At 33.2% G+C, this 144,179-nt stretch overlaps 4 protein-coding genes across 16 annotated transcripts in view; 1 reads left to right on the top strand and 3 right to left on the bottom strand.

Moving 5' to 3' along the window:
• The first annotated feature begins 2,538 nt into the window (after positions 1-2,538).
• On the top strand, positions 2,539-82,163 carry LOC133197712 (protein disulfide-isomerase TMX3-like). The gene is made up of 14 exons (XM_061333880.1): positions 2,539-2,604; positions 4,693-4,741; positions 5,016-5,055; positions 5,389-5,552; positions 5,808-5,888; positions 6,233-6,347; positions 6,714-6,791; positions 7,080-7,146; positions 8,459-8,627; positions 66,426-66,479; positions 70,685-70,877; positions 72,632-72,700; positions 72,969-73,143; positions 76,740-82,163. Exons 1-14 carry the CDS (start codon positions 2,574-2,576, stop codon positions 76,787-76,789), a joined length of 1,335 nt encoding a protein of 444 aa, XP_061189864.1. The 5' UTR covers positions 2,539-2,573; the 3' UTR covers positions 76,790-82,163.
• LOC133197711 (techylectin-5B-like) lies at positions 18,538-35,728 on the bottom strand. Of its 4 annotated transcripts, none has more exons than XM_061333878.1 (3): positions 35,184-35,728; positions 34,162-34,883; positions 18,538-21,779 (listed from the first exon to the last, which is right to left on the bottom strand). In XM_061333878.1, exons 2-3 carry the CDS (start codon positions 34,823-34,825, stop codon positions 21,019-21,021), a joined length of 1,425 nt encoding a protein of 474 aa, XP_061189862.1. In that variant the 5' UTR covers positions 34,826-34,883; positions 35,184-35,728; the 3' UTR covers positions 18,538-21,018. The 4 variants fall into 4 exon arrangements, with proteins under 4 accessions (XP_061189862.1, XP_061189861.1, XP_061189860.1 ...); XM_061333877.1 differs by having other exon boundaries at positions 34,162-34,983; XM_061333876.1 differs by having other exon boundaries at positions 34,162-35,077.
• Positions 82,164-85,350: 3,187 nt separating the features above from the next.
• Positions 85,351-136,456, bottom strand: LOC133197713 (F-actin-uncapping protein LRRC16A-like). 10 transcript variants are annotated; one of them, XM_061333881.1, is made up of 40 exons: positions 136,212-136,456; positions 129,619-129,716; positions 123,341-123,391; positions 122,053-122,112; positions 120,857-120,987; positions 120,383-120,551; positions 118,452-118,525; positions 116,959-117,034; positions 115,698-115,786; positions 114,608-114,702; positions 114,022-114,212; positions 112,060-112,137; positions 111,710-111,897; positions 111,163-111,314; positions 110,001-110,100; positions 109,769-109,823; positions 109,054-109,157; positions 108,433-108,570; positions 107,365-107,458; positions 106,992-107,090; positions 102,896-103,024; positions 102,510-102,626; positions 102,325-102,387; positions 102,121-102,230; positions 101,941-102,028; positions 101,600-101,731; positions 101,299-101,319; positions 101,011-101,037; positions 100,114-100,155; positions 98,946-99,015; positions 97,869-97,982; positions 97,000-97,047; positions 96,353-96,644; positions 94,217-94,315; positions 92,884-93,053; positions 91,315-91,511; positions 90,562-91,102; positions 89,940-90,029; positions 89,377-89,610; positions 85,351-87,700 (listed from the first exon to the last, which is right to left on the bottom strand). In XM_061333881.1, the coding sequence occupies exons 1-40, from the start codon at positions 136,384-136,386 to the stop codon at positions 87,522-87,524; spliced, it is 4,980 nt and encodes a 1,659-aa protein (XP_061189865.1). In that variant the 5' UTR covers positions 136,387-136,456; the 3' UTR covers positions 85,351-87,521. The 10 variants fall into 10 exon arrangements, with proteins under 10 accessions (XP_061189865.1, XP_061189866.1, XP_061189870.1 ...); XM_061333882.1 differs by lacking the exon at positions 100,114-100,155; XM_061333886.1 differs by lacking the exons at positions 97,869-97,982; positions 100,114-100,155 and adding an exon at positions 98,261-98,281.
• A 5,870-nt stretch (positions 136,457-142,326) lies between these two features.
• LOC133197715 (ubiquitin carboxyl-terminal hydrolase 10-like) overlaps positions 142,327-144,179 on the bottom strand; it is an 11,934-nt gene continuing 10,081 nt past the window's right edge. The window contains exons 12-15 of the mRNA XM_061333891.1: positions 144,156-144,179; positions 143,386-143,530; positions 143,086-143,151; positions 142,327-142,697 (exon numbers count right to left, since the gene is read on the bottom strand). The exon at positions 144,156-144,179 is cut by the window's right edge and continues 69 nt beyond it. Of these exons, the coding sequence (XP_061189875.1) occupies positions 142,510-142,697; positions 143,086-143,151; positions 143,386-143,530; positions 144,156-144,179 (423 nt within the window). The 3' untranslated portion in view covers positions 142,327-142,509. The remainder of the gene's footprint in view (positions 142,698-143,085; positions 143,152-143,385; positions 143,531-144,155) is intronic.

Consider the following 144,179-nt stretch of genomic DNA (forward strand, 5'->3'; position numbering starts at 1 on the left):
CAGCAAATACTGGTCGTTTGCCTTTTTTAACCCACTGACGCACTAGCTGAATATCTTTGTTATCTTTCTGTGCTCCTAATAGACTTCTATTTTCTCTATCACACTCCTCGTTATTTACTTTTGTAGATGACGGCACAGATCTCACTGACAGGTTAGGTTTCTCTTCTTCCCAGTTAATGTCAAATCCACACTGTGTGCATGGAATTCTACTTATAGCATCCGCATTTCCATGTTGTCGACCCGGGCGGTGCTCTATCTTAATGTCATAGGTGCTAATAACCTCAAGCCATCCTGCCAATTGGCCCTCTGGGTTCTTGAAGTTTAGTAGCCACCTAAGGGATCCGTGGTCTGTTCTAAGAAGGAATTGTCTTCCATACAGATAATGGCGGATATTTCTTTTCTCGTCACTCAGTATCGTTTCTCTGCTTTTGTTACTGTGCGGCTGGCATAAGCGATCACTCGCTTTTCCCCACAAATTTCTTGGGAAAGCACGGCACTTATGAAGTGATTGCTCGCGTCTGTGTATAAAAGGTAAAGATACGTCTGGTAGTGCCAATATCGGCGCAGAGATCAATCTGTTCCGAAGAGTTTCAAAAGCATTCTGTGCCTCTTTTGTCCATTGAAATTTTCGCCCTTTCTCTGTCAAGCTGCTGACGAAGTTTGCCGGAGGAAGTCGACAAGACCAGCTCCAGTCTCTGCGCCGATATCCAAATCAGTTCAAGACTGAGGTCGAGAAGAGCCAGTTCTGTTTGCTCAGTAGGTGAGAAAATAAACTTGATTAACGAGTCTTATGTGCCTGTATAAGGCTTCCCACGCTTAGTTGTTTTATAGTTCAAGTTGTTGTATGTTTCTTTACTTAGCTAGGAAGCGCAAGCGCTCCAGGACAGAATTGGATAGTTGTAAATATATCTTATTAAAGTCCTTCATTGAGAAGTTTAATAATTATTTAATTTATTCCTTTAATTGCTCAGGTAGAGCACCAGAATCCTCGAACCCAGAAACGTTACAGCAGTAATTAAATCTTTCAAGACTCCTCGCCTGTTGGGATGGGGGTGCAAGTGGGTCGCTTAGTCTCTCTTACCCAAAACAAAAAGCAATTCCCATTGTTGAGTTGACATTTGAAAGTCATGATTTTTTTTTTCATTTACTCATTCATTCATTCATTTCATTGTCAATATGGTTCATACAACATGTACTAGTTTCTGACTAATTGTAACGTTTATTTTGAAATCAGAGTTTCCAAGTGTCTGAGGGATCACAGACATCAGCTATGACTGGTGCATACAGAAATGAGAGAGGGAAGGAGGGGGCATTGTGTTCAATGACAGGAATAATTTTTTTTTTCATCTGCCATGTCTACAGACCCTGATACGTGCAACTATCCCACACGCACAGTACATTTCGCTACACGGTTTGCACGAAACGCTGCATGGCTTGCAAAAAACGCTGCACGGTTTGCCCGAAACACTGCATAGTTTACATGAAATGCTATATAAGGTTTGCACGAAAGTCACACGCCTTTTTTTCGGGGGGGGGGGGGGTAGTAGCATGTTTCAGGGTCTGTACATCTAATTAAGCTTCTGTAGTGTTTCCTGCAATTTACCGATACCACCGGGGCCTCCGCCCCCATCCCAAAAAGGGAGGTATGTAAATAGTTACACAAAAAAAGAAATAACAATGAAATGAGATACAGGAAAAGAATACCTTCAAATATCAACAAAGAGGGCAGCTTGCACTTTAATAGTAAAATTTCAACCAAAAATAAAAATAAATAAATAACCAGTTATTAAAAATAATTATAATCATCATAATTTAATCGTAAGTGTAGTTGTTTGCTATTTATCTGTTTGATATTAAAGCTGTCAACACCTCTAACTAGGTTTGTCTGTTTGGGATAGATTATCTAGTCTACGGAAGCCGGTAGAAAAATATTTTATCTGGCGGCCGCCACATAAATAACTGTCGGCCGCCAGAAAAGTTATTAAAAATTATCTGGCGGCCGCCAGATTATTTTCTGGTGGCAGTCAGTTATTTACGTAGCGGTCACCAGAAACTTATCTGGCCTCCAGATAATTTTTTTTTTCTACCTAGCACCTACCGGCTTCCGTACTAGTCATTGTGATGAAAAAAAATCTAGATGATCCTTGTGCGTGACATTTAAAGGTCACTAGCTTTTCTGGCTGCCTCTATTTCATTTCCTGTTTCATTCACAAATCCAAAAGAGAGGTTGCAAAGGAAATACTGTAAGAGAAAACTTTAAAAAAAAAAAACAAAAAAAACTTTATGCACAGACTCCACTCCATGACTCCACTCCACTCAACTCCACTCGGCTTTTTACCCCAAGCCCTTGTTACTTGAAAGTGAATAATAACACTACAATTATAGGTCTACAATGTACTATAGGTTTTTTTCATTCCAATCAATGAAATTTTTAGTCATCGTTTTGAGTGACATTCTTTACATTTACTTCTACGATTCCGGAATTTTATTGATTGTCCATGGTATTTCAAGTTTTATATTTTCTCCCATTAAGAATATTTAGATAATTCGTGGCTGAAGTGGGATGCTGAGAGATGAAAATTTTATACATTGCCTTGGTTTTAGGTTTGTTTTAGATGGAGATTTTGATATACTATAAAAAAAAATTATTATTCATGCCGAAATGTCAACAGTATTATCACAAGTTCAATGTTTTGTTTTTTTGCAAAAATGACCCGTATCATTTCTATGGGTAGTCAGAATTGCCTCGATTAAATTTCATAACTGAAACTAGAAACATGCATTGTGTTATTGGTGTATGATTTTTCAGATGTTCTTCAGTGTAAGACTCTTGAATGAGAAAGTTGCGTTGAATTTAAAGTAGAAAATTGAAATTAGTGTAACATACAGTCAGAGAGAGGGTAGTTAAATAAAGCTTGAATAGAATTTATGATTTAGAATTTCCAGAAACCTATTCAAATTCAAGGAAGTTTCAGTAGAGGAGATATGGGTTGTTGAATGTGCATGGGTTAATTTTTAAATGTTCATAAGTGAGATTTTCCAATTCAGGGGTTGATTTTTTTCTTGAAATCCTACTAGCCCAGGGGCAACTGATCAGTAAAAATTTACTAGCCCAAATCTCAAACTAACTAGCCCCACAATTTTCATGCAAAATGAAAACATAAAAAGTGTCAAACGCTTTTGTGACAGGAACAAATTAACTTTAGTTAAATTCTCAGTCAAAAGAAACCAGTCTACATAGAAAAGCTACGTTAAACTGATGATCGATAATTTTTTTGTTCTGCTAGTCCAACAGACTCAATCTAATTAAAATTAGATGTTCCGAATCCGCTACTGCTTCTCAAACATCTAACAACATCCCATTCGGGGTCACGTCAGAGCGACCTTTCGATTGCCCAATGAAATCGCCGTCGTCGAAATCTTGGCTTATAGTTCGGATGCGTTTCTTTTTTTTACTGCCAAACATAAACGCCCGAGTGGTTTCGTAGTAAACAAAATATGCATGGTAAAGACCGTGCTATATATGAATGTGACGTGCGAGATATATAGTAGTTTGTACATTTTCGTTTGCGTTGTTCAGGTAAGAATGCCAGATTGGCGGACTATACGTTCAATTTATAACAAAATTACTTTAATTCAACGTAAGACAGTCTACTGAGCATCAGTAATATAGAGATGTAGCCGTGGAACTAATTTTAGAATTGTATACAAAAGGTTGAATCTGATTGGCCAAAATTTTTATGTTTATTCATCATCGAAAGGTCGCTCTGACGTGACCCCGAATGGGATGTTGTTAGATGTTTGAGAAGCGGTAGCAGATTCGGAACATCTAATTTTAATTAGATTGCAACAGACTATTGTTACATTTAAATTAGCTAGCCTGAGTCTTAAAATGACTAGCCCCAGGCATCGGACTACCGTATATTTCAACCCCTAGTGTTAATTTAAATGCACCAAATTATGTAACAGGAAAGGAGAAATTGTATAACTGGACCAGGAATCAAACCTAGGACCCCTGCATCACTAGTTAGGCAGTCTACCAACTGAGATTTCCAGGCCAATATCCATGGCCCAGACCATTACATTCCTCCCTATTTAAATTGCCCTTGCCCTCGAAGACACAATCCAAGTTCTTATTTGCTCCTCGCAGGACTTTTACCTGCAAGTCTTGGGGTGGTCAACAGTACAAAATTATGTCACAGGAAAGGAGAAAATATATGGCCGGACCAGGAATCAAACCTAGGACCCCTGCATCACAAATCAGGTGCTCTACCAACTAAGCTACCCAAGCGGATATCCATGGCCCAATTAAATCATTACACAATAAACAAAATAGGATCCAGTTTCTTAACCCCAAACAAAAGGAAAAAAAAGTATATTAAATTGTTTACCACAATAGTCTCATGGGTAATTTTGTATTACCATTCGGAATTTCCAGAAACCTGTTCAAATTCGAGGAAGTTTCAGTAGAGAAGATGGTTTTTGTTGAACGTACATGTATATGGGTTATTTTTAAAATGCCCGTAAGTGAGTTTTTCCAATGTTAATTATTGTGGCTAAAAATTATATTTTACGTACCTGTTGTAACCCCCCCCCCCCCCCCCCCCCCAGCGCCCCCCAACCCCTCCCCTCGGTGACAATGTTAAATAGATGAAAGATTATTAAATATTTAAATATTTTCCTTTTTACTAGGCCTGCTTATTGGAACCATAAAGTCACATGTAATAGAACTTGATCAAAGGTAACTGATATTCTTCTCATCACAAGTGGTCAATCACTAAATAATCAATTGACAAAACATGTAAAAAGAGACTAATATATATTTTTTAAATTTTGCTGAAAAATGTTCTATAAAAACATGGTGTGATTGTATTTAAAACATTAAAAAAAACACAATTGACTTTGAAGATGAAAATTGAAATGATTTTTGAATATATGAAAATATTGTATATAAACATATTGACAAATTTAAGCTTAGTGTTTAACAAAATGACGTGAATCTGATTCCTTTCCAGCTTTTTAGAGAAAAAGAATGAGGGAATGTGGTTAGTTGAGGTGAGCTTTAAAAGTCCAATGCTTAGAATCTGTATCATTTCTATGTTATAGGCTATGCCAGCTTGACAAATAAAGTGGAAAACACTACGGTCTAATACTGAAATAGATACATGTGTATGTGCATGTTATTTAGGACACATTATATTATAACAAAAAATGGGAAGCATTGGTTAAGATAAAAAGGTGTGATCATTTTATCAAATTACTACATGTGAGGCATATCTGAACATGCACTGTAAATATAGTATACATTAAGACAATTTAAATTCCAAGAAGTTTAAGAGTTTAATTTTGCCATGACATTGGCTTTTTTTTTCTTTTATTTTTGTTTAGTTTTATGCCCCATGGTGTGGTCACTGTAAGAAATTAGAACCAATTTATCAACAAGTAGCCAGTACACTGAGGAACCACCCTGTTAATGTAGCCAAGCTGGACTGCACACGCTTCGCAGCAGTAGCTTCAGCATTTGATGTGTCAGGATTTCCAACCATTAAATTGTGAGTAAAAATTTTTCAAATCATACAAAATATTAAAAAATAAATTACTATTACAAATTTTCTGAAAAAATAGCTGTTAGATTGGCCATGAAATCAGTAAAATTCAAAAGTTTTTTAAAAAAATTATAAAGGGCATACTTATGATTATAATGTGATGGCATAATTGTTTTGGATTCTTAATGTGAGAAAGTAGCAAATGATTTTCAAAAAATCAGATAGATAGTTGACCAAAGAACTATTGATCCTTTTATTCAGCATAAATGGAGACACAATATATACACATCGTGGTGAACGATCGGAGGAAGATATACTGGAGTTTGTTAAAAAGGCTAGTGGGTGAGTTTACGGTGGCAAAAAGCATCTAATATAAATAGTACAATATATGCACCATATAGTGAAAAATTTAAATATAAATTAGATACTATAGTAACATTGTAACTCCTTTGGGATTATTTGTCAGTCAGAGTTGTGTTTCTTACATTTCATATCTCTCTCATGTTCCACTTTTTGGACATGTCTATCTAGTATTTGGTGAAATACCAAAATGTATATTTTGCCCAATTTTAATACTTTCAGCAATTTTTTTTATTTCTAAAGTCAGAAAAAGTATACAAGTAATGAAATATTGCACTTTAGATAATTTCTTACAGGGTAATATGTCACGTTGTTCTTTTCTGCAGGCCGCCTGTGAGGAGTATGGCCAGTATAGGAAAATTTAATGAGGGAAAACAAGAACACAAAGATGGTGTCTTTTTTCTGTATATTGGGGATGGAAATACAGAACATGATCTATATGTAAGATTATATATGAAGTGAAAGATTATATATAAAAGTTGAAAGATTATATATGAAGTTGAAAGATTATATATAAAGTTGAAAGATATACATAAAATTGAAAGATTATATATAAAGTTGAAATGTTTTGGTACAAAATAATATTAGAATAGCCACATAGATTCTTGATATTTTTATTGGTTCTGCTCTGATAGCTGTTCAACTGACAATATTTGTTTACAGTAATATGATATGATTTTAAAATACTGAATCTTTTCCTATACATGTTTTTTTTTTTTGGCGGGGGGGGGGGGGGGGGGGGGGGGGGGGGGGTATATGACTAGATATTCTAAGTTGTTCAAGTTTTATTTACTTTCGTTCATTTAGAAAGCATACTCAAGTGTAGCAGAGAAAATGGCAGCTCAGACCTACTTCTATGCTGGAACAGAGAAAACATTATCAAAGGTTTTATTAAAAGTCTTATTTTAATTCCAGGATACATTGAAGCTCATATAAATTTTTTTGTAAAAAGAGCAATTTGAAAATGAAGCTCTGACTGTTTATAGCAATGTTTCAACATTTGATTTTTAGAAAAACTTCACAAATTTGAAGGTTTCCATTAATCATTAGAGATCATCTTTAACAATATACAAGACATGAATGTTAATTGACGATGAAACTTAAAAATTGCTTTTGTTGGAAACTATTTGTAAATTGTACAGTAAGTGAAATCAATCTATCTTTTCTTGATAGGATGTTAAAGTAACAAAAGTTCCAGCAGTCTTAGTTTTAAAGGATCAGACTTGGTTTGAATATTCAGGTAAAAAAATAATTACAGGTAAAAAGAAACCAACAAAGGACAACCTAATTATACCTGTTTGAGCTTGATGGAAGTACTATATAAATGTGCAACTGTATATAACCAAGGCATAAAACTATTATAGCCTGTTACTTGCTCCAAAAATCCTTAAGTTGTGTCAAGTTGTTTAATGACTAGGTATAATTCTCAAGAATATCAGATTTGACAGTGAAAATCAATAAAAAGGAAACCACATGGTTCTAATCTTTGATATTTATATCATGGGATAAAACATGAGTTGATAATATAAACTTTTGAAGTAAATTACATGGATATTTGTAAGCCTTGTGTTTCAAATTCCGTTCTACTCAGCAGGGCCACAAATCAGCCTTGTAGTATCAGGTGTTTAGAAAATTAGCAGTATGTAAAACACAAATATCAAATAAACCATGTGATAGAAATGTTCTGCCCAGACATAAAGGAATTTAGGACAGAGTTTTAAAGCCATTCCTCTGTCTATTTAGATTTCAGATTTTATAATAATTCTGACAGTCTGATAATAAGTATACACGTGTTTTGAACATGTCAGCAATTATTAAGTGTATACTTCACAGTTTTTATATGTTTACTTGCTCTCAAGTTTGTGTATCCAGCAAATTACACTTGCTAACCAAATATGAATTTTGAGATGCTGTTTATTTAAAGTACTGAATAAAAGAGGTACAAGATAACCTAATTTTAAAGATTTTTATATGCTCAAATGCTATTAATACTTCAAAGTTAACATTTTTTAAAACAAAGAATTTCAAAAAAGATTATTAAAGTCAGCCCAATCAAAACTGATTTCTTCTCAAAAAAAATTTTACAATAATTTAACTTCTTATCCAGAGTGACTGCACTGATCTTGGCACAGTGTTTCTTAGGAGTCTCAATAATGTCTTATTGCTTAAATTTAAGAGAAATATAATGTAGAGATTGCCACTATGATTTGATAGACTGAACTTTTTTTTCACCACATATTACCAATTTTTTGCAAATATTCAGAAAATGTCAAATATGTTTTTGGTTTTGTTTTTCTAAGTCAACACTTCCTACTTAGTCTTCTTGTTCTCTATATTTATATCTGATTGCTAACTTACTCACTAGAAAGTGCATATTTATTCAATATCTATGGTAGAAAGTTCTTTAAGATTGATTTGATAATAGGAAAACATTGAAAGAAGTAATACAGGAAAAAATTATAAAATGAACACACATATAAGGTAACTATGATATATATTTGCATTTTGAAGATATTTTTACATGTAGAATCATTCCCTGTTTTCCTCTATAGCACCTGATAATTCCATATCATCTTTGGAACAATGGATAAATGGAGAACGCTTTACAGCATTTCCTAAGGTGTCAGGAGGAAATATAAATGACATGGCGGAGACTGGAAAATCCTTAGTAATGATTGTTATTGATCCAGAGGATAGAGAAAAGTCTGATCTCACACAAAGGTAAGTCATGTAGAGGATAGAGAGAAGAAAGATCTCACACACAGGTAAGTCATGTAGAGGATAGAGAAATGTCTGATCTCACACAAAGGTAAATCATGTAGAGGATAGAGAAATGTCTGATCTCACACAAAGGTAAGTCATGTAGAAGATAGAGAAAAGTCTGATTTCACACAAAGGTAAATAATGTAGAGGATAGAGAGAAGAAAGATCTCACACACAGGTAAGTCATGTGGAGGATAGAGAAAAGTCTGATCTCACACAAAGGTAAATCATGTAGAGGATAGAGAAATGTCTGATCTCACACAAAGGTAAATCATGTAGAGGATAGAGAAAAGTCTGATCTCACACAAAGGTAAATCATGTAGAGGATAGAGTAAAGTCTGATCTTACACAAAGGTAAGTCATGTAGAGGATAGAGAAAAGTCTGATCTCACACAAAGGTAAATCATGTAGAAGATAGAGAAAAGTCTGATCTCACACAAAGGTAAGTCATGTAGAGGATAGAGAAAAGTCTGATCTCACACAAAGGTAAATCATGTAGAAGATAGAGAAAAGTCTGATCTCACACAAAGGTAAGTCATGTAGAGGATAGAGAAAAGTCTGATCTCACACAAAGGTAAATCATGTAGAGGATAGAGAAAAGTCTGATCTCACACAAAGGTAAATCATGTAGAGGATAGAGAAAAGTCTGATCTCATGCAAAGGTAAGTCATGTAGAGGATAGAGAAAAGTCTGATCTCAAACAAAGGTAAATCTTGTAGAGGATAGAGAAAAGTCAGATCTCAAACAAAGGTAAATCATGTAGAAGATAGAGAAAAGTCTGATCTTACACAAAGGTAAGTCATGTACAGGATAGAGAGAAGTCAGATATCGCACAATGTAAGTCATGTACAGGACAGAGAAATTTTATCTTACAAAAAGATTAGTCATAAAGAGGATAGAAAAGAGTCTGATCTCTCACAAAGGTAAGTCATATAGAAGTAAGAGAAAAGTCTAATCTCATGCAAAGGTACCATAAGTTATGTATAGAATAATGAGAAGTCTGATCTCGCCCAAAAATTAGTTGGGAATGGATACAATATAGTCATATAGAGGATACAGTAAAGTTATTTAGAGGAAAAGTATAGTCATGCATGAGAATGCAGAATAGTCTGATCTCACACACAGATATAGTCATACTGAGGATACAGTATAGTCATGTAAATGATATGGAATAGTCTGATCTCTCACACAGATATAGTCATGTAGAGGATACGGTTTAGTCATGTAAAGGATAAAGAATAGCTGATCTCACATAATCATGTAGATGATACAATATAGTCATGTAGAGGATACAATATAGTCATATAAAGGATAGTTTAGTCATGTAAAAGATAAGGAATAGTCTGATCTCACACACATAGTCATGTAGATGGTACAATATAGTCATGTGGAGGATACAATATAGTCATGTACAGGATGCAGTATAGTCATGTAGAGGATACAATATAGTCATGTAAAGGATAGTTTAGTCATGTAAAGGATAAGGAAATAGTCTGATCTCACACACATAGTCATGTAGATGGTACATTATAGTCATGTGAAGGATACAAATGAATATAGTCATATAAAGAATACAGTAAAGTCATGTAGAGGATGAGTATAGTTATGTATAGAGAATACAGAATAGTCTGATCTCTCACACAGTTATAGTCATGCTAAGGATATAGTATAGTCATGTAAATGATATGGAATAGTCTGATCTCTCACACAGATATAGTTATGTAGAGGATACGGTTTAGTCATGTAAAGGATAGAGAATAGCTGATCTCACATAGTCATGTAGATGATACAATATAGTCATGTAGAGGATACAGTATAGTCATGTAGAGGATACTGTTTAGTCATGTAAAGATAGGGTTCGAATAGTCTGATCTCACAGTCAGAAGTAGTCATTTAGAGGATGCACAATGTAGAATAGTCTAATCACCAATGCAGATAATTTCTGTCAATTATCTCTCACACAGGTGAGTTTTTTCTTCCTTTTGATGGAGTCAAGAAACTTCAGCTGACAATAATAAATAACAGTTTTTTTCAAGAAATTCAGTAATCTTTTGAAGCTAAATAAAACTAGAGGGAAGAAGCAATCTACCCATTCTTATACTAAGTACATACATGTATTTATATACATGTTTATTACAGTTGACGTAATGATTATACTTACATATGAAGGGATGCATATGGAATGCATAATAAATTAAACTATACTGAAAACCACAGGATTAAAATAAGTATTTTATACATTATATTACATAACACTTATTTAAAAGTATTTAGAAGAGATGTGTGAATTTTCTTCCAGAGCTTTAATTTCTCTACTCAGTTTATGTGGTTGATTTAAGGAATAGTAGAAACAAAATACTATTAAATTAAAGGTCAAAAACAAGTATATAGAGAGGTGATACAATTAGAGATAGACAGATGTGGGAAGTCAAGGTTAAGTAGATTTAGTTTTTTCATGAAATAATGAAAAAACAGGTGCTTGTAAGGTTTCTGAAGATATGTCAAGTAGCTAGTTTGTATTCTCTTAAACTACTTCAGACTAATGTGATGGATTTTTAAGATTATGGAAGGCTGGGATTACATTGACCAGCCATTGGTAACTGGTTATATGAAAAAAAGTGGTTTTCAAGGTAGGGCAGTATTGTGTTTTCTTACTTTGATCTGTTTTTGGAGAACATAAGATCAATGCTCTATTGGTTATTTCAATATCTCATGCCTCTACTCCCAGTTCACTTTCCCTAAATTTGAACAAAATGATGTACTGTAGTAAATGTAAGAAGAGGAATGACAGCCTAAAAAAGTTTCAGGATAACAATGAAACATTGGATAATAAATAAGGCATTCAAGGATAATTGTAGTGTATTCTCTCAAAAGTGTTGGAACACTTGGCACCAGGTCAACTAATGCCCCCAAACACACTGGATATTCTGAGTGACATGCCCTTTGATAGCTTTAATTGAATCAACTGATTTGGCTTGTATTACCTGGTGTGTATTATTATACCTGTGTCTTGTACCTGACTGACCTGCCAATTAATTGACATGCTTTATTAAACAATGGCGCCATTGATTAAATACTTGTAGAGGTTTAGAGCATATTTGTTTTCAATTAACTTTTTGTTTGAAGTTTCAAAAATAATTTTATGAAGTCATCCAAACAGTTATTTATTTACGCACAGATAAGCCAAGGAATGTTTTGATATAAGTATTGTTATCAAGAACACAGATATTGCCTAACTTCTTTAAGTTTACTCAGTTTATTTCTATGTAATTTGTAGGAAAATATTTATGAAAGAATGACGGGCATATCACATCTCAATTGCTTTTATGTAGAGGTCATAGAAGTCTGACAACTTCTGTCATAGTAGCTTTGAAAGTAGAGAAAAGTTACTTAACACACAAAAACATGAAATGGACCCCTAGAAAACAGGCCTAACACTGCATACTAATTACTCTGTACCCTTTTCTCGTGTGAGTGCCACCCTTAACTATCAGTTACAGAGAGAGGTCAAGTTGCGGGATTGAGTTTTGTCACAATGGCTTTTGGTGTATTGGATGAATTTCCTAAGTATCTGTGACAATTTTTAATTCAGTTGGGTGGATTCGTTGTAATCTTAGACAACAGAAGAAATGATTTGATCACTGTTTAATCCAGAGTAGAAATTAGTGTGTACTTTTCTAAACTATTTAAGAAGAAGCATGAGAATTAAGGCTTTGGACACATAAATTTAATGAGAAATAATCAGGTAATATCCCTGCACTCTAAGATCAGGGAGACATGCCAACTATCAAAAGACTCAGCAATTCACATATTTTGAAAAAAAATTTGTGCTCTGAGTGTTCAACTTCTTGAGTTCAGTGCAAGAGTTAATGAATGAGTAATAGAATATTTATTTTGTTTTTCACATTGTAAAAAGAAATGATTATCACAAACACTGCTATGTGAACATGCACTGAATGGAGGGATTATTTGTTATTTACACATATATTGTATTTACAAAAAATCTGGCCATGTGTTAATCTTCAAAATTTGAAATATTTTGTCTAAGATCTTCCAGTTTAAGTAATTGAGTTTACTTTGCGGTTTAAGCCCACTCACTATTTAATTTCCATTTTATTACAGAGATTAGATAATGATCCACACCAGGGGCTTCAATACCTTGAACTTTAAAATTTTTCTTGGATCTTAACAGTCATTGCTATCAACAGTTGACTAATCCCCCTGTTGAAACAGTAGCTTTTTTGAAGCGTTAGTAATTACAAATAATGAGTGGGTGGAAGAGACTTAGTATTTTAAGGACACATTTCATTATGAATCAACCGCACAAACCCTTCACATTACAACCCGATACATTATCCCCATATTCTTAGACTATGTGTCAGATACAGCTTGTCAAACTTAATGCACCTCAACTGGTTTAAGAAATATCACTTTTGAGAGGAGATTTTTGCATTTTTATGATATATGCAGAGTGTTTATCACTTGAGATGCACACAAAATGCTGACATGTACATTTAACAGCATACTCCCCTTATTTCTATACTTACAAAGATGATTTTGAAATATTTTCTATATCAAAGATTTTTCTGGGAGATAAACTTGTTTTAGATATCTTTTTCATCTACAAGATTTCTTGATCTGTTAATGTTATTAAAAGGAAGGAGGAGAAATTTGGAATCTTTTTGGCTGTATGGTCTCTCATATAATTCCAGTGTCATTACTTTTTACTGTAAAACTTGTCAAATCAGGATGCTGTGTATTCCGAAATCCTATAATGATGAAAAGTTTTGTATCTATCAATAGGTTCAATTGTTTTTTGCTCACATGAGCCAAAGGCTCAAGTGAGCTTTTCTGATCAAAATTTGTCCGTTGTCTGTCGTTGTTGTAAACTTTTCACATTTTCATCTTCTCCAGAACTACTGGGCCAATTTCAACCAAACTTGGCACAGAGTATCCTTGGGTGAAGGGGATTCAAGTTTGTTCAAATGAAGGGCCACGCCTTCTTCCAAGGGGAGACAATTGTGAATTCATGAAAAATTTATGGCATCTTTCAAAAATCTTCTTTTCAAGAACCACTGTGTTAGAAAATATGAAACTTATGTGGAAGCATCCTCAGGTAGTGTAGATTCAGATTTGTTCAAATCATGACCCCCAGGGGTAGGAAGGGGCCACAGTGGGTGATCAAAGTTTTACATAGGAATACATAGGGAAAATCTTTAAAAGTAGTGAAGATTTAAGTTTGTTCAAATCATGACCCCCGGGGGTAGGGTGGGGCCACAGTGGGCAATGTTTTACATAGGAATACATAGGGAGCATCTTTAAAAACCTTCTTCTCAAGAACAGCAAACCCTTGATTGGTCATATTTACATGGAAGCATCCTCAGGTAGTGAAGATTCAAGTTTGTTCAAATAATTATCCCCATGGGAAGGGTGGGGCCACAGTGGGCAATCAAAGTTTAACATATGAATACGTAGGGAAAATCTTTAAAAATCTTCTTCTTAAGAACAACAAAGTCTTGTTTGGTCATATTTATATGGAAGCATCCTCAAGTAGTGTTGATTCAAATTTATTCAAATCATGGCCCCTGGGGGTAGGGTGGGGGCACACAGTGCCACAATGGACGATCAAAGTTTTACATAGGAATATATAGGAAAAATCTTAAAAAATCTTCTCAAGAACAGCAAAGACATGATTGGTCATATTTATATGGAAGCATCCTCAGATAGTGTAGATTCAAGTTTGATCAAATCATGACCCTCAGGAGTAGGTAGGGGCCACAATGAAAGTTTAAACTTGTAGGAAAAAAGTCACAGTTAGTCAAAAAAAAGGCATCCTTAGTTAGTGTAGATTCAATTTTGTTCAAATCATACCTCCTTCCCTTTTAGGGGTAGATTGGGACCAGCACTTATGCATTTAAGCATTGCAATACTAAACTGATTTTTGCTTTTTTCTTAGCCACAGTGCTCAGGTGAGCAATGTGGCCCCTGGGCCTCTTGTTTTTTAAAAACGTTGTTTAATCCAGAATGTTGTCTTATCCAGCAAATTTCTTTGGAACAATTGGTGTCTGGATTAGACAAGTTTTTACTTTATATATTGTTGTTGAAAAATGTGCTTTATAAATAAAATTAATTTCATTACAATGTGTATCGGTAATGATCTTCTTATAAAAATTGAAATAACTGTATCTCACTTCCATTCTCAATGATTGTGTAGTACGGGGCAGTGCTGCGAGAATATTCCATTATTGGCATCGAAAAGTTTTTTGATTTGCCTAGATGGCCGAGCGGTCTAGCGTGATGTTCCTGTACTGCTAGGAGACAGATTCCATAGGTCAAGAGTTATAAAAGTCCTTATAAAAGTGAATTTCTTTGTGCTTTCTATATCCAGGGTGTTTCATAATATATATATATATATATATATATAGAGAGAGAGAGAGAGAGAGAGAGAGAGAGAGAGATTCTGATTCTGGTTAATTAGCAAGGAGTATATTTTATTCAGTAAATACTTACTACTTTTACTACTGTCATATTTAAAACCCTGATTTGAATTAACTGTGAAATCACTGATTTTTTTTTCAAATATATAACAAATCAGCACTTCTTGTCGACCACAAAATGAAACCTCCATGAACCATTTCCTCTAAAAATTAGTCCCTATGAAATTATATGAGATTTTATAGGACTGAATAATAATTTTACAAATTTTAGAGTGCTTTTACAAGAATTCTGTTTTCAAAAATTGAAAAGCTGCTTTGAAATTATGCACTGCATGACACCATTGAGACATAGATGGACTATAATAAATGCCCGTGTGCTCAAAGATGAAAATATTCATCCTCAAAGATGGGCATATTTTAGTTGGTTTGTCTGTGTATTTTGTATTTAGGTTGTAGATGAACATGAGGGCTTTAGTTCAGGCGTCAAATAATGTGTATGCCACTGAAGGAATTTGTAGCCTCTGGTGGCATGTGTTTCATCAAAGCATGTGTTTTTAGTCGTAAGTAACTAGGGGGAATCGAAATGTGCATACTTTTGTCAGCCTGATTATTTTTAGTCCTGGCTTTCATGTTTGTCATCTGTAATCATCTTAAAATTCATTTTGATTAAATGGATAGAGAAAACCTGATACATGTATGTAGCTATTCTCAGGACTGTAAAAATGGTCGATTTCTGTCAATATCAAGATTATAAATGAAAAAATGAGTATAATTGGCAATTGATGTCAGCAAAGTTTGTAAGGAAGTTCTCGTTCTGAAGGACCAGCAGCGTCTTATCTTTTTATAACTCTTAGCTGCTTTTACCCTTCTCACGTCTTTCATAGAATTTTTTGAAACTATTTTTTTAAACTCTTTGAATTGCAGAGGTAGAACCATCCAAAGAGGGTTCATTCAAGCACATCTCTTATCAGATCCAGATCAAAATTAAATTGTCTTTGTCTCATCGGCCTTAAATAATCAAGTTAAGAGAACATTTATATTTGCAGAAAAGAACAGCAAAAGGTCAAATAAGTTAAATATACTTTTAAATAGATGAAGAGGTTAAAAAACAAGTTCACAATTACTATAAAGTATTTTCTATATGCTGGGTAGAAGTGGCTATGCAGATTGGCTTCAGTCACATCCACATATATATGTATAATGTATACATGTATGTCAATTGCAAGGGTTTGTCAATTTTATATAGGAACTATTTACATTTGTAGATGGAGTTAAAACATGTTTCAAAGAAATGCATAGAACTGACATTTATAGCTTTTGAAGTTCAATCTGTATAACTTCCAATAATGTGTGTATTGGACTTTTTTTTAAATGGTTTTGCATTTGGAGGAGATCAATGGTTAAGTGTTGTAAAACTGATATTTAAAATTCCAATCTTTTTGCAGCCCCAGTGAGTCACTTTACCATTCATTCAGATTTCCACTTCTTGATGCATTCTTACATGAGGTATTTTATCATGTTTTGAAGTTGTGCCTATCTTACACCATAGAATCAAGTGGAGAGCAGTACAAGTCAATCAGTGAAAACATTGCAATGAATTTTAATGTTTATCGGTTTTTATTAGCTCACTTTAGACAAAGACACAAGCTTTTCTGATCAAAATTAGTCAGTTTTCTTCGTTGTAAACTTTTTACATTTTCAACTTCTTTTCTAGAACTACTAGGCTAATTTCAACCAAACTTTATAAAGCATCCTCAAGTAAAAGTAATTCACATCTTTGTTCAAATGGAAGACTGGGCCCTCTTGAAAGGGAAGGTAATAAAGAACAAAAATAAAGTGGGCATATTAAAAAAAATCTTCTTCTAAAGAATCACAGGGCATGATGAAGTGATCAAAGATTTACATTGGAATTTACAGGAAAAATATTGATACATTGTAAATCTTTTTCTCCAAAACCTTATGGTGCTTATATGCAAGCATCCCCTAGTAGTCCAGATTAAGATCTGACAACACGTTTCTTGAATATCTGTTTTTGCATTACTTTGTAGTATACCAACATTAATATAATTATCATTATATTTTTATTCTAAACATTTTTCAAAAAAAAAAAATCCTTTTTCCCAGAACAGCAAGGCCATTTTAGTTATATTGAAGCCTCCCATGTTGTGTGGATTCAAGTTCATGCAGTTTAATCATAATGCATTGGGGGTAGGGTGGAGGCACAGTATGGGGGTGGACTCAAAATTGTACATGGCATGGAATGAAAAAGGAAAATTTTAAAATAAAAATCTTCCTCAGAGCAGCAGGGCAAAGGGTGACTCAGGTGAGTGTTGTGGCCCATGGGCCTCTTGCTGATATTGTAAATGTACAGATATTGAACCTCACTTCACTTTTACTGTGGTGCATAATTCCTGATATTGATTAGTATTATAATAAGTCAAGGATTCCATTTTTCTGTAGAGCCTAATTTAATGCAATGCAAAATCATAGAAATTGACATTTATATTTATCATAGAAATAAACATTGATATTAGGAACTTGTTCTTGGTTTAGGAATTCTTTGAATTTTTATCTCTTTGGAGACATAATATTTTACAATACAACACATCATATGAGAATGAAAGACTAATTTCAAGGTCATTTGCCTTGTGGAATGCTGATATAAGGGTGGAGTGGGAACACACAAGATTCAGTGGCACTGAAGAACAGAGCCCTAATTATACAGTACATTGGAATGTAATGTGCAATTGGGTGTATAAACTGATGGAAAAATTACATAATTCACAGGAAACTGATAACCTTGTGAAATACCCACTTTATTTATTGTCTGGATTCTTATTTTGGTTTTTTTCATTTATGTTCGTTATCATTTTTAGAGTTTTTATTTTTTTTAATAAATAGAATTCCTTGGGGGTATAACGTACAACATAATTCTATAGCTTGTCATGGATCTATCAGAGAAGTCAGACTTCTAGCTAGCTGCTAAGCATGACTGTATTCTATTATACAGTCTCTCTTTGCTGTTCCCAAGTTTTTCAAGGATGGTATTTTATGTTGTTTAAGGGAATGAAGACATTTGAAAATAGGACAAATTTGCTCTGATTCCAATGTAATATTAGTTTTATGTTTACAGGTGACTGGATGGTAAGAACTTTAATCTCTTGAAGTTCCTTATCTTTCAATGTCCAGCCCTGCTTCTGAAATTTTCCATAAGCAAACAAGCCAATTAATTCTTGGTTTCTCAAATACTCTTGATCTCTGAAAGTATTTTCCAAGCCCCCCCCCCCCCCCCCCCCCCCCTAAAAAGGAGGGTCTGTTCAGGTCCCGCTTTCTGTGTAGGTTCAACTTACTGTGTCTGGTTATGGAAAAGAAGCTAAAAGCAAGAGTATTCTTTAAATACTGGAACATATTTTAGTTTTTAAGATTTGACACGTGTGTCATTAAATATTTATTATATGAAAGAGCAGAGATTTCACAACACATATAAATAATACAAAATAGTTAAAAATACATAGTAAAGTACAAAAATGCTGCAGATTTGATGGAAAATGTAATATAAATTTAAGGTGAACAACTGAACATATACAATAATGTGAGTTCTGGCTTTCACATATGCAAAAATCAAAGCTACAGAAATATATATGCATGTTACTGAGCTCCTGACAAGAAAAGATTAATGAGATTTAAAAATTTACCAAAACAGACCCTTTCTTGATGAATACCAGTGTATCAAGAGCATTTAAATGTCTTGTTAAAGAGGGGGGGGGGGGGGGGGGGCTACAATTTGAATCCATGAAGATGTTAAAGTTTCCCTGACACACAACATAGTTTTGAACTCTATTTCTAATTCCCTGTAAAATTGAAGAGTCCCAATAATTGAAGGACCTTTGAGTGACTTATGCCTAATGATGCTGTATTCCTCTTCTGTGGCAAATTTTGAAGAAATATGAACTAAAACAATATTTTGGGAAATTTTTCTTTAAGGTACTCCAAACCTCAGGTTCTGAAAATCAGGCATTGAGTAATTGAAAATGCTCACAAAAATGTCTCTGAATTCTCAAAATAATGTGTTTTTACCCACAATAATTCTTCAAACTTCATCTTCAAAGTTAATCATATAATATAGGTAAAATTAGTAAACCTCAAATAAATTTTCAGGAAATGCGAATAACAACACCTACTATACATTTTCCAATTCAAATATGATCAACAAACGCATTTTAGAAATAAAAATCATAGGTATCCAGGCTTTTGAAGGAATTGCACAATTTTTGTACAATTTCTTCTATTTGCTTCGATCATTTTACAATGCATAGTGTATAAAGATTTTCCTAGCATTGCAAAACACCATAAATCACTTCTAATTTCATATCATGTTAATAAACATTGGTATCTATGGTTAGATTAAAATGAACCTTAATTTCTTTAAATATGTAATTTTAAAATACTTTTATGGGGTACAAATTTCAACTTTTTATAGGACCTTTCTGAGAACTTCAAAGAACCTTGAAGCACATTGAGAGGTATAAAATGAAACTTGTTGCATGAAAGGATTTAATTTACAAGCTTCATTTTGAGACTTTTTGAATTAAATTATAAATTAAAGAGTTACCCTTCCTGGCTGAGGATCGGAGTACCTTAAGTACAACAGGGATTTTCATCATTTGGTACCAATTTAGTATGCTGATGTTTTGTCTAAGAGCATAAGATGGTACTATGATTTTATATTAAGAATATCTTGATAAATTACATTGTAAGGTAGGTTATAGATGACCTTAATGTACTCTAGATATTGAGGACATTTTATGATGATTCTAATATGTAGGGAGAGACTGTAACTGACAATGTGTTGGCAAGATTATCCATTGATAATCAAATTAACTGTAAGAAATGTCGTCTACTTGCTCCATGTGCCATGTAGGTATGACCTTGTAGACATTATTTCTACATATATATTATTCTGTAGTCTGATAGGCGCCCAGGAGTTGCTACAGAAATGTTCTAGAACAGCAATGACAACTCAAGAATAATATCTCTCTTTTTTTCATTCGTTGAAAGTATATTGTATTATAATCCAATAGTAAGAATCAAATGTGATATGAGGGATGCTTTTTGATTCAAAAGATTTCAGGTTTTAACACAGAAGAAACAGTATCATTAAAGTGGCTAGAATTAGTACATACTTAAAAATAGTACCTACCTAGTTAAGATTCTTAGACTCTAAGAAAAACTTTGTTTTAAATATATTTATGTATATTTATTCAGAGGTTTGATCAGGAGAAAATAAATGAATTACTTGATCTTCTTTTGGAATTAAAAAAGTTTTGTTCTTAGTCTCTGGTACTTCCAGCAGTTCTATTGTATGGTAAATATTTTAATCACATTTAATAGAACACCATAACGCAAAAAGGCAAGCATTTATCAAGGGATGGCAGTCGGTTAAAATGAAATTTGCTGAGCAAACTTGGTTCCCTTTAGACTTGCAGGGATTTTTTGGGTGTTAATAAACAAAGGAATTTGTATTGCATCATTAATATCTATAATCACCAATTTTTTTTTTTATTTCGACACTGAAACTTTGATTGTAAGGCAATAAAATCTATAAACATTCTTCATCTGTGTCTGTTCTGTTCTTGCAGTGGCAGCTAAAGCATGCTAAGCTTGTCTGCTCCACTGACAATATGTGTGATAAATCTTTGAATGTATGAGATAAACTTCATATTTTTATGTAAACACAGCCTGTATGTCTTTAGCTTACATAATAATTTACATTTTGTTAGAGGGTAGCTGAAATATTCCATTGATTTGCTTCTGGAAGATAACAAAATTAAACTGTCTGCTGAAAGACAGATTAAAGTTTGCTGTAGGTTTGTACATACAGATTATTAATATAAACCTAGGTCTATTAATTCCTATGACTTTTGTTTTACTTTACTAATGACCTTTTCTAGTGAGTCTTTTCTCTGTACTGGAGCTTTGGCCTCATCTTTTGGCTTTGATTTGGATGCTTTCTGGTCCTGTTTGGTTGATTCCACACTCTTGTATAACCTACTGGGCCGTATTTTCATTTGGGTCTTGGCAAGTTGCTCTGGCTTCCAGTCATTCCAAGAGATTCCCCGTGTTCTGACAGTTGATTGGTTGTAATAGGGACCATTAAGAATGGAATGCCAGCAATTGTTAAACCACCACCCAGCTCGCCACTCTTTACCACAGTGGTATGTGTGCCAATTGTCATTATCCTGATCTGGAGTGGAAAACCGCATCCCATGATGCACGCTCATACCATTTTTGGCACTGCCTTCAAAATCTGTTGCATGTATCTTGTACCTGTCTCGGGCTCCATCAAGTTTGAAATTCTTATAGAGAGCGTAAACTCTATTGTCTTCAAAGTCCCATAGATCAAATCTCAGTTCATAGAAGTCCTGATTAGACAAGAGGAATATGTTATCAAGTCCTAACCAAAACTCAGAGGCAATGTTGCCAAAACCATCTCTGTATTCATCCCACAGTCTATTGAAGTCTACCTGTCCATTGAAGCGGTTCTGAATCACTAACCAGCCTCCAGGAGCTGTGTCCATGTCGCACCACACAGGGATTGAGCAGGAGGAGTAGGTGGTGGTAATATAGTACACTCCACTTATAGTGTGTCCTCTGGCAAGCACATCGTGGCAGTCTGAAAAGAAGGAAATATCAGAAAATTTAGATGTGTCTTTAAAGGTTTTGTTTTGTGAAGTGTGAATTGAAGAAGATTTTGTCTTCTCTAGGGTTCACCTTCTCTATTACTGTGGAATCATCATTGTTCGTGGGGGATCAATGTTCGTGGATTTCGTGGGTCACCCTTACCCACGAATTTACATCCCCACGAACATTTTTTTTGTCAACGTCAACGTACTGATTAATTAAATCTACCAAATAAACGAGCTGCCCACGAAATTACATCCCCACGAACCAATAAAATTTTGCTTGCCCACGAACATTGACCCCCACGAATTTAAATGATTCCACAGTATACTGTTTAGAGTCATCTGCTCCGAGTTTATGACAGTTTGGTTAGACTGATCAAACTTAATACAGGGCTCTCAATTGTCTACATTTTAGGCCATTCAAAGGCCCATTTCCAAAGAAAAAAGGTACCTTTTTCCCCAGTTGGATGTGGTTAAATATATTATAACTGAACTTGTTATTCATGCAGAAAAAGTTGACAACAGACACTAGAAACGCAATGTATTACAATTGTAATGTATAATAATTTTCCCAAATTTCCCTAAAGGATTGATCAATTTCCCAATATTTATGGACCCACGCCCATTCCCAAAAAGTGGTGTGAGAGCCCTGCAATATCTGCTGGGTTAACATATTGATTGCAATTGAAACAAGATGTGTTTGTGAAATACTGATGCCCCAGTAGGGCAACTTTAAGCAAACTTTAGGTTAAACTTTCTCAAATGCAAATCAAATATATTGATACCCAAAGTAAGGTCTTGTCTCGAGGAATATACCTGTGAAATATGAAAGCCCTAGCAGCAACCATTGAAAAGATATAGAAAAGGCTTAAGTTTTTCAAAAGTAAGTCAAACATGAAGGTCAAGGTCAAATGTTCAAAATTAATGGAATTCAAGGAAAGGCCTTCTCACAAGAAATACAGTTCTGATGTGAAATATGAAAGCCCTACCACCAACCGTTCAAAAGTTATGGCCAAGGTTAATGTTTTTCAAAAGAAGGTCATTAACTCCCAAATCTCAAGGTCAATGGGCTATAATTGTTGGCATCCAAAGGAATGTCTTGCCACAAGGAATACACATATGAAGTATGAAAGCCCTAGCATCAACTGTTCAAAGATTATGGCCAAGGTTAAAGTTTTCCAAAAGTAGGTCAAACTCCAAGGTCAAAGGGTCAAAGATGTTGGTATCCAAAGGAAGGTCTTGTCACAAGGATTACGTATGTGAAGCATGACTTAAAGCCCTAGCATTAACCTTTAAAAAAGTTATGGTTAAGGTTAAAGTTTTTCAAAAGTAGGTCAAGGTCAAAGGGTCAAAGTTGTTGGTATTTAAAGGAAGGACTTGTCACAAGGATTACACATGTGAAGTATGAAAGCCCTAGGACCAACTGTTCAAAAGTTGTGGCCAAGGTTAAAGTTAGGTAAAATTTTGCAAAACTGGGTCAAACTCCAAGGTCAAGGTCAAAAGGTCAAATATGTTGGTACCCAAAGAAAGGTCTTGTCACAAGGAATACACATGTGAAAGATGAAAGCCATTTAAAACACTGGAGATTAATTCCATGCTGCACATTATATGAAACAATAATTCATTTCTCAAGCTAAATATGGACTGCCACATCCATTTAAGCAATCATATAGTTGAGGGAAAAAGTGTAGCTCATGAAAATCTCAAATGATTAGTGAAAATTTATAAAAATGTAGGGGAATACAGATTCACCTTATATAATGCCATTTAGATGCTTTTAATAATAATGATAATAAAATAATCACTTTAATTTCTTTTTCCTTTGACTGCTCTCCAATAATTTATTGCTACTTTTTTTGTTATCTACAGTCAGAATGCAAGAAGCTTGTAAGTCACACTTCTGTGCTAAAGGCACCTGATTCTGTCTACCTCTTACAGTACAAGATGATTTGTGGCTAATATATATAGAAGGCAATCAAAAAACTTCAAAGAAATGTGTTTTTTAATGGAAAGTTTTCAAAAATCTAGGATGTTGCACAACCTGACATTTGTCATAGACAATAGAAAGAAACTGCTTCTGGAAATTTAGTAGCCCATAAATCAAATAAAGAAGGAAGCTTGGGACACTTGGGGAACATTAAATTAAGTAATTGCTTTTGTTAATGCAGCTTAGCAGTTCATAAAAAAGGTCTGCTCAGTATAATCTTAGAACCAATCCGATAGAAAATCAGTTTATGCATTGGGTTGCACTACAAAATGTGTGGAGTTAGAGTTCTTGTATTAATTACTGTCATTGGAATTTTCTAGGTTGCATAATGAGTAGAAGTCTGGCTTTTCTGCAGGAACTTTGTTAAGAAACTTAAGAATTGTGTCAGAAATTCTTATAGCTGTCATAGTCTATCACTGTTTAGACTGCTTCCTCTTTTGTAACAAAGACACGTTTGTGTCACCATATCTTAGATATTGGTGCCCTAGCTTGCAAATATCACAAGTATTACGTAACTGCCTGCATTTTTGTACATTAGAGCTGTCTAATTCAGTTTACTGTATGAAATATGAATATGATGTCTGGCAGTTTATTGCCACAATGGCCCACTTCAAAGGTAAAGATTTGAAATGGTCTCTTTCAAAGGTACTTATTAATTAAAATATTTTGGAATTTTTTTTTTATAGAAAGTATTTAGATTTGCATAATCTAAAAAAAAAACTGACTGAATTATTTGGTTGGCCTCGTGTGAACATTTTGTTTTGATGGAGTGTCAAAATGCTGATTAGAAGTACAAAGGATTCTTTCAAAAAATGGCATGAAAATCATTTTTACAATTTTTTTAATATATAAAGGAAGGAAATGTGTAAAGTGATACAGGTAAAGAAATAAAAAAAAAACCCACACACAGCACGAGACATTATGTGTTTATGGCAGCGATAAACCCACTAGGTATTTGTTGAATGATTGTGTTTTGGGCTATTATTCGGATACTGACAGTTTAAAATTATAGCTAATGTGGGATGTTAACCTTCACAGTAGTTAAAATTCAGCAATCAGGATGTTCATACCATTCATCATTCAGAATTCTGACCACACATTGTTTTGGTTTGTACTAAGTGTTTCAAAACAAAACAATTTTAACAAAAATCTTGGTATGAACTATTTAGTGTTTGGTGGTAAACTTGTTAAAAATATCAACTTTTTTGTCAACAAATATGTTTATACTTTTTAAAAAGAATATATGTGTATTGCACATTATTAGATTTATTTTCTTTAAAAATTCATTTAATTTGCAAGAAGTACATGTAATAAACTTTATCTTTCAACATATCTTTTGGATTTATATACAGTGTGACTGTGGTATCATATCAGTAATTTTGAGTGGTTAACTTTCATGTAATTTTTCATGATTTTCACATTTTCATTTTTTCACTTTCCAACATTGCTTTACTTTAAAGAATTGAACTTTAAAAAGTGTTCTTTTTATAAGGCGATTTTTTCATACAATTAACAAATTCTTAATTTCAAACTTCATACCATAAATTTATAAAAGAAGTTAAGGATGTATTTTCTAAATTCAGATGCAATATTTAGAAAATGTTTGTAATAGTTATGGCCTATCCAAGATCACTTTCCATACAGGACAGAAGAGCAATGAAAGATGATTGTAGTTATATTAAAATACCCTTAATGACCACAACTTTAGTAAAAATATAATGAAGTCATATATATTCTTTTTACTAAGTACAATGAAACTAACTTTGACAGCATAGTACAGAATTCAATGCAGCTGCATGTGTATGAGGTTCACAATGGTTTATTATTTAACTATATACATATCAAGATAACCATCAAATGGTTTATTGATAAAGGTTAATTTAGCAAAAATTGTTGTCCATTGTATTTTGAAGAAAGATCAAGTTAAAATGAAGTTAAAGGTTTCTTTCTTTTATTTTGATAGCACAGCTAAGGACTATATGATGCACTGTTACAAATGTATGCATCAATTTTTCAAGAAGGAAAAAGAAATCTATCAAAAAATTAAATTTTAGGTCACATAAGTCACTCGGGTAACCTATTGCTATCTTTTTTTGTCCATTGTTGTACGTAAATTTTTGAAAATTTTCAGCTTTTTCTCTGAAATTACTGGACTTATGACATCAATGGACAAAATTAAGGAAACAAAAATTTGTCTTAGTTTCCCTGGGGCCTGGGGGTTGGACGAAGACCATAAAAATTCATGCTATTTAAAATAGGCTTTATCTTCAAAATTTTTCCTACCACTTATCACCTTATGAACAAGTTTCACAAATATTATAGTGAGAGTCCTCAAAAAAGTCTAATATTTAAACCACAAGTCCAGAATTCTAGTTCCAGAAGGGACTTAGTTGGTCACACCAAGAGAAACATGAGAATCAGGTGACTGTCAAGGCCCATGGGCCTCAATTTTGTATAGCACATTCTGATTTTGTATAGGACATTATTGTATTCAGGATATATCATACTAGAGATCATCTTTCAGATCCCTTGTTTGAATGTTTGATGACTTAGTTTCATACTAAATGCATCTACAACTGATTTTTTGTAGAGCTCATACTTTATGGGGGTTTTATTTACTCCTTGCAATGAAGTTGGGGAGAGGATATATATACTAAAAAATACTCTATGTGTTGTTCTGTCAGAGTGGCTGGTTGACATTTCTTTGTAAACATGAAGAAAGGACTAAGTTTAAATCTGTTTTCATCTTCTGACAAGACATATCCATACAGAGGATGATTTCAGATATTGTGTTATTGTATGGGATATGATTCTTTGGTTCTAATTCTGCATCTGACGTAGATTTAGGCTTCAGCAATGCACAAGACAGCATATAGGTGTATTTCCTACTTAACACATGAGGTATTCCACCCAAACTTGTATGAATTATGTATACAATGTACGGTTGCTGGCTGCATGCATTTTAAGTTTTCACCAGTATTCAGGTTAAAAATAAAAATGCTCTGAATAGAATTATAACTTATGTTCTGGATATAGTACAAACAGACATAGGGAGTAATATTAAAACAAAAAAAACTTCAAATGTTTTGTCATGCATGTTTGCAATATGAGAAATACGTAGTTCATACTTGGATCATACAATGATGTAACAATATGTTTACCTTCTATCAGATACAATAAGGAAAGAATGCTCATTGAAGTGCCACTGAATGAAAAACTGATCTCTTCATAATGCACTGATAAAAATATTCAGTGAATGGCACAAAATTGAATGCAATATGTCATTTCAGGCATTATATGTCGAGTAAATATTTTCTTCCGAGTCCTGATATAATTATCTGCAGTATCCTATTACATATAGGACAATTACCCAACTGCACAATGATGACAATAAAATGCTGCAGAAATTGATCTTTTGGCATCATTCTATTAGCATTATGAAATGACAGATAATTTTTTTAGTCACTGTCATATTTGACTTTGACAAATCAACCATCCCTATACACATCATAAAACATTCTGTTATTCACTGGCAATTTAAGAATGAAATCTATCCCCTTGTAGCCAGTTGACACCCATTATTACTTTAGTATTGTATTGCCTGGTGATCTATTTAAGGTATAAATTGGGTCTTCCATTCAAGCAAAGTTACAAAAATAAATCATTCCTTGGCTTAAATTTTTACAAATGCAATTTTTTTTCATGGAGAACAAGAGATTGTTAAAAAATAAAGTATTTTTCATTCATTTAAGCCCAAGCAGAAAATCACATTTTTCAGTTAATCAAAAGTATTTATGACAATTTAATTAATAAGAATCAGTCAAAATTTAAGAGTTAGGCCTTATACCCCGTATTTATTAAAAGTCATGTAGCGCTATTTATATCAGAAGAGCCATTTGGAGAATGGAAAAGAAGTTATATATGTATGAATTAATATGAAAATCTAAAGTTAAATTTATGTGGCCTAATACAGTAAAACACACTTATACACTGTAGTGAACAAGCTTTATATAATGAATTGATGCTTACAGCGAAGTTATATTTTCATTTAAAATATAAAATATATTATAAACTAAACGGATTTAACGAAATACGTTTATAATGAACCAAAATTGTCTGTCCATGGGACTTTGTTATGAACGTGTTTTACTGTAATAAAAAAAAAATATAGAGAAATTAATTTCACAAATATCAAAAGTATAGATAAAATTTTATACAGCTCTGATCTGATGTGGAAACTCAAACTAGTTTTTTATTGTGGTCAACAGTTCCAGAGCCCAGTAGAATCAGTGATTTACATCTAAAGTGCCTTGTTGAAGTACAGAACATATCTTGGATTTTCATCATCACCTTGATTTTGTTCACTTACATGTTTTCTTATCAGTCTTTAGAGCTTGAGATGAGGTTATGGCCAATTAACTCATACCTAAAATGCTGTAATTGTTAGCCCACCCAAGAATTGACTTATCTTTTCACAATTATACCAATGGCATAAATTTGAAAAGATTCAGAGACTCTAATTAAAATTTTTCCAATTTCATTGAAATAATAATTTGCAGTGTTTTTTTTTTCTTCTTGATTATACATTAAAGGCATTTGTTGGGACATTGTTGTTCTGAAAAATGCATTTTATTGTGCATTTCAGTTAGAATTAATTAAGCTATAGACCTGTTTCCAAAGGACTCTTGTTTTGTCAATAAGAGGCTTTATAATTTGATGATTCATTACAGACAGAAATGGTGTGTTAATATTCTATTCTTCAGAATTGGTATATGATCAAAGTCTTTGGCATGTGGTCATTATCAATAATAAATACAGTCAGTACTTTTAAACCATTTTTAAGACTTCAAGTCATTTCATTGCTGGTTTTATTTTTTTTTTCACATGCAGATAGTCCAAGGACCCAAATAAATTAAAAAATCAGAATTGTAGCTATAAGGTAGAAGCAGGAAAAAAAAAACAAAGACAGAGAGGTACCCATTCTTTCTCTTATATTTATCCAAATCTCAAATGGAGTATTTCCATGTGAATAAATAAAAGGAAAAATGTTACCCAAAGCAAATGAAAAAAAAACCATGATATTTTCAGCAATACTATAAAAATCTTTATGGACCAATTGCATGCAATCCATATCCGTTAGTGTGTTTTTTAAAGGTGAACTCAAACTATCAAAAAGAAAAATATGTTGTGATTTTGCTAAACACCTTATTAAGCTAATGGGGAAAAGGTATCAACATAACTGAATTACAGAATTTGTTTTCTTTGGTATAAACATAGGTTTCATAGTTTGTTTGCAAAACAAAGAGATTAACCAGAACAGTTGCTTATAGAGTGTTCAAAAAAATGCTTGATTTTATGAATATCCTTTGATAACACACACCATTAGCTTGATGGGGGTACATGCAAGGAATTTCAAATGTATTATTGAGGGCTATAACGTTAATCTCAAATGATTGTTTTGCATGAATTTAAATCTGTGTTCCCACCATATTTCTCAGTTTTTTTCTTTCTATCTTTCTTTTTTTTCTTGGCAAAAAAAAAACAACATCTCAACAATGATTTGTTATTTTATCTAAAAACTTTTCTTTCATTCCTGATACATTTACTTTAAATTATCAAAGGAGTTTTATCTTATAGACAGCACATCATCCTCAAATGTACTCTTTTCCCACAAGTCTGTAAGCTTATCTTCAGAAATGTGTATTTTTTTCGTTAAAGTGATAAAAATGTTTAATCACAGAATTGTCATAGTAGCATGAAGAGGCAATATATCATCCTCTGTTTGAATTCAGGTGAATTAAGTAACCTTACTTTAATTTTGACTCCAATAAATTTTGTAAATGGATGTTGAGGGGAGGTAAATTGAATCATGGGAAGATTTAACGTGATTTAATCATAGAAACACAATAGCCAACATTTACTAATCAATTGTGTATCATTGGGTTAGTAATTCCATCTTATCAACAATTCATTAAAGTTGGCTTTTTAATCAGAGTAGCATTGAATCAAAGAGAAGCAGTTTGACATGGGTTGACATCTGTGTACTGGATCACAATAACGTTGTTTGTTGATTGCTTACAGCTGATTGGATGTCATGAGTTACTTAATCTGTGTGACCCTCTTTCATTTATCGGAGGAATTTTGCATTCTGAACATCACAGAATATTATAGACTTAAGAGCAATTTATATCTTGAAACAAAATTTTGTATAATGTTATAGACAGATTTTCAATACTGTCAGTCCGAAATTTTTTTAATGTAAAAAAATTGCAAATGAGACAGAAATTGGTGGTGTCAAGATTCTTGCAAGGCTGCAGTTCAAAATGAGTAATTGTCTGGATGTAGCAGCAGCTTACTTTATATCCATTAAAAAGTGTTACTTATTATTCATTTTATTACAAATTATTTAACCAGGTTTCTTCCACTGTTTGTTACTTAGGTTTGCCAGAAAAAGATAATTCGGTTGCCATACACATCTTGCCAAAAGGGATTAAAAAAAACTGGTATCAAAGTGTTGAGCTCATTTACATTTTTGAAGGGCACTCAAGGATTTGGATTGTCAATACACTCAAAGATAAATTTATTTGCCTGATTTTAATTTTAGAAATAAATATGAAGTTTTCTTGGTTCATATAAAAACTATTTTGTTTTAGCTGTACAGTAAAAAATTATAATTCTGTAGCAATGATTATTCATAAAAGCTATCATTCCACTGTGTGAATGTGGTTATTGTAACCTTAAGTGTTTATCTTTGGTATGAAAATCTGAAAGTGATTGTAACGAAAAAGAATACACAACAAGACAGATTGTTCACACACACTGACATCTAGTAATTTACCAAATCTGTGGATTATTTTAAAAACATCCATCATTTCAGTTTTTGCACATCTGATAGAGGGATTGTGTAATTGATATCATCCTAGTCATGTATCAAACAACAGGGGGACAAGCTTAAATAGATGCTTCAACAGAAAATCTTACCCTGTTTACCATCTAGATTGATTTTATTTAAAGATAACCTTACTGTTAAAAAAGTGACGTGTTTAACACAGGTCATGTAGTAAGTAAGAAATAGGTATTTCGAGGAGAATCTTATTTTTATGCTTCCATTCTTCCAGCATACATTTAAGATGTTGTGCTTAGCAAACTAGAGCTCTTGTTATCTGGTGATAATATTGTATTTCAATAATGGAATGGGATTAGAGTGTCTTGAAGCATTATATGGTCTTTGCGCATCCCAACATTCATGAATATTTTGCCCATCAAATATGTGATATAATATCTAGAATATTCAAAATTTTTACAAAAAATGTTGGAATTTTATATGATTTCTGATGCCTGAGATTTACTTTAATGTTTACATTTAATTCAAAAAGTAAAGGGTTTAATTTTATTATATATGTGTTCATATAAACTGTAATTAATCTCATATAATGAATAACTGTTAATTTTTCTTCTCTCGATCATTTTAATCTTAAGAGGTGATTATTCAATTGAAGTTGATAATGAATAAAAACTAGAATAAAAAAAAAATCAGATATAGCTTGTGCTGCAAAACAAGTATTAAAAAAATGCTTGTCAAAGCTTCTGTTTATTTTCATTTGATTTGTTTACTTAGATAAACAAGGTGAATTTAATTGTAACACTGCACTGCTTCAATAGAAAAACATGGTGGTCTGCTGTAACCATTCCTGCAAGTTACGTGATTGCATGCAGTGTTGCACCAAATCAAAAGCATGATATCCATGAAGTCGTGAAGAAGTCATAATTTTTAAAGATCATAGGATTAATGGTTGTGTAGGTTGATGATAGAATTTTTTCAAACCTGTTAATTACTTTAAGGGTTTGTGGTCAATACTAATTTAACCACAAAGTTTGTGGAAAGAAAAGGTTCTTTAAATAGAAAATTAAGGAATCTTGTGAATTTAATCTTAATGATCAGTTTTTTTTTAGATAAATCTGCTGTGTGTACTATGAGGAGGCGGTTGTACGTGATGTTGAACCCCCAAAATTACACAGCAGGACAGGATAGCTGAAGGCTATTTACTATAATACAACAATATTTATTGCATTGGTTAACTTTTAACATTGAAGAGGTTAACCGTTGTTTTTGAGCTCCTACAAAGTTTTAATGACATAGTTATTTAGTGCCTGTGAATCATTCAGAATTTTCCAGACTTGATTTTTTGATTTGTATAGTATATATAGATATTTTTGATATGAAACAAGAATATAAAATAGATAAGGTTTGTGTTTTATGTCAACAAAAAGAGTAAAGCATGTTAATCAGTCAAGTTACATAATGTATGTCATCTGGTGAGGTATCCTCAAGTTTAGAAGATTATTTTTAAATGAACCCTCGTACACAGCTCATTTTAGACCTGTAGAAGACCTGCATACATTTGCTCATGCAGAAAAATGCTTTGGTAATTAAAATTGGGAGGGGGAGGGGGTTCAACACTTACTATTATAGGGAGCATTAGATAAAAATTCTTTGCTTCAGAATATTATATAAGACACAGAGAATTGATTTTTTATATCTTGATAATCAAATGTTTGACTGGAACATCCAATTTTTGTTATAAATTTTGCTTTTGACTTTATGGCATAAAGTTGGAGGTAAGTTAGCACAGAAAGATAAGGGAAATGATCAGTGACTGAAATGTGGAAATAATGATTGGCTTGTAGCGCTTGACACTTCCCTGAAATTTAGACCAAATATCAGACCGATTCCCAGTGACAAAAAGTAACCAATTTTCCCAATTCTGTGATATAATACCCCCAAATGTGTTTATAAATTAAGATTAATTTAAAAAAATAAAATGCCTGGCCTGCTGTGTTCCTACTGCAGTCATTAAATTAACCCAGGACAGATGCTGTACCAAAGTCTAGACTTAAAAGCCATCATGTGAATAATTTAAAAATTTTTTTGTTTTTTTTTTAATACTTTTTATCAATTAATAAAATTTGAATTTCACAAAAAATGTCGATTTTCCCAATTTGAATGGGCCTGCTCCTTGTCCCAGAAAAGGCTGTAACAGCCCTGCCTTGAAATTCTAGTTAGTAAAAGTAGGTTGTCTAACAATTAAGGTATCCTAATATCCTCCTTACGTCTCGTCTTTACATTTTAAACAAAAATAGCTCCTGCTGATAGTCTGTAGGAAGATAACATCTCAAAAATCGTAACATTAAATTTTTACACAGAATTGAATTTATGTGTTCATATTTTTTGTTTTCTAAAAAGTCATTCTATTGATTTAATTAAGACATTAAAATTGTTTTCATCTTTTTTTTTTAAAATATGTATTTAGTATTTACACTTAAGTATGCACAATCTAAAATTATGAAAGAGGAAAAAAAACTAGACATTTAACTTCAGTTGCTAAAATCCACTGTTTTAGAATTTTTTTGTCTATTTTATATGCATGATTTTGTTACAGTATCTTTACATGTTTCTAAATTTTGCAATCTTATGCCCTGTTCACACGGAGAATTTAATTCGAATTAAACGTAAGTTACTGCGAATTAAATTTGATCCGCGTTCACACGGAGAATTTAATGCGAATTAGTTTAATTCGAATTAGTTTACTGCGCATTAAATTACTTCGCATTAGCTCCGTGTGAACGCTAAGCGAAGCTAATTTGAATTAAATTTTGACGCATGCGTAAAGGCAGAATTAAGTCACATGCCACATGCCGATGGTCAAATATAGGTACTTGTGCTATTTTTGAGTGGAAAACAAAGGAAAATTATGTTAATTACTAAAATGTGTACAGACACTATGACATTATGTCAAATGTATACCTGCTCTGCACAATATGACGTGATTTGTAAATGACGTCATAATAGCCTCACTGAAAAGCCTTGTTGTAGAAATAAAATTATAATTCGCATTAGTTTACTTCGCATTAGCTGTCGTGTGAACGCAATTTAATTCGCATTAGTTTAATTCGCATCATTTTACTTCGCATTAATTTACTGCGAATTAAACTCTCCGTGTGAACAGGGCATTATATCAATTAACAGAAAAGTACTATGTCCTTGTGAGTATTAATAGGGACATATATACGTCCCTGGTACTGAGAAGTACTTAGTAATTTCTTATGCTCATGTATTTGGATCTGAGAAACTTTCCTGCCCGCTGAGACTAGAACAATCAAGATTTTTCTTTTTTGCTAACAGGCAGCCTGTAAAATTTCTGAAAATTACCACAGATTTGTGAAAGGAAAAAGCAGATAAAAGATAAAAAGGAGAGCTTCTTTTTACATATAAAAAGTGCAACTTGTCTTATTTTCCCCTCATTAAATCTTACATAACCTTCTTAACTGAGAAAATGTGGAAATGTGAGATGCTGTAAGTTTAGAGCATATATTGTATACTTTACCTTTGAAGGTAGTTTCCCGATTAGTTTGTCCACAATTAAGCACCTTTGAGATAGTCTCCACCTGGATATGTTTACGTTTCAAGCTGCCAGTGTTGTCAAATGTTGTCACTTTTTTCTCCAATACATTATTAACCTCCACGACATCTAGGACAATGCCGGACACTTTCCTCTCTAACTCCTGGTATCCCTTCCTCTGAGTACTTATGACCCGTTGCAGGTGGTTCATCAAACGGTACATGTTCGTGATATTTTTGTGATAATCACTCATCATTTTGTCACAGTTTTTAAGTTTGGATTCTTGTTTGATTATTGTCTGGTTCAAATATGTATTTTCTACTGTTTGATCTTCTAGCATATTTTCCACGGCCTTCAGACGCTTTTCTAACTCTTTGAATTTTGACCCTGACAGTATATGATTTTTTGTACTTTGTATAATACTATATGGATTTTGTGGGTGAGCTGCCACGGTGGTACTCTCCATGGTTTTGTCAGCTTGAGGATATTCCTGGACTTGATTTGGACAATGTCCACCCTCCGCCATTTCTTTGACCACAAATGTATACTTACATCTTTTAGTTTTTAGCATCTTTTTGGAATTTTTACCAATTTTCAAGCTGAGGCAGATGTTCAAACTGAACAACAATATCACTAAAAATCCCCTCATTTTAGCAGAATTCTGTCTGATCAGCAGGAGAGAATCAAAGCTTCAGTGGGATCACTCACTAAGAGAAATAAACAAGTTTGTCAAACAAGTTTGTGTTGGAAATAAAACAAATAATCCTCAATTCTTATTCCTAGAATTTTGGTTTAAAATGGCATCACCTGCAAATTTGAACAACAGGAGAAAATTTCAAACAGCATCTATGTTTCAACTGGATTCCACACCTGGCTTTATAGACTCTTTGTAAATAAATGTCTAAAATGAAAAATATTCGCAATAAAATTTTCTAGAATGTTGATTTCTATCTTGGTAATAAACAAGCAGAAGAGTTTTTAAATTTTTCAATAAATATTCCACTCACATTGTATTTATATACAGGAGACTGCCGAATTGTGGTCCAGTGACAGAATTCATTTTTCTGAGCAGACGTGGTTGGCATGCCATCCATTCCTTATTAGTCCCCGGTTACGTGTGGGTTGAAGTTTGTGCCTCAATGGCTGCTGCATCTTCATTTGTCACGCTGATGAAAAATACAACCCCCTGTTTTAAAAAAAATGCCTGATTGTGCCTCCCACGGTGGCGTAACAGTTCATTCATAAATTTATGCTTGAGCTGCAGATTATTCCGTCAGATAGATTTCCCTAAGTGCTGTCGATACTTCAGTACTGCCCTTTAGCCTACCCTTTAATACAACCAACTGCCTAGTCATTTTCTTACAGCATATCATTGTTACCTTTTTTCATTGTTGAAAAGGCCAAGTTCATGTTTCATGTACCTTCTTCAACGGTGTTGATTTTACTACCTGATACAGGCAGTCAATTGGAACTTCTGATTAACTAAGATTTCAGCTTGAAACACATCTGTAGGTATATCATATCTCAGTTGGAATTAATAATGTTCATGTGGATATTGTATACAGTCTTACATAACAGTATATTAGAGTAACCAACAGAAAATTTCACAAATCTCTTTATTTACCCTATTCTCTTAGAAGAGAGCATTTTGATTTGCTCACATTACTAATCACTTAGAGAACCTCTTATGACTCGTAGAATATGCTGGATTTTCAATGAACGTAGTATAGATAGGCATTTAGCAAATGGATTATACTGCGTAATTACAGTACTTGATAAATCTTTAAGTTTGTGAATCATGAAAGGCTTAATAAAGGACATCACTTGTTTATGTTGGCAGTCATCTCATTGAATTCTTTTATATTCTAGAGAAGTATATACTGTGATAATGTATCAAGTGTCATCAATTACTATAAATACTTAAATCTCTGTCTCACATTTAAGGAAGTTCTTCCTTCTTATATTGATGTATTGTACACTGTTTTACATTCAGTATAATTTTAACATATTCCTAGAGGTGTTCAAATAAAATTTCTTTTTAGGGGAGAAGCAGAAATTAAAAAAAATAGTTTGAACATTTAACACTGAAAGTTATATAAATAGACAGTAATATATGGTTTGCTATGCTTCATATTGGTTAACAGATTGTTTTGAAATCATTCAGTGAAGTTGATATAATATGGTGTTCAAATATATGACCAAAAGGTATTTTTCCTTTCTAAATCATAAAGATTTATAATTACCGGTAACATTGAACTTCAATTCATACTTCAGGATGTTATTGAGATTAAGAGTCACCCCCAAACTCTACAGATAATGCATTTTAAACATTTGTTAGAATCAATTAGTTAAATATAGTTGCATACTTGCTCTAAGTCACATTCCTAGTGTCTGTTTGCTGTTGCATTATGTCTTCCCGGGGGTTATTCAGGAACCAAGATTCAGCTTCTGTTAATTAAACAAAGAAATCAGTGATGCCCCTGTACCATCAATCACATCACTGAAATGTACTCCCTTTTTGTCAGTTGTTTGGCAATCAAAGCAAATGAACAAAATTGTTTATAGAAAAACATTCTTATTTTGTTTGTTTTTTATTGATTTTGGGTGTATTATGTGCAATTAATTTTACACAAATAATTTTACTTGAAGTATTTAGTAACTGTAGAAATGTTAAAATCTGCAAGAAGTTTACTTTCGTTTTTGTATACATTTAGAAAATTATAACTATTAATTATGTTGTTATGCAATACACTAAAATGTTAAGGATGAATGAAACATTTGTTACAACATTGACTGATGGTTACCTGTCTTAATGTGCATGTCTAGGGTGGTTATTATTCCTAGTTAATTGGCAAAATAATTATTCTTAACTGCAGAAAGCTTAATGTTTTGGGTATAATTTAACAGAATGAAATTCATGAAAGATTAAAGTAACACACGCACATGTTGGTCCTACTCAGAAAGAGCTAATTATGCAGTATATGCCTATTTTTCCACATAAAAGTCAAATTTTGAAAATTTCTTGATTCACAGAAATGTGCTGAATTGTATACAGCTAAACTTTGAAATCTCGAACACGGATATCTCGAATACCCCGGATATGTCGAAGTAAGGCCGCGGTCCCGACGAAATTTGCTTTATAAATGATTAAAATAAACCCCTCTATGTCGAACACGGTAAAGTCGAATACCCCGGTTATCTCAAAGTGAAATTGTGTACCCATTCATTAAAATCACATGCGTTATCTCGAAGTCAAAATAATTTTCCACTCTGATGATCAAGTTCGTTAGGTAAACTTAGTGATAACAGCCATCTGTCTGTCACGCACGGGTAACCTGTGTTCCTGTGATCAACAGATAATAGCGCGATAATTATTCGAGATGAATGTATGGATTACATTGATTTTAATTATGCAAGCCAAAAGTTGTGTTTATTAGTCTAATTTTTAATCTTTAGTTAAACAACATGCGTGTTTTTTTTCTTTTGCATTCGATTTTATTATGGTGAAATAATTTTCTTTTATTATACATGTACGAACATGTTTTTCCAATAAAAAAAAAACATGTATATTTCGTTTTCGTTATTTTGACAGCGACCGGTTTTAAATTTACAATGCGAAGACGATATCCAGTTATGTATACATGGGAAACGATGCTAGCGGTTGATTTTCCGGGCTGGTAGAAGGATTATACTTCTGTGCATACTATACAACATTTTTATTTTGTGAATTATAAAGAGGATGTAAAAATCTTTTTATTGCTAAATACATGCACATGTATCATACATGTGATAAGTCAAAGACCACAAAACTGTACAGGAGCCATAAAAAAACTGGAATTTGGGTGAAAAAACTGTACACTGCCTATCAAAAAACAGTTATAAAAAATGGTATAAAATATCGCTTAAATTCTTCTGAAATTCCATCGTAATCATTGTAATAAACATCGTATATTTTATACCTACGAAGATCTGGGTCAGATTCACGTATATTAAGTCATGTATATCAACTTTAGAAGTTGGCTTAATCATTAACAGTAATTAAGTACCCCTTAAAAAATAAAGCTACCTAAAGGGGTATTTGATACGGATTTATAGCAAGATAATTATCCCAATTGGCAGTTCACACCTTCGCACGCGATGGTTTGTGTACACTACCCAATCATCAGAAGGTCAAGTGTCAAACACAGGTGACGTTTTCCAGTGTCTCGCGAGCGAGAATGAGAGGAAAATGGCGGCATTTAGCGAGAAATTCAAAATACTGTACAAATTTTCATATTCTGTGAATTTTGGTGTCCCGCCGGTACACGATGAATGGGCTCAAAAAACTGTACATTTGCGTACAGCCTGTACATATCACATGTATGATGTATATTAAAAAAATCGTATACAGAATTTCAAACAAGAAGGAATTTGACATGTTTTTTCTTTTAAGATTATGTTCACTGCACTCAGTTTATTTGAAATTCATGTGAATTATAACCCTCGATATGTCGAACCCCCGGATATCTCGAAGTTCATCAACGGTCCCGTCAACTTCGAGATAACGAAGTTTAACTGTATATTGTATGAAAAATTTGAATCTACAAAAAAAAATTATAGTTTCAAAGTATGTTATTGGCAATGTTCTTTCTATGACATCACAAACTATTTGGATTTTGCATTATTTTTCAGAAAAAGGAAAAAAAGGACAAAATTTGTTCAATTTTTACAATAAATATATGGAGTGCAAACCTGCTCCATAACAATATTCATATATTTCATTGATATAATCATTCTACACATTATATCAAAACATTTGAATTAGAGTAGACCTGCACTCTTTGAACTTTACTTGAAATATCGATGTAATATACACCTTTTTCTCTATAAATCATGGAAATTTTGAATTTACGTCACTTCTGACATCATATTTAATGAATGGCATCATGACTGATGAAATATTTAATGCTTTGAAGACTGCAGATGTCCCCCTGGTTTAGAACATAATTATAGGTTTGATTTTGGGGGCACTGAATATTGTTCATAACTGAATATATATATATATATATATATATAGTCCTAAATTGGTGAATTTAAAAGATCATTTAAGGTATTCCATCCCTAATAGCCTCAGATTCAATGAATTTGAATACATAACATGTGCGGGTGGAATACTCAGTATATTTAGACATAATTCCCATTTATTACTGTTAGCATGTAAGAATGGAACGTGTCCTAATTTATGACCTTGACCTTTGTTGAAGAGTTATCTCCCTCTTTTTTTTTAAGTAATAAAAATCAATTTTAAAAAATCTATACGGTCAAAAAATTATTTTCAATGTCATTCTATTTCTAATGATTTAATGCATCTTTCCACCACAGTATTTATTGATATTCTTATTATTTGAATTTTTATTTTGAAAAAATCGCTTGTCTTCATAATCTTCAATGCAATTTCTGTTAATTAATTACTGCTTAGTTAATTAGATTTTTGAAACTTTCTCTTGGTAAATCCTTTTCTACTGTAAAATGCTTTGAATTAATATCAGAGTATTATATACTTGATGGATATATAAGGATAGAGAATTAGGTCCTATTAGGGATTGAAAACCTTAAATGTTACAATGCTACATGTATTAAGTAAACTACATATACACTCCTATTTTCACTCTTAATGGTTGAACTTGAAGCTTTACAATTCTAGTACAGAGCATCTTTCGGTGAACCTGGGGAGCAGAATTAATAATATATTTAAAATCTTCCCATGTCCAAGGCAACTGTCATCTAGAAAGAAAACTGTACATTTGATCAAAATGAACAGTAATGCCTCAACCAAAGTCAGACTGTGGGCTAAGTTTATTATACAGTTAGGCCAACATTTTTTTATTTTCTGTTTTACGGGAATTTTTTTCAAAAATTTGAGTCGGAGGGTCGAGATAAAAATGAAAATAAAAGCTCAAAATTTAAGCAGTCGGTCAGAAAAATAAAAATAAAATGAAAAAATGCAATAAAAATTTTTATTTTTAATTAAGGTTGGAATTTTTTTTGGTATGACCTTAATTTGTTAGAAAAACAGTGTTATTTGAAAAACTTATGTACACAAAACACAGAATTGGTACTGTTAATGGATCAATGAACTATTTTAAATATAACTTTCTCTTAGATATTTGGGGCAGGGGTGCATTTCTAGTATAAAGCTTGCAGTTTCTAACATTAATGCAAATCAAACATACAAATCTATAGTCTTCTCTCAGTTGTCAAATATCATATTGTCACCACAGTAAACCTATAAGACTTCTGTCACACCCCTCATAAACTTTTCAGAATCTTTTATTTTTCGGTATTCAGCAGATTACAAGATCTGAGGATTTTGGACTAGTTCTGGCAAAGTTATGGAGAAAATAGAGTAAGACATTCAATGGATCAGCTAAAATAAATTAATTCACAGAAGTGCACATGAGATGTGATAAAAAGAAAAGTTGTATAATATTTTTTTTCAACGCACTTCCAATTAATATATACGTAGGTGGAAAAAAACGTACCACAATATCTCTATTGAAAACATATTCAAACTTCCTCAATCTGTAGTATATATGATATCTTTTTATCCTTATATTTTTCTCTCTGAGCATGCTAACTTTCAACATAATTGTAGAAAATACACATCTTTCCCATAGTATACACATGTAAAATACACATGACAATACATTCTGTTTACTGCAGAATTTAAAAATTTAATTGTTGAAAATGGTTCTAATCCACAACTTTTGAATGAAAAAAGAAACCAGGTCTTGAATCGAAATAATATTTGTAAGGGCGTATCATTTACAACAGTACTTTTCCCTAGTGGTAAAAAAAGTTGTTTTACTAAACAAGAGCTATACATATACACTACATCAGCTGATATGAATACGCTGATCAATCAATGTACATTAATTTGTTACATAGCACGCAAAATTCCATAAAACGATAAAAAAGGAAATAATGTCTTGTATCAATCAAGCATATACACTGATATATTTTCATAGGTAATTCTGAATTCCAATATTTGTCATAAAACGAGTGAAAGTTGTGACTCGAATTTCCTCAGTCACGCCACTTTCTACCAGTTCTACAGTGTTCTAGTGTTCTGTCGTTAGGCCATTCCAAGTTTTTTCTCTGTTTAGCGTCCACCCATCTTTCAAAAACCTACCTACCTATTTGCAAAAAACACACAAGCCAAAAAATAAAACACAGACTTTACAGTAATAAAAATGACATCATTCAAAGTATTTGATTTCATGAATCTATTTTTCTCATAGAAATATCTTCTGTTTGTTAAAATCACGTTATTAAGGACATACGCAACATAGTTTGAACTTCATTGTCTTTTTCCTTGGAGTTGAAGAGTTCCAATACTTAAAGGAACTGTGTGCTACATTTTAATGTCTACATATGCTATTGTACACTTCTTCTAAAACAAGTTTGGATATAAAAAAAACATCTAGAATATATGTTTAGTAATTTTTGTATATTTTTCTTTGAATTATACAAGAATTTTCATCAATTGTTATCTTTTCAAAACCCCTGGTAATGCATGCTTTTTGTCTTTGAACATCTGACGGCACTATAATCTTAAATTAAGAATATCTTGAAAAATTATCAGTAGGTAAGGTACTGTAATATATTGTAATATATCACTTTATTTTATATGTAATATTATGCGGTCGTCCAGTTTTCATACTTGTTAAATCTATGTTCATCATGTGCCTGCCAGAAAAGTTGTTCGTTTAGGATTTTATTGAAAATAATAGCGAGCGCAGCGAGCTCAATAGACTAACGTGTAAGAACAGAGAAAATTCGGAATGAATTCTGTACATACGTCAGGCAAATTTTCTGGTGCAACATTCCCAGAATTCCTTCGCTACCAGGGTTCTATGCGAAATTCTTACAAAACATTCAAAAGACCAAGGATAATAATTCATTACCGAGAGATACGTTTACTTTTCTTTTCTATCTTTGCATGGGGCTTAAAAGAAATAAAAAATAATTACATCCACTCTACAACGTATTTCATTTATTATTGCACAAGATCTTTAGTCGACGTCATGTGACGTCACAGTCTTGACTGTTGTCTCGTGCGGTTTGACGTTTGAAGAGGCGGATCCATCAACGTTAGAAGTGTAAGCTGTGTATAGGTTTTTGATGGTACAACTGCGCTCGCCCCAACGGTCACACCGCAAAACATATTATGTCAGCTTATCTTGATACGATTGTAGTAACAGCTATTATCATCATATTTTACCTGTTGTTGCTTCATGTAAAGTCGTAGGATTTATAATATCAGGGATAAGAGGGTGGATTTTACATTTCATGTTTTAGTAGCCATCATACTTTACTCGGATCGTCACTTCCGGTTTAGTGACATATTTACTATGGTAATCTATTATTCAAGTTATGAATATTGGATCAGATTCTACATTTTAATTTGATTTGTTGTGTATTTTGAGGCTATAAGTAGTTCTTTATTGTCAGCATTAACTTTATTATCAGTCAGCTTAATCGGAACTACATTTGTTTACGCTATCGTTGGTAGTTACGATATTCATACGCTACATTGTTCAGTACCTATTGTATAGCCTAGGGATGTTTTATAAACATTGAAGGTATTAATTTATTCGTCTAGTCAAGTTTATTTTATGTATTCTATTTCCAGTTGTTAATTTTACGCTGTTATATTTGTTACGATATTGTACGGCAGCTTGTGTGGCAAAAGTAGTTCTGTGTGGGAACTAAATGTGTAGGGACTCAGCTGCCCGTACAAGCTGTTGATTGGTTGATAGTTCGTACGGCATATTTTCATTGGATAATTTGAGTCATGTGACAGGGGATGGGAGGTTATATAGGCAAGCGCGTACTACGTTACGACAGATTTCAGCTAGTTGTACAGCGGCAAGATTTAAAAAGATAAAGAAGAAAACAAAGACGGTGAGATACTTATAATGTAAATTACACGTAATTAGCCTAGTTAGAAATCTCCTATCACACTGGACGACCTAAACTTGTGTTTCTGAAGAATCAGCTATGTTTTCTTATGTTGTTATATGAGTATTGCCTATATTGTTATGATAATGAGATGCTGTACGTACAATAAATGATAAGCATGACTGATCATCATCTTAAGTATTATTCCACTAAGTATCTACAGAGAGAAGAGCCTGGTCTATTTACATGAGAACAAATTAAATTGGTGCATCCTGGTAAATAGATGATTTATTTAGATGATGAAGCAATGACCTGTATACATACTGAGGATTCAGAAATACTAGCCACCCCTTGGGTAGCTTATGTCCATAAATGCTTAAAATATACATCATATGACATACTAGTGAGAAATATTTAAGGAACTTGACAAATTTCCAAAATTTTTACCAAAATGATCAATTTTAGGACTCCTGATTTTGTTTGTTTTTTCTGATATGGGGTGCCAAAATCCAAGGCGCACGCTAAACATAGAAAAAACTGGGAATGGCCTTACTTGTAAAAGAAAACATTTCTCTCTTAAGATTAAGTTTAAAAAAAATCTTCAAAAAGTATTTCAATGTATTGAAGCAATTGTCAAAGATAATACGTACTCAAAACCTTTCAAAACATGCGGTTGACAGAACATCGATTTCCACGTGACCCTCCGCATGACATTTGATCAAGATCACTGTTTCGTCTATTTCATTCAATCTTTCATTAAAATTTATACTTTTTTTAATATATAACATTGACACGTCACTTTTTAAATTGACTATTTTAAAACATGTGAAACCTTCCGATTCTGACATTTTGGCGCTATGCTGTGCAGTGACTCTTCACGCTTCGAATACTGTGATTGGATGAATCTATTCCCCTCAGCCAATGACAAATCGCATTTTGAAAGGCTTGTAAAAAGGTTATTTATATTTCTTTTATTTTTTCAGTGACTATAAATAAACTATCGGCGGGAGAAATAAAAATAAAACTTGAATTGGGGACTTTTATTTTTATTTCATTTTAGCCCAAATTAGGGTCGGCGCTCCCGTAAAACAGAATATAAAAAAATGTTGGCCTTAAACCTTGTTCATCTCAAACTCAATGGGACCAAGAAAAAACTTTAAGATATCCAAAGATTCAAAACATCAAGGTTTAAATTCATAATAATAGGTGGTTGGGCCTTCCACTAGGGCTGTAATGATATGAAAACCATATCATGATATATCATGATACTCTAGGACTGTTTCATGATGCATATCTTGATATTTCACCCTTCATAATCTTTAGCTCTTCTGCGCCAAAGGCTTAAAGAGCTAATGCTATAGCCAGTTGTGCAGTGTGCATCAACTTTTTGGAATATGGGCCATATCTCAAAAACCCAATTTTTGTCAAATTTGCCACAGAGTATCCTTGACCCAGGGCTCTTATTTTTACTAGAAATAGGAATGACAGGGGGAGATAATTAGTGAAATAAAAACAAAAGTAGTGGTTGTTAAAAAATGTTCTTCTCAAGAACCACTGAGCAGATTATCACCAAACTTACAGATAAGGATGAGAATATGTTGTAGATTAAAATTGTTTAAGGCATCATCCTTGGGCAAAGGGCATGGTCTCAAGGTTACTTCAAATTTGACCTAAAAGTATGATTTATTAAAATGTTGATATTTTGCCCGCTATGAGGTCTTGGATCATCAAATCTTGTCAGTTGTTGCATCTTAAGACCTCATGTCATGTTGATTCAAAAGTATGTCATGGTGACCTACTTTTTGAATTCTGCAGGTATTCATTTTTAGTTTTTGATGCATATCTTGGACAATTTGAAGCCTATGATCATCAAAACTGGTTAGTTTATGCATCATGGGGCATTGAAGTGTGTCAATCAAAAAGTAGGTCACTGTGACCTACTTTCTGAATTTAGGTCATTAAGGTCATTATTTTAGATACCGAGAGGCTTAGAATCATCAAACCTTGAAATCAATGCATCTAGGGACCTTAAGGACCTAGAACATATTCATCAAATCGAGATGAGCTTATGCTTTACCTATGGTGTCAGTGTTGGCACCTGCGTCAGTTAAAGATTTAAAAGTAAGTCCATTCCCAAGTAATTATAAGCCCTACCTGGACCAAACTTACATGGATGATGCATCTAGGGATGGACACTACCAGACTTGCTTTTGATGCTGGACCTGACTTACATTTTCCAGATGAGTGACAAGGTTAAAATATTTGGAGCAGGTACATTCCCAAGTAACTATAAGCCCTTCCTGGACCAAACTTGCATGGATGATTGACACAACCAGACTTGCTTTAGATGCTGGATCTGACCTAAATTTTCCAGATGAGTGACCAGGTTAAAGTTTTGGAGCAGGTCCATTTCCAGTTAACTAGGGGTGCAACGATACACTAACCTCACGATACGATACGTATCACGGTATTCAGTTCACGATACGATACGTATCACGATACATGACAAGGTTAAAAAGTCTTTCAAGTTTGTCATATTTTTTTAAACTTGACAGGGTTATATCAAATGTTCATATTTTTTATAATAATTAAAATATTATTTTGTTAACTTGAACTAGATTGATAGGTAGATCTTCGAGTTGTGACAATATTCTAAACCAGTGATGAACATTTACAGGGAACTACGGCCGGGGACCTTTCCTAATAATCTTCCTCTTAAATTGAAATGAAAAAGGAAGACATTCATTCTTTTATTTACGTAGAAAACCAGTTGTCATATTGCTCGTGTTAACACGTTTTAGCCAACAAGACAGCGAATTTTCATTGAAATACACGCATGATGTGATATCGTTTATTACCAAAGAATATGTTTAGATCTAAAGGGTTCATCATTTGTCTTAACATCTGTAACTTGTAATCACATAAATTCCTTCTCCGTGTTAAATCTGAGGTCTGTAAGATGCTGGAGATGAGTTTAACTGCCGTTAATGTCGTTATCTGCGTTATGTGGACCTCACATTTTGCGCGGAAGCCATTTTGAAATTGTAAACAAGGAAACAAAACGGACGATTCGGATAATTCTGGACCGATTGAACAAAACCGCGGTATCAGTCTAGTGTATCGTGAATTGAACCGTGGAAAAATATACCGCGATATACCGTCAAACGGTTTATCGTTGCACTCTTACAGTTAACTAAGTGCCTTGTACCAACTTTCATGGATGATGCATCTAAGGATGTACACTTCTCAACCTGCTTCGGATGCTGGATCTGACGTATATTTTCCAGCTGAGTGAATTTTAGCAATTCTTTTACCAAATTAGCATGGATGATGTATCTAGAGATGGACAATTTCAGACCAGCTTTGGATGCTGAATCTGACCTTTATTCTCCAGATTAGTGACCAGGTTAAAGTTTTTGGAGTAGCTCTATAGTTATGTGGCCTGTTATGATTAAACTTGCATAGATGATTCATCTAGGGATGGACACTTCCAGACTTGCTTCAAATGCTGGAACTGACAGACATTTTCTTGATTAGTGAACAGGTTTAAGTTTTTGGAGCAGGTCCATTTCCAAGTAACTATAAGTCCTACTCAAGCCAAACTTGTATGGATATTCATTATCGATTTCGGGATGAACACTAACTAGAGAAAGAATATGCTGTGAGGTTTGCCTTACTTTTAGATAACATTCGTCAAGGTGAGCTTAGCAATCTTTAATTACCTATTTCTGAATTGTGCAGGTATTTTTCATTTTCAAGTTGTTTCAGAGGCGTATTTTGGACATTGTGAAGCTTAGAATCAAACTTTGACAAGTGATGCATCCTAAAGCCTCGTAGTATATCAACAAGAATCTAAGTCATAGTGGTCTACTTTTAAAAAAATTATGGCTATATTTCAATATTTCAGATACTTATTGGCTTAGAATCAACAAACTTTGTGAGGTGATGCATCTTTAGGTTCTAGGAGTGTGACAACTAAAAAGTAAGTCATGGTGACCTATTTTGGGAATTTCAAGGCTATATTTAAATATTACATATGGAAAGAGGCTTCAAATCATCAAACTTTGTCAGTTGATATATCTTGGGTTCTCAGAGTATGCCAGCTAAAAGTGGGTCTCTGTAACCTAATTTGTGAATTTTACATCTATATCTAAATATTTCAGATAATGTTAGAGTGTTAGAATAATCAAAATTTATCAATTGATGCATCTTGGCTCCTTGGATGATTTCAACCAAACTGTAGGTCACAGTAACCTACATTTGGATTTTCATGGCTATATTTAAACATTCCAAATACTAATTGGCTTAGAATCATCAACTTTTGTCAGTTGATGCATCTTTGTTACTCAGAGTTTGTCAGCTAAAAAGTAGGCCATGGTGACATGGAATTTTAAGAGTATATCTTTATATATCAAATAATGAGGTTTAGAATCATCAAACCTTCTCAGATTATGCATCCTGGGTTTCTGGAGTATGTTAAGCAGAGAGTAGGTCATGGTGACCTAGTTATAGAATTTCATAGCTATATCAAAGTATTTCAGATGATAAGAGGCTTAGAATCTAATTTTGGAATTCAAGGTTATCTCTAAATATTTTGAATAGTAAGAGGTTTAGAATCATTATCATTAATTTTTTTTTTTCAATTGATGCCTCTTGTGTCTTTGGAGTATTTCAGACAAAAAGTAGGTCACTGTGACCTGTTTCAGAATTACACTTTTTTCTCAGTATTTAAGATAGTAAGAGGCTAAAAAGCGATGGACTGTGTCAACTAACATGTAGGTCACAGTGGCCTACTTTTGGATTTTCACAGTTGTATCTCAATATTTAGTGTACAATTTGAGGATTTGCATCATCAATTGTCAGTTGATGCATCTTTGGTTCTCAGAGTGTGTTAACCAAAAAAGAAGGTCATGGTCATTTACTCTTGGAATTTCAAGGCTTTGTATAAATATTTAGGATACTAAGAGGCTTATATGATAGAAGCGATAAGGTTGTACAATTTATCGGAAGAGTGATTCTAGGCCCTTGGGTCTCTTGTTATTATTTAACCTTTGCTTCTATTCTGAAATGAGAAATTCTGTTGCACAATGTGAAAGGACAAAAATTGTAGATTATTTCTTCAATTCACAAAAACATTATGTAAAGTTTAATGAGCTCTGAAGAGTGGAGCACATAGCTCAGTGGTCAGTAACCCAAAGGTTGCTTATTCAAGCAATGCAGTGAACATGCACTTGATGTTGTGTGTTGTTATCCTTTATGTGCATTGTCTTAGTCCACCCAGCTGCAGTGGGTACTGGCTTATACTGGGGAGTTAATCTGCAATGGACTGGTGTCCCATCTAGGGGGAGTCAATGACTCTCATCTGCTTAGCACCAAAAACTGGGTATAAGGACTGGCCGTATGAGTCTCGTGGCTCTGAGAAGGATGTAACTTAGTAAGCTCTGAACACAAAAAAAAACAGCATAAGTAAATAAAGAAAATCTCTTTTATTAAGTAAAACTAAAAAGAAATAGTATAAATTGCTTAAAATGTTATATATCGTGTTACATGGATATACAGTTTTTGTACAGCAATAGGGTACATATAGGATCTCCCATGATTTGTAGTTGGATATGATTTTTATCAAACGAGTTGTGTGTTTTTATCCCTGAGCCTTGGTGAGGGGATAAAAACACACGAGTTGGATAAAAGTCATATCCAACTACAAATCATGGGAGATTCTTTTTATCCATGTTTAATACTTCACAACCAATGTTTTACACTGTTTAATACAGGACTCCACTTTATTTTACTTCATCACGCTAACGCAAAAACCATTGTGACATCACAACTGCACTTAACTGTGGGATATGAAAAAATTATCCAATGAGTCATATCCACGGGATAAAGGGGTAAACATGGGAGAATATTTTTATGCCCTGCCATGAATAATGGCCAGAGCATATAATGTTTGTCATAATGTCTTCTGTCCCTCTGTCACACTTTGCATTAGTTTAGTTTCAAAGAAACTGTTCAAGAAATTCTTATCGAATTTATGTGCTGATACATATTGTGAGAGCTATTCAACTGCATCAACATTTTTTTGACCTTGACCTTTTCTTTTCTTTAACCTTGACCTCACTTTTCTTAATTTTTTGTATAGCTCAGTTTCAAAGAAACTATTCAAGATATTTTTTATCAAACTTTATATGCTGATACATGAGAGTGAGAGTTATTTAACTATTTAAAAAAATGAAGTTCACCTTCAAATTGACCTTAACCTCACTTTTTTATACCCGAACTTTCTAAAGAAAGTTCGGGTATATTGTTGTTACTCATGTCTGTCCGTCCGTCTCACGCTCTTCTTTCTCAAACTCCTCTTACATTTTATACAGTAGGCTAATCATCTTTTGGGTGATGGTTGGTGGTGTCCTGTAGATGTGCAGTAAGGTTTCGGAATTTTCATTTTCACCCTGGGGGTCAAATGGGGGGTGAAAAATGACGTTTTTTATGCAAAAAGCCCCTGGTTCCCTGAACTCCTCTTACATTTTACACAGTAGCCTAATCATCTTTTGGGAGATGGTTGGTGGTGTCCTGTAGATGTGCAGTAAGGTCTCAGAATTTTCATTTTCACCCTGGGGGTCAAATGGGGGTTGAAAAATGATGTTTTTTATGCAAAAAGCCCCTGGTTCCCTGAACTTCTCTTACATTTTACACAGTAGCCTAATCATCTTTTGGGAGATGGTTAATGGTGTCCTGTAGATGTGCAGTAAGGTTTCAGAATTTTCATTTTCATCCTGGGGGTCAAATGGGGGTCGAAAAATGACGTTTTTTATGCAAAAAGCCCCTGGTTCCCTGAACTCCTCTTACATTTTACACAGTAGCCTAATCATCTTTTGGGAGGTGGTTGGTGGTGTCCTGTAGATGTGCAGTAAGGTTTCGGAATTTTCATTTTCACCCTGGGGGTCAAATGGGGTCAAAAAATGACATTTTTTATGCAAAAAGCCCCTGGTTCCCTGAACTTCTCTTACATTTTACACTGTAGCCTAATCATCTTTTGGGAGATGGTCAGTGGTGTCCTGTAGATGTGCAGTAAGGTTTCAGAATTTTCATTTTCATCCTGGGGGTCAAATGGGGGTCGAAAAATGACGTTTTTTATACAAAAAGCCCCTGGTTCCCTGTACTCCTCTTACATTTTACACAGTAGCCTAACCATCTTTTGGGAGATGGTTGGTGGTGTCCTGTTGTTGTGCAATAAGGTTTCAGAATTTTCATTTTCACCCTGGGTTCAAATGGGGGTCAAAAAATTATGTTTTTTTTAATACAAAAAGACCCTGGTTCCCAGAACTCCTCCTACATTTTACACAACAGCCTAATCATCTTTTGGATTGATTATGATTGTTTAATGCCGAGTCGGCTATATTTCAGCCATATTTCCGCAATCAAATTAAGTGTATATTCCCATTTATGAATTTTGACACAAATTTAAGAAAAGTGAGGTCAGGGTCAAAGGAAAGGGTCAAGGTAAAAAAATATTGATGCATTTAAATAGCTCTCATTAGTATGTATCAGCATATGAAGTTTGATTACACTTTCTTGAATGGTATCTTTAAAACTGAGCTAAACACACATTCAAGAAAAGTGAGGTCAAGGTCAAAGAAAAGGTCAAGGTCAAAAAATGTTGATTCAGTTGAAGAGCTTACATCAGTATGTATCAACATAACAAGTTGATTACACTTTCTTGAATGGTATCTTTAAAACTGAGCTAAACACTAATTTAAGAAAAGTGAGGTCAAGGTCAAAGGAAATGTCAATGTCAAAAAATATTGATGCAGTTGAATAGCTCTCATTAGTATGTATCAGCATTGAAGTTTGATAAATATATCTTGAATGATGTCATTAAAACTGAGCTAAACACTAATTTAACAAAAGTGAGGTCAAGGTCAAAGGAAAGGTCAAGGTCAAAAAATGTTCATGCAGTTATAGCTTACATCAGTATGTATCAACATAAGAAGTTTAATTACACTATCTTGAATGGTATCTTTAAAACTGAGCTAAACACTTATTTAAGAAAAGTGAGGTCAAGGTCAAAGGAAAGGTCAAGGTCAAAAAATGTTGATGCAGTTACATAGCTCCCATCGATATCTATCAGCATATGAAGTTTGATAAAAATATAGTTTCTTTGAAACTGAGCTTTAAACAGAGCTAAACACAAAGCGTGATGGAAAGACAGACGGAAGGATGAAAGGACGGAAGACGGACATGACAAACACTATATGCACCAGCCATATTCATGGCGGGGCATAAAAACAAGGTAAAAAATTTTGTTTGCATGCACCCTTTCTCAATACCACCTCTCCATGTTCCAAGATTGAAGTTTTAATGTCAAAAGGTTCTTAAGTTATGGTTTGGAGGTATTTTTCTCAATTTGACCTTGAATGGAGAAAGGCGTTAAGGTCAAAATTTTAGTGCAGTGCATCTTTTGTAAATGTTTTTTTTCTATGTTACAAATTTGAAATCCCAATGTCAAAGGGTTCTCAGGTTATAGCCTGGACTATATATTTATGTAAAGATTGACCTTGACCTTATTGAAAGGTCAAGGTGAAAAAAGTTTGGTGGCCTCAACCCCAATTCCATACCACCTCTCCATGTTTCAAGTTTGAAGTCTTAATGTCAAAGGGTTGTCAAGATAAGGCTCAGACAAAATTTGATTGAAGAAGAAAACTGACAAAAACAATATGTAGACTAGTATAGTCTACTTGTTGCATCAAACCTGTAGGAGCAGTAGTTTTGAAAGAGCAAATTTGTTTCTACATTATGTAATGAAACTTTCACATAAGATTCAACTTTTCTTGACTAGTGGTTCTTGAGAAGGAATTTTTTTCTTATACAGTAAAGTATGCTTATAGCGAAACAAGCCTATAATGATATTGACACTTACAGCAAAGCGATTTTCATTCCCCGTGACTTTAAAATATATTGTAAACTTAATGGATATAAGCAATTACACTTATAACTAGATGCTGTCATGAGACAGTAATACCCGCACTAAGGTGTTTGCCTCTAAATGCACACTCCTTCATATTGGGCTTACCAAGGAAAAAGTCCAAATAGTTCTATAATTTACACAGTACATGTATTCGTCAAATCGAGCATAAAATGCTCAGGTGACCATGTGACCCATGAACCTCTTATACGCATTTCATATACTTCATTCATTACCAGTCTGAAATAACAGAATTTAATTAATGATGTAAATTAGGTTTTGATAAAAGGGGGGGGGGGATATAAATTTTTGGCCCATAATTGGAACTTTTTAAATTTATTTTTAGTACAAAGCGTTTTTGATGAATTTATCAAAATGTGCAAACTTTTTTTTAGTATTTGATTAAGCAAAAACCTCCTTGAAAAGCCATACCCAATCAATTTTGTCACCCCCCCCCCCCCCCCCCCCCAACACACACACACAATTTGCCTGTTTTTGGAAATAGGCCTAGATGGCAAAGTTATGTTAAAACATCGTTTGTTATGATAATTTAAAATTTGTTCCTGTACTGTACATGTATGTGAACACCTTTTTGAAAATTTCTACATCACATTGGGCTTGCGTCACCCTACCAGTACTAGTACTAGTTTTACCATTATCATTTTTAGATTGCACATGCCATGTGACATGGTGCAGTGTTACATGTATATCAGTGGAAATTAATTCATTTTGTGTTTTAATTGGATTATATTTCATGAAGTTGACAGGACCTATGACAGTCGGTAAGTACAAGTTTAAGTATAGATTGGGGTAAAATAAACCGAAATGCAAATGGTTAGGTTAAAGATTAAAAAGGATCAAAGATCATTGGCAATCTCCAATGCAGAGTTGTCGTTCGTTTCTCTCTGACACTGAATGTATGAGCCGATGGTAGAGAGTGGATCATCGATGCCACAATAGACGAATTTCACAGAGTTATCTCCCGTTGTCGACATTACATTCAGTTACAGGCACAGATCCGGGAATTTTTTTCCGGGGGGGGGGGGGGTCCACACCTCGGTCCAAAAAAATTCCAGCCCAGAATTTCCTGAGGAGCAAAAAAAAAAAAACAAACAAACAAACGAACAAAATAAAAACAATGATGGTGGGGTCCATGTTTTTAAAGGGGGAGGGCATCCAAAGTCATTTTTTATTTGCTTCTGTAAATCAGTATATAGTCCTTTTTAAATAACTCTGCAAATTCCGGGGGGGGGGGGGGGGGGGGTCCAATCTCCCTAGCCGCTCCCTGTCCCTGAAATGACAAATGATCATGTGACTCCTAAATAGTAGAAAACTTTTCCATTTACTATACATAATTTTGTTTCTTGTGTTATTATGTTATGTACATCTAATGGTTTAAGGTTACTTATGAACCCCTGGAGGTCATCCCCACTCTCTTAATGAACTGGAAATGTTCATAATATGACTACATCAAATTAAATAAAAGTGCATCAATGATAAGATTACTTGACATTTCATTCATGAATTTGGGTCAACCCATGTACCCTCCTAGAATTAGGAATGAAAATCATTCAAAGAGATGGACCATTAAACTATTTGTATATATTCACATTTTTTTTTATGTCAAACCAAAGTATTAGACTAGTTAGCATACTTGAACAAACAGGGGTCTGGGAAGGGGAAGGGGAAGGAGTTATCTCTTTATGTCTTAATTGTTGAAAATTCCTAAAATGAATGTTAACCTCAAATCCGACTTGTACGTCTTCATTATTTTTAAGTGGTGGTGTCTCCGTATGAGTGAAAAATTCCCAAGAGGGACATTTAACGACAAACAAACATTAATGACTTAAAGAACACAATATACATGTACATGTTTATTAGTCAACAGATATACTTCTGATCATATCTCTAGTTCTCCCTTGAATCAGAAATGATGATATAAATATTTTAAGAATGATTAAGAGTTGAAAAGGTTGTGCATTTTAAAATTCACTAAGCTCTGTGGTTGAATTAGCTATACCAGTTTAGCTTATTTTGCTACTCAAAGCACCTTGATTAACTATTTTTAATCATACTGTTTTCTGAAATGTGAAATTTTTTCAACATGGATACAAGTCATACATTTTCAGCTTCTGAAAACAAAACTGCTTTTCAAATACTGTAACTCTTTCCAAGTACTTGTGATCATCAGTTTTTAGCTCACTTGAGTTTTTCTGGTTTTCTGATCACATTTTGTTTGTCATCCATCTGTCCGCCTGTAAACTTTTCACATTTTTGTCTTCTTCACTAGAACCGCTGGGCAATTTCAACCAACCCTGCCACAAAGCATCTTCGGGGAAAGGGGATTCAAGTTTGTTCAAGTGAAGGGTCACACCCTCTTTCAAGGGGGGATAATCAAGAATTAGTGAAAATTTGGTGGTATCATTTTAAAAAAAGTCTAATATCAAGAACCACTGACTGGGCCCAAAAAGTTGAAACTTTCTTTACATAGACTTAGTTCAAATTTGTTAAAATTATGACCCACTGGGGTAGGGTGGGGCCACATATGGGGATCCAATGATTTACATAGAAAAATGCAGGGGATTTTTTCCATCATAAATCTTCTTCTCATGAACAGCAAGGGCATTATTGTCATCTATTTTCACAAAAGGGACCTAGGAGACATTAAATCTCATTTGTCTGTTAGTCTGTCCGTTTGTCAGTCTGTCCGTCTGTCACAATAAATTTAACCTTGGTCATAACTTCTGAATAATAAGAGATAGTGCTTTCATATTTCACATGTACATTACCTACAAGAACTTTCTAAACATACCATGATTTTTTAACCCATGACCTTGACCTTGAAGTTTGACCTACTTTTCAAAAAATTTAACATTATTTTAAATGATCATTTTGAAAGAGAAAAGATAGGGCGTTCATATTATACATGTATATTACCTGTGACAAGACCTTTCTAAATATATCATGAATTTTGACTCTGTGACATTGACCTTGAAGTTTAACCTACTTTTCAAAAATGTTATATTTCCTTATAACTTTTGATTGAGAAGAGATAGGACTTTTATATTTGACATGTACATTACCTGTAACAAGATGTTTCCAAGCATGCTATGATTTTTTTACCCCTTGACCTTGATGTTTTACCTAATTTTCAAAAACTTTAACTTTGGTGATTACTTTTGAATGACATATGATAGGGCGTGCATATTTGAAACAATATGTCATAAATAATGGCATCCCATCCACTAGGACACGGAAAGCAGGGGACCACAATTCTTTGGATTTGCTTGTTAGTCATTTTGATATGGAAACATCCTCATATAGTGTAGATTCAAGTTTTTTATGCCCTGCCATGAATATGGCCGAGGCATATAGTGTTTGTCATGTCCGACTTCAATAAAACGTCATATACTGATACATACTGATGTAAGCTTTTCAACTGCATCAAAATTTTTGACCTTGACTTTTCCTTTGACCTTGACCTTACTTTTCTTAAATTAGTGTCTAGATCAGTTTTGAATAAACAATTCAAGATATATTTATCAAACTTCGTATGCTGATATATACTGCTGAGAGATATCAATTGCATAAACTTTTTTGACCTTGACTTTTCCTTTGACCTTGACCTCACTTTTTTAAATTAATGTTTATCTACGTTTTAAATAAACCATTTCTGATATTTTTATTGAACTTCTATGCTAATAGTAAATACATACTGATATAAGCTTTTCAACTGCATCAGCATTTTGACCTCAACCTTTCCTTTGACCTTGACCTCTCTTTTCTCAAATAAGTGTTAAGCTCAGTTTTAAATAAATCATTCAAGATATTTTTATCAAACATAATATGCTGATATGTATTAGCGAGAGCTATACAACTGCATCAAAAACTTTTCACCTTGCACTTTCCTGTGACCTTGACCTCCCTTCTCTTTAATTTGTATTTTGCTTAGTTTTAAAGAAACAATCTAAGATATTTTTATGTAAGCATGCACTTATACATAATTTTGTGAGAATTTATCATCTATATCCATTTTTTTTTTAGATTTTAGTTTCAATTTTAAAGAAACTGTTCAAGATATTCTCATCAAACTTCATACACTCATACAAATTTTCATGTTGCATTAGTAATATACATTCGGCGGGGCATTTATGTCCTATGGACATATTTCTAGTTTTCAAATCATGACCTCCGAGGATAGGGTCAGGCCACAATAAGGGATCAAAGTTTTATAGAGATTTAAAAGGAAATAAAATCTTCAAAATTCTTCTTTTTAAGAACAACAAAAGCATGATTAATATGGAAACATTCCCAAGAAGTGTAGATTCAAGTTTGTACAAATCATGACCCCATGGGTTAGGGAGGGGCCATTTTTTTTCCTGCCCCTATTTGCTATCCACATGGAAATGCAAATTTTAAAACCATTTTACACATCCACAGGACAAAATCAATCATCTTCCAAATGATCATGATTTAAGGCTAGTGCATAAAATATAAGGGAAGTTCTGGGAACCAGGATGTTTAAACATGTTAAATATTTTTTTTAAAAAAATTGACCCCCATTTGACCCCCAGGGGGAAAATAAGAATTCCGAAACCTTACTGCACATCTATAGGACACCACCAACCATCTCCCAAAAGATGATTAGGCTACTGTGTAAAATGTAAGAGGAGTTCTGGGAACCAGGGGCTTTTTGCATAAAAAACCTCATTTTTCGACCCCTATTTGACCCCATCGTGAAAATGAAAATTCCGAAACCTTACTGCACATCAACATGACACCACCAACCATCTCCCAAAAGACGATTATGCTACTGTGTAAAATGTAAGAGGAGTTCAGGGAACCAGGGGCTTTTTGCATAAAAAACGTCATTTTTCGACCCCCATTTGACCCCCAGGGTGAAAATGAAAATTCCGAAACCTTACTGCACATCTACAGGACAGCACTAACCATCTCCCAAAAGATGATTAGGCTACTGTGTAAAATGTAAGAGGAGTTCAGGGAACCAGGGGCTTTTTGCATAAAAAAACGTCATTTTTCGACCCCCATTTGACCCCCAGGGTGAAAATGAAAATTCCGAAACCTTACTGCACATCTACATAACACCACCAACCATCTCCCAAAAGATGATTAGGCTACTGTGTAAAATGTAAGAGGAGTTCAGGGAACCAGGGGCTTTTTGCATAAAAAACGTCATTTTTCGACCCCCATTTGACCCCCAGGGTGAAAATGAAAATTCCGAAACTTTACTGCACATCTACATGACACCACCAAACATCCCCCAAAAGATGATTAGGCTACTGTGTAAAATGTAAGAGGAGTTTGAGAAATAAGAGTGTGACAGACGGACGGACGGACAGACATGAGTAACAACAATATACCCGAACTTTCTTTAGAAAGTGCGGGTATAACAAAGCAAAATCGTCCATCCCAGGCACTTTGTTATAAGCGTGTTTTACTGTACATTCCCATGTTTACAAAACTTTGATCCCCTATTGTGGCTGCACCCTACCCCTGAAGGTCATGATTTGGACAGAGTTGAATCTACACTAAGTAATGAAGTTTCACATAACTTTAAACTTCTCTGGCCCAGTGGTTCTTCAGAAGAAGATTTTTGAAATAACATTAAATTTTCACTCATTCTTATCTCCCCTTAAAAGAAGGTTTGGCCCTTCATTTGAACAATTGTTTTACACAAGAAGGAATATTTTGCATGAAAAATAAAACTCTTTGTGTTTCTAAATATTTCATCACACTTCTAGTGTGTTTCTTCTTATTTTAACTAAGATAATGATGATTTAATTATGACTTCAATTTTGTACAGGCCTTTGCATGATAATTCTACCCTGAGGGGTATGTTTACCTGTCTTCAACAAGTCAGGTGATTGTTCACAGTGAGTACTTTTCAAGCATAATTGATCAAGTTCATTTTTGCCTACTGAAAATACTGATCTTGAGCACATAAATAGGAGTTCCAAGTGAAATCTGTAACAAACCACGTAAAAAGACTTCTGGCTGTGTCCTTTTGTAATTATAGATATAAATCAAAGACAAGATAGTGAGTAAACTTATTTTTTTCTGGGAGGGATAACATTCTTGCTGCAGTATGAATTAGTGTAAAATCCTAAAAAGTCATCAATTAAAAAAAAATTGTCTTATAATTCCACTTTAATTTTGACTCAAGTAGATGTTAGAGAGAAAGAGAGAGAGAGAGAGATTACTCCAGGTATATAGCCCCATGCAAAATATATATATCTGTGATAGCAAATTCTCAGGAGACAATTTTTGAAAAGCAATTTTCCTTCATGCATTGTTTTCAGAAAACTCAAAGTTGAAAATTTAAAATTTATACCCAGGTCAACATAGTGCAACTTTTATCTATATTGATTAAAAAAATGTACATTAAAAAAAGTATGATTAAATAGCTACATTTGTAAATCAAAGTGTTTTGAATAGCAAAACCAAGCTAATTACCAGTATAGCAAATTCAACTACAGAGCTTAATCGATTTTAGGAGATGGTGCAAGACCTGTTTTAATTCTTAATCATTCTTAAAATATTTATATCACCATTCCTGATTCAAGGGAGAGCTAGGCCAAAATTTTTTTATTTTCTGTTTTACGGGAATTTTTTTTCAAAAATTTGAGTCGGGGGGTCAAAATAAAAATAAAAATAAAAGCTCAAAATTTAAGCAGTCGGTCAGAAAAATAGAAATAAAATGAAAAAATGCAATAAAAATTTTTATTTTTAATTAAGGTTGGAATTTTTTTTGGTATGACCTTAATTTGTTAGAAAAACAGTGTTATTTGAAAAACTTATGTACACAAAACACAGAATTGGTACTGTTAATGGATCAATGAACTATTTTAAATTTAACTTTCTCTTAGATATTTGGGGCAGGGGTGCGTTTCTAGTATAAAGCTTGCAGTTTCTAACATTAATGCAAATCAAACATACAAATATATAGTCTTCTCTCAGTTGTCAAATATCATATTGTCACCACAGTAAACCTGTAAGACTTCTGTCACACCCCTCATAAACTTTTCAGAATCTTTTATTTTTCGGTATTCAGCAAATTACAAGATCTGAGGATTTTGGACTAGTTCTGGCAAAGTTATGGAGAAAATAGAGTAAGACATTCAATGGATCAGCTAAAATAAATTAATTCACAGAAGTGCACATGAGATATGATAAAAAGAAAAGTTGTATAATATTTTTTTTCAACGCACTTCCAATTAATATATACTTAGGTGGAAAAAAAACGTACCACAATATCTCTATTGAAAACATATTCAAACTTCCTCAATCTGTAGTATATACATCTTTTTATCCTTATATTTTTCTTTCTGAGCATGCTAACTTTCAACATAATTGTAGAAAATACACATCTTTCCCATAGTATACACATGTAAAATACACATGACAATACATTCTGACTTTACTGCAGAATTTAAAAATTTAATTGTTGAAAATGGTTCTAATCCACAACTTTTGAATGAAAAAAGAAACCAGGTCTTGAATCGAAATAATATTTGTAAGGGCGTATCATTTACAACAGTACTTTTCCCTAGTGGTAAAAAAAAGTTGTTTTACTAGACAAGAGCTATACATATACACTACATCAGCTGATATGAATACGCTGATCAATCAATGTACATTAATTTGTTACATAGCACGCAAAATTCCATAAAGCGATAAAAAAGGAAATAATGTCTTGTATCAATCAAGCATATACACTGATATATTTTTATAGGTAATTCTGAATTCCAATATTTGTCATAAAACGAGTGAAAGTTGTGATTAGAATTTCCTCAGTCACGCCACTTTCTACCAGTTCTACAGTGTTCTAGTGTTCTGTTGTTACTTGTAAAAGAAAACATTTCTGTCTTAAAATTAAGTTTAAAAAAAATCTTCAAAAAGTATTTCAATGTATTGAAGCAATTGTCAAAGATAATACGTACTCAAAACCTTTCAAAACAAGCGGTTGACAGAACATCGATTTCCACGTGGCCCTCCGCATGACATTTGATCAAGATCACTGTTTCATCTATTTCATTCAATATTTCATTAAAATTTATACTTTTTTTAATATATAACATTGACACGTCACTTTTTAAACTGATTATTTAAAAACACGTGAAACCTTCCGATTCTGACATTTTGGCGCTATGCTGTGCAGTGACTCTTCACGCTTCGAATACTGTGATTGGATGAATCTATTCCCCTCAGCCAATGACAAATCGCATTTTGAAAGGCTTGTAAAAAGGTTATTTATATTTCTTTTATTTTTTCAGTGACTATAAATAAACTATCGGCGGGAGAAATAAAAATAAAACTTGAATTGGGGACTTTTATTTCATTTTAGCCCAAATTAGGGTCGGCGCTCCCGTAAAACAGAATATAAAAAAATGTTGGCCCTCAGCATATGACCAAAAAAGTCAATGATCTATTGATTTAATAAAGACACATGTATGTTGTGGGAAGATCAGTAAATAATGATGAGAAGTGGGAAACGACCGGGTTAATATTCACAAATTTTAGGAGTTTTCAACATTTAAGACCATGCAGACATAACTCCTTCCCCTTTTCCCGCTTCCCAGCCCCAGGCTTGTTTATTTATACAAATTATTTATAACTTGTTTTGGTATAAAATAAATTTTGAATAGTACAAAAATGTACATGTACACAAAGTATAATGGCGGGTCTCTGAATGATTTTCATTTTCTAATTCTAGGAGGGTGGACTGACCCTAGGGGGTCCTGAATAAAATGTCAAGCAGATTATCACTAACACACTTTTGATGCAGGTCATATTGTGATCATTTCCAGTTTCAGGATGAGGATGACTTCAAGGGGTCATAACCTTTATACCATTTAATGCATAGCCTAATGACTTGAGGGACAATATCATATATGGTTAAGGGGAGAGTTTTCAACCATTTTCAAGATACAATGTATATGATCATTTGAAGTTTTAGGGGTTGGGAATGACCTCTGGGGGGTCATGACCCCATATATCCTATTTAGTGTGTTATAATACAAAGATGACTTAGGGGCTTTTGCTCTAATGATAGCTATTTTATTGTTTCCGGTTCCAAAGATCGAGTGGAATGACCCCAGGGACTTGCCTCATCGTATAATTTGTATAATTGTGGCATTCCAATGATTTTTGACCCTTTTCCACCTATAGGCCCCTAACCATTTTCATTTCCGATTATTTTACCCCGTTCTAGTCGCCCGTGTGGCGCAGTGGTTAGAACGTCTGCTCTAGAGTCGTGGAGTAAGGAGTTGATCCTTAAGTCGCGGGTTCTAATCCACTGCGGGGCGTGGAGACCAGTTCTTCGGATGAGACTATATAGACCGAGGTCCCATGTTGCAGTAGTTGTTGGCACAAAAAAAGATCCCTCACTGTTCAATGGCCCTAACCCTAGGTTAAAATTTGCAGCCCCAAGTGATGGCGTCTCCATATGAGTGAAAAATTCTTGAGAAGGACATTAAACAACAAACAAACCCTATTCTGTAATAAACGTTTAAAATAATATATTCATAATGTACTTACTGCCTGTTATAGGTACTGTTAACTTGATAGAATAATAAATCCATTGAAAACACACACTAAATATTAATAATTCCAGTGGTAATAGTGATGTACATACACCATGTGCAAAACAATAATGATAATGGTAAAAGTAGTGCTCGCAGTGTGATGTAATTCCACGCATGAGTCTAGAAATTTTCCAAAAAGGTGTACATTTGTAAAATTTATATTATAATTACATACAATTTTTTTTTCATAAGTCTGTGTTATCTATTCTAAATATGACAGGAAAACGGGTGAATCGTGGGTGGGGATTGATTTTTGAGAAAGTTGATTGGGTCAAATTTGGAAAGGGGTTCTCCGAGTCCTACCCAAATACTGATAAAAATTTGCACAAGTTGTCATTTTGGCATCTAATTTTTTTTAAGTTCATCAAAAAATCTATGCACTAAAATAATAATATTTGTTGTTTTGACAATAAATTCAAGAAGTTCCAATTATGGGTAGAAAATTAACCACCCCCTTTTTTTTTTTTACACAAATCTTTCAAAAATCCTCTCTTTATCAGAATTTACATTATTAGGTAATATCAGACTGGTAATGAAATATTTACATGTGCGGATCTAGAGGGGGGGAGGGGGGTCCAGAACCTATATCTATATACGAAAGCAACTAAAAGTGACCTTGAACCCCCCCCCCCCCCCCCCCCCCGAAAACACGGACCCCCCCTGTTAAGTTAGTACGAAAAGTTATACAGATGAAGCTTAAAAAGTGAGCAGCCAAACCCCCCTCTCCCCCCCCCCCCCCCCCCCACCACCACCACCACCATGAAATAGGTTTTCACATTTGGGGGAGGAGTTTAAGTGTTGTTTTTTTTTTGGTTTTTTTTTTTTTGCTTGTCAAGAAATTTCTGGGTTGGATCCCCCTGGAAAAAATTCCTGGATCCTCACCTGATTTACATAAGAGGCCCATGTGGGCTGCATGTTCACCTGAGCATTTTATGCTTGATTTAAATGTGTGCTTCTTCCCTGGTTACCAGAATTTGAAGGAAAGCAGTCAGAGCACATTTCAGGGACGTAGCAATGTTTTTGAAAGTGGGGGGGGGGCAGCCAGAGGAGAAAAAAAATTTCAACTTACCTGAAAAAAACTTGACAAACCAAAAAAAAAATTTTTTTTTTCAAAACTCAAAAATCCTATTTCCTGGGGTGGGGGTGGATTCCAACTTCTTTCAGTACCCCAATTTTACATGTACACTACTTCATTACCTTTATTTGACTATAAAAAAATATAAAATAGTTGACAACAAAAAGTGGGGGGGGGGGGGGCAACCACCCTTTCATGAACATTTTCAATAGTAAAAAGTTATGTTTCGAAAAAAGTGGGGGGGGGGCAGGCCCCCTTTGCCTACCCCCCCCCCCCCCCCCAATACTACGTGCCTGCATTTAGAGGCAAACGCATTAGTGCGGGTATTACTGTCTTATGACAGCATCTATTTTTTTTGTTTGTTTGTTTTGTTTTGTTTTTGTTTTTTTTTTTTTTTTGCTTCTCAGGAAATTCGGGGCTGTAACTGAATGTAATGTCGACAACGGGAGATAACTCTTCAGAATGTGAAATTCTTCTAATGTGGCATCCGATGATCTTTGATCCTTTCTAAACTTTAACCTAACCATTTGCATTTCAGTTTATTTTACCCCAATCTATACTTAAACTTGTACTTACCGACTGTCATAGGTCCTGTCAAATTCATGAAATATAATCCAATTAAAACACAAAATGAATTAATTCCTACTGATATACTGATATACATGTAATGATGTGCACCATGTGCAATCTAAAAATGATAATGGTAAAACTAGTACTACTACTAGTAAGGTGAAGAAAGCCCAATGTGATGTAGAGATTTTCAAAAAGGTGTTCACATACATGTACAGTACAACAACAAATTTTAAATTATCATAACAAACGATTTTTTAACATAACTTTGCCATCTAGGCCTATTTCCAAAAACAGGCAAATTGTGTGTGTGTATTGGGGGGGGGGGGGGGGGGGGGGCTGACAAAATTGATTGGGTATGACTTTTCAAGAAGTTTTTTGCTTTAATAATCAAATACTAAAAAAAAGTTTGCACATTTTGATAAATTCATTAAAAACGCTTTGTACTAAAGTAATATTATTTGTTGTTGAGAAAATAAATTTTAGAAGTTCAATTATGGCCAAAAATTTATATTCCCCCTTTTATCAAAACCTATTTTACATCATTAATTAAATTCTGTTATTTCAGACTGGTAATGAATTAAGTAAAGGAAATACCTATAAGAGGCTCATAAGTCACATGGTCTCCTGAGCCCTTTATGCTCGATTTGACGAATACATGTACTGTGTAAATTATAGAATTATTTGGACTTTTTCTTTGGTATGCCCAATATGAAGGAGTGTGCATTTAGAGGCAAACACCTTAGTGCGGGTATTACTGTCTCATGACAGCATCTAGTTTAAATTTGCATTTAGCTCTGTTTCAAAGAAACTATTCATTGACAAGATATATTTATGAAACTTCATATTCAGATATGTATTGGTAAAAGCTATACAAGTGCATCATTATTTTTGGACCTTGACTCTCTCAATAACCTTGACCTTTCTATTCTTAATAAAGTTTCCTCTAAGTGTCCAGTTACTAGAAAATGGACTGTGTAAAATTGCAATGTTCTTGAAATTTCCTGAAAAACGTGTATTTGAGGACCTTCAGTAAAGTATTAAAATATGAGCACACCCCTTGATTCAAAATATAAAATTTATTTTATAATCTGCAGAAGCAGTTCTATCATTGTATAATTGTACTTTTGGATCAAATTTGAGCTGTATACAAAATATTGAAAAACAGCATCATCTTCTGGCCATAATATGAAGAAATATACAAGATACTAATAATGCATATGTCATTTTCAGGAGATCTGCAGTCACCAAGAGTCCAAGTGATATTTTATGCTTTGTCAACTAAAACTACACAAAAAGGGCCTTAAGTGAACCTTGCTCTTTGCATTTAGCTCTTTTTTTCAAAGAAACTTTTCAATATATATTTGTGAAATTTCATATGCAGATACATAATGATGAGAGCCATTCAACTCCTGTGAAATTCAGGTCCCTGGAATAGCTGATGTTCAGGCCCAAAGATAGAGGTATAATGGTCATATAATGAAAATTCATATCTTAAAAACTTTCATGAACATTTTGTGAAAAAACTGATAAGAAAGAAGGTGTTTTGTACCAGAATAGTAGAATTCTTTATATGAGTCAAGAGTTCTAAATGCAGGTGGAGCAAAGTTGGTTAAATGTTGTGAAACTCATAAGAGGTGACTGTGAAAGCCTGTGAGCCTCTTCTATTTTAATAAAACTGCATTGGCGAACTGTCAAGTTTCATACTCTGAATATATTTTGGAGATATTTTATTTTGCCTTCGAGATTTACAATTTCTTTTTTTGAAAACGTGTTGTCCTACACATAACAAAAATGCACAAAATGACAGTTGATTCCATTAGCCTACTCTGTCTCAGCAATTTTCATAACAATTTATCTGCATTGATATATGAGGTATGTATAAACTTCCCTTGCCAAGTCTCTTTTTCCAAAGTTTTGGTATGGCAAAGATGCAATCAAGGATGTCAAAGACTAGGGCAGGTGCACTCAGATATTATTGCAGGTGTAACTATTGATAGCTCAAAGGAAAACAAATCCCTTTGATCAGATTAGTATGGGGAACATACATTTACATGTGTCCCACCATCTTTCTTAAGGATAAAGCTATAGAAATATGTCTGATTTGCTGTTTACTGACGATGTCTGAGGTCTGTCAAGGGGGATAACTAGTACAACTGCGCATCCTTCTGAGAGCTTTTGAATGTTTGGTAAACATTATCAATTGTTTTTGTCATTGTTTGGCAAGTATAGTAGATTTATGCATGCTCAAAATCTGTTACCCAGGTACTTATTTTCAGACACTGAGCAACCTTGTACATCGTACTTGTCTGGCTGGAAAGCCAAGCAATAACAGAATATATCATCTAGGAGTCATCTCTCTCTGTTAATTTGTCTGAATAGTCTAAAATAGGGATGCTGATACTTTAAAGAGCTGTATGATTTAGTCTCCTGGTAAAGCAATGATTTCCTGACCTTCAGAATTACATTATTTCATGCAAGGAGTGTTAAACATTATTTGTTTATGAAATGGAGATAACTTTTTTTGTCCATTTGTAGACAAATTGAACGCACAGAAAATTTTTGACGTATTAACAATTATCTCTTGTAAAAACTGCTCTGTGTTCATTTATAATTCTGTTATGAATGGATGGCATTTAATCCATGATAACAGTATAATAATCTCTATGTGAAATTTCCTCTTGGGATTACATGGGATGGGTTTTTTTTTTTTGCAATATACTAATCCTACTTGTCATTTATCACACTATTGTGTCAAATATGCCAAATTTTTATTCTTATGAGATTTATTCAGAAAGTTTGGATCAAATGCACACAGGAAATTTGTTGGTAGTTCTTAGGTTATCTGTCAAACTGAAATGTCGATAGACATGGTCTTATTTTGTGACAAAATAGATACTCACATATTGGCTCCATAAAGTGCATGTTTAGAGAACAGACTTTCTTAAAGAATGTAATAAAGGAAGTTTTTCATAAAGGTTTGCAGAAATGTTGCTGACAGACCACATTTACTAAGAAGGTTTAAATATAAGTACCAGACACTAAAAAATTTTGGTTTTGAAATAAAATGACTTTTTTTAATGTTTTATAGGGTCAAAGATGTTGGCCAGACGATGGCAGTTAAATACAGAGAAATGTTCCACAGGTGAGAATTCTAGTCCTTCAAATAAAAATTGGTCACATCAGGGAGTAAGTGAAACTGGAGTAAATTGTTTTGTCAAAATAAATCGGTTACAGCATTCACTGTAGTGATATTCTGTCAAGATATTGTCACAGAGAAGATAAACTTTACGTAACCTAGACCAAGGTTATGTATCCCTCATCAATCTTTGTTGTTTAATTTGCCTTCCCCTTACTTTGCAGCTGCATTGGTTGAAAATAAGGAAATCATGAAAAAATTTACACAAAGCAATTTTCAAAGTCTCTGTTCTTCATAATTTAAAAGGGGGCTTAAAATTAAATTAGGAAAACATGTTGTGAGAGACATGGCATATTTTTATACTCTCCTACACAGCACTTGAATTATTTTTTAGAAAGCATGATTGCAAATTACACCCCCTGTTGTTATTATTTTTTGGGTCATTTGTCTATCCATTTGACTGTTGGTAAAATTTTGATTTCTTTTTAAAGAAAGAAATGCTAGCAATCAATGTGTCCATCAGCATTTTTGAATGACATATGCATAAATTTTTAGCTTTCCTCAACGAAGTTGGGGGAAGCTTATGTAATACCCTCAGCGCCGGCATCTCAGGTTAAAGTTTTTGGAGCAGATTTCTTTTCAAGTACTTCTATGCCCTATACTAGTATTAATCAGAGATGCATGGAGGATGCTTCTAGTGTGTTTCATTGTACCAGTCAAGGTTTCAGATGCTGCAATTTCAGCTAAAGAATGACCAGGTTAATGCAATATAGGTTAAAGTTTTTTGGAGCAGGTTAAAGTTTTTGGAGAGGGTCTCATTTCCAAGTAATTGACCAAACATGCATTGATGATACATCTAAGAATTACTCTACTGGACTTGCTTTGGAAGCTGTATCTGACCTACATTTTCCAGATGAGTGACCAAGTTAAAGTTTTTGGAGCAGGTCCATTACCAAGAAACTATAAGGCCTATTTGAACCAAATTTGCATGGAAGATGCATCAAGGGATGAACACTCTCAAACTTGCTTCAGATACTGGATTTGACTTGAATTTTCTGGATGAGTGACTAGTTTAAAGTTTTTAGATAAGACCATTCCCAAGTAACTGCAACTTCTGCAAGCCCTATAAGACAAAAATTGCATAAATGTTGCATCTAGGGATGCACACTACCAGATAATTAGTTAAATGTGGGACTTTGTCTTACTTAAAGACAATATTCATTGAGGTGAGCTCTCTAATCTCCGATTACCTATGTTTTAGTATTTTTAGCATACAGATTTCATATTTAAAGGTAGAAGATGGATAAGCCATTTTATTATACCTCTGTGAATTTTTTCCTTATAAAAATATGACAAATAAACCTGCTCTTTTTCTAAACAGCCTGGAATAGTTTTTGTGCTATTTGCATATTGTGAAATAGTCATGGAACCATTCACCTGCAGCATTCCATTTCCCTTGTGTTTCATCTCGGAACACTTCTGGTTTTTTATATGGATCATGACATGACACAAGTAAAATCTGCTGCAGTATAATAAAACACCTATTTACTTACTATTCAGACAATGCCAAGTTTACTGTCCATCTTGACAGCAACTATTTCCCTTGGCTGTGCCTTGGGAAATAGTTGCTGTCTTGGGGGACAATAAACTTGCTATTGTCCTTATGCCAGTAAATAGGGGTATAATTTATGTCTAGGGTCATTTAGTTGGTGAAAGGTCAGTTCTTTTAATGTAATAAGTGACATGAAAACAGATACTTTTCAACAAACATATAACATATTCATTGCAAAGAACAAAACACATGGATGTTCAACTCAGTAAGCCAAAGGTCAAGGTTAAAAAGATACAAAATTAGCTCAGCAGACTTAAGGCCCTAGATGACTTAATTGGTATGTTTATTCACTAATTCACTTGCCAGAAGTGTATAAGATTTAGACTTGGAGTTTTAGGGTTGATGGAATGGGGTAGATTGCTCAGCTTGTAATAAACTCGTATTCAAAGAGAGATAACTTTTGAAGAGCTCTAACAAAGAGAGGGATGTATAAATCCATTCTATTCTTCTTCATTACTTCTGAACATCTTGCAGATAAGATGTTACCTGCAGAGGATAAAAATCTACACCTCTGTATGTCCCTTTAAGTAAGGCTCTAGAATAAAATTGAGGAAAAGATACTACATGGTATATATGTTATCCCAGTCCAAGGTTCTAGCCCAAATTGGGGCTAAGATGAGATCCTAATAGTAAAAGTGCTGAAATCTTTCAGAATTTAACTTTTTTTGTCTGGATAAAAGGTTTCTTTACTTCAGGATAAAAGGTGTACTTTAGGGTCATTTAAGGGAAAAGAGGTATGAAATAACTATTTATTTTGTGAAAGAAAAATCATAAGAAGCCAACATGTGACAAGATGCTGGCTTGTGTTTAGATTGGTTAGAAAAAAATCCTCGCCTAGGTCTGTTGGATCTCTTATTTTCTGATATATATGTCTAAATCAAACAACTTTCTTTAGTCATGGTTTTAGTTCAAATTTTTGTTATATTGGAGTAAATTCAGTGCAAACATAGCATAACAATATCATGTGTGAGATCAGACACCAAACTTGCTTGAAGATTTTGAACCCTAGTATATATTATTGATTGGGAAATTACAAGTGCTTTTAATTTCAAATTCATTATGTTTACGATAAATCATTTTTTTGAATCTATGAAAATATACCCATAGTGCCATTAGTGAATAGGGTTATTAGTAGGGATGTCAGCTTTACTTGGACAGCTTAGTCAAATACCAGTAGTTGGATGCGATGGTCAAGTATTTATTAAAATATTTTCTCTGTGTGTGTGTGTGTGTCAGTATCAGGTTTTGTCATTTTCAAACTATTACAATATTTATTCCAGGCAAGCTAATAGAAATAAATATTTGGACTTAATATTGTGTATTTGATTTCAAATGTTATCTAAGAAAGCTTTTCAAATGCTTCCGCTTTTACTCTCCAGTTAGGCAACATTTACACATGTCGAGTTCCAGCTAAGTTAAAAACTCATAACTGGTAAAAAGTTCAATGTTTTACCAATCAAATCATAGAAAGCTTGCGATATATATATATATATATTATTTATGAAATATTGTATAAACAACCAATATTTCAGGAAGTGAATTGATATGAAACATGAAAAAACAACAGTTTCCTTTACTTGTATATGTATGCACATGATTACGTGCAATCTTAATTTATTGCAAGTCAGAATTCTTTCTTTGAAGCTAGAATCCAAATAATTCTTTAAAGTCTTCTCCATTTTCAGCACTTAAGGGTAGAAAATCTATTATGTTCATTTTTGTGGTAGTGTACGTAGCATCAGTTATATTTTCAGGCTCTGCACATAGGCTTTTTTTGCAGGGAACTTACAAAAAAAGTTTCAGTTTAAGATTTTGACAAATTTGACAGATATCTGCCTTTAATCCTTTAAAATGATATAATAATAGATTTGATGTTAATTAAGACACAAAACACCAGTTCAGCATCATGTTACTTTCATTTTTCAATCCTTCCATTGTGGAACCTTTTAAAATAGTCCAGACTGCAGATTTTGAAGGTATGTTTGACAATCAAAAATCAGTGCACAAATATTTCCTTACAGAAAACAATGAACTAAGAACAGTTCTAAGCTTTACCCTTATGAGTTTACTCATGAAAACACTGATGCATTTAGAAATAAATACAGTGATTGCAATTTTATTACCTTGAATTTAAGATTATGTTAAAGTAGCAAATTTCTAACAAGTAACCAAGTAAAAAATATTTAGTCAATAGTCAGTATGACATGATACTCAAGTACTTGTTGACATCCCTAGCTTATAGATCTCACAATAAAATTTCATCACAAAGCACATGCCAATAGCATGAAATTAAAACCATCATGACTAGCACCCTTATAACAAACCATGAAATTTTTGTACAGAGGAATTAAAACAACTTACAGTATTAAATAGGAATCAAAATTTTCAAGAAGCGAGAGTTGGGTCTGTGTGTGAGATGTCAAAAACAGTGAAGGGTATAGTAACAAAAATTGTCTAACATATTCTGGTTCCTTTGTATTTATAAACTTGCATCATTTCATTTTATTTACTTAATCAGTCTTCTGATTATGTGCTATTTCTTTGAACTATTAGTCTTTCATTGATTTGAGTGATCCCCCGTATTGGAACTCTTTTGTAGGGATTTCCAGTTCCTGTGGATGACTGATGTGGAGACAGTGAATAGCATTACAATGGCTTTCCTGGCGACCCCTGTCATACTGGTACTGAACACAAAAACTCACTACTTTTACTTCCCAGACTTTGATACCAAAGACATCACCATTGATAAAATGTCAGACTTCCTCTACAGAGTCAAGGAGGAGAAGATTCAGGTAACACATTGTAATTCTACTGGGGGAGAGGTGTAAATAGTGGTGATGGTGGGGGGGGGGGGGGGGGGGAGGAGAAGGAGAAGGTAACACATTGTAACTCTACTGGGGGGAGGGGGGTGTAAATAGTGGTGGTTGTTGGGGGGGGGTCAGGGAGGTGAACTTCAGGTAATACCTTTTAGTCTATGGGTTGTGGAGAGAAATCTGCTTGGGATGGGGAAGATGTGGGTGGGGTTCAGGCAAGGAGGAGAAGATTCAGGTGATAGATTGTAGCTCTAATGATTTGGGGTTGGTGGGTGGTGTTAAGTACTAGAAAATACAATCTAGTCAAGCACAATGTTTCCATATCAGCCCTGCAGGATCCGTATCAGACCTTTAAATATTGTTGCACACACTTGGTAGTGTCATTAAAGGGGTCTGGACACAGATTTGAAGTTAATATTTTTTCAAATTTTCTGTATAATATCATGACACATGTTAATTGCTATAACATTTCACATGGAAATATAATTAAAGCATGTTCAGAAACGTTTTATATCTGGAAATGATTCTGTAAAAAAAAAAAGAACAACCTAAAATCAGAAATAGTGAGAGAAATTAAAGATGAGACATGTAGTCGGAATTATATGTATAACTGGAATGAAAATTTTTCAGTTTTTGAATTTTTTTTTTTAATTTTAGTATCTCAAATATACATGTATGCTGATGGACTAGTGGATATTTGTGTGGACCAGTGAATTTCACTAAATCACTGGTCAACTTGACCAGTAAATTATCAAAAACTCTGTTGATACCCTTGTATCATCAACTTATTTTCAGTAGCCTGGACTGTTTTAGATATTGTTCATATGTAGAATATGCGCTTGCATATTGAATCAATTGGGAAAAATAAACACTATATGCAGGTGATAATGGTAATAGAATTAAGTTACATCCTTCTCCGAGCCATGAGACTCATACGGCCAATGCTCATACCCAGTTTCAGTGATGCTAAGCAGATGAGAGTCATTGACTCCCCCAGGATGGGACACCAGTCCATTGCAGATTAACTCCCCAGTATAAGCCCATACCCACTGCAGCTGGATGGACTGAGATAATGCAGATGTCAGTTGCAGACAGAACATGCAACATCAAATATCAGTGTAGGGCTTGAACCAGTGACCTTTGGTTACTGGCTGAACACCTATGACCACTTAGTCTTATGCGTCATGTAATAGTATATTGCTACATAATTAAGGGAAGCTGATGATAGAAAAGTTGAAGGCATCACATTTGAATTTAATTTATTGTGGGGAATGGTTGTATAAAATGTTGAAAAATCATATGTCTTGTGCCACAGTCAAATTTGAAATGATGGAGAACCCTGCTACTGTTAATATTTTCCTAAGGAACAAAGAAAGAGGCTTGGTAGAACATTTGCTAGATCGCACTTTGTATCTTTGTTTGTAAAGATTTTTATGAAGTTTTGGAATTTAGTATAGGTATATGTATGTACAATTCAATATGGTTGTTTGGAATATTGAAAATATAAGGGTATAAACTTCAAATCTGTGTCTTTGTCCCTGTAAGATTCTTTCGACATACTGAGTAAAAAATTTCAATGTTTTACAATAGATATTATATATATATATATATATATATATATATATATATATATATATATATATATATATATATATATATATATATATTTATTTATTTATTTAATATTTAAAATAAATGTTATATTCTTAGGACTCTTTGATTTGTTTTTTTAGCCCCAGGGAGGAACAGGATTTTTACAAAGGCTGAAGAGGATATTTTATGACATATTTACCACAGTAATTGTAAGTGGGACAATCAGACATTATCTTACTATAAAATTCAGTATTTTTCTCTAAATTATGTATTAAAGTAGTCATAAAGTAACATTAGAGGTGGTAGGAAACTTCTTACAGCGATGGTACAGAGGGATATTTAAGAGTCAATGAAAAAGGGGTCTTCTTTTCAGTAATCATTACATTGTATTTCTATTTTAGAATTAATGACAGGCCTCTCAATGGCTGTTCTGTTAATATTATGACCTCCCTTCAGTAATCATTATTTCTATTTTAGAGTATATGGCAGGCCTCTAGATGGCTGTTCCTGTTAATGTTTGGACTCCCCACAGCTGTGGTCAGTATTGTTTGTTACAGTATCTGCTGTATGGAAGTTTCAGAGGAGCTTCCGGAGGAAGACAGTGATTATGAAGAGGAGGGAGAAGATCCTCCTCCTAAAGAAATAGGTCAAGGTAAAGTATTTTTAAGATATTTCCAAACTAAGTGATCATTTTTATGCCTTGTCATGAATATGGCCAGAGCATATAGTGTTTGTCATGTCCATCTTTCATCCTTCTGTCCCACTTTGCTTTTAGCTCAGTTTCAAAGAAACTTATCAGACTTCATGTTGATACATACTGATGAGAACTATTCAACTGCCTCAACATTTTCGACCTTGACCTTCCCTTTGACCTTGACCTCACTTTTCTTAATTTAGTGTTTAGCTCAGTCTCAAAGAAACCATTCAAGATATTCTTATTAAACCTTACTTGCTGATACTGATGAGAACTATTCAACTTATCAACATTTTTGACTTCAACCTTTCTTTTGACTTTGACTTCACTTTTCTTAAATTTGTGTTTAGCTAAGTTTCAAAGAAACTATTTAAGGTAATTTTAGCAAACTTGATATGCTGATACTTTTTGACAAGAACTATTCAACTGCATCAACATTTTTTGACCTACCTGGTAGACCTTTCCTTTGACCTTGACCTCATTTTAATTATGTTACTGATTATCTCAATATCAAAGAAACCAAGATATTTTTATCATACCTCGTATGCTTATGCATATTGAGGAGAGCTGTTCACCTGCATCAATTTTTTTTTTTACCTTGACCTTTTATTTTTTGACTTTACCTCATTTATCTTAAAATAGTCTTAAGCTCAGTTTCAAGGAAACTATTCAAGAAATTTTAATGAAACCTAATATGCTGACACAATATGGTGAGAGCTATACAACTGCATCAACATTTTTGACCTCGACCTTTCCTTTGACATTACTTCAAATTTGTTTTTAGCTATATTCAAAGAAACTATTCAAGATATTTTTGTCAATCTTTATATGTTTATACATATTGATGAGATTAATTCAATGGTAGCCCATTTTTTACCTTGACCTTTCATTTTACCTTAACTTCAAATTTGTGTTAAGCAAAATTTCAAAGAAACTATAAAGATATTTGAATCAAACTTTATATGCTGATGCATATTAAAGAGAGCTATTCAACTTAATCAACATTTTTTACCTTGACCTTTCCTTTGACATTGACCTCACTTTTTCAAATTTGTGTTAAGCTCAGTTTCAAAGAAACTGTTCAAGATATTTTTCATGTAAGCTTAAAACATGATTGTGACGTAAACCTTTTGTTTGTGTTGTCAATTCTATACCTTAATGTTGAGCTAACTCCTCAAACAATCCATTAAGTTACCTGTATGTGTCCATTGTTTTTGGAAAACTGTCCATTCTTTTTGGAAAACTGTCCATTCTTTTAAGAATGGACAGTTTTTTTCAAACAGAATGGACAGTTAAAACAAACAGAATGGAGAGTTAAAGGTAAACTTTGGAATGTGTTCAAGAGGGAAACAAAAACAAATACATTAAATACTTTTTTAATTTACAATTTAAATAACAAAAAGAACGCGGAGATCAAAGTTAATCCAGAACACAATGTCTGAACAGCATCCACTCGATTTTACCCCTTTAAATCCATGAATGATGCACATTATTTCAATACCCAAACCTTAATTTTCACAAAACTTGAATTCAAATGACACAATTTCACATTTGATTTAAAGGAGATGGGCAAACATAGCGTGCAGAAAGCCTATAGCTTCAGATATATAAAATCATGTTCATTTTGTGAATTCAGCATTTAGAGTAAAGTTCTCATTATTGAAATTTATGAAAATATGATAAACAAAACTTTTCTGAGGAAAATTTTCTCGGCAAAATTTATTCTTTTATTAAAAAAATTAATGTGGTATTCGTGGGGTTTGAACCCTAGCAATCCTGAGTATTATTTTCTTTCAAGACTAGCACGCTAACCTCTAGACTACACAAGTCCTGATGAATAGTGGCATTTAAATCATGTTTGTGATATGACCCTTGACTTAATGGACTTCAAGTATTTCTTGAAAAGATGCAAATGTTATGTCATAAAAGTATATTTTTAAGGTATAGTGGGTCATTGCTCCATATTTTTGGTAACCAAAAAAATTATATTTTTATGCAAACTTTGAAGATTAATTTTCAAAAAGGTGGAGCGAAGACCCACTCATATCGAAAAATAGTATTATAGTATGAGAAAATGACTCTTTTTGCCCGCTTTAGTGTCTGTCTAATATTTCACAGGCAAATAATTTCAATCTTTGAAGGATTTTTGCAAATTATGGAGATTTTACATAAAGCATATTTTAATGTTAGACGAAAAATCAAGGAAAATTTTGATATAATTGAAATTTAATTTTTCATCTTCATGTTTGTCACACTATAGGCTTATCGCTCGTCATGTTCACCCATCTCCTTTCGGAAAAATCATTCCCTCGAGGAGAATTCATTTTCAGATAGAAGTATGTCTAATACTAAATCCTCCACCCAGAAAACAGTTTGCTCCATGAACACTACACTGCTGCAGCTAATATTTCGGTAGAAAATAAATAAAAATGAAACATTTCCAGATTTGATTTAAAAAACATTTCAGGTCGAAGATTGGCTCATGGCTAATCCAACACTTAGAACACAATTTGCATCTCACCATTACACTGCTGCAGTTAATATATCCTCAAAAATAGAATTCAAATAAAACATTTCCAGGTTTGATTTGAATTTGATCATCTGTATCTGTCGTTGAAGTTCATTTTTGGGTCCAAATTTGGCTAATATTTCTTTTACTCTTACTTTTCTGTTTCCAGACTCCAAATATCACTAATTTTTTGCATTAGATTTTGATTCCGTCATATACTCTCTCCATCACAGGAAAACATGTATTCCTTTACAACACAAACTGTAAACTGATTTGAAGCATTGGATACTTGTATAAATACTAGTATCCCACAAAATCTACCTGTAACTGTCCATTCTTTAGACAAAGACCTTTTGTTATTTGCATCTGGAAAAATAATGGCTATTCAACAAATTGCTCTGCATCCCTAGCTTACCTGTGACTGTCCATTCTGTAAACGATGAATTTGTCATTGTATGTGTGCTACCTGTCATTTTGTACATTTTTTATTTAATTTTCAGAACAAAGGAAATCATGTTTTAAGTAGGAGAAAGGCCTCAAACTGTCCATTCTGTGAAAGAAAGAACAAATCTCGGGCCTATGGCCCTCGATTCGTTCTTTCTCTCACAGAATGGACAGTTTTCGGCCTTTCTCCTTTACTTATGCCCTTATACATGAATTGGTGAGAATTTATCCAAGATGTCCATTTTTTTAACTTATTGACCTGACTTTACTATTTATTGTTTATAAAACTAAGTTTTAAAGAAACTATTCAAGATATTTTCATCAAATTTCATACATATCAAATATCCATGTTGTATTACTTATGAACCCTGGGCAGGGCATTCATATCCTATGAACATATTTCTAGTTTTAAATGTTCCAAGAATTTTATTATCAGATTGATTACAGTACATTAATTCAACGAGTCAAAGAAATCTGCTAAAAGGATAAATTCTTACGGTTAACCAAAAAGCATATTGCATGTAAAACATATTAGCTTCAAGAAATGTGTTTAGTTTAGATAGATTAAAAAATTACCACACAATTTGATCTTTTATTTCAGATACAGAAAATTTGCAGTCAGCAAAACCGTTTCATGAAAAAGCAGATTGATGTTAAGAAGGGAAATTCATGACATTCCAGAATGAGAAATATTGTGGGTGTCAAACACCTTGAATTCAAGAGTGTTTCACAGTGATTGAACCAAGGTTGCTATGGATGTTTATTTTTTCTTGGTTAAAACAGCATTCATTTATGTAACCTCCTTCAATTATAAAAACCTGCATTGGCCTGTGAACTAATACCATTTGTCAATTGTTTTATTTCGAAATAACTGGGAGTTGCTTTTTTCTGTACAAGAAAAGGGACATAACTTTGGTATCTTTTGCCAAGTTGGTGTTAATTGACATTTCAGAACCAGATAAAGCTGAAATAAATATACATTATAGAGCTAATGGAAAGTTTTTTGTGATAACTTGAGTATAATGGAAGATAAATTGATGTTTATGGCAGTGAATGATATGTTACCCTTGTTTTTTTACACTAATATGGCATTTCTTCAAATTGGACACAGATAATGTTCCGATAATGACAAGAGTTCAGTTACATTTCACAGAATCCTATCCAGGCACTGTAATTAGAGTACAGGTCTGCAAGATTATTAGGTAGATACCAATTTTAAGAATTGCTTCATTATTCTAGGTTTTTTTTTCTTTTGATATTTCTGTGTCATTATATTGTGCAATATACAGAGATGCTGGGACAATCCACAAGGAAAACTATTGTCAGTATGAAGCAGCATATAAATTCAGCATTGTTTAAATTTATGCTACACAATGATTTAGATTATTTTTATGTTTTTATACTTAGCGCAGGTATTTCATTTAGTTTAATTTCACCCTATTATTTCTCAACAAAACTTACCTTTTTTTGGTTTATGAATTAACTGCAACAGGATGGAAGAAATTGTATGGCTGAATCAGGAATTGAACCCGGGACCTCTGCATCACTAGTCAGGTGTGCTGAGCTACCCAGACCAATTTCCACAGCCATTACTTTCCTCCCTCCTTAAATTGTCTTCACCCTCAAACATACAATCCAAGTTCTTTTTACACCTGGAAGTCAAGGTCATTGGTCAATGGTATCAAATTACATAACAGGATCCTGGTCTGGTCCATAGTATTTTTCTCCATTCGTTTTACATGTGTTGTCATGACCATGCCCTGGAAGTGACAGGTAAAGACCTGGGTTGGTGTCTCTAGGAGGCTAAGACCTTTAAGAAGGGAGGAATGTGGCAGTCAGACAGGTCGGAATCCAGTGGCCAGATAGCTCAGTTGGTAGAGCACCTGACTATAGATTCAGGGGGGCTGGTTTTGCATCCTGGTCTGGTGTGCAAATTTTGCCTTTCTTGTTACATATCATCATAAATTAAACCATTATTATCTTCCGAGTATGTGTACTATGTGAACAAGCAGTTTATTTAACAATCTTGGCTTCAAAAGTCACTACCATATATACTCGCCTATAAGTCTTTGAAAAATCAGTATTTTCTGGAAAAGGAAATTTGAAACAATTGAAATGATATTCATTTATAAAGGCTAGAACTGAATCTATTGCAGGAAAGATCTAAGTTTATCATGAGCATAAACACAAGTGCTTTCAGATTTTAATAATATATATTTGATTGAATTGTTAATAGAAGACTAAATACATGTATCAATGACTTATCACAATACATACTTGGAAACACAGGTAAATACAATTGAATATTTATCTAAAATTTGGAACAGATTCTGGCAAAAACCATACCAACTCATAAGTAAGCGGGCCAATGGAAGATAATCTGGGGGAAAAAAATGACTCGTAAGCAAACCAACTTGTAGGCCAGTATATACAGTAAGGTTTTGTGCAATTCATGCTGCAAGGTCAAATGTTAAGTAAATGAACATGTAATTACAAGTTTAGCCTTGGACATAGCTGATAAAGCCTGATATTGGATCAAGCAAAAGAGATTTTTCATCCCTCATATTATGGCAAATTTAATGTCAATTTTATAGCTTAATTTATTCTTATTAAAGGTCAAACATTCAAGTTGGAGGTCACATTAGACTTTTTACTGTGAGGGATATTATGGTTCACATTCACTTTTTTTATTCTCAAGCAGTAAAACTTTTTCATACCTGTTAATGTGGGAGGAAAAGAAAACCTTTGATGTATATTTTTTTAACATGCTTGCATTCTTATATTAGACATTTCATTATAAATAGCTGAAATTAAGTCCCAACCCTACCCCCTTGCCATTTTTTCTCCCCGCTTGTACTGAAAAGGGGGATTTTAATTTGGGTCTGTCTGTCATTCTGTCAGTGTGTAACACTTTCATTTCTGGATGATATCTTAGAAAGCATTTGTACTTTTGCAATGAAATTGTATATCACAGTTTCCTGTGGCCAAAGACCCCTATTGATTTTGAGATTAAAATTTCAAGGTCAGAAATTCATACATACTGTTTATGTGTAACACTTTTGTTTCTTTCTGGACAATATCTCAATGGCTTAAAGAAGACCCTATTGATTTTAAGGTCAAAGTCAAATTCATATATTGCAAATAACAACTTAGTTCTCTTTTTCAATGAAATTATATATTGTTAATCCCAGTGACTTTATGAAGACCTTGATTGATTTTTAGGTCAAAGGGTCAAGATCAGAAATTCATAACTTGCAAAAAATGATTTCCTGTGATAATTTTGATTCTCTTTGAGGTTTTACAATGAAATCTAATACTTATAGTCAATATGACTTTATAAAGACCTATATTGATTTTGAGGTCAAAGACCAGAGTCAGAAATTCATAAATTGCATACATAGCTTTCAGATGATAACGAATTCTCTATAAGCTTTTGCTATGAAACTTAAGGTCAGAGTTTTTTTTAACTTAAAAAGACCCTTAATGACTATAAGGCCAAAAGCTGAAAGGTCAAGGTTGACTTTTTTTTCTTCATCTGCATCTTTAGGCCTTCCATCCTCTTCTTATTTCCTTAATAGGGTCCCCTACTGGTGAAACCGGAGGGGACTATAGGTTTCCTTCTCGTCTGTCTGTCCCTCTGTCAGTCTGTCCTGCTTGGTTTTCCACACTTTTTTCCTGAACATTTTCAGATATTGAGCTGCTTTTTTGGTATGTGAGTACATTGATGAGTTGTAGATCAAGTTTGCATTTTGTTCTGCTTCAGTGATTTTTGATAGAATTACGGCCTTTTCAATTTTTATGGGGAACCAAATTGCACTTGCCGATGGGGACTTGTACATGTATTGCTCATGCAATACTCTTAGAATGCTTGTTTTTAAAAAATTTTTCTGTGCATTTTGTGCTTATATAATTGTGTGAATGATCATGAAGTACATGTCCATCTTTTCAGTAGGTATTCATACTTATAAAAAATTATATACTGAGTATGTTGTTATATCAGGGGTTTTTGTTAGGAAAAAAAGTGTATTTTTGAAAGGTTTTTTTGCTTTATTGATTGTTGTCTGAAGTAAATGAGATTTGTGTGATTGGAGATGTAAGAATTTACCAGTAGTGTAAACTGTTTATGTTTCTATAAAGGTTACATGTAATACAGATATGCGCATTGAAGTAGTAAAAAATGTTTGTTTGAATGGAATGTTTGGGTCTTTCTTATCAAACATCAATTGTTACAAAATGACACGCCCATTTCTTTAGAAACGAGAAAGCAATAATTGTCGCAATGTTTTAAGACACTTCACTCTCAGGGACTAGCAGCATGGGTTTTGTTGAAATGGGGATTTTATGAAGTTAGGAGAGAGAGTGAGAGACTCCCTAATTCAGTAGAACTCACATATTGCAAAGAATATATACATAATTATGAATTTATCATTTTTCGCTCACCTGAGCCGAAGGCTAAAGTGAGCTTTTCTGATCACATTTTGTCCGGCATCCGTCTGTCTGTCTAGCTGTCTGTCTATAATTTTTTCACATTTTCGACTTCTCAAGAATCACAGGGCCAATTTCAACCAAACTTGCCTCAAAGTATCCTTGGGGAAAGGGGATTCAAGTTTGTTCATATGAAGGGCCATGTCCTCTTCCAAGGGGAGATAATTACAAATTAGTGCAAAATTAATAGCATCTTTTAAAAATCTTCTCAAGAACCACTGGGTCAGGAAAGATGAAACTCATGTGGAATCATCCTCAGGTAGTGTAAATTCAAGTTTGTTAAAATCATGACCCCCGGGGGTAGGGTGGGGCCACAATGGGGGATCAAAGTTTAACATAGGAATATATAGGAAAAAATCTATAAAAAATCTTCTTCTCAAGAACAGCAAAGCCATGATTGGTCATATTGATATGGAAGCATCCTCAGGTAGTGTAGATTCAAGTTTGTTAAAATTATTACCCCCGGGGGTAGGGTGAGGTCACAATGGGGGATCAAAGTTTTACATAGGAATATATAGGAAAAAACTTGAAAAATCTTCTTCTCAAGAACAGCAAAGCCTTGTTAAGTCATATTGATATGGAATCATTCTCAGATAGTGTAGATTCAACTTTGTTCAAATCATGACCCCCAGGGTTAGGGTGGGGCCACAATGTGGGATTTAAGTTTTACATAAGAATACATATGAAAAATCTTTTCAAGAACAGAAAAGCCATGTTTAGTCATATTGGAAGCATCCTCAGGTAGAGTAGATTTAAGTTTGTTCAAATGATGCCCCCCTCCCCCCAGGTAGGGAGGGGCCACAATGGGGGATCAAATTTTGAACAAGGGAATATATAGGAAAAAATCTTTAAAAATCTTCTGCTCAAGAACAGCATGGCCATTTGTTATATTGATATGGAAGCATCCTCAGGTAGTTTAAATTCAAGCCTCCCCCTCCTCCCCCCCCCCCCCCATTTAAACTTTTCAATACTGAACTGATTTGTTCCTTTTCCTAGACAATGTGCTCAGGTGAGCAATATGGCCCATGGGCCTCTTGTTGTTCAAGTTATTACAAACATGTATCAATTGAATATCTGTTTACTAGGTGTTAATGTGATTTGCCAATCTGATTGGCTATTGTATTTATCAAATATCTTTTCCACCGGTTTTCAAATGAAGCATGTGATGGCTTTTTTCTTTTCTGAAGAATTGAGCATGTCATTTTATCAGCTTAAAATGTTACATTCAAATGGAAAATTTTATCACTTCAGTGTGCATCATTGTACATGCATCCATATTGTGAAGATTTACTAAATTAAGATTGAGGGGGGGGGGGGGGGGGGTCGAGATTTTTTCTCAATTTTCATATTTGATTTAATGAACAATTACTTAATAAATTTTGTAAATTATGACAATATTGTTCTTATAATTATGCATACATGTTGGTAATAAATTAATCATAAGATTTCTCTATCTGCCTCATTGGAACTAAAAATGATTCTTGGAAATTGTAAATGTTGTACATTTATTTTCTCAAAGAAATACATAATTCCAATACTAGCCATAGCTTTATTTTTCTTTCCACAAGCTAAGCATTTAAATGAGCATATGACATCAGAGACAAATTGACGTGGGTAAAATGGAAAATTAAAGTTTTACAATTATCTGTTCCTGTAAATGTATTTAGCGTGTACAATATTTGAGGAAATTGATTTTTGGACAAGTTAAAATAGATTTGATTTAGCACATTTCTTAACGTTCTTATTTATGTGCAAGACATTTAGCATTGTACTTGAATTAGCAGAAGCTGCTTTCCATCGAAGGCAGAAAGAATACACAGCCAAATGTAATACTCTACAGTTTTGCATGATTTTGATGTACAGCTAACCTTCTTCAATATTTTGAATTCATGTCTCCTAGGTCTCAAAGTCAGGTCCCAGAATATTAAAATAAGAAGTTTATGGGCAACAACACTCACCGGAGTCATCTTGGCCGAGCTAATATGGACGCAGCTACAATACCTTGTTGCTTCCTTATCAATATCATGATTAATCATGGCCCTTCTGTTCTTAGAAACATTTTTTTTCTGTACATTCCCACGTAAAACATTGATCCCCTATTGTATCCTCTACCTATCCCATGGGGCCATGATTTGAACAAACTTGAATCTACAACTACCGTATACTACCTATGGATGATTCTATATTAATGTGATTAATCAAGGCCTTGATGATCTTGAGAGGATTTTTAAAGATTTTTTTCGGTGTTCCCATGTAAACATTTGGTCCCCTGTGCCTCCCTACCACAGGCCATGATTTGAAAAAAAAAAATAAAACCTATACTACCTGAAGGTGCTTCCATTATTAATATGATTAATCATGGCCCTGTTGTTCTTAAGGGAAAAAATTGAAGACTTTTTCTCTCTATATTCTAAAGTAAAACTTATCCCATATTGTGACTCCACCCTACCCCTTGGGGCCATGATTTGAACAACTTGAATCTACAATACCTGAATTGCTTCCATAATAATATAATAAATCACAGCCCTGCTGTTCTTAAGGAAAAGAAAGATTTTTTTCTGTATATATTAATTCCCATGGAAAACATTGATCCCCTACTGGCCCCCACCCTACCCCATGATTTGAACAAACTTGAATCTATACTACCTAGGGATGCTTCCATATTAATGTGACTAATCAAGGCCTTGATGATCTTGAGAAAACTTTTAAAGATTTTTTTTTCTGTATATTCCCATGTAAACTTTTAGTCCCCTGTGCTCCCCTACAACAGGGCCATGATTTGAACACAATTGAACCTGTACTACCTGAAGTCATGCTTCCATATTAATATGATTAATAATCATGGTCCTGCTGTTCTTGAGAAATTTTGAAGATTTTATATATATATTCCCATGTTATTCTTTAATTCCCAATCATGACCTTACCCATCTGGGGCCATGATTTGAACAAACTTGAAGCTAAACTACTAGTATCTGAGGATATTTCCATGACTTATCAAGGCCCTGATGTTCCTAAGAAGATTTAATAAAACCTTTTGAGGCCCCACTGTATCCCAGGGGCCCATGATTTGAACAAACCTAAATTTGTCAGGAAGCTTTTATTCAAGTTTCATTTTTTCTGCCTAGTGGTTCTTGAGGAGATTTTTGAAAGCCAATCCTTGATTATCACCTTTTTGAAGGAGATATGACCCTTCACTTTAACAAACTTTAATCCCCTTCATCAAATTATACTCTTTGCCAAGTTTGGTTAAAATTAATTGGCTCATGGTTCTGGAGATGATGAAATTGCAAGAAGTTTTTAAAAGCAATGATTATGACAATGACTACAACAATAACAGACAAATTTTGATCAGAAAAGCTCACTTGAGCCTTTGGCTCAGGTGAGCTAAAATGCTTTTCTATTCCTAATCATCTAGGAACAAGCTTCACAAATATAATAGTGAAATTCCTCATTCAATTGTGAAATTCAGGTTGCACTAGTCTAGAGTTCCAATTCTAGGTGGGACAGAGTTGGGTCTTATCAAGAGAAACTCAGATACTCCGGAGAGCATCAAAGCCCATGGGTCTCTTGTCTTCACAATTTATGGTTTACTAATTTAAGAATTCATCTACAGTTTTAAAAAGGAGAATGAAAGTTTAGATGGATTTATTGCAGGTTAAAATAATTGGATTTCAAACTTTATCCAGTTTTATTTTATATATTGAACCTGGAAGCTGATATGGCATAAGACCTAGCAGTCATTCACTTGATACCAATTCACCAATGTGTTGATTACAAAAATTAGATGGGTTTTTTGTTGTTGTTTTTTTTTTGTATCAAGTGTATTTTTGAAACTATACTGTTACTGGTTTATAAAATTTGTTAAAAACAGCATTCAATGGATGAGGCAAATGGATCAAAGATGGAAGAAACTACTATGATCATCCATTTTTGTGCTCACACTGCACAAGTATAATAATCATGGGAAAAAAGTAATTAAGGTATGTATATTTTCAAATTGTAATTGGATCATCTATCTAGCAAAGTTTCCATTCTTTAGTGTATTTTAAGGTCACAGAGTCAGATGACCTATTGCTATCCTCCTTTGTGCATCATGCCCACTTTGTTTATTAGGGGTATGGCTAAGTTATCTGATGTAGGATGTGTATATTTGGACAAGACACATCATCCGCATTATCTTAGTCCACCCAGCTGAAAGGGATTCTGCTTTATGCTGGGGGTTAACCTGTGTTGGACTGGTGTCCCACCAAGGGGGAATCAACAACTTTCTTCTGCTTACCACCAAAGAAACTGGGGAGGTCCAAGTTCCAGGTTCAGGTGGTGATGGTCATAGCTTGAGAAATCAAAATCTATCAGATGACCATCAAAGCTCAAGGGCCTCTTGTAGTTAATTTCTTGCAACAAATGAGATCAACATGAGCACATCTCATTTGATCTCTAAATTATGCAGTTTTTCCCCAGAATTTTTATAATAATTCTAGTATTCTTATCCCCCCTCCCCAATACTGAACATTTTTTTGTTTCCCTATTCTTATCATGCTGATTACCTGGCAGCTTAAGTGCCCAGCAGTATGCTGAACTAGAATTGACCCCTTAAGGCTGGGGGGGTGGGGAGAAGTTTACATGTGATGTCAAATTGCACCAGTAATATTTCCTTTAGAAAAAGTTGTGCGATATACCAATCAATTTTCTTTTGATCTAGCCATACATAACAAAAACCGAATGAATATCTATTCACTAAAAAAATCTTTAATATATTCGTATAACAAAGTCAAGGGGACATAACTTGTATTAGTACCACAGAAAATAACATAACAGTCAAGGCAGTTCATAAATATTAACAGTAGATTAGGAATGTCAAAGGGGTATATCTATCAAAATCTTGTCCAAATAATAAACGAGTTTAACTAATTTTTATCAATTCTGAAAAAAACCAGCTGACATATCTAATCTTGAATTTTGAGCTTATTTAATGCTGCTGACACAGTATAGTTGCATAATGAATTGGAAGACATTTCAGATGAAAATTTCACAATTTACAGTTCTTAATTAAGCACAGAAACTTAACTATAATACAGGTACAGTGGATTGCTTAACCCTCCTTTGTAAATTATTGACAGCAGCATTCAAAATTTTGATATTTTTTAGACACAAGAAAAAATTTAATGGCTTACTCTCAGATAACATCTATATTACTTTATAAAACTAATTATCTCACAACCTGAAGGTTGGTACTTGGATGTTTTAACCATTTGTTTGTTTGATGTACAATCACTATTTTTGTTAAATAAATACATATAATGATGGAATATATTGTGGATGATTTTAGTTTCCTTCATTTCAATAATTACTGTAATTTTAATGATTCTTGTATGTGTAGATATTTGAGAAGTACTCGTTTCATTAATATAGATATGAAATATTACAGAGGTATTGTATTGGAATTCTGCCTAGCATTATTTATGTCTTTTTAATATAACTATATACACAAACAATATTATGACAATACAAATGCAAGGTCTTGCTCACCAAGCATAGCTCTGTATATGATTAATTTAGGACATAAGACCTATTAAATGTATAAATGAAAACAGCACCATAATACATTAACCCAGTGTACCTGTAGATAAATAGGGGGCCTCAGCTGTGCCCGTGTTACTGGCTCAGCCAGCTGACTACAAACTCTACTGGATAAAAGATTATGCTTCTGATCAAGAACAAATCTATCATCAACAGATTACACATCTACCTGTACACTTCATTGTCATGATTAATTATTGCTTTATACGAAATACACATTATACACAAAACAAATGTAAGATGAAAAAGAACACAACGTGTAAGACAATTAATATACAGTAATTGATGGTGAAGTTAAAAGAAAATGTGGATCATATTCATCAAAGCTGGTGATTTTTTCTACAAAGATCTATCACAGACATTGTAAGAGAAAACAAAAGTACAAATGTAATAATTTCTATGAATTCTGAATCAATCACATGTACACATAATTACAGAAAGTTCTGGAAAGGTGCCACCTTGCCATGAAAACTTCACTTTAGACAGTAAGACTCTCAATATACATGTACTACAGTAAAACTTCCTAACCTAAACACCCCATCCAGATTACACAGCATTTGGAATAAGACATTTTAAGATATTATATTGTCTGAAAGGGACTAAAAATTTCCATCGTTATAAGCAAGATTTCAGAATACAAAAGATCCAGATTTTAGATGTAAGTTTTACTGTACATGTAGATGACATGTTCAAATGAGTTATGTAGACAAGAATAAGTCAACAAATTTTACCCATAAACAAAAAAAAAGAAATTTAAATATCTGTACAAAAGCACATCCACATGTAAATGTGTATCTCTAAGCACTAAAGAAATACAGATTGAATATATCTGTTCACTTAAGCACAATTACATATATAATTGATATAATTCAATTTCATGGGTATACAGTCTTCTTATTTATTCAATGACTGAGTTAGTATCTTTTTTTCAATTTTTACAAATTTAGATTATACATCAAAATTCTAGTACACAAGCACTACCTAAAAAACATCATACCAGCAACATAAATCAACAATTGGACAAAATTCCAGCTCCCACAGCAATCATTAGTAAAATAATCTGACAAGTAGATTTTAAATAATAGTAAATACCATAATATCTTGAAAATGTTTCACATATATCAAACAATTTATAACATTTCTTTATAAAAAAAATATATGACTTTTTGGCTTGGTATTATAAATCAAAATCATATTAAAACCAAGAATTTAAAATAAGACACTGACAGTATACAATCTTTTCTTCCTTTCACAAAAAATAAATGAATAAGTGATGCCTGCCCTCTAATGATATTTTAAGACTAAGATGACCATATGATTAAACCATGATTTCTTCATCAGTTTGTTCTGTGTTTTCTATTGCACTTTCGCCCGATGTCTCAGATTTATCCGAGTCAGAAGAACGTTTGGAATCCTCGGATTTTTCCTGTTCTTTATCAGTATCTGTTTTTCCAGACTCCCCATTCTCTTTGACTTCTGATTTCAGAGAACTTTTCACTGTAAATCAAAGAAGGGACATAAACTTTTTACAAACAACCAATAGTCGTTTGCAAAGATAGATTAATTCATCAAATATACCTACCCTCTGCAATGTATTAAATTTTTACATTGATTTAGACAGTGCTGTATGGAAAACAATATAATCTATAATCTTTATGCTTAGTACATATTATTATGAATTCATGCAAAATAATATTCAGTGCAGTGGAAGGATATAGCAAGTTACATTTGATACAAATAATTCTTTAAATTTCAGATTCCAAAAGAAATCTAAAATATTGAAATTGAATATATCCTGAAAAAATATTGTTCTAGGATTTTTTTAATGAGTTTAACGACACAACAAATATTTTTAATAATGTAATATCAATTGTAGCTAAGGATACAAAATATATAAGTATAAAATGAAATGTACATTGCAAAATAAAAACATAAATGCAAATGCAATGTTATCTTTTTTTAAAATCATCATTATATCAGTATTTATATAATAGTGTTATTATTTGGATGTACTATGCCGAAATAGTAGTCAGGGTTTGACACATGGTGCACGAGCCGGAGGCGAGTGCACTATGTGTCAAACCCTGACTACTATTTCGGCATAGTACATCCAAATAATAACACTATTATAATTATTATGCTGACTGTTGTTTGTATACGACAATTTAATTAAATTCTCAATCCCAAACCTGTTTGCAGACGTTAAATCTAAATGAAAATTTTCTTGAACATTCTTTAATCAAGCGTTATATCAAAAAGCGTTTTATTGACTCCGAAGAACCAGTTCATGTTACGTTGCAATTTTGGTTACTGATAAATTCCATTATTTGTTAGAGAATTTTTCTTTAAGATCCTTATCAATAATATTAGTCTTTAAGAAATTATATTCATTTATTTCTTGTTTTGTGACAAATGTATAAAAACTACGTTTATATACTTGAAAATACATTCTGTAAAGTAGCGGTGTTTGTGGCGTAATCGGTAACGCGTTGGACTGACGTTCTCCAGATCGTGAGTTCGATCCCCAGCGTGGGTGCTTATTACATTTTCTCTTGAAAAGCCAGCCGTGCACTATTTTGGCATAGTATGCTTACGCTATATAAATCCTTGGAACACTATGCGAAAATAGTTGGGTATTGATTATATAGAGACAAACTGACAGGAAGCATAATAATATTTAATAGCAAAGGACGCAATAAGTGCTAAATCCAATTAACATCTTTTAAAAAAGTTAGCTGACCAAATGTGATTTTCTTTGTGTTTTGATTGTATGCACTTTGATAAGTATATAAATAAGATAAGTATTTCATATAGATATACCTAGATATTTCATCTATAATATTTATTTTATTTACAAAAGAAATATTTTACAATGATGTATAATTATGTATATGTATAGAAATGAAATGTTAACGATGATATATATACATGTATTTTTCTTCATCTAGTGTATATAATTTTGTAAATTAAATATTGAAAAAATACCAATCCAGGGAGCTCCTGGCTCCCCAGGTGAGGTATTAACAGAGGGCTTCTGTGGAAGTTTTGCCTCAATATTTTGTTGTACCGGTATGTTATTGAGAATAAATATATTTTTTTTAAAAATCTTTAAAATTCTACAATGAGATGCAGTAAACTCTGTCTAATGTATTTGAGATAGAAAAGAAAATTACATGAAACATTTTTGGGAAGTGAACTTGTTTTGCTCGAAGTTGACGAAGGCTCTGGTTCCGGTAATCTCTGGCTCAGTCTTTTAATTTTCTCTCCAACAGACAACCGGAGTGTTGCGGAATCCACTACTACTCCACTGTCATCGTCTTGACTGGAATTTATTGCTGATTTTTTGTCCACCTCAGCAGGTGCTTCTTTTTTCAAAATCCCTTCCTTAGGGCTCTCTTTTTGTTTGACTATATCAAAGAAAATTACAGTGAAGAAAAAGACAGAAAAGATAAGTACACATAAATATCAAGAAAACAGAATAAGTGATTGAACTGCAATATCTCGGTATTTACATGTTCAACACGTTGCTAGATGACAATTGATAAATGAATGTCGTTCACAATTTTGATACATGGTGCCAAGTTATAAAATTAGAAAGAAATATTAAGCAGTGAGAAGCATGAAGATTTATGATTAAATTTGAAACTTTGAATGTTAGAATATTTGGCATTAATCAATCCCTCCAGTAACTTTCTGTTATATTTTAGTAAAGTAAACAACTGTTAGTGGCACTAACATTCCTCCGATTTTCGACCCACGCCTGATGGCTTGGGAGCTTTGGGTGGTGGTTTTGGCCTCAGCGGCAAGGGTTTAGATACAGGGAACTCTGTAATAACAGCAGTGAAAGAAAAAAAACATCCATGTTACATGAATCAGCAGAGAGTAAAACCACTGTCCAGATATTTCACATAACCTTCCTTTATGTATTTTTCTGAAATTTTTCAGATCCATTAATTTTCATTTTGCATCTGGAGATTTTATTATGAAGTACAGAGACAGCAATTGATTGCACATGCTGATTTCTGATCATTAGAACAATTGCTAATCAATTACTGAGAGGCATGCTTTGAAGATGTGAAAAGTTCTGGAAATATTTATACAAGAACCACAAGTGATAAGTAAGAATATTATCAAGGGAGCCTTTTCTTAAAAAATTCTTCATCAGCTCAGAATATACTAGGAAAACATGTAAACATATTTCTAAAAATCATCACTTTAACAGTATGGTAAATTTGATTCAAATGAAAGACTGCTCAACAAATAATGTGAAAAGCAGTAGAAAAATTTAACTTCATGAAATAAAAATATAGATATAAACTTTAACATAATAAGTGGATTGCTATCAATAAGGTACATACCCCTGGATGTTCTTGAGGACCGTGGTGAGGAAGAGGAGTCAGCAGAGTCCTCAGCAATCTTCCTTGGAGCTGCCCGAGGAGTAGGTGATGGCTTAGACTTCGACTGACTAAGCACATTCCCCAACATTGCTGCTGGATTAGGTTTATTATCCTGGGCTGGCTTTGCTAGATTGTCCTCAGTTTGGCTGAGTTTACTTTCTTCAGCTGTATTAGGTTTAGTTTCCTCAGCCGAGTTCTGGGTTGGTTTGTCTTCTGTGTCATCTTTCTCTACAGCTTTATTCTCAGTATCTGTTTTTTCCTCAGTGGAGGGCTTCTCCTCTTTCTTGGATTCCTCTTTTAACTCCTCTTTTGGCTCCTCTTTCGGCTCTTCTTTGGGTGGATTTTCCACTTTTGGTGCCTCCTCTGCTTTTGTCTCCTCCACCGATTTCAGTGGAGTTTCCTTGGGTGTCTCTTTCTGGGGTTGAGGGAGATTGCTCGATGGGGATTTCTTCCCTGGAGGAAGTAAAGCAACTGTTGGCTTCCTCTCCTCCTTGTCTATATTCTGTAAATCCATTACAATAGTATTCTTTAAAATACAAATACACTCTTTTGCTAACAAGAGATTTTTCTTAAAGACACAATTCCAAACTTGTACAAATAAATATTTTTATAGCTGATTCAGTTGAATACACTAACATTTATTTGATTCAATATAAAAATAGAGGATTTTCTGAACCATACTTAATTTTCCTCTCCATTGTTACATCCACTTACCAGAGTGGAGAATCGTTTGTTGGCTTTCATCTCTGATAAGAAGTTCATGCCCATTGGTCCACCCATGATTCCGACTCCTCCCACTGGAGGTCGTCTTTTGGGAGGCTCCTCCTTCTTCTCCTCAGGTGCTGTGTCCTCTACTTCCTTCTCATCTTTATTTTCCTCTTCTTTCTCAGGGGTTGCATCAGGAGTAGAATCTGAACAAATTCATATTAATGTAAAAATGACCCTAGTAATTTTGTTACTAGAGATAATACAGGGAAACTGTTGTAAAGTTACATGAAAATGTTTTTTTTTTCAACTTCAAGAAGTTTACAGACAGACAGATGGTCACATGGACTACAGAAAAAATGTGATCAGAAAAGCTCACTTGAGCTTTCAGCTCAGGTGAGCTAAAAATTTTAATTTACGTCATCTTCTTGACATCATATTTAACATATGACGTCAAGGCTGGTGAAAATAAGTAATGCTCTCAAGTCTGCATATACTCCGGATTTAGAACAAAATGGTTTATTTCTCCATCAAAGTTTGATTTTTGGGCCAGATTTTGGTCATTGCAGAAAACAGTCCTTTTCAAAAATATATCTAAAATTGAATCAAGAGTCCCAAGGGCCTTTACCGTCACCTGAGTATAACATAATCCTGTAAAAGGATCCATAGAATGGCATTTTAATAAGTATATTAATCAAACAAAATAAACTGATAGATAAAGATATTGTTACCCAAAAACGAGAGAAATATGAAGATCAGGAATCAACAAAACGGTTTGTCTGGTACTCAATAAGAGCTGATAAAGTAGAAATTTGCTTGCCTGTATGTGACAGTGCAAATTACACTCTCGTTAGTCACTAACCTAAGTAAACAACACAATAGTGACTGTATACACAAAGTAAACCAAGCACAAACCCTGTAGCACTGGTCTCTCTTGACTTTGAATAGCATTTTTAATGTACAAATGTACTACTAAGGTATTTTTGTCTCATTTTTATTTATCTATTTTTTTACAAGTCTACTTGACCATTAAAACTAAAAAAAGTACTTTTTGTATTACACATTTAAAACTATTGTATGATTCTTTCACTGGATTGACCTAGCAATATTACATTATTTATAGTGATTGTCATAGGTGAATAACAGAGGGGAATAACTTCTCTCAAAGTAGAGTATAAATTTCTCTATATAATCAATAGAAGCCTGCCCAGAAGCAGAACTCTCGACCCATTGGCAAACTGTATGTGACCCCTAAATTTAGGTGCTAGCAAAGATATTTAGCCGCCAATGTAATTTTTTAGTTGCCAGACAAATTTTTCTTAGGCACCACCTTTAAAAGCTGATATTAGTCTATATATGGTCCCACTGGGGCAACATGAGAGGGGGAGGGGGTCTACAGTGTATTGCAATCATAATAATAAAATGTTTTAAAGTTTATGACTGATGCAAAATGATGGAAGAAAACAGATAGCAATAGGTCACCTGAGATCCTCACGTGACATAAAAAATGTCAAAATTATATTCTGATCCATATAATTTGCTTTCACTACATATATGAAAACTCCATAAATGCCTTACTTTCTGTGACTGATTTAGTATCCGCTTCTGGTTCTTCTTCCTGGATGTCAGTACCAACTTCCTCTCCTTTAGCTGCAGGTTCTGGTTTCTCAGGTGTCTTATCCTTCTTGTCTGAGGTTGATCTTTTGACTTCAGAGGCTTTTTTAGCAAAAAATTTACCAATTCCACCCCTGTAAAATACATCAATATATTTACATAGTGTGATACATGAACAGCACCTATAAGGCTAAATTATTAATTTAGATGAAATACAAGAGTTCCCATTTATTTCAATATAGGTGAGGGGTATCCATAAAAACAATGAATGATAATATAGTGTATATACAGCAAAACAAGAATGTGACTACAGTCTAGTATACCCAGCCTTTTGATACAGTAACGGAGTATATCCAGCAAATTAAGAATGTGACTACAGTCTAGTATATCCAGCCTTTTGATTCAGTGTATATCCAATAAAATAAGAGTTTTTCTAGTATATCCACCATTATGATACAGTGTATATCCAGTAAATTAAGAATACGACTACAGTAATTCAGTATATCCACCCTTATGATACACAGTGTATATCCAGTAATATAAGAGTGTGGCTACAATAAATCAGAATATCCACCCTTATGATACAGTGTATATCCAGTAAATTAAGAATGTGACTAGAGTCTAGTATATCCACCCTTATGATACAGTGTATATCCAGTAATATAAGAGTGTGGCTACAATAAATCAGAATATCCACCCTTATGATACAGTGTATATCCAGTAAATTTGGAGTATGACTACAGTATATCCACCCTTATGATACAGTGTTAATCCAGCAAATTAAGAATGTGACTACAGTCTAGTATATCCACCCTTAATGATACAGTGTATATCCAGTAAATTAGGAGTATGTCTACAGTATATCCACCCTTATGATACAGTGTTTATCCAGCAAATTAAGAATGTGACTACAGTCTAGTATATCCACCCTTATGATACAGTGTATATCCAGTAAATTAAGAATGTAACTACAATAAATGAGTATATCCACCCCTATGATACAGTGTATATCCAGTAATATAAGAGTGTGAATACAGTAAATTGGTATATCCACCCTTATGATACAGTCTATATCCAGAAAATTAAGAGTGTGACTACAATAAATCAGTATATCCACCCATATAATACAATAAATATCCAGTAAATTAAGAGTGTGACTACAGTATATCCACCCTTATGATATAGTGTATATCCAGTAAATTAAGAGTGTGTTATGATAAATCAGTATATCCACCCATATGATACAATGAATATCCAGTATATTAAGAGTTTGACTACAATAAATCAGTATATCCACCCTTTAGCCTTCTCCTGCTTTTCCTCTGACTGGTCCTTTGTATCTTTTCCTGTGTTCCTACCAAAGAAACCTTTTTTCTTTGGTTTTTCTGTTGTAGGCCTTTAAAAAAAATATCATAACTTAACGTAATATTGCAATTACATGTATAAATAAAAGTAAGCTTAATTATATAACAAGAGGGCCAAGGTCCTTAATGGTAACCTTAGTATAATACAATAATTTAGAGGATCCATAGACTATAAAATATACTGATAGATGAAGCTTTGTTGCCCAAAAGCAAGAGAAATTGGATGATCAGGATCAATGATGTAATAAGTCTAGTATTCAGTAACAACTCATAAATTATGTTCTAATCTATCCCCCATATATCACAATCACCATACAGTATATTAACAAACTATTAGTACTTCTGTACTATTTACAACCCTTTATCATAAACTCTCAAATTGGCCTCTCTTGGTCTTTGAAGAACATTTAACAAGATAAGTTATTTTTGTCTCAGTTTTATTTATTAATTACTTACAATCATTAAAACTATGAATGTACTTTCTGTATTATATAATATAATTCTTAAATAATTCACTTATTATATCAACATTTCAAATACATTATTTACATTGATTAATTATCAAAAATGTATGGCAAAGGGGAATAATTTCTCCCAGTAGAATACAAATTAATAAAACCCTGGCCAGGACCAGAACACTTGACCAAATGGTCCAGATGATCAAAACTCTGGTAAAAATGCCCTTGCTTATTAAAACTTTTACACTGTTTGCCACTGATATGTCCAGGAGCAGAGAAGATTTTCAAGGAAAAAAAGCATTTTCACTACAGATTCAACACAACCATACCCTAACACCACAACCCAAAACTCAAGGTCATGAAATTCACAAATTTGGAAGAGGTACCCTCATCATCATAACTATGCACTAGAAGATTTCCAAAGAATTAAAAAAAATTCACTATATTATCAATAGAGCCCTACCCCCAACTGAGAAACACCAGAACCCCTGATCCTGGGACCACGAGTTTTAAAAATTTTGTAAGGAGCACCCTTGCTCATCATAACTATGCACTTTGTGTATCTGCTCAACACTAAGGAGCAGACAGGATTATTTAATAGAATTAATCCATTTTCACTATATTATCAATAGAACCCAACCCTTACACCAGAACATCTGACCCAGGGGCCATGAAACTCACATTTCTGGAAGCACTCTTGCTCATCATAACTATACACTTAGTTTCATTAATTATAAGCAGGAGCAGAAAAGAATATTTTCAAAGAAACTATGCTATTTCACTACATAATCAATAGAGCCCCCCCCCCCTTTCACAAGAACCCCCAACCCTGGGGTCATGAATTTCACAATTTTGGAAAAAAACATCCTTGCTTATCATAACCATGCACTTAGTTTGTTTAAATAATACCCAAGAGTAGAGAAGATTTCCAAAGAATTAATGCATTTTCGCTATATAATCAATAGATCCCTTCCCTAAAACCAGAGCCCCTGACCCATGGGCCATCAAATTCACAATTCTGGAAGAAGCACCCTTGCTCATCATAACTATGTACTTAGTTAGTTTGTTAAATACCCAGGAGAAGAGAAGAAGATTTTCAAAGAAATAACACACTTTTAATACATGTTCTATATAGCCCCAACCTAGCACCAGAACCCCGACCCTGGAGTCATGAATTTCACAATTTTGGTAGAAGACTCAATGCTTATTACAATCATGCAAACAACTGAACTACTTGATGTCAAGGAGTAAAGAAGACAGTTTGTAAAGATTGCATTAATTTAAGTGGTTTTGGCCCATACTCCATGCCCCTGGGGGGAAGTGCCTCCAAATTCACAATTTTTGTTCCCTTCACCTATAGATGCTATATTCCAAAATTGGCTGGAATTGGTTCAGCGGTTCCAAAGAAGAAGCTGAAAGTGTTCAAATGTTAAGGCACAACTCACAACGATGGATGAAAACAGATAGCAATAGGTTACTCAGGTGACCAAAAAAAGTCGAAATTATGCAGAGACAGAGAAAAATAAAAAAAAAAACAGTTATTCAGATAAATGATACATTATCCAATGCAGCAAGCCATGGTTTATGTGTATCCCAACATTAATTCCTTACTTTGCTGGAGGTTCACTCTTTTTGTTTGACCCTTTGTCCACACTCTCTTTCCTATCAGACTTGCTAGACTTGGGAGTCCCTAAATCTGTGGTGATCTCTCCAGTGCTACTACTTGTGAAGAATGAGTCTAGACCCTCATCAGCCTTTAGTCCAGCACTGGCCTCCCTCCCATTTTCCTGTGGGCGGGCAGATGGGCGTCGCCGATTTGGGCCTTTGGGCCGTGTTTTGCCAAGATGGGTGAGTTTTGAAGAAGCATCTGGTAAATCACCCACTGAATCTAGTTCTAATTTTTCTGAATAAAAAAATTATGAAATTTTCAAAATATTTTTTTAACAATTTTGTGGGTGGGTTCATCTTCGAAGGATAATAATGACTAGAGATTTTTCAGTTCCAAAATAATGTGGCTTTGGAGGAAAAATTATTTCTCAATATTACACATCAAGGTAATTTAATTATGCAATATCACACAACCAGTTTACCATGGCCATGTTGTGTTGTGTCAGGAGGGGGCCTTGGGCCCCCCCCTCCCCCCTTTTTGTTTAAGTGGTCAAATATTGTTAAAACTTCTTTTGTTAAAAGTTGAAACCTATTCCATGTTGTCTGCCTCCCTCCCCCATTATGTGCCTGTACCATTTTGACCTACTTACCACCAGAATGCTTAGTTACTACAGCAGTTAAATCCTCTTGTGAACCAACTGAAAGAAAACAACAGTTCAAAGTGTTAGTGTCACAAGAAGTAAGCATCATACATTGACAGTGTTCATTAATCATAGATTTTTGTACAATATCTCCAAGAATAGAAAAGATAAAAATCAAAATCACAAAGTTAATAATTAATCTTTAGTGGAATAAATTCTTTTATTAATGAATTTACATGCAGTACAATGTAACATTAAATTTTGATTGATAAAGATTTATGCATTTATTGGAACTTGACCTGGTAAAGATTCCATCACAGAATACATTACTTTTTTAACTAACAGAATTCTAAGCATTCAATATTCAAATGCACATACTAGCATTCTAAACTACAAAAGAATTCACATTAGTACCATGAAATAGAGTTTTTTAGTCTTTTTCAAGATTCTCTCTGTGAAACATTCCATAAACTAATGTAATACTTGTAGTACAATATACCTTACATTCATAGACTTAAAAGGGTCTTACCTTACATATTAAATGACTTTTCAATACATGATAATAGTCTAACTAGTCTTTTAGCATTCAAAAAAGTGATTTTCCATTCAAATTTAACTGTGTTTCTGGTGTACTTATTACTGGGTACCAAATGTTTGTCACCTTCTTTAAAGCAGTGTGAGTTTCTGTTCTGGATAACTGTGTGTATTCTATCATACAATACACTTATACATATTATCATATTGCACTTTTATCAATGCATAAAAAAATTCTTAGGTACAGTGATCTTTGTGTTGTGAAGGTGAAACTGGTAAACAAAAGCTAAAAAGCAGGAGGGATATATATATAATTATGTCTGTGAATTACAACACCCAGGTACCTTCTTTAATGGTTTCTGTGCCCTTGACCTCTGCAACATCACTGACCTTTGACTCTTCAAGGTCATTCTCCTTGGCTTGGTGAATTTGTAAAGCTTGAGCAACCTGCCCTGGATCTATTTTGTGCACAGTAAACAGAGGAAGACAGACAAAGAAAACGGTTAGCAATTAATGGATTTCTTGTCACATGACTAAAAGACAAATGAAATATGCTCATCATGTGACCTTCAATTAAAGTGCAAAACTGCAAGCAAGATCATAAAGCAAAGAGAGATCAGCAACCAAAGATACAGATTTCACTGAATAAAAAAATGAATGAGCTGCATTCATCATATTCCTGTCTCAGTTAATAAACTTAATAAACTGTTTAGTTCTTTAAGGGAAAAAAACTTACTCTTCTTTTTCTTATTTTCAACTGTTCACAATTCAAAGAAATCGCAGATTTTTTAGTGAATTATTTGAAAAAACAAAAATAAGAAAACTTTTTTTCAGCTATTTCCTAATACACATGTAACAAAGTAATGAATTGCATAATCTCCCCTTTGTCTGTGTCACACATTTAGTGCAATTACAATTTACTCACACAAATATATCCAGCTTAGCAAAGCAAGGCAACACAGAGAAATTTACCAGCTATTTTTACCAATTATTCATATTTTATTAAATTTTAATAATTATAAAGACCTGTAAAGACCCTTTAAAATTTGTCTTTTTTGACTTCACCATTATAAACCTTTCAGATAAAATGAATTCCTGATTAAAAAAAATAATCTCAAAACAGAAAGAGTTTTACGGCTTTGCTGACCATCTTGTCATCAAATTCCAACCTGTAATCAATATTCTGTTCTAACTATATATCACGTGATGCTTCAGATCTAATCTAGCAATGGCTCTTTTCAGTACAACTGTTGGTCCATATACATAACTTTAATAGTACAAATTTCTATCTATGTATACATTTTCTAGACCTACGTGTACATAATATGCAGGAGATGCAGTTAAGTGCAGTATTCTAGAGTCTTTCACCACAGTTCATCTCTGAGACAGTAATGGTGTACACTTAAATGGTTAAAACTTACCAATAACTGTAGGTGGTCGCATTTTCCGGGCATGAACACTTTTTCTCTTGTTGGTTAAGTTTGGTGTACTCTATGGACAATATAGTACAAAGCGTTAGTCAAGTTTTAGCATGTTAAATAACGGGGGCAAATAATCTATTTAGAATTTAATAATGCCAACAGTATTTTGAAGCTGCAAAAAATCTTAAATCTGTATTTATCAATGAAATGTATTAAACCAATTAAATCCTCAGCTGTGCATATCTAATTCAACTTTTTCATGGGAAAGTTTTTATCTTTCAATGAATTTTTAACAGTTTTTACAGCCCAAAGAATTATTTCATTCATATTATATATACAAGTAATGAGCACAGTTCGAATGCAAAATAAGTTAAACATTAAAGAAAACAGATCATTTTTTTTTAACTAACAAACTTATGACATTGTGTTCTAAGATTATTTTTTACACTTCCGTATCCGAAAAAATTTTCCATCCTCAAAGGCTACTTTTTTTTTTACATTTCAATTTTAGGACATATTTGTTAAATTTAAAAGTGATATAATTTGATACATGGCAGACCAAAACCTGTTTATCATACAGTGTCTCTCTGTATATAACATACACATATGGAAGAAATGCTATTAAAAGGTCATGCAAAACAAAGTTTTAAAGAACAAAATACATTCTGAATGTAGCAAGTGCTTGAAGAGCTTTAAATGCAAGTGCATAATGGTAAATTTATATTATCCCCTGTTTTCGTGTAAAAGCATGACTTTAAGTGAGATTTAACTTTTGTGAAGAAGCATTATATGTTACATGTATAATTTAAAAAAAAATAATGCATTATAAGCCCTCTCCCCCTAAATTATCTCTTTAAATTACCTCTCTAGACACCTAAATTAAAACAGATTAATTTCAGTGTTAAATTTGTGTAGATTGACTGATTTCTCACCAGGCTAGTTTTGAATGCATTAGTGTATCATGTCCGTGTAACATCTGTACCGATTCCTAAACATCTTAATTTGCACGCTAATTTCCGAGTCTTTTTTTGTGCTGGAGCTAACCATGATTTATGCTTAAGCTCTGACTGGTAATAATGATATATAATATTGGTATACACAAAGCAGTCAGCAACAGGGGAAAATTCTGTGTATTATATATGCGTGTAAATCTGACTTAAATACGTACGTAGGGGTGTGTCTGTAGAAATGGTACCGTGTACGCAATATACTAAAGTTACATGCAAAAAGGAGAAACAAGGTCACATGAGATATGATCAAAATCAAAATGTTAGGGGAAACAGAAAAATAAGCGGAACAAACTCATTTTCTTTTCCATGCATATGCTTCTTATCACCAGAAGAAAAATTTAGCTCTTTAAATTTCCATCAGATCTAAGTGGTCAACTAATTCTAAATGGCTTGAACATCAGCGAGACAGTACTGGTGTGTTAAACAATAAAATTCTTTCTTTCGTTGTTAGTATGGGAATTAATGTTGCAGCTGTTGCTGAAAAAATGCATAACCCGCAAAAGCAGGTTATGTAATTTTTTTCTGCAATAGCTGCTACATTAATTCCCCTACTAACAAAGAAAGACATTTTATTGTACAAATAATCATCTAAAGTAGGATTAAGTAGATTAATTATTGTAGGATTGATATGTACATCACTGTACATTTCATTGATGGAAGAGCCACTGCTCAAGAAATCTATGCACTCCAAGTGATAGGCTTAGTGGTGTTTACTTAAGGAATAACTGTCTAATTTTTTGGATTCATGATGTGATCAATCGAGTGGCTTGCGTGATAATTTGCATAAACGCCGAAGGCGTTTATGCATAAAATTATCACGCAAGCCAATCGATTGATCATCGTCATGAATCCAAAAAATCCCCCAAACTAGGTACCTCCAAACTAAACTATGTGGACTAACAGCCAATAAACTCCCACAATCTGAAGTGAATTATAGTTTTTTAAATATAGATAAAGAAGGATAAAAGAACTGATATTGTGTATGTGGGTAAATTAACATGAGGTAGAAGACAATAGTGAAATTATCATTTAGATTACATGTATTTATAACTTACACTGTTTTCAGGTACTTCTAGATTATCCTTTATTTTAAGTTCAAAAGAAAAGATAACAAATACCATAAAATTGAAAATGAAAATCAACTGGCACAATCTTTACCATTTTTAAGGGGAAAAAAAGAACTTTAAAGATAATCAAAAGAAAATTGTAAAAAAAAATTGAAGTATAAAACTAAGAGGAAACCCACATCATGCACATTTCACAAAAAAAAAAATTTAAAAAAGTAAAAAAAAAAAAAGAAGTTTTTTTTAAGTTTTAAGAGAAAAAAAGGCTAAGTAACTTACATGACTGCTTTTAGATGATGCCTTTGAACAATTATTCAACACATTAACATATTATTGGACATAAGAGCTGATCTTACAAATACAATAAATGGGTATTTTCTTAAAACAATTTCCTACTAACAGAATCACTCGTTAAAGACTAGCAGTAAAGGGAATCGGGTTCTACAACAAGCATACTCTAATACAGAATTTTCTAAATGAAATAATGCAGACTTCAGGCTTTGTGAATAATAGTATCCATCAATATCCCCCGCAGAAATAGCTTTTGTACTAGCCAGACTTATAAAACCCTATTACCTACCCCAGGGGAATCAGCTTTGATGGAAATCCTGAGGGGGACTTTCTCTGCTTCCTCCACTTTCTCCACCCCCTTCTCTTTAGACTCTGTGGAGACAGGACGATCCTCAGATCGCTTCTGTTTCAGGTGAGACATCTGTGATGGTAAAACGTAACAGTAACAGCCCCATTACTTTTTTTTTTGCACTCTTTGATGGCAAGCATGTGTTTATCAAAATTAATTGGTACCTTATCTGAGATACACATAACTACCCCTTTTCATAATATCCTAGCTGTTTTTGAATAAAAGTACATTACATAATCTCACTTTAAATCGTAACAAGGTAGCTGATGAGAGTTTTTTACCAGTGTCTTGTGACTGTCTGTCAATGTCTCTATTACACCATCAATGACTGTGTCAGATATGTGTGCTGCCACTGCCAAGTTAATCTCGCTAAAGAAAAATGTAATACATTCATTGCACAATGAATACAGATCACATAAATATAATTACAGGAAAACTGTATAGAGGGTGTAATACTTTACCTAACTTTGTTGTAGATATCAGTTTCTACCCCATCCATCAGGTGTTTAGTGAAACCTTTAGGTAAAGTACTTCTCTCAGAACATCCAGACACTAACTCAAACATAAAATCCTGAAAACATTTAAAATAATCAACCAATCAAAACAGCAATATTTTCAAATCGACTAATCATATTATACCACTGCTTCCCTCACAACTCACTGACCTTATCAGAGGTAACTCCTGAGCATTGATTTCCTGTGCACTCAATCATGTCTGTAACTGTTTTCTGTGGGTAGAAAAATATATGAAATCACTACCAGAATTGTTCACATAATATCAAATGAAAAATAATTCATCATATTACTGATTGTTATGATAGATGATTTTATAGACAAGATTTTATTATACCTTGATCTGGGCCTGTAGGACGTCTTTCAGGTTATCAGTCAGATCTTTTAACTCAGTCTCCACTGGGTTTCCTGTATCTATTGATTTCATGGCTATTCTTTGTAAATGAGGTAGCAGCTAAAAAAAATTGAGAAAAGTTTCTCCTTACATGTAATTACGAAGAAAAAATCATGGAGCTTCGAGTCCTTTAGTGTACTTGTGTACAGCTTGCGAGCCAGTATACAATGAATTAATCAAGTTACAGAATAGTTGACTGGTTATGTTCATGCATTTCATTGTATGATCTATACATGTGTTTATTCGTGCTACCTCACTAACACCTATCCTTTCTTTTTATATTGATGAAATACATGATGTTGATATTTTTTTTCTGTTCTGTAACTGACCTGTTTGGAATTATCTGCATCTTTAATGACACTGGTGGCCTGGTCAATATCTGTCTGGAAGCCATCAGTGGAGCCCAGACTGAGGGCATTAACAGCATCCTGAACCTGAACTACAAGTCTGTCAACCATCTGAAAGAGAGTTATCACTTTGTTTTAGTCAATGTTTATTTATGTAGATCAATTGTTCATGATGATATATTATAATAATTGCTCATGATACACATTATAACTATTGTTTACAATATATAAAGTAATCATTGTTTATAATACATATTATAACCATTGTTTATAATAAACACTATTCACAATATTTATTATAACTAGAAGTATCAACTTTACTGGTTTCAATGAATTCATGTCAAAAAGCTGCACATAAACCTGTAAATTTTTTAAACTTTTACCAAGTTATTTGCTTAAACCAGACAAAAAGTGTCTAAGGAGTACAGTTTTGTAAGAATTTATCCCATTACTCTTTTTTTTTTGGTTACTATGGAAACACAATGAATTCAAAAACTAATGTTAAAAATTATGTATCTTGATGTAGTTTGCAAGTTTACCAACATTTATTGAAATCAGACCAAAAAAAAAAAAATAGGAAAAAAGGTATATCTAAAAAAAAATTGTTTACAAATGAACAGACAAATAGCTGACAGACTAACAGATGATGAACACCTGACCAGTGTGTAATCTCTGACGAGTAGAGTTAAAAATTAATGTGATAATTAACCAACAAATCTGAGACAAATTTGTCCTCTTCGCTGAGATACAATGAGGCTACAAACTCATGACGTCTGCTTCACTTCTTGTTTCTATCCCAAATTGACCACCTTGTAAATAAAACCTTGGGACAGGTTCATAACAAATTATCTATCACATGCATGTACAAATCTGAGTTAAATTCAAGCTTGCAATGATTTCTATTACAAAACACAACTCAGCATTTTTTCCACAAGTGAACAAACATCCCCAATGTCAAGACCATATCATCAACTGTATGCTATCTTTTGACAAATACATGTTTTGGCATCAAATGGTTCTCCATAAAACCTATAGCTGAAGACAATTTACACAGAGGAATAAACTTTGATTGCATGGGGTATCAAAAGCAGAGGTTCCCAGAGAATAAACAAATCACCATTACACAAAGGAAAAAGAGACATGTCTGCTAACATAAAGCCCAATTAACCTGCTTTGGGAGCTGCATTTGCAACAATTAAGGACTTACATTTGGAGTCATTTTAGATGATGTGGTCCTCACATGCAAAAACTAACAAATACGTGTAAATAAAATGATGCAATCCAGGAGAATCCTACATCAATATTTACATATAGTTATTTTAATCATTTTTAAGGAGAGCAGTTTTCAGAAAAATGACAAGATGAATATCTGATTTAATTGTGCCCAGCAAAAAGAATTGTTTTTGCTTTGATCAAGTAAAAGCAGCCATCTTTGATTTGCAAGATATATTTGATCACTAGACAACTGAGCTCCATGTCAATCTCTGCTCCACAGCTTACGTATCTAGGTATGATAAGTACTGTTATTTAATCTATTGTGTAAATCAAAGTAAACTTCAAATGAATTGTACAGATCATCTGTCTAGGTGTTAAGATATATGTAATGTGGTGTGTGGGCCTGACGCAAACCCCTCTTGGAACACCCCTGCTGCACTATACAGAGCATCTGTCAAGCTTTGATAAGTGCAATTTACTTGTTGTATACACCTATGCAAACCCCCATTGTACACATGCCTGTCTGGGTGTGACAGGTATTTTATCTGCTGTGTAACACTGATACAAACCCCTGTTGTATTATACAGATCACCTGTGTAGGTGTGATAAGTATAAGTAATTTATCTGCTGTGTAGCACTGATACAAACCCCTATTGTACTATACAGATCACCTGTGTAGGTGTGATAAGTATAAGTAATTTATCTGCTGTGTAGCACTGATACAAACCCTCTGTTGTACTATACAGATCACCTGTGTAGGTGTGATAAGTATAAGTAATTTATCTGCTGTGTAGAACTGATACAAACCCTCTGTTGTACTATATAGATCACCTGTGTAGGTGTGATAAGTATTTTATCTGCTGTGTAGTACTGATACAAACCCCTGTTGTACTATACAGATCACCTGTGTAGGTGTGATAAGTATAAGTAATTTATCTGCTGTGTAGCACTGATACAAACCCTCTGTTGTACTATACAGATCACCTGTGTAGGTGTGATAAGTATAAGTAATCAGTGATTCATTTTGAAAATGGTTATCATGGGTCCAAAGGACCCCTCTTAATGACAACAATGAGTCCCGTGCCAAAATCAATGCGTCCAAATCCAAGGGTACTGTATATTAGATGTTACAGAGGAAATTCTGGTGAAATAAAAAAAGGGTACTGCACGAAAGTGCAAATGTTTTATTGTAGCCGTGAGTGATTTATACTTTTACTATCAATTGTCCAAGATTGTACGTGATTTTGTGTCATAAAAATAATATATTGTCCACTGTGCACTTTGGTTCTATTTTTAGATCGTACATGTATACGATCTCACACATTGTATCGGTCATAAAATGCACAGAAGCAGAATGAAGTAAAAAAAAAAAAGTTTAAGAAGAAATGACAAATAGTCAGAAATAGAAATGATTAAATTTTATACTTCTTAGCTTGTAAGGAAAAATCAAAAAAAAAAACTAACAACAATGATACAGGTTACAGCTTAAATACAAAGGTATAGTATTCGCTTCAGAAACGTTCCACGGTATAGACATTATCAGTGATAATCGAACAATGCTAACTCTCAAATATATTCTGATAATTGCTTTTAACTGCAGTTATGAAATCTGACCTGTTGTTGGCAACCTTATACCTGTTAAAATCGTTCATGCATATCGCTTAGCACGTGGATATGATGCAATCGGTCAAGTTTTGAATCAGATTATACCGAAATAATTTTAAATAGTACATGCCCTTCTATAAATTTATTGCGTCCATTGGGATGCACATTTATTGAAATAATGCGTCCTGGGCAAAATTTGTGCGTAATTTACGCAGGACGCACACCAAAATGAATCACTGAACTGTAATTTATCTGCTGTGTAACACTGATACAAACCCTCTGTTGTACTATACAGATCACCTGTGTAGGTGTGATAAGTATAAGTAATTTATCTGCTGTGTAGCACTGATACAAACCCTCTGTTGTACTATATAGATCACCTGTGTAGGTGTGATAAGAATTTTATCTGCTGTGTAGTACTGATACAAACCCCTGTTGTACTATACAGATCACCTGTGTAGGTGTGATAAGTATAAGTAATTTATCTGTTGTGTAACACTGATAAGTATAAGTAATTTACCTGCAGTGTAGAACTGATACAAACCCTATGTTGTACTATATAGATCACATGTGTAGGTGTGATAAGTATTTTATCTGCTGTGTAGTACTGATACAAACCCCTGTTGTACTATACAGATCACCTGTGTAGGTGTGATAAGTATAAGTAATTTATCTGCTGTGTGTAGAACTGATACAAACCTCCTGTTGTACTATACAGATCACCTGTGTAGGTGTGATAAGTATAAGTAATTTACCTGCTGTGTAGCACTGATACAAACCCCCTCTTATCTGTCTTGTTGTGATTGGTACAGTGAGTTTTACCTGCTGTGTAGAACTGATGAGGAAGCCCTGCTGTAGTCTGTAAGCCTGTGTAGAACTGATACAACCCCCCTCTTATCTGTCTTGGTGTGATTGGTACAGTGAGTTTTACCTGCTGTGTAGAACTGATGAGGAAGCCCTGCTGTAGTCTGTAAGCCTGTGTAGAACTGATACAACCCCCCTCTTATCTATCTTGATGTGATTGGTACAGTGAGTTTTACCTGCTGTGTAGAACTGATGAGGAAGCCCTGCTGTAGTCTGTAAGCCTGTGTAGAACTGATACAAACCCCCTCTTATCTGTCTTGGTGTGATTGGTACAGTGAGTTTTACCTGCTGTGTAGAACTGAAGAGGAAGCCCTGCTGTAGTCTGTAAGCCTGTGTAGAACTGATACAACCCCCCTCTTATCTATCTTGATGTGATTGGTACAGTGAGTTTTACCTGCTGTGTAGAACTGATGAGGAAGCCCTGCTGTAGTCTGTAAGCCTGGTCTGAGGAGAATTTCTGTGGACTGTGATTCCTCTGTAGTAAACTCTCTATCTGTAACAGGAGATAAAAACTCAGAGACAACACATACAAGAAAACTTAGCCTTACAATCATTTTCACTGCACATGTATTGTGAGGTAATACATGCAAGATCAGTTTTAGAAATAAACAATTTTTACAATTTTGTGTAAGTAACAACTCACATCCATAAATATCAGAAGCTACAACACAAGTTTTCTCTACATCTGTTTGTTGGGAAACACATGCACATATACACTATGTAACATACACTGCATCTATCAGTTAGAATACTTTGGTCAATCTTACTTTCTGAAGGGCAGCCTCAGTTCTCTCCCCTTGTTTCTGGAGGGCTACAGATGCATCATTTATTGGCATGGGCATTTTTCTTAAGGCATAATTCCTATCAAAAAATATATTATGATAAAAATTGGTCAAATCTTCTTTTAAAAAACTATCTTCTATTATAAAATTAGCTTTCATTGTGCAAAATACTGGATAGTGTTTGTTCTGCATGTACATGTAGACACATAGGTAAATTTTTCTTTAAATTGACAACTTAAATACATGTACCATACATGTACATGACATGTACTATGATAAAATACAGATGAAATACATAACTGAAGAGAGTAAGAGTTGAAAAAGACTTGTATAAAGATCTTCAAAAGGCGGAAAATAATGTAAAAATATTGTGTAAGTCTATTTACATGTTCTTATACAAATTATACATACATGTATTTAAAAAAAATTAAGAGGACTATATCAAAGGGACATGCCAAACTTGCCTGTTAATAACTCTCCTGCAATTAATTTCTTAAAAATGAACATGTGATACAATTTTCTTATAGAACCATTTGTATCTAAGAAGTCTTACGGGAATATCCAAGGTCTGGTAATTTGTATGCATTTAAACTACTATATCATAGAAATATTCAACAAATATCATCTCATAAAAAAAAGTATTTCAAACAATTAAGGAATGAATTTAAAAGGTACTTGAGTTATACAAGTATACCCTGGGCTGGGACAGTTTATGATTTATAAACAGTAATATGGTTTATAAAAAAGTAAATACTGTTGCAACGAAGGTCATACTCATATAGCATAATTGGATATGTTTAAATTCATTTCTTATAATAATTTAGTTTTCTACCATTAAGTGAAAAAATATAAAGATGTTTTGTCCTCATAAAACCAATAAAACACCTAGCAGAATGATTTTTATGTTTCTGTCTCAAGTCATATTGTGACATCAACAACAGTCAAAAATATATACTTTTTTTTTTTAAGTCCAATCAAATAACACGTTATAACCAGAATTAAATTACTGAATAATAACTTCATGCTGTGAACAATAGAATTAGGAGGACTCACTTTTGTAGAGCTACAGCTATATCCTCAAAGCCCTGTGCCGTGACTAAATTTTTGTCCCACAAAATGCATTTTAACTTGGAGTTAATCTGAAGGGCTTTACTGAGCATACGGGCTCCAAAGTCTCCAATCTGATTCCCACTGAAATTCATACATATCACAGTTAGAAAAAGTCTACATACATTTTTTTTCATCTGATTGCATTTTCTTTAAAAGATATGTTTGGTCAAAACATCTGTAACTGTCTTACTTATGAAATAAATTTCTGCAAATACATGTACTTTCAAATGAAATCGAACATAAATGACGTAGTGTTAGATATTTCTTGAACTTGCTTTACAGTGAGGAAGATATGAAATTTTTGATGCATTATTTTTCTATATTCTCATTCCTGCAAGAGAACTGCTACTGTAGATTACCAAATTTTTGTGACACCTTATTTTTGCAAGATAGTTAATTGGCATTTATAAGCGAGACAAAGTTTTCACAAATTTTGTAAATATTTATATATAATCTTTAATAAAACAAATATATGAAGATATGAATTTTTTACAAGCAGATGGTTCTTGTGTAATTATAGGAAAATAAAGTTCTCAAGAAAAATGGTTAAAGTATTTTCTTTACCTGATGTCAATTTCTGTTAGGCTTACATTGCTGCCCAGGGCATTTATGATATCAGAGAGATTGTTCCGAAGTCTGGAATCGGCCAGCGACAGAGATTCTATACACTACAATAAAGAAAAGATCAGACCTCTGGAATCGGCCAGCAAAAAAAATTCTATACATCATAATAAAGAAAAGATCAGAAATCTGAAATTGGCCAGATACAGAGATTCTATACAATACAGCAAAGAAAATAATATACATGTATGAAGTCAGCTAATAATTATTACTAATTAAAATCTTCCTACACTAAACTCAGAAAATCTTGGAATACTATTCCTGTTCAAATAACAAGTTTCAAGTCCCTAAAACTTTCCCAATTCTGTTTGTGAACAACAGAACTTAATACAATTGAATCTTCATCACATATAGAAATCTGCATATAAATGACAACCTACAGTATGATGGTTGATTATATTTGGTTCAAATTTGTACTTAATCATATAAAGTTAGCACTTAAACTTGTAATGCTGAAGATAGAGAACTGGAATATGTTGTACGACCATTTTTTGTGAATGACTGACCTGCAGAATGAAGAAACCTGAAGAAAATATGAAAAACAGACAGAAGAGCAGACAGCAGATAAATTCTATTGCTGTGAGAAGTTTGAGAAGTTTTCTCATCTTCATTCAGATGATCCTATTTGTTCCATATAACATAAAAATGAGAAACTTACACAGGATTCATCTTGAATGAGGTTGACAACTCCCTCCATAACTGCTGTCATATGTCTGAAACATGTCAATGATCAAATATTAATTTTTAATAAAAAAAAAAAATTCTCAAAACACAGTTTTCTCTAATTACTATCAGATGATTAGCATGCAACACATAGTTTCTTTATATTCAGAATATATTTTTCACTCTAAGAAAATGTTATTGACCATATCCTTTTATTTGGTACTTACTTTGGTTTGATGTTGTCAAAGTTTTGTCCAATCGACAGATACTTTATACTTCGATTGCTCTTTATCCAATCAAGTAAACTCACTATCGATTGGTTGAAATCTGAAATTTGATATAAAAAGAGTCTGAGACAGAATAAATATATATGAGCATTCAGTCATAAAAGTGTTTGAAAATACAGAGAGATACTGCTAATATAGACACTTACTATTATTGCTAATATCAACACTATTATTAAACACTTACTATTATTACTAACATCAACACTTACTATTATTACTAATATAGACACTTACTATTATTACTAATATAGACTTACTATTATTACTAATATAGACACTTTTTTTTATTATTACTAATATAGACACATACTATTATTACTAATACAGACACTTACTATTATCACTAATATGGACACTTACTATTATTACTAATATAGATACTTTCTATTATTACTAATATAGACACCTACTAATATAGACACTTTCTATTATTATGAATATAGACACTTACTATTATTACTAATATAGACACTTTTTATTATTACTAATATAGACACTTACAATTATTACCAATATTGACACTTAATATTCTTACTAATATAGACACTCACAATTATTACTAATATAGACACTTACTATTATTACTAATATAGACACTTACTATTATTACTAATATAGACACTTACTATTATTACTCATATAGACACTTACTATTATTACTAATATAAACACTTTCTATTATCACTAATATAGACACTTTTTATTATTACTAATATAGACATTTACAATTATTACTTATATAGACACTTACTATTATTACTAATATAGACACTTACTATTATTACTGATATAGACACTTACTATTATTACTAATATAGACACTTACTATTATTACTAATATAGACACTTACTATTATTACTAATATAGACACTTACTATTATTACTAATATAGACACTTTCTATCATTACTAACATAGACACTTTTATATTATTACTAATATAGACACTTACTATCATTACTAATATAGACACTTTCTATTATTACTAATATAGACATTTACAATTATTACTTATATAGACACTTACTATTATTGCTAATATAGACACTGACTATTATTACTAATACAGACACTTACTATTATTACTAATATAGACACTTACTATTATTACTAATATCAAGACTGGTGATACTGCTGATATTTCCAATACAACTCCCTAAAACCTGTCCACCTTGTGACTGAAGGTCATTGTTGCTGAGGTCAAGGTGAAGGTCTTTGATGTGCATATTACATGCTATTCCTAGAAGCATCTCTCTGAAGGAATTGATAAAGAAACATTTTTAACTGGGACATTGAATTTCAGTACTTACATGTACTCTTCATCATTGCTCAAATGTATACAAAATAAAATGCCTCAGGGGGGATAGTTTTAATAAGGCTTCCATAACTGCTACTCTAATGCATAAACATGTTTCAATGTCAGAGTGAAAGGTAAAATTTCCTTAACTTCCTCCATTACTCACAAAACTTCAAGGAAATAAATGTTTTTCTAACCAAATTTAATGATTTATCACGTTAAATTAGGAGAAATTATTCATTCAAATGTAAAATTTGATCATTATTACATTTGTGAAACAAAATTTTCAATTGTCACTAAGTTTTAAAATATATTCCAAATTTTTGCACAGTAAAATTCCACAATGTCATACTTAAGAGCCTCTGGAGGTAATCTACATCCTGACAAGTCAAGGCACTCCAGGCCATAAACACTGGAGAAAAATGTCTTCCACGTCCCCTGTACAATCACATCTTTGGTTTTCTTGTGAGTAAACACATTCCTGGCAACTTTTAAATGAGTTAAAGAAGCACAACTTCCTCTTAATAAGGCAGCACACAGCTAAAGAAGAAATGCAAATACTAGGCTAATTTTTTTTAAAAACTTGACTACTATACCAAAATATCATAAGACTGTTATATCAACTGGAAAAGCAATCTTTTTTAAAGAAGAATTAAATAATTCTGATTCAAGTTCAAAAGATAAGAAAACATGTGGCCTTACCAGTTCTAAAGCACAGTCTGTTCCTGAGAGATCTAGAAATGTGATGTTGTTTCCTTGGGCCAGGAAATTGTATAGACACTGAAAAATTCCAGCTTATTACAAACTCAAACACATACTGTAAACATACTTAAATTGTATAGACACTGAAAAATTCCAGCTTATAACAAACTCAAACACATACTGTAAACATACTTAAATTGTATAGACACTGAAAAATTCCAGCTTATTACAAACTCAAACACATACTGTAAACATACTTAAATTGTATAGACACTGAAAAATTCCAGCTTATTACAAACTCAAACACATACTGTAAACATACTTAAATTGTATAGACACTGAAAAATTCCAGCTTATTACAAACTCAAACACATACTGTAAACATACTTAAATTGTATAGACACTGAAAAATTCCAGCTTATTACAAACTCAAACTCATACTGTAAACATACTTAAATTAGCCCACTCTAACTTTACCTCAATCTTGTTTGAGCAGTCATAATTCTTGCATAATAATATTTATTAGATTGAATCGTGCATTAGCGTGCATATGTATTAATGGACAACATAAAGCGTGAAAGGCACTAAAATATGATTACCACTAAAATAAGTACAGTTAAACTTCGAAATCTCTAACACGGATATCTTGAATACCCTGGATATGTCGAAGTAAGGCCACGGTCCCGACGAAATTTGTTTTATAAATGATTAAAATAAACCCCTCTATGTCGAACACGGTAATGTTGAATACCCCGGTTATCTCGAAGTAAAATTGTGTACTCATTCATTAAAATCACATGCGTTATCTCGAAGTCAGGATAATTTTCTGCTCCGATGAGGAAGTCCGTTAGGTAAACTGAATGCTCTATTGATAACACCCACCTGTCTGTCACGCTCGGGTTACCTGTGTTCCTGTGATCAACAGATAATAGCGCAATAATTATACGAAGTGTATGTATGGCCTACCTCGATCGTAATTATGCAAGCAAAAGTTTGTGTGTATTAGTCTAATGCATACGCGTGGATGACACGTTCATTGTTTTGTGGCTTGAGTACGTTTATCTTGATAATCGCTATTTAATACTATGTGAAATATGTGCACATACATAGTTTATGCATATGAAAGTGAAAATTATAACCATCGAAGTAAAACAAAATTCTGTAAATTAATGCAGTTATAATTTATTTTCCCTACATGAGCGTGCAGAAAAATACAATCGTCCGTACACACTATCATGTGAGCATGTGTCGCAGTGAAAACTTGTGCTGTAGTGCCCTGTGATTCAGTGTTGTTCTGTTGTTAGACAAAAATGCGTGATTCTTCTTTTGCATTCGATTTTATTATGATAAAATAATTTCTTTTAACTGATTTTACATGTATGAACATGTTTTTCCAATCAAAGAAGATGTATATTTCATTTTCGTTATTCTGACAGCGACCGGTTTTTAAATTTACAATGCATAGACGATATCCGGTTATGTATACATGGGAAACGATGCTAGCGGTTGACTTTCCACGTCGGATTATACTTCTGTGCATATTATACAAAGTTTTTATTTTGTGAATTATAAAGAGGATGTAAAATTTTTTGATTGCTAAATACATGTACACGTATATTAAAGAAATCTTATACAGAATTTCAAACAAGAAGGATTTTTACATGTTTTTACTATTAAGTACATGTTCACTGCACTAAGTTTATTTGAAGTTCATTTAAATTATAACCCTCGATATGTCGAACCCCCGGATATCTCGAAGTTCATCAACGGTCCTGTCAACTTTGAGATAACGAAGTTTAACTGTACATTTACAGTAAACAATAATCCATAAGCTATAATTTAACAATTACTGGTATAATATCTTCAAATTATTAAAAGCTATTGTCATCTTAAAGAGATCTGCACCTCATCAACTTGCATAATTTTCACGTCAACTTTAACTTAATCCTATGAATGACCTACTTGTAAGTCTTCTCCCTTGCTGGGGTTTTCCGAAATGTTGAGGGAGTGAAGTGATTGGATAATGGTTGGACTCTGTGATAGACTCTCGCAGACTTTATTAAGCCCCTTCCCTAGGACCTTTGTGTTTGAGATGTCGAGGTGCACTAGTCCCCGAGACAGATTTTTTAGTGATCCAATAAAATGTACCAAAGCTGGAAAAAAAAAATGTTCCCTGCTTCACTAGAACAAAAAGACAAAGAAGGGCAAAGTATGGAAGGATTCAGAATCTTTCCTTAATTATCTAAAGAAACTCAGATAACAGTACTAGATGGAATAGCATGTGTGGCAGTGCCACAAAATTTATTCATTGTATTTTCAACCTTTGGAAAAACAATGTAGCACGTTGTAGCAAATTCTAAGAGTGACAAATTCATACTTGACTTCTAAGTATGACTTTCAACATATAACTGACTTAAAATATTCACATAAACCTTAAAAATTCACATTAAAATAGTCACTATTTTCATACAATAGACAAGTTGTGATTAGCTGACCTAAAAAAAATACTGATCACTAGAAGACACAAAGTAAGAACAGCACGACTAACCTTTATCTTCTAGAGAGTTCTTGGACAGATCAATTCTCTGTAGCTGGGATGAAGTGTTAGATAAAATGGCTGTTGCTAACTTCTGTACAAAATCTCTGTAAAATATCTGCATAGATCAGCATACAAAACAGGAGACTAATTTATATCAAATGGTTTTTATCTGAAATTTAAATATTTGAATATTCTTTTCACTTATTAGCCTATTCTCTACAATACTTTGCATGGAGTCTATAAGACAAACTTTTGGAAAAATAGAGAATAAAATGTTAAACATTATGTTTGGCAATTCAAGTGACCCTGGACTTAATCAAATAAAGGAACTTCTCATAAAAGCAATATCTAATTTAAAACTACAAGCATGACCTTATACAATAAACTTATTGATTATGATGCTAGAAAAGAATTTTATACAAAGTTTGCTACTCCATGTGACCTTGACCTTATCCAGATAAAACAGTTCAGAATCTTGACACACCATTTGGTCATACAAACATGTATGAAGGCAATCTTTGGTGATGTTTCAACTGCTACATACTCTTTTTGTTAAGTATGCTGTAAGCAACTAGCAAAACCTCTTTACACATTGGCAGTACCTGTTACATTTATCTATCACAATGGCACTTGCTTGGGATCGATTCCCTGGTCTCAAGCAACATTCTGTTCAGTATAATTTTCTAGAATTCCTTCCTTAAAGGATTAATGCCTAAACTAAAATATTTTTACCAGTCACTTTTAGTGGGTATCTCAGAGAGAGATAAGCACAGGAAGAGGGGGCATTAATTGCTTAACTGTCTCGAAAATTTTCAATCTCACAATGTTTAGCTGTGACTTCTCAAATCTGCTCAGCTATGATGTCACAGACTCACAGTCTACAACACTAAGTAACAAAAAGACATGTGCAAAAGGAAAACTACAGAACATTTAATAAACAGAAAATTCAGTGCTTTATAGTTGGATGTGGAATTTTATTCACCCAAGAGACAATTTTTTAAAAAAATATTTTCTCTCATGTTTTGCACTTGTAAAAATATAAGCTAAATAAATCCTGTTCCACTCCTGAAATAAATATCCTCCATTAACAGTTACCTACACCGTGATTCCTGTGCTACTGAGGTCCAGTTCTTCTATTGTGTTGTTTCGCTTCATCACTTTCAGAATCTCACTCTGGGCATCTGAAGTCTGCAATATACACCAGACAGGGTTTTCAATATCTACACAATATACACCAGACTGGGTATTCAATATCTACACAATATACACCAGACAGGGCATTCAATATCTACACAATATACACCAGACAGGCAGGGTAATCAATATCTACACAATATACACCAGACTGGGTATTCAATATTTACACAATATAAACCAGACAGGGTATTCAATATCAACACAATATAAACCAGACAGGCAGGGAAATCAATATCTACACAATATACACCAGACAGGGTATTCAATATCTACACAATATAAACCAGACAGGGTATTCAATATCTACACAATATAAACCAGACAGGGTATTCCATATTTACACAATATACACCAGATAGGTATTCAATATCTATACAATATCCACCAGACAGGGTATTCAATATCTATGCAATAGACACCAGAAACTGTATTCAATATCTACACAATATACACCAGACAGGGTATTCAATACCTATACAATATTCACCAGACAGGGTATTCAATATCTATGCAACAGACACCAAAAAGTGTATTCAATATCTACACAATATACACCTGACAGGGTATTCAATATCTACAAGATATACACCAGACAGGGTATTCAATATCTAGACAATATACACCAGACATGGTATTCAATATCTACACATTATACACCAGACAGGGTATTCAATATCTAGACAATATACACCAGACAGGGTGTTCAATATCTAGACAATATACACCAGACAGGGTATTCAATATCTACACAATAAACATTAGACAGGGTATTCAATATCTCCACATTAAATATTGTAAATGTACATAAATTAGGGCACTCAAAATTTAACTGATTAGTGCAATCATAAATTAGTGCACTAGTTTTAACAACGATGTGTTAGTTTTAATCATATATTAACTTGTACATAAATTAGTGGACAAGAAGCAGTACAAAAGGCACTAAATTACATGTATGATTATCACAAAAATAATTACTTTTACAGTATACCCTACTTTACCAATAACTGATTTCAAATTATCAGTAATGACACCTCTATGTTAAAGCTGATTTATGAGGGTACCATCAAACTGCTAATGATGAATTCTCTATATAGCTTTTCATTGGATGGATGAAATAAGGAAATGGCTATGTTTTCAAGACAATCCTTATAGAGAAGACTTACAAGTTTGATTTTACTGGCCGTTAATTTTGTGAACCACGTGTTGTTTTCTAAAGCACCAATTATGGGAACTAGATCCCTAAAAAATAAATGCAGACATTAAGATGCTGAGTCTCACAGGAAATTCATTTTTAAAGAAAATCAATGATAAATCAACAGATCTAAAATTAAAATAGCATTTTACTCTCTCTTTGACATTTTTTATTCATAAAATACAGATGGCTATCAGTCAGCGTATGGTTTTCCATAAATACTGTAGATTCCTTATTTTTCGCGACTACTTTTTATCCCGAATTGACTCTTTAACGTCAAATCGCGAGAACAATAATTCACAAGTGAATGGTTGATAAAGTGATTTTACATTGATTTCAGCACCATAGAAATAAAAGCGAGTAATTTTATTTCGCGAGTGGTGCTTCTCGCATAATTATGCGATAATTAATTCCTCACATATATTTAGGAATCTACAGTATTCAGGATTCATTTCAAACGTACATCTATCTGTACATGACGTGAAGGATTTACTTAAGATATGTGTACAAAATTAGATCTGTATACCACTTACTTTAGATCTGCGTATGACTTACGTTAGATCTGTGTACGACTTACTTTAGATCTTGTATGACTTACTTTAGATCTGTGTATGACTTACTTTAGATCTGTGTACAAAATTAGATCTGTGTATAACTTGCTTTAGATCTTGTATGACTTTCTTTAGATCTGTGTACAACTTACTTTAGATCTTTGTATGACTTACTTTATATCTGTGTATGACTTATTTTAGATCTGCATATGACTTACTTTAGATCTACATATGATTTACTTTAGATCTGTGTACAAAATTAGATCTGTGTACAACTTACTTTAGATCTTGTATGACTTACTTTAGATCTGTGTACAACTTACTTTAGACCTGTGTATGACTTACTTTAGATCTTGTATGACTTACTTTAGATCTGTGTATGACTTACTTTAGATCTGTGTATGACTTACTTTAGATCTGTGTACAACTTACTTGAGATCTGTCTATGACTTACTTTAGATCTGTGTTTGACTTACTTTAGATCTGTGTAAAACTTACTTTAGATCTGTGTATGACTTACTTTAGATCTTGTATGACTTACTTTAGATCTGTGTACAACTTACTTTAGATCTGTGTATGACTTACTTTAGATCTGTGTTTGACTTACTTTAGACCTGTGTATGACTTAATTTAGATCTTACTTTAGATCTGTGTATGACTTACTTTAGATCTGTGTATAACTTCAGATATGTGTATGACTAACTTTAGATCTGTGACTTACTTTAGATCTGTGTATGACTTACTTTTGATCTGTGTATGACTTACTTTAGATCTGTGTATGATTTACTTAATATCTGTGTATAACTTTAGATCTGTGTTTGACTTACTCTAGATCTATGACTCACTTTAGATCTGTCTATGACTTACTTTAGATCCATGAGTGACTTACATGTACTTTAGATCTGTGACTTACTTTAGACTTAAATGGTCAAAGTCTTGCAGATTTAGCTCCCTTGAATCCTGTGATAAATATATTGTATCTACATCCTGAAAAACAAAAACTTCTGATCATAAAATGATTTTCTGAAATACAGATTTGCCTTCTTATTCTAGACCGGTCAAATCTATATGTTATAATCATTTTCTTCTTGTTCTTGTCTCTTTTTAAATGCTTAGTACAGATTCCTAATAAAGAGAGTTAATGACATAATATTATAATAAATTCCAATATATGACCAACATCATCCCACCTTAGGGTCTGATCCCTAAAATATTCCTGGGGAAATGAATTTTACAATTTTTTGTTGAGGGCTATAGCTGCTTATTATAATAATGCAGACAGTTTGCCTGCTAGTTTGCCTGCTGAGTAAAGAAAGTTTTATAATACACTAATATGGATTTTCAATAATTATATGTCATCATCTCAGTCCAACCCTGGAGCATGAATCTTTAATCAAGGGGTCAAGAATTTACTCATTGCTTATTATGATCATGCCAACAGTTTGACCTCTAAATGACTAAAAGTGAAGGTTTTTGAAGATAGCATTAATTTTTATGCTTCTACAACCATCAGGCTCCCAGGAAGTAACCTTCAATATTATCATTTATAAAATTCTCCAGACAAAAGAGACACAAATTTGTGACATTCAAGATTCATGTTACTGCCCATCACTTCAAAATAGGGGAAAATTTAAAGCAACTTCCTCTTAATTATAAAATTAATATATAAAAGAGAAGTTCATATCATTTTCAGTAAAGCATCACTTATTATTTTGCGAGTTTTTTTTTTAAACTCATATTTGAAATGTTTTAAATTGGTTTTTGGATAACAAGTTTTTGTGAAAGTTTAACAAAATCATTTACAAATTAAATTCAACCTCTTTTCCAACACTTCAAAAAATCTTTTGCTTTCAAGTTTCTTTCATTAAAGTACTTCCTTTTACATTTCAAAAATACACAAGACCTACAGTACTTAGTGACATATAATTAACTTAAAGAGGTTTATCTTGTATACACCACTCAACAGAATATAACCATACTTGTCTCAAGGTCACATATCAAGTTATATAACAATTACGTGAAGCTTTCCTCAGACAAATGTACGACTAACTTATAAAATAATTGTGACATTTCAGTCCTTTTTTAATCCACTTCCTTAACGTTTGATAAGTAAATGTCTGCAAATTGTCATAGGTTGAGAAATAAAACATAAAACAAATTGTACAGGCTGAAGAAAAAGGCTAACACCAGATGAAACCACAATCCTGTCATTAAACCTTAAGGGACAGCATCAAATTTAAAAAAGTCCAGCCTTCTCAAAGGATTGAATGTGAATTACTACTGTAATATTAATACTCTAGTGCAAATATACATGTTACAAATTCTTTGTAGGTATGCTAATCATATGGGTTTTTTAAACATTTATTATAGGTAATCCCCATCTGCTATAATCATCACCATCATCTTCTTTAGTTAGTTTCTTTTCTTTTAATATCGTGATGTTGCTGCTATCAATTTTGAATTTCTTCTTATGTGTATTATTCTTTACTTGTATGCCCTGAGGGGCCCCAAACTGGTATCAATAAATCTTATCTTCTCTAGTGTGTGATGAAATGTAAAATTGGAGATGCACAATGCCAATATTTAATAGAGAGATTTTGTGAACGTTTCATTAAATTGCATTCCTTGGTGTTAGAGGAGTTGTGTGTAAGGGATGACTACTCCCAAGTGTAATGGATGCCCCCCCCCCCCCTCACTATACACCCCCCTCTTTTTTCAAGTAGGGTAATACATGTAAATAGCTTCATGAATTAAGTTACATGTTTTTATTAATTGGATGTTGACTTAGAGTGGTTGGTGCTTGTTGATTTGCAGTACAGTAAAGGGGGCACCTGCTCTACCTACCCATGCCACCTCCTCTCTGTATGCTGTGTTATGGTAGTCACACATACACGCATACATAATGGAGTACCCCCCACATGGCCCCTGCTCTTTCTTTTCTATTTCCTTCATTAAGTCCTGCATTGGTCGTAGGCGATCTGATGGCTGAACATCAATTTTCTTGATGAATCTCCTAAAGACATAGAAAGGGAATTATGTTAATTAAATATGAAACAAATGGAAACTGAAGGTCCAAGAAATATATCGTTATCCATGCCTCATTTCTATCTCATTCAGTGTGTCAACTAATAGTAAGCTGCCTAATTTCAATATATATGATGTGGTCATTGATTACCAATATCTTACAGCTATGAATTAGGAAACCTCTGAAATAAGGGTTCCTATTGACATTAAGACTGTATTCATGTACACATCATTATTCTATTGTATTAATCAGTTTTCCAGTGCTCCACCAGTTAGGGTAGAACCTTTACTTACTCGATTGGAAAAACTGGGAATATGTTTTTCAAAGACCTGCCAATGTGTGTAATCATGAGATCAAAGTCATCAGAATCTGCGTCCAGCGTAACCAGAGAGATAGGCTTGCCATCTGTTACACTGATTGTCAGCTGTCAAATAGAACACAGTTATGTTTGAATGACCTCCACAGAATCATTGATGAAGGTTAACCCCTAAATAATTCCACTGAGCCTATAAAATTATTCATAATTGAAGGTCATGATCATCCATAAAATGGCTTTCCTTTTTAAGGTCACTTTTGCTGCTGAAATCTTTCGATTTTCTCACAAAGACATCTTTTTTTTTTTTTTTTGTTTTTTTTTTACTTTTACCTATCTGGACTATCTAGCTCTATTGATTCTCATTTATTTTTTAGGGGAAAAAAGGTACTCAAAATTCATTAAAAAGTCACATTAACTGTAAACCCAGAGAGTGATTTTCTTTCTTCCATTAATTCAAGAAGATGTACATCTCCACTGATCCTCTGCAACTGATCTCCCTCCCTAAAATACTTTGATCTGATACTATACCCAAACCTGTAACTGGTCTCCCTCCCTAAAATACTTTTATCTGATACTATACCCAAACCTTGAACCATGAGTCTGACAGTAGGCAACTGTAATTTGCTTTAAAATTTGCTAATAATAAAATGCATGAAGGCACAGTGCTGCACTTGTCATAATTCAAACACAAATTATTCCTGTGACTTTAGGAGCATGAGAACTATGAGCATACAGCTGACCTAAATCTTAACAGTAGTTATGTGTAACACTCATTAACTACATTATTTTCTGATCTGGTGAATTGACTGCATTTAATGAGCTGTCATTTTTAACAACTCTATCATTTTATCATGCTGCAACACTACTACATTGTATCTCCTGCAGCTAAATCAAAATGAAATGAGATTACTAAATAATTTTAAATAATTCAGAATTAAATGACATTCAATTTAGCATTTTGACTTCAATTTATACTGCATAGTATACTAGATCTGAATGTAATGGAATATTACTTTCTCATAAAAGATATCTGTTTCATACTATAGTATAAATTTTAAATTACCATTCATATTTATGTGATTGTCTTCACGAACTACAAAATTATTATACTAACTTAAATTTTTCATGAGAATATTCTCAACTACAATCATTCATCAAATGTTTCTTATTTACCTGATTCTTCTTTTTGCTTTCCAATCCTTGAATGTCTAAAAAGTTGAAATCTTGATCCACCTAGAAAATGAAAAAAATTATTTTTTTCTCAGAAATACTAAAATAAAAAAAATAGAACCTCTAAAATGTTATAATCTGTCAGTGACAGGCATGAGCACCTGTATTTAAGAGACAACTGCCTTCATAGGACACATATTGTTAACACATTCTTGAATACATAATACACATACTGTTTACACATTCTGAATACTCAGAAAACCTATTGTTAAATCCTCCACTCTTCTCTTTTATCCTTTTGATACTTGCTTGATGTTATCTACATACACTATACACTACATACAATTGAACATACTAGAATTTGAAAGTCAGGCAGATGAATCTATTTATCTATTTTAAACCATTTGTAAGAATCTTTATACTGTAAAAGGCCTTTTTTTGCTGGGGGAGTGGGGCACGAGTTTTGCTCGGTCTTTATGTAGATTAATCTTAAACATGTACAATGTAATCTATAATGGTCCCTATACTGTAAATAGAATATTTTGCTTCATTTGGACAATTTTGCCTCATCTCTCCTCTATAGAGCTAATCTGACAAAGAACACAGCTCTTGAGTAACAAGAATGTCTCAAAATTCAGCACAAGACAAAACAATTTGTTAATGCACTAATGACAAAAATAACACAAGGTCAAAATTTCCTGGTCCACAACAATTGATACCAAGTATTTGTTTAATTTGTCAATTTGGGATAAAATTTATGCAAAGACATACACAATCTAGAAAGTCTGATAGCGTGATACATTTTTACCTCTCTCTACGAATCAGCTTCCAGTGAAGGAGGAAATTCTGAAGATTATTTTACCTGATGGGGAACATCCCTCCCCTTAAGAAACCAAAGATTAAAACATAAAACAATTCTTTATCTCAATTTGTGTAATGAATCTTAAGTTTATCTTCAAGGGATCCCACTTCCTGATGAAATAAATGACCTTTAAGGAAATCCTAATTACAACCTCTACCCTAAATCATGGAATAAAATGAAAATTGTCCCAAAAAATAAATAAAACACTATCCCAGAGTATTTCCTAGTAGTTTTTACTGACTAGTAACAAGGGAATTTGGTAGGTTTGACAACGTGATCTCTGTACATGTACACTGTTACTATCTGCCTTAAATATGTGAATCTTGTATACAGACTCCCTGTGAATTAACACACTGTGGTATTTATCCCTGACAAAAATGAAACCAAATTATTTGTTTAATGCCTGAAAGACGGACATGACAGTCATACCTTGGTAGGTGTCTTCACAATAAATAGAAACAATCTGCATCCCGTCAGACCCTGCAACAGATATAAGAACACTTTTACAACAATAAAATAATGATAATCAGTAAATGCATTAGCATCTGAAAGTGAAAATTGGTACAGAGGCACCTGTTCTAAAATTTCCTGAGCATGCATTCAAAGTTCCAATGATGTCATTTTAAGATTGTGAATCATTGACAAATGACATTTGGTCAAAGCTATGACTTGTTTATTGGTTCTTTCATACTTTCACTACACACAGAATGTGACATACAGTTAGGATGATCCCTTCATTTTACTTCTAAACAGAGAACAAATTCATTTTCTATTTCAAGTTCTAATGCAAATATGGTACAATAAAAATACATTTCATTAATTTAAACAGTGCAATAATGGTAATATAAATTACTTAACTATATAATTATTAGGGGTGGCAATCGAATACAGAATTGCCAATCGGTTAACCGCAGGATGTTCCGACCGATTAATCGGTAAATAGTATCAAAAATTCTTGATATATTTTATTATTGTAAGCTCTACTAATAGACAGACTATAAAGATGTTACATGTAGTAATATTATGTTTATCAGAACACCATAGATATATTTTATTTCAATTTTAAAGCAAAAGGAAAAAAAAAATTTAAAAACCCATGAAACAAGCCTGAAGAATCAGATACATTAAAAAAACCAGAAGAGATTTCACACAAGTAAGTCTGAATTATCGCTTAATTTACAATGATTATTTAATAATATAATTTGATAGGTAACTGCAAAGGATAGAAGGGGGTAAGGTACACATCATAATCAGTTCACAGAATTCGATAAAAATTCATCATTAAAGAAACACCGCTGGGTAGCAACATGGTGTTCAAACAGCAATTAATATCTAGAAAGCTGATTAACTACTCCCACGATGTCAATTAGAAGAGCCTTAATTCTCTCTGGATCAGCCTAAGAAAAAGATAGATGAAAATGCTAACATTTCATATATTTTCATTTATATTTTTTAACTGAATTTTCAGGATATTGTGTTCAAATTTACACACATATGAATTTTTTCCGTCTAACCAGTTATAGATTTTCTAACCGATTACCATAGTTCCCACCGAGTAACCGGTTAACCGATTACAAATTGACATCCCTAACTATTACATATTTCTAAATATATCCTACATACAGGACATAGTGTACATAAGAGGACTAACTCATTAATTCCCATGCTGTAATATTACAGAGCCTTAAGGTTCATTGTAATGAAAACTACTGTTGAATGTTGACTATACCTAGCATACAGAGAAAAATATTCATTCTATACTGTATATATTTACAATACAGTTGAACTTTGGTATCTCAAACACTGATATATATTTAAAATACCATGCGGTATGTCAAAGTGAGTAAGAAGTCCCAACCACTGATATCTCAAATCCTCATATATCTCAAAGGTTTTTTCATCCCCACTGAGTTTGAGAAAATGAGGTTTGACTGTATATATATGTTTTTTCAAAAACAACCATACCAGTAAAACCTGAGATTATACTTTCACAACCAAATTACATACATGTACTTCTTGTATGACCTCTGAACTATCATTTGGCTACCACTGTGTATTTAAAAAGCTCTGGCAATTATGTCTCTGTAAGATTTAGAGAAAGATCAGAGGAAGGAGGCAATGGAAACCACTCTGCGTCTAAGACTCAATAATCTTTGTAAACAATTTTTTTTTAATCTTTTATCACATTCCTTGACCTTTGCCTTTTTGACCCTCAAATGCATTTGCATGCTTTTTCTGTCATCTACCACTCCTGTAGCAACACTGAGAGTAAAACATCAATTTGTACTCTGCTTATTATGGACACAACACTTTTACAAACTTTCAGTGAATTTGCATTGTCCTTAGACCTTTTGACCTTCAAATAAGAGGTATGTTCCTCCAGGCAAATACCCTCTCTATAGCAAGACTGAGACTAAATAGCCAAATTGTACACTTCAAAATGAGTCTATAGCATTAAATGATATGAAGGTACCTACATGAACTTGACCACTGACCTTCAAATATGTAACCTTGTAGCCTTGTTCAACTGTCCACAGTCCTGTTAGGAACATACAAAGACACACATGCACATATGGGTCAGAAGTTATACCTTCTTGAAATTTTGTTGCAAATTAAGAGACAGTAAACTGAAGGCTAGCTCCTTTGTCAGTGAATAAGAATAAAAAAAAAACTATGACACCCAAATTCCTCCCTATCATAGTAACTGTAGGGATAAACATGCCACCTATAGGCTATTACATACAAAATCAATATATTATAATTTTTTTGAATTTGTTATACTATCATAAATGTTGTTCTAAATACAAATATAATTTAATAGATTTATAACATAATCCAATCATAAGTCACCACTGCATTTTTCATGGCCACTTGTAAATCTGAACTATTCCCAACCCATTATACTAACAAAGCTACAACTATACAAACTGTACATGTAAGTCAAGTAGGAAGTAAAATTCCCTATTAAAATACATTAACATTTTCTTCCTTAAAAGATACAGCTTTAAAATGAATACTGCTTATGGTAAAATAAAGCATTTTATATGAAATAAATAAGGAAATAAATTCCTAATGCACATTTTTAAGGGGGATTGTGAAATAAATCACAAATAGTAAGAACTTTGTACACTATCAATTCATAATATAATGAGTGTACCTGAAACACTGTGAAATGTATATGACATATCAGGTATTAGTAGTAGTAAAACCAAGTACTTAACAGAAGTCATGGAAGGATTGAACCTTTATTACACCTAAATTAAACAGAGAAGTAAATTCATATCTTAATATGCTCTCGCTGAACACTAATTTCTACAAAACACTAGTATATTACAGACTTTAAATCACTTAAAATAATAATTTCATACTAATAGGCTTGACCTTAATTTTTTCTGAACTTGTACCAAGTTTTATAAACATCAAACTAAGATTGTTGGAGATGTAGCATTTTGAATGAATTTCTCACTTTATTCTATTTAAAGTAACCTTGGAAATTAAAAACCCAAACACAGAGCAATTTGTACCTTCTACTTGTGTACCACTTTACATTTAATTTGAAATTGGACAAAGAGGGTATGAGGAGTATGATTTTGACAAGAAGAGGCCCATTGACCACAATGCTCACCTGAATTACTTTAGCCCTGCTGTTCTTCAGAAGATTTTAAAAGATTTTTATATTCCCATGAAAAATAAAAACTCCATATTATGCCCTATCCTAACTCTAAGAGTTTTTTTAGTCCACACACCATGGGGATGCTTTAATATCAATATGACTAACATGGGCCATGCAGTTATTGAGAAGAACATTCTTTTCCTGCAGACATGCTTTGTGTAAACTTTGAACCTGATTTAAGCTAACTCTAACCTGGGGTTCACAATTTGAAAAGAAAAAAAATTATAAATCCACACAAGCTGTTTAGAATCTACACTACCTCAGAAAGCTTTCACATAAGTTTCTTTTTTTTTCCTGGTTCAGTGGTTCTTGAGAAGATTTTTAAAGATTTTTCTTACATATTTCAATGTAAAACTTTGATCCCTAATTGTGGCACCTCCTTAACCACCCCCAACCCCCACACCAGGGGTCAATAATCTGATCTTCTTGAATCTACATTATATCTGGAAGCTTTCACATAATTTTCCATCTCTTCTAGTCCAGTGCTTCTTGAGAAGAAGATTTTTAAAAATTTCTGCTATATATTTCAATGTAAAACTATAATCCCCTATTGTGGCCCCACCTTAACCCCGGGGTCATGAATTGAACAATCTAGAATCTTCATTATGTCTGGGAGCTTTCAAATAAGTTTCCACCTTTTCTATTCTGGTGGTTCTTCTTAAGATTTTTTAATGACTATCTTAATTTTGCCCTTTCTTGATTATCCCCCCCCCCCTGGAAGGGGCTTGGCCCTTTATTTACTGGTAAACAATTTAGAATTCTATTTACCTAAGGATGCTTTGTGCCAACTTTGAATAAGCAGAAAGCAGAAAATTGGCCCATGGTTCTATACTAATCAAAAACTGAAAAGTTTACACACGGATGGAGGGACACACAGACAGATGGACAAACGCCAGTCAAAGGGTGATCAGAAAAGCTCACTTGAGATTTAAGCTCAGAAGAGCTAAAAATTACTCATCAAACTAATATCAGTAATCAATCCAACACTGTTCATCAAAATCAAAAACTGATATATAGAGTTGTGTACCCTTCTGTAGTCTACTAGTGTTTAACTAAGTTAAATTTGAAATCTTACCAAAATTGGAGGAATAGTGTTTGAAAAAAAAAAAAAATCAAAGAAATGTCTTTTTTGTAATCATGGCAACACTGTCCAAAAACACAGATGTATACATGTGTACTAATTTTTTTTTTTACTAAAATTGGACAAAAACTTAAGAAAATAAAAAAATAAAATTTGAAAATACAAATATCAGTTTCTTTACCATCACTCTGGCTTATGGTATCTTATCTTTGACCAGTAGAGAGATCTGTTAAATGTGGCAGAAAGGCTGTTTACCGTGTATCCATTATAAAACAGACTCTACTTCAAAGACTTTAACATCAATATATGAGCTGAATATATGCACAATAATCACGATTTATACTCAGTTTACAGAGGTTATTGTGTACATAATTGATACAGGTAAATAAGAAGTCAGTGAACACAGGGGGGGGGGGGGGGAAGGGGGGGGCAGCTCGGATAGTTCTGAATTACAATTTGTCACAACAGTAATTTGGATGCAACATGACTTAAAACTACTTCTTTTTTACTCTGTCTCTGTGTATATATTTTGAAGGATGTAATGTGAGTGAAAATCTGAATGATGCAGTAAACTAGGGTGTTCCAAGCAATGCATGTGTCACCTGCTTTATTAAATTATTAAAGATGTAGAAAAATCTACGAGTGGTCAGATATTTATTTGCTGCTAGCATTATACTTCATGCATTTGCCTTTCAAAGAAAAATAAACATTCATGGACTGTAAGACAGTGAAAGAATAACATTTATCATATTAAATCTGGCAATCAAACAGAAATATGATTCCTCAACTCTCAAAGTTAACATGAATACTGAAATTGATATAATTAGAAATAATTATTATTTTATGCATATGTGTTAAATCCAACAATCCTCCAGATTTGTGAGTAGAAGGAGATTTCAGTCTGTCTCTACTGCAATTGTCAGTCTACAATGATCAATCTTTGAATATACAGATCCCAATGTATTTTCACAGTATTTAAACTTCAGGTTATGAGGTAATTATTATATGTAATATAGTTTTAAAGTACAGTCTCAAAGTTCATAAATATGTGATATGTGCTATTTATTAACCCTGCCTCTCAAAAATTTAAAAGACATAAGTCAAATTAACTGTCCCTGTACTTTTGCAAAGTAGGACAAAGGTCAAGGTCAAGTTGATTGTAATGCTGTTTTGTATTAGGTCAAGTTCAAAGACAGACAACAGATAAAGTGATCCCTAAGAGTTGCTCTGCTCTGCATGCGACACCGAAAGTGGGATTTTTCATAAAGTTTTGTAAATCTAAAAATTTGAATTTATGATTATGCATGAAGGTAGATCAGAACTGATAGCAACCAAGCTGAAAATGTCACACAGAATGTTGGTTTGTTCCCAATTACAGTACAAGGCACATGGCGAATTTTTAGTGTCTAACAGGCGCAGCACTTGACTGTATTTAATGAGCTAGTAATTTACCAATAGAAGAGTGTACTTAGTCAGGATCAGCAGACATCAAACCAACATCAATTAATGCACCACAAAATATTTATCTGGCTTTTATTTACTCTTGATATATTCTGAGAAAAATATATCAAATTAAAGCAACAACAATTCAAAAGAAAATAAGTGGATTCAAAGTTGTGCTTCTTGAACTTTGTAAGATGACAATTAATCTACATTTATTACAAAAAGACTTTGTACTAAAATCATTTGAAACAATGCCTAGAGTAATTTTTTTCTCTTTCTTTTCCTTGTAAGATTAAGATTTTCCAACCTTTGAAAGATCCAACACAACTGAAGATAATGTAAATGAGTGGAAATAAAGAAGACAAATTGCTTTATTGTTCTAGAAATGAATCCATAATCTGAAGTGATGAGATTTAATCCTAGGTTCACCAAATTGGGCAAGACACTCCAAAGCCAGAGTAGACTTTTTTCAATAATGAATTCTTAAAATCTATATACATTTGTACTTACAATGATCTTTTTCTCAAATTTATCAGGCCTAACTTCATGTTTCACCATAAACTTCTGATACAGGGTGACATTCTTGCCCAGAACTTCTCGGATACTGTCTGAAAAACACACAGAAAAAATCATAATCCAGATAATAATATGCTGTAACTTCGAGACAATGTCAATTTTAAAACCTTTACTATCATACAACAGCACATCAGGTAAATGACTATATCTGTCCATTTTAGATTATAAAATAGTCTTACAATAAAAAAATTTACAGATCAAATTACTCTTATTGTAGGAAATATGCTGTGTAGGGGTGCATGCATTCAGATTAAAACCAAAACAGGAAGATTAGAGTCGTAATAAGATACATATACACCTGCCCATGTATATTTTTAAACAAGTATTTCCAATTCTTGTTCAAATCAGTCTAAAAATTTGAAAATGCCTATATCTTGTGTGTAGAATGGGGAAATCTCCATGAAAGACATTTTTAGTGGTGAAGAAAAGGCCTCCATGATAATTGCCAAACTTAGATTTTTCCTTTAATAGGTTCCAATGTAAAATGTTGACATCTCCTCCCTCCTTGCAGCCCCTTTCGAAAAAGCCTATACGATTTCAAAAATTTTCAGAGGATTAGGAAGAGCTTAAAGAGATGACTTTTGGGGCCAAAAAGTATGTTCTTATAACAAGATCAATAAAAACTTAAAAATAAAAAAATTATCAATAAGCTATAAATATATATAAGGTACCGGTAATTTTTTTAAATTAATTTATTTATAAATTCTTTTTCACAAGTATTTTGGAATCTTTAGAAACACTGGAAGAACAGTTTTTCAAGGAAATCAAGAATTTTTTTTTTCCAGGTAAAATTGAAAAAACAAAACATCAGTAGTAAATTTGATTTTAATCCATGATTGCTGATTATTTCATGTTTGACAATCAATATTTCCTACAAAATAATAATTGAATAATTTTATCAACATTTCAATTTCCTTATGAAATGTTTCATAGTTCCTCTGGCTAGTTAACTTCACTGTGCATGCATAAGTTGGGCCAACCGACAAATAATTCTAAATTTTACAGTCAGTATATAATATGTGCATGTATTCTAATCTAAAACACTACAATTTCTTTTTTGTGTAATTCAAATCAGCTTTCGGAGACTGTCTGGCCAACAAGTTACCCAACAGATCTACCTAAATATATACAGACATGAATGCCATACCATAATACTCCCTGTCTTAAGACGGGCAAATAATAATAAATACATGCACCAGTACTTAAGAAGAGAGTATTCAAAAAACATTAACCTGATCCTTTATCAGTAAAATTGTTAGACACATGCAGCATCAAGATCTATTGTAATCTATGCAATTTGGGTCAACAGTAGGCTTATATAATCAATTGGGAATAAACTTTTCTTGCTTTGGATGTTCCATAAAACCTTATTACGGTATACAGAATGGTCAGGTATATGTGTATACGCTTTTGGATCAGGTTCCTTCCAATGCACCCAAAAATCCAGCAGTGTCATCAATCCCAATTTTTTTTAGAGCAAGGGGCTATAAGAAATTCTACATTAACAAGTCTTGTACAAGTGTTGCATTTTGCGATGCATACTCCCAGTCATGTTCCAGATTCTACTGCATGTGATCTTTTTTTCAGTTATTAAACTTAATTTCCTACAAAGTTTTAGGAGTGCATTTACTTCCACTCAAAAGCACTTTCAGTTTCATTACTGGACAAAGTTGTATGGGAACATGCCAATATTACTTATGATGCAAACTTTTTTTTACATGGTTTGGCTGCTTGGCATGTCCTCTTTTTTACAGCATGAATAAGAAAATTAAAAATATTACAACAGTTTAATCCTTAACTTGGCTTAAGTTGATAAAAGTTTTACAATGACCACCCTTGCACTGATAATTTTAACCAATGATAGATACTTAATGCTTTGGATGCTGCAGCAGCTTGGACATGGACAATTTTGAAATTACTATAAATTCTAAATCCTTGTATACCAGTATACCGACCAAATGTGCACATTTACATCTTGGGATGCATATCACAGCTGTCAAGCTGATGCTTCAGATGCTGCATGAGACCTATATTTTCCAGATGAGTGATCAGGTTAAAATTTCTATAATTACTCCATTCCCAATTGATCTTAAGTTTAGCAATGACCAAACTTGCAAAGCTTGGCTGCAATAGGAATACAGGGGCGTCGACAAGTATTTCACATTGGGGAGGCGAACTGGTTGAAAAGGGGGGGGGGGGGTCCTAACTACATGTAACTTTTTGTGACATAAACAAAATAATTAAAATTTCTGCCAAAATCTTGATATTTTCTCCTTTAAGTCAATAGCTTTGAGGTTTATCCTGGTTAAAAAAGAACATTTAAATATATGCAACAATAATTGCAACCCAAACAAAAACAATGCTTTTTGTGTTTTAAGTTACATAAACTATACATAAAACATAACTGGGTCATTTTTAAATAGCTAGGAGATTGTTTAAGGTAGTCCGATTCTCAGGTTCCGAAAATCAGCTTTTCAGTAATTGAAAATTCTCACAAAAATGTCTTGGATGTCACAGAATAACGTGTATTTACCCATGGTATTTCTTCAAAGTTCATCACTAAAGTTAATCATATATTATATAGGGAAAATTATCAGATCTCAAATATGTTTTCAGTAAATGTGAATAAAAGCACCAGCTATGGATTTTCTACTTGAAAACTGACCAACAAATACATTTTTGGACTCAAAATTATAGGTATCTAGGCATTTGGAGAAAATTGCACGATTTGCACACTTATACAGTATTTTAATTCTTCTATTTACTTCAATTGTTATAAAATACATAGTGTAAAAAGTTTTTGTTAGCATAGCAAGACATCCCAGATCACTCTAATTTCATATCATGTTAATAATCACCGGGATCTAATGCTACATTGAAGGAAATTTGATTTCTCTCAAAAAGAATTTATTTTTATACTTTGGGGTACAAATGTCAACTTTTTATAATATCATTTCTATGACTTCAAAGAACCTTAAATCATGTTGAAATGCATAAAATGAAAATTGTTGCAAGAAAATATTTCATCAATTTCAAGCTTCATTTTGAGACTTTTTTAATTAAATAATTGATTTAAGAGTTATCATTCCTAGCTGAGGATCGGATATGCTTAATTTTTTTTTTTTTTTTTTTTTTTCAAAACGGAATAGAAAGAACTTTGAAGGGTTTATGACGAGGTAAAGATTAAAATATGTGTAATTTTCTATTATTGAATAATATTTATTGTTACTTGCTGAGAGAATGCATAATTATTAAATTTAAAATGAACAGGGGGATTAATCCTCATAGTAATACCTCCATTTTTGAAAAGCAGATATACGTATGACATTATAAAAAAAATCAACTGAAGTTGTTTAAATAGTAGTACTAATTTTACCCAGTATTTTGCTTTAATTAAATAGCTTACAACTTTGATTCATCAAAGATTTGCTAACACTGATCGACCGCTTGGTTAGACAATGAACAGGCCTGTTATACGCGAGGGAAGGTGTCAGGAAGGGGTGGGTCGCCTCCAGTTTTTCGCCCACTTTCTCCACTTCTTTTCTGAGATTAGTCTATTTACTTGATTATATAAAAATTCATTCATTTAGATGCTGTTTGCCCCCCCCCCCCCTTTTATACACACTTTTTGTTGCTGTTAGGTTGAACTCGTACAAATTCCAGCATTTGAAAAGAAAAAATTAGAGAACCCCCACCCCGCTCTCAAAATATAGACTTTCCAAAAACGTTGCTAGCTGTGGGCCTGAAAGAATTCGTAGTAAACTTGCAAGTAGCGATAGATACCATGCTTATTGTGTACACATGCCAGGTACAGGTATATACGTGCATCCCAATTTGCGTCTTTGTAAACAAACAATAGCTTTCACACTTTGCCGCTCCATTGACCACGATTGCCGTTATTCTTGCCGCTCCACTGACCACAGATATCGCCGCTCCACTGACCACAGATATCGCAATTACAAATTTTGTTATTCTGTATTTCTCATTTAAAATTCATTTTTCTGAATTTTTTTGTTTTGTTTTTTTTTGCAAAATTATTGGGGCGGCGACCGCCGCCCCTTTGCCGATGCCCCTGGAATACAAAATAAGCATTCATGACTTGGATGCTGAATATGATTTTTGTTTTATGTACAGAAGTTTCTGAGCACACTGTTTTTATTAATTATTAGTACTTGTTATTCAAACAAAGACCTTTAGTCTTACATTATCTGAATTTGAATCTGTTCTTCGACATTGCCAAAGTGGTTCTAAAAAGGGAAGTTGTTTAAATTAAATAATCCAAAGGTCAAACAGTACAATTCAGGTATACCAAGTCATTCCTGACACTAACTTCTAATCAATACTGGACTGGTACACCCCCACCCCCATCCCCCAATCCCCCTTGCGACAAGGATTATTAGACAAGCTAAAACCTGTATTTGCATCATGTCACTACTATGTGACAGTATGTATACAATGATGCTTCCATCTTATTTTGTCAAAAAAAAGATACCAAACCTTGAAATAACCATTTTTTTTAAATATTGTGGAAATACTTGCAGGAATATTGTGGTAAAAACAATGGAAGTTACAACCGTGCATGCAACTGTCCTTTTTTAGTTTTTTTTTGCAAACATGCCCAATTTCAAATATGTCAGTCTCATCATTTTATCTTTATCAATATGCATGCAGTGCACTTGCCAAAGTGCATGGTAATAAATCTATTAACTAGGAATGACTACAGCCAGAAAAAAATTCTTACACTGAACAAGGTCAGCCTTGGTTAGTCTTACTTAGATCTAACAGCAGTTGAAGAGCCAGAAAAACAAAAAAACATAACACTGTTAGTCTTGGTTTATAGTCTTACGTCTAACAGCAGTTGAAGAGCCAAATAAAAAAAAAGAACAAAAAAACACTGAACAAGGTCAGCCTTGGTTATTCTTTCTTAGGTCTAACAGCAGTTGAAGAGCCAGAAAAACAAAAAAAAAAACATAACACTGAACAAGGTCAGCCTTGGTTTATCTAATAGTAGTCAGTGTTTGAAATAACCATGTGCCCGACCACCCAAGACCCACAAATTTTGTAGCGGGCAAACAAATTTGCATGTATTGTTGCCCAGCCAGAAGTGTTAAAATTTTCGACGATTAAAATTCATATATTTGATAAATCTCTTTCATATCAACTAATAGTTTTGGTAGCAAAGTATGCCAAGCTAAGAGGAAGAATTCATCAGTCTATAGATTCTAGTTCGAAGTTATGGTGACCTGGTTCCAGTCACATAATTGTTAAAAACAAATTTTTAAAAGACAATCATTTTCTCGGGCTAGTAGATCCTTTGCATGGCTGACAACTTTTACTAGGCTAAGCAGTCAGCCCTGCACGTCTGGCTAATGTTGAGTGAGTTTCAAACAATGGAGTCGTAGTTGAAGAGCCCCCCAAAAACATCTAACACTAAACATTTTCAACCTTGGTTGTTTTACTTAGGAGGTCTAACAGCAGAAAAACATCAGTCTTAAAAAAATGGGTCAGCCTTTGCCAATCGTAAGACATACAAAAGTTGAAAAGCCAGAAAAACAACATGATAAACAAAAATTATTCTGGATATTTTAAAATTGTAAAGAATTAGATATATTAAACTCTCTTGGTAGATTTCTACAAAAGGCATTGCCATAAGTTAAATTTCAGGCATTTGAACTGTATCATGATGAGTTATATAAAAGTAATACTTATATGTATGTATGTACTTTCATATGTGTGTGATATAAGTATGTATGCATATATAGATAATGTATATATATATAAACAAATACTTTTGCTCAGAACTTATAAATGAATATAAATTATCTGGTTTATTCCCCCTTTTTATATCTGTTTTTCCTTTCAATCATCATGATCATGCAACTCTTTCTCTCTCATGTATATGTATATCGTATTACATGATATGTTTATATATGAGTTTTTACAATGTACTTTCTTTTTGCCCCTTGAGGGCCCTTAATTGGTCAATGAAACTTACTGAATTGAATTATAACACTGAACAAGGTCAGTCTTGGTTATCTTTTCTGCAGTGCCCTTTAAATGATTTATCTGCCACAGACAAAGACAATGAAACTTTCTTTGATAAATCAGCAAATAAGATAACCATCACGAGAAGGAAACAAATTGCAATCCTGTTTGATCCATACTTCCATATAAGTTGGATAAGGAAGAACATTATTTGAATAAATTGATGCATTCACAACATTTATTCCCATATGTATGTGGGTTTTGTTTTTTATTTTATCTTATTTATTTATTTATTTTTTTTTTTTTTTTTTTTGGTGTGCAAGTTAGGTCCTAGCTGCATCACATTTTCTATTCAATTAATGCATTTAGACAAAGATAAAACCTAAAAAAAAAAAATATCACAATTACATTCTTTTTCACACACAATTGAGAATTCTCAATTTAACCACATTTATTTAGTATCAATCACAATAATCTTTTTCACCTAATGGTAATCAAGAGATATGGCTAACAATTCCTTTATATATCTGAACATGGAATACCTGAAAATGCATCCAAGCTCAACATTGATGGAGAAACAGATTTCAATGGTTTTGGTTCCAATTTTTTATCTAAACTTTCAATAGTTATTGTAGACACACGTGGTGCTTGTCCTGCAGATTCTACTTGCATCGATCTCCTTTTTCTGGGTGGAGCAACAGGCATTGTAGTCTCCATTTCAGACAACAGTTCTTTTTTCTGCTAACAACCCATCATTAAGTTTTAACACATATATATTCCCCCATTATAATATGTCTCCGACTTTAACTATTAACATCCTTCTTTCATCCAACATGTAATAATATAATAATATATAAGCATTTTCCTGGTGAAACCCCTCAATGGACCACTTACACAACATTGTTTGCCAATGGGCTTAAAATATATTACTCATAAACAAAAGACATTAAGTGTGCTTTTTTTAAAACTGGTACGAGTTTGTTAATGATATTCCATAGATCTTTCTGTTTCGGAAGCTACAGAAAGATACTTTTCCGGTTGCAAAAACCACAGTTAGTCACAACAAAACAATCTTCACTTGTCAGCTGTTTCCCCTCCTGAGATGGAAGGCCAATGTTTACATTTAAAATCGACTGCTTTGTACTTGAGAGCAAATTGGCTTACCTTTTATTTCTTGAGGAATTTTAGAGCTCGATGTCATTTTAAACAGAACATCGACCTTTCATTAAATGTATTATTTGGATGAGCTGTGTGTAGAGAAATATTACGGATGTGTCTTCGTCTGTCATGAATACGGAAGCAGGGGAGGGATTCTATGCCGCCATTGCAAATACGGATATGATGTCATAAAGTTTCAAAGTGAAACTAGAGATGTAGGCTATAGTGACTACCACTTCGCAGCGAGTTTTTAACTTAATTTGGATATTCAATACGATATATTTTTAATAAATACACTAATAATTGCGATTTACTGCATCTCCTTTACTGCACTTAACCAGTATTTTCGATTGAGGAAGTTGGAGCTTTCCAGGAAGAAAACTAGTTTTCAATAACTAATAATGGCATCATGTAATATGTGGACTGGTATATTTTACTGACCTGCTGACTATAGTCTAAGGGCCAATTTATGACAAACGAGATTACTTTAGCTTCTCCATCGTCAACTTTCCTTATTTAAGTATATTCCACCATCATCTGCATATGGTATATGTTTGTCCCTCCCAACTTGGTCGATACACAACGATCAATTTTTAGTTACTGACAGATAAGTTGGTCACAGGAATTTCAACAACCTCGTTTAAAGTCAGCTTTTCGTAAATTCTAGGGTTGTTTTAATGACCTTATTCACAATATAATCTACCAATATCTGTCATTGGGTCGTATTTTGACTAACATATTTCATAGCAATTGTTGGGCGTTTGTGTTTAAACTAAATTTGACTATGGAATATTAATGCATCTAGGGCTTATGGTGGGTGTGACCAGTTGACAAGGGATGCTTACTCCTCCTAAGCACAGGTGGAATTTTCAGGGGTCCATGTTTTATGCCCTATTCACAGATTTATATTATTTTCAACTTTTTTTTAGATTGATCACTGTTCATTAACTTCACCTTCTTCATGACATTTATTGGCACTATCATGATAGTATTACAAAAAATTAATAAAACAACTAATGTGCATAGATCTAGAAGGGGGGTGGGTGTCCAGAACCCACCCACCCCTCGAATTTGCAGAGTTGTTTAAATGATATACACAAGCAAATAAAAAATGACTTTGGACCTCCCCTAGGAAACATGGACCCCACCACCTTTGGGATATGAAAAATTTCCTGGATCTGCAACCTAACTAACAAAAATGTAGGAATTCCAAAATACAATAAAACTAGAAGCTGGCCCTCTTCCCTGTAGAATAGAACAAAAACATACCTGTACTTTTGCCTCGCATTTTACAAAGCTTTGGATTCAGAGTAAACACCCCCTCCCCCTTTTACAGGGTAATACAAGTTGCCGCTGGAAAATTGTTTAGGCAATTCCAAGTTTTTTCTCTGTTTAGCGTCCACCCATCTTTCAAAAACCTACCTACCTATTCGCAAAAAACACACAAGCCCGAAAATAAAATACAGGCTTAAAAGCTATAAAAATGATGTCATTTTAACGATTTGATTTCATGAATCTATTTTTCTGGAAGAAAGGTACGTACGTCTATTCTTTAGCAAACTCAAGGTATTTTAAAAAATGCTTAAAATACACCTAATATTACATATTATACACCAATATTTAGAGATCTTGTCAGAATTCAAAGATTTCGACCATAATGATCAGTTTCAGGACTCCTGATTTTGTTTGTTTTTTTCTGATATTGGGTGTCTAAAACCAAGGCGCTCGCGGACGCTAAACATAGAAAAAACTTGGAATGACCTTAGCCTGTATAAACTCGGTGGGGACGGAACTGGAATTGAACTGCTTACAAATTTTGCAATAGTTTATGTTTTGACCCTTGAAACACATTTATTCTTCAATAGGTAGCAACTTCTCCATGATTTCTACACAGCAACATCTACAAACACAGAGAAAGATAATCCAATTCCATACTACAATGTCTTTAGAGCTTAAGGTTGATATATGGCCCATAGGAAGCAATTTTACTTTGAGGGGGCACAACCCTTTCAGTTGGGGGGGGGCACCATCAAGTACCAAAATTCCTTGACAAGCAAAAAAAAAAAAAGGTCACCAGATGTTATTATTGAGGAGGCACAAACATATAGTAGCTATGTTTTCTATAGTTTTCTATATATTGGCAAAATTATTGGGGGGGGGGGGGGGGGGTCCCCACCTCCGATTCCTACGGCCATGTATACAATAATACCGGTATATATAAACACACACACACACATTTCATGTTTTATTTCTCTTTATTGAGAAAAAAATTCATAATACACTGTATCAAACATAACGAGTCAATAAAATTTGTCACTACCTTTATTTTTCATCACTGAAATTGCCAATTTTCTCTTAAGTTTAGGTTTTCGGCAAAATGAAATTTCAGAGCTTGCATTTATTTTTTGATACATATATAATTTATATATTGACAAGATTTCAATGCAATATTTGATGGAGAGGAAAAAAATACATTTAATGATAACACATGAAATGTTTTTATTTATGTATGTTAATTTAGTCTTCCTATTTTAAACATATCCCACATCCATGTAAACCATAATTTTTATCTACAGCAGGTAAAAAGTATTTTCATTGCACACACTTATTTCTGTATAAGTTTAACCCAGAGTATAATAACGTCATTTTTTATGGGGTAAACTATTGCATAAACAAGTGTCTTTGGCTTTCACTTACTGGAGAAAATTATACAAGATACTTGAATTAAATAAAAGATTTTGCATTTAAAACACTTAAATCTAGTAATAATATTTTTCAATGAACTTTATACCTTATCTGCACAAGCATATGCAAGTACATGTACCACTGATGAAATTGCCATGAAATACACATTTCACAGAATCTTTACAATTTAAGGAGGCTGGGGGGTCAACAAATTAACCATCAGATATAACTTAATTTTTTAGGTATGATATCTTAAGCTGTCAACTTTCATTTGGCAAAGAAAAATTTCATAAATTTTAGTTTTAAAATTTGATCATTTTTGTATATCTTGATATGGAGCTCTTCTTCTATAGGAGATCAATATAGTCTGAAAATGGCCACAACCCCCCAGCCTTCTTAAACATGATATTTTTTTTTTCTCAGTGATAACCAAGATTTAATTATTACCATACTTAAGAATTTTTGTCAAAATAAATTCAGATTTCGAAAGTACGTGTGATAACAATGAATAAGTTTTGGAGAATACAAAACAAAATTATTTGACATAATATTGATACGACTTAGTTATGACAAAATATTTGAGATCTGAATACAATGTACTACATACACTTTTTATTCCTTTTCATTTTCAACACTAAAATTTTATAAGTAAATTGATGCTGATGCAATTATCAATAGAAATGCCCAACTAGAACTGTCCAATAGGGACAAATACCCCCCGCTGGGTTTTTCAGAGAAAGTACCAAATCACTAATGTTTTCTAGATGTGAGAGGTGTTCACAATTTCCTTAAACATTTCCAGTGAAAATTTAATTACTCATTATATTTTTTATACGTCCATCTTAAGACGGGACGTATTATGTTATAGCGTTCATGTCCCTCCGTCCGTCTGTTAGCTTTTTCATGTCCGACTCATAACTTTAATACTATTAGGCCTAGAATTATCAAACTTTTTCAGCTGATACATCTAGGGTAGAAGGTGTGTCGCACATTAAAACCAGGTCGTTCTGACCTTTAATAAAGACGCTATGGCTAAATATGGAAAAATCATAACTAGAAAACCATTAGACTTAGAATCAAAAAAACTATGTCTTTTAACTTTTAAATTACACAATCCCAAAAGATGTCGGAGTATTGCAGTATCTTTATTAAAAAAGTGTTAAATCAAGAAAATACTAGTCTTATTTTTTTTCATTATGTTCTTTACAGCAATCTGTAACAAGAAAAATTCCACCTCTCCCATGGGTATAATGATCAGGCACTGGTCAAGGAAAATTTTGATAGCAGAAAATTGCATGTCAAATTAGAGATAAATTAATGAGTTTAGTGTGAGGTGATAACTGGTAGATCATCTCTGATCAAGCAGGTGTTATCTACATCTCTTGGGAAATGGGCAAAAGGAATTGTTCTTGTTGGCTAGTCTTACTTTCAAGATAAATTTGATGTAATTAAAACTAATTTGATATTGTTTATAATAATTAAAACTTATATGTTATTGTATAATATAATTTAAACTAATTATTTATTGTACATTTTTTATTTGAATTTTTATATCTTTACAACAAATTGCAGACTGCCTTGTCTCACTAAGATGTCATTCGACCAATTGAATCTAAACTGTTTATGATAATTTAACAATATTTGATGGGCGTATAATGCTGTGGTGGGGCACTTTATTTTAATGAATGAAACTAAGGTGCAGCCTAATAAAACATCAACACTAATAATTACAGTGTTTTTTATTACATTGAAAAAATAGTTTGCAACTATCTGTCATCTTTGTGAGACATGACACTCTGCAAATTGATTGTTGAAAAAAAAATATCATAATTAATTATACAAAATCAAATTGATTTTAATACCTTTATATCAAACTCATTTTAAAAATAAAAGGCTGGTTTTAGTAACTATGTATTTTGACAGACATAAATAACAATTAAGAGACTTAGACAACAGAGATCTTTATTTCTTTCTGCCCAATTCCCCGGAGATATAGATAAGACCTGCCTGATCAGAGATGCCCTAACAGCTTCCCACACTGAACTCATTAATTAATCTTTAACTGGATGCATGTCCACTCATTACTCCCAAGGGACAAATGGATTTACACTATCTGCTGTGTAATGTAAAAACTGTTTTTAATACTTTGTGGGGTTTTTTTTAGTTCTAATGAGTAGTTTTAAGCTGTAGTTCACATTTTTGTACAGATGTTCTAGATTCTATGTCTCAAACCTTAGACATGAACCCGAAATGACTAAGTCAATAAAAATTTAAAAAAAACACCTGTAAAATGCAGAAAAATTATCAAATAATGTTGAAAATACCAGGTGCACATCTTCATATGGTAAATAATAAGTGTACAAATTTTCATACAAATCTATGCAATAGTTTCTGGGAACAGATCCAGACAAAACCACATAATAAAAATGAAAAAACACCTGTAAAATGCAGAAAAATTATTCAATCATAATGAAAATACCAGGTGCACACCTTCATATGGCGAATAATAAGTGTACAAATTTTCAGACAAATCCTTCCAACAGTTTCCAAGAAATGGTCAGGACAAAATCTCGTCTACAGACAGACGGACAGACGGACAGACAGACGGACAGACAGACGGACATGATGATTCCAATATACCCCCCCTAAACTTCGTTTGCGGGGGTATAAAAAACATCTGTCAGTTGAAAGTGACTGTAGCATGAGTAGACTTATCTTTGGTTAACAAAAAGTTTGATTAAATGACTACAGTTAGTGATTCTAAGAAGAAATGAATATCATTCCTCGGTACTTTCACAAGTATAAAAATAGACATCAAGTTCTACACAACTTTTATTTGTTTTCACCTCCACAAGAAATACAGGTGTAATTTCAAATTAATCAACACATTTCTCACGGTATACAAATATATGGTCTATTTAAATTTTAGACAAATTTTCAAGTCAATTTCTTTCCCCTCCTTGTATCAAGCAGAACGTGACTCCATACCCTTTCTCTTTAGTGCATGTCTATGCGCCTGTAATACAGAAGATACGGTACACGACCTGGGACAGTCTTTAAGACTGAACCAACTGACACATGCTTGACTAAACTATCGTCAATCATGATCCAGTTATTGATGGCGGGATGAAACACAGCAGTTGTGTAATGGCCTCCTGTAGCCTTCTTCCCATGATGGTACACCACTGTAAATAAATACACTGTGTAAATAACAATACAAAATAAGAAAGTTGTCATTTCTGGTAATATGTTTCTAATCAGCTGGAAATATCAGCTTGACATCCCATATTTATGCAATAATATGTTATTCTACAAAACCAATGAATCCTTCATAATCAGAAAAATGAACCCCTTTCATTATATACTTCTTTGTGCCAAGCTCAATACCCGAAAAACTTTGTAATATTTTTCGTTCTCAATTTTTACAATCAAAAATCGATTCCATCAAGACTTATAGACCTGTTTTTATTTGATAGTTTTTAAACACATATGAAAGTTTAAATGAATGCATGAAAAAAATCTTTGATAAGCAAGTAAGGAAATTGTTCATTGCAAGTTTCCATGATGTCTTACCAGCAAAGAGTTTGTATGACCTCTGATGAATCTGGAGCTTGTTCCGAACATTAGGGGACAATAAATCTACAAATCAAACCACACTATTAATTATACATGTACAAAATCTTGAAACATAAAAAAGGAAATGACCATAACATTCATACTCTTCTCTTTGTTTTTTTGTTGTTGAAAATTTGACAATTTATCATGATTAATATTTTCAGTTCATCTAAATTGATGTAAATTACAGAGGTCATTTCAACATCAATACTATCAAAATCATTAATATCCGGTAGTCTGTATACATGTATGTTATACCTTTGGTAATTTCAAGGTCAATGCCATACTCCAAATTCTTTAATAGTTTTTGGCTTCCTCCATCTTTATCATAAACAAAGAATTTAAGATGAAGGATCAGCACAGGGGGGAGTTCTTCTAAGGTCAAATGTCGCACAACATCTACCTGTGGGCAAGAACAGATTAACAATACTGTATAAATTTATATCATTTTGATAACAATGTAGTTCAGATACAGCCTCTAATGCATAACTTGGACTAAGCATCCATACATTGGCATACAAATATGTTGCATGTAAGTTTTCATTTCACATATGGCATGATGAGATCATGCTGGGCTCAGGCAAAAAAATATACTTGTAGGTCCAATGCAGCATATGATGCATGCATCAGCCTTAGTATCCATGGATGTACCATATGTGCACGCATCAGCATGGGCACCATGCGGTAAGCTGGAAATGACCTAAATACTGGCTATAATCTTGTGCTTTACAACTTGTTGTTGGGATGTAGAAACCTCAACGTTAAAGAACATAACAGTGTCCCTTGCAATCACTGATACCCCTCATGTCAAATTTGCAAATAATTTTTAACCTACAGGAAAGCTGCTAACTTCAACCTATGATGAATCTTACATGTAATATGGCATTTATCTTAACCAATGTCTAAGTTTGGTACTTATTGCCAAGTTTACACATATTAGAGTCAGAAGAAAAACAACTTGTCCTCTGACCTGTAATATCCTGGACAAGAGAATGACAGTTTTAGATGATTTTTTGATTTTAATTTACCTCTGCTTTAGTTTTGGAGCAAGT

This window comes from Saccostrea echinata, unplaced genomic scaffold, assembly GCF_033153115.1.
Source record: "Saccostrea echinata isolate AGI-Se365-2 ecotype Australia unplaced genomic scaffold, CSIRO_AGI_Sech_v1 ptg000030l, whole genome shotgun sequence".
NCBI classification, from domain to species: domain Eukaryota; kingdom Metazoa; phylum Mollusca; class Bivalvia; order Ostreida; family Ostreidae; genus Saccostrea; species Saccostrea echinata.

Bases quoted from the DNA above. Each gene is read 5' to 3' on its own strand.
- LOC133197713 (XM_061333881.1), bottom strand. From the start codon at position 136,386: ATGGAGACTACAATGCCTGTTGCTCCACCCAGAAAAAGGAGATCGATG. The intron at 129,717-136,211 runs GTATTCCATGTT...TGTGTTTTTCAG, and splicing joins GAGCTTGGATGCATTTTCAG to ACAGTATCCGAGAAGTTCTG. The intron at 108,571-109,053 runs GTAAAGAAAATA...TATGAATTTCAG, and splicing joins CTAACAGAAATTGACATCAG to TGGGAATCAGATTGGAGACT.
- LOC133197711 (XM_061333878.1), bottom strand. From the start codon at position 34,825: ATGAGGGGATTTTTAGTGATATTGTTGTTCAGTTTGAACATCTGCCTC. The intron at 21,780-34,161 runs GTAAAGTATACA...CCTTCTTTTCAG, and splicing joins TCGGGAAACTACCTTCAAAG to ACTGCCACGATGTGCTTGCC.
- LOC133197712 (XM_061333880.1), top strand. From the start codon at position 2,574: ATGAAAATTTTATACATTGCCTTGGTTTTAG. The intron at 2,605-4,692 runs GTTTGTTTTAGA...CCTTTTTACTAG, and splicing joins ATACATTGCCTTGGTTTTAG to GCCTGCTTATTGGAACCATA. The intron at 72,701-72,968 runs GTAAGTGGGACA...TTTCTATTTTAG, and splicing joins ACATATTTACCACAGTAATT to AGTATATGGCAGGCCTCTAG.